General features: G+C 43.2%; 3 protein-coding genes across 3 annotated transcripts; 2 read left to right on the plus strand and 1 right to left on the minus strand.

The window, feature by feature from the left end:
• The first annotated feature begins 54,111 nt into the window (after positions 1–54,111).
• On the plus strand, positions 54,112–75,408 carry sptlc3 (serine palmitoyltransferase, long chain base subunit 3). Its single transcript, XM_053436829.1, has 12 exons — positions 54,112–54,311; positions 57,406–57,597; positions 59,166–59,320; positions 60,134–60,282; positions 63,832–63,956; positions 65,781–65,874; positions 67,904–68,009; positions 69,206–69,425; positions 71,715–71,841; positions 73,649–73,784; positions 74,796–74,925; positions 75,020–75,408. Exons 1-12 carry the CDS (start codon positions 54,189–54,191, stop codon positions 75,131–75,133), a joined length of 1,671 nt encoding a protein of 556 aa, XP_053292804.1. The 5' UTR covers positions 54,112–54,188; the 3' UTR covers positions 75,134–75,408.
• A 5,491-nt stretch (positions 75,409–80,899) lies between these two features.
• Positions 80,900–91,971, plus strand: ism1 (isthmin 1). Its single transcript, XM_053436361.1, has 6 exons — positions 80,900–81,037; positions 86,547–86,747; positions 87,583–87,850; positions 89,452–89,595; positions 89,712–89,801; positions 90,575–91,971. Exons 1-6 carry the CDS (start codon positions 80,900–80,902, stop codon positions 91,090–91,092), a joined length of 1,359 nt encoding a protein of 452 aa, XP_053292336.1. The 3' UTR covers positions 91,093–91,971.
• A 4,389-nt stretch (positions 91,972–96,360) lies between these two features.
• On the minus strand, positions 96,361–121,541 carry tasp1 (taspase, threonine aspartase, 1). Its single transcript, XM_053435644.1, has 14 exons — positions 121,363–121,541; positions 120,068–120,271; positions 119,551–119,618; positions 118,610–118,678; positions 118,090–118,210; positions 117,532–117,616; positions 117,378–117,457; positions 117,144–117,262; positions 114,022–114,141; positions 113,424–113,502; positions 108,892–109,002; positions 106,463–106,570; positions 105,432–105,505; positions 96,361–98,505 (listed from the first exon to the last, which is right to left on the minus strand). The coding sequence occupies exons 2-14, from the start codon at positions 120,198–120,200 to the stop codon at positions 98,413–98,415; spliced, it is 1,260 nt and encodes a 419-aa protein (XP_053291619.1). The 5' UTR covers positions 120,201–120,271; positions 121,363–121,541; the 3' UTR covers positions 96,361–98,412.
• Between the last annotated feature and the right edge of the window lie 355 nt (positions 121,542–121,896).

Genomic DNA, 121,896 nt, shown 5'->3' on the forward strand with positions numbered 1-121,896 from the left:
TGAAAGGAGTGGATAAATATAATGAATTAATAATATAATAATATAATGCTTCCTGTTGGATTTTACCTCTCAAACTAATTCCTATCCAACTGTTTACAGTCTTACAGCTGTTATATTCATAACTAATCTTAAATGTAAATGGATTCTTTCTACAGTATAGAAACCTTGGAATAAACATGAGGAGGGAAAAGGGGGGAAATGGATATGGTGGATTCTGACTCAGACCGGGGAAATATTACACAGGAAAGTCTCATTGAGGATTTAATTAGTGTTCAATAAGAATTAAGGATGAAAAGATTCAGTCTGACTTGAGGGAGGACTGTGGATTACCACTGATCATCATTCCTAATGTCCTCTGAGATTGATCGAAGTGCAGATGAGTGTGTGAACGGAACCAAGAGGTTGAGGCATCTTAGAGGGGATGGTACAGTTTCCTTACTCTGTGGTTTACATTCTTTACACTCACATCACTGACTGCCTTGTGTGGTGCAGGGTTGAATTAAAGGGAATAGAAATTCACCAAATTCCACCAGCACAGCTCACAAGAACAAGGGGGGAATGAAATGGTGAGAGGATCCACGTTCTGTTTTTAACCATATTAAAAATCGGTCTGATCACTGCAGGCAATCACAGATCCACTCCTCAACATCCGGATAATTTCCATCTGAGCAAAATGTCAATGAATTAATAATGGCCAAGAAAAAAGAGGAGGGAAACACAGCTGTGGGTTTAAAGAATTCATCAAAGAAAATAATTTAAAAATATGTTTTTTAATTCAACAAATCTCACAGGAAATCTCGAGGCCCTTTCCCCTTACTTCCCCTTAAACCATATGTTTCCTCTAAAGGTTTACATGTATCTGCAAACTGTGCAGCGGTGATAAAAGTACAGGTTATCTTTCACACTGTACTGGGGCGTTCTAGGTGTAAACCCAGCCCATTAACCGTTACGAGAGCATCTGGCTCGGGCTGCTCAAGGTTAAAATGAATTGCTGTAATCCAGACAGAAGAAGGAAGGTATGTCGGAGCCCCCCCACTACTCTTATGGCACTAACCTGAGCCGACTGGCAGCCAGTGCGGCAGGAAGAAGGCAGGGGGTGAGAGGAGAATGGGAAAGGGTAGGATGGGGGGGGAGCAGAGTTAAGTGGCAAGTGTGGCCTGACTAGAATTCAGACGACAGAGTCATTCCCTTGATAATTATCACACAGGTGATTAGGGGACAGCCAGAGCGGCCATTAATCACATGTGAGAATAGCAAAAAGGTCACAGGGTTCAAATCCAAGGTGCAGGTGGAGACAGAGAGAAGACACGAGTCTGACTGATTACAGCGACCCCCCCCTCCCCTGTCATCCCCCGTTCTCAAACCTGCACCGCCAAAGAAGACCTCCGACATGTGAAGGATATTATTCCAAAATAATCTCCTGTCTCAAAGCTGCTGCCTCCAGTCACCTGCGGACCGGGATGCGCCGCGGGATCGAGCCCGGGATCGTGCGTTTCATTTTTTCTATTTATTTATTCAATGCTACCAGGCAGAACTGAATCGTTTCAACAGGCTAGAGAATTGGAGGGGCCAGCTTTTATGTTAGATTAGCCTGTTTATGGCGATGTTGCTCGGCTCCAGATGGATCAATACGGCCGGGATTTCGGGAGGTAAGCGCTCCGAGTATCAGGTGAATTATGATTGCTGAAACGCAGAAGAAAATACGCTACTGGAGGACAATGGCTGCTTGGGAGCCTACTCAACCCCCCACCCCAAAAAAACCAGACAACTTAGTGACAGAGTATTGGACACACACCAACCGTAAATTATATTATCTTCCAGTTGTATTGAGGTAAACACCCTGTTTACATAATTGTGTGTTTGTCCTATGAAATACGATCCCAGGCGGCGTCTGAATGCCGCACCGAGGCAAAAAGTAGTTCTTTCACGCCCGGTGAAAACTGAATTTGTTGGTGATGCATTATGCAAATCAAGCTATTTATTCCCCCAACCACAGTCTTGTGTATCTGTCACCCACAGCCAATACGGCGAAGCTTGATCAAAACCCGGAACGTTGGCAGCTCCCCACTGTGAGAGGTGATGGGGGCTGAGCATGCTACTTTTTGTGTGTATCGAGAGCCTCTGTTCATACTGAAGCATGTCCTCCAAGGCAGCGCCGTGGCTTTGATAGTATGGAGAGAGAGGTCCTTTCTCTCCCCAGGGTCTGATATAATGAGAGTGAGCTTACTAAACATGAGCTGCAGCTCCAGCCAGAAACAGCACAACAAACAGCAGTGAGTCAGTCGCACACATGCTCTCGCTCTCTCTCTCTCTGTGAGCTATGTTAGGGGGGCTAATGTGTATTAATGTGTGATGGAGAGTGATACAGAGATGAAGAAAGAAAGCAGAGCGGGGCGAGGGCCGCGGTTTACGTCCATTCATTCAGGACTCCCAACACAGGACATCCTTCCAGTTTAATTATTTCCTGTAAGCTCGGACAAAAAGGGACTGATGTGAAGCGATTGCATTCAACGTTTGCATTTGTAGGAATTTGAATAGGAATGTATTATTTGGTCGCTGCCGGAATAATGGTTCAACTGCACCCGTTTCTCATATTGAGTCATTATCTGCTTTGGGATCTTATCACATGGCAGCGAGGTAATCAACAGACAATGCTCGCAACAAGGTGTTCCTTTTGTCAAACAAATGAGCAATATCAACTGGACGGACAGTCAGCACAATTTAACAATGCAGCAATACAGAAATGTATCCCCTGTCCCCAAATAGACATTTACCAGAGGGAATTTCATTTGCCGAATGCCCATTTTTGCTCAGTTTAACCTTAAAGTTACCGAACAGTTTCCCACCCTGGCAATATCTGCCTGAATTATTGAGAGGAGTACTACTGCAACTGAGTTCTTTGAAATCCGGCTGAGCTCTGAGAGCCAGCGTTTCTGCCCTAATTTAAGAGGTGGAACGATGTCTCCTGTTTCTCTGGCCTTTTTTATGTCCTGCTTACCACAGAGGGAGAAACCAGCCACTCTGTCTCAAAGTTCATACAATTAGCATCGTTCCAGAAGGCATTACCTAGGCAACAAAGCGTACTGTTTGCGGCACACGATTAATTACGTCTCTGAAGCAGAGTGAACAGAGTGTTCAGGATGGAGGACACAACACAGCTCCACATTTCTATGATCTGTCTACATGAACCACCCAACAGCTGGATGAAGATGATGTTGGCGAAGCACAGGGTCTTCTCTCGACTTACCATTAACTCCGATAATTAGCCACGGCCGCCTCTACTGTCGGAGATAAAGATCGGTCCCAAAGTCATCCTGAAGTGTCCAAAGTTATTTCTTTATGTTCAACCTGGTAAAGGAAGAAGGCAGTCAGGGTTTACAGCAGGTAACATGAAATAACTGCCCTTCAATATTAGAATATAGCACATATCTTCTCTCAATGGCAGGTGAGGGAGTGGACTCAATGCTCTGTAGCTTTAGATCATTTGGGAGATTTATAGGAGCTGCCATCAGTGTTCATCTAGCCTAACTAAAACTGTCCCTGCTATTGCTTTTTTCTGAGCCGGGCCACACTATTCCCTCACTGCCCTCAATAATGGCCTCAATTTAAGCTTTACTGTGCCTTACCTTCCCCTTATTTTCACTTCCCTTTGAGATACCAAAGCTTTTTCTCCTGCTCTGAGCTGCTGGAAATAATCACAGTACACGACATGAATAAAAGTCCTGTGTTTTGTGGAAGATATCTTTGTTTGTTTTTGTGTGTTTTTTAGAGTCTGGCTCTAACTTTTACCATGAGACTGTTACACATGCTTTGTACAGAAGAGAGCCAGGTGTCAGCTCTGATAAACGCTGCCAACTCTACTGTAGGTGCAATGAAAATAATGAAATTATGTGTGAATGATAGATAAAGCGAGCATCAGACATTTGTTTGAAGCGCTTGTGCCAAACAAACCTGCTATCTGTTTGACTGTGAGTAATGTGTGTATGTGTGTGTGTGTGTGTGTGTGTGTGTGTGTGTGTGTGTATGTGAGAGACACTGGCAGGCAGTCATACATGTGCACAGGCGTGGGATAAACATCATGTCGTAATTCAGGGGAGGTAGAATATATACGCTTCATATGGCTTTTCTTTACATGGCTGTGAAGGGGGGAGGCGGGGGGCATCTTTGATTGACAGCGTGTGGGCAGATGTCATTTCAGTGGCACTTCCACTGAACCCATCATGCTGTCATGTTTATCCGCTGAACGGTAGTGGTGGGATGAAAAGTGTTCGTAAACCACATAAAGATTTTTTACACTTCTGCTTTTATGTATTTCATATTAAAATCCAGGCTTGAAGTATTTGTTGCTGACACATTTTAAAAGTACAACCAGTCACAGGCTATACACAGCGACCAAAACTGAACCCGTTGGATTCTCTGACAGATAACAAGAGCCTGATGGTAGAATGTGTATGAAGATAACCGACATGACAGCTCCCCATAAATGAAGCCAGAGTATCTGGATTGGCTGCAGATGAGGTGATAAACCCCGCCTCCTATTGGATGGGACGTGAACCAAACTAATACACTTCAAATACGTTTTCCTCCGTGATGGTTTCTGTCATTTCAGGGGTTTCGAATCACACTAATGTATGTTTTTGTTTATTTTCCAGTAAGTTTGATTTTATTAGTAATGATATATGATTATATAAAAACAACGATCGATCTGGTGCGTGTATCTGCGGGTCCTCAATTTCACAGCTTCATTTTCCGGTCGCTACTAGTTCTCCAAATGACTCTGCTCCAAAATAGCAGCGTTTGTATCTTGGTTATTTTGGCTTCATTTCTGGATAGAGGAAAGAAGTGGTGACATGTGGTCCATCTTTGTTTACAGTCTACGGGGCTGAAAGATGTGTTGGTATATTTTCTTAATCAAAATTCTGTATAAACTGGGATTGACTCCAGTTGCCCCTGCACCCCTCAAGAGGATATACAGTACAGATAAAGGATGGAAGTTCTATACATTTGGCTGTATTTTTTTATTGTGATTTATAGTACATATTGAAGTAAAACTGCGAAATATCAAGCCTCAATTACAAGGTTTGACAACAGCACCTAGGAATCATTGACAATGTATATGTCAGTCAGTCTGTAATTTTTTTCTCCCTGATGGTTTCTGCCTTGCAAAACATCGTTAAGGTTCTACAGATAACTTTTGTTCTCGAAGATCTTTACCACCCCAAGGCAACTGGAGTCAAACGAAAGGTAATATTAATATTAACCAACCAGCAATGCATATAATTCTAACATAATTCCTTTTGCTATTAATTATTCTGTTGTCACCTAAGGCAGCACAGAGCAGATAATGTAAGAATGGATTTGCCAGCAGCCCCTGCTAAAATACAACTGTTCTTGCAGAATTAGTATTCATGAATGGAAGGTAGAACAATAGAAGGTAGTTAAATATGCTCAAAATGTGCAAGGTCAGGAAATGTGCACCCGTACAGTTAGCAAGATACTATGTGAATAATTAATATCTTTCATCAAAGTACCAACAGTCGGTTCATTGAAAAGGCAAATCCTGTAGTTTCCTTCCTCTCTCACCCATCTGCAGTATTCTCAGTTTACTGGGAAAATGAATTGGTTTGAACACATGATACATATCAATTTAGGCCTTTTTTATATTTACTGGTACAGCTTACCAACTGAAAGCTTTTATAGAGACACTTTACTCAGAATTGCCCACTACTACTGTAAGGGTAGATATAGTATCAGTGTCATTCTCGGATATGAGATTAAAGAAATCTGGGTCACTGCTTTAGTCTTTTACAAAAATACACAGATTGAAGTAATAGTTAGTTTCATTACTTCAGTTACCACAATCTTTATAGTACAACATATCTAAAATGTTCCATCATCGCAATATCAACATGAGAGATATACGTATCCCATAAGACAACTTGAACTGCAATAACTGGTGTTCCATGGTTGGCATTCATGGCGTATCAATATATTTGGCCAATCAGACGGAGCCCTACTGCCCTATAATAAATGGGAGATATTTAGATAGCTCACTGCTTTTCCTGCCGAGAGAATTGCCAGCCACCGGGCGGTGGAGCTGTCCATGGTCCCTTTTTCAAAAATCCATGCAAATGCAAATATTGCTTCTCATTTGTATTTTTCAGTGTCTGCATATGGCTACTCGTTGTATGACGTCTGAGAAGACTTGGAGAGACAGCTTCATTACTTAGTGTCTCTTTAGACAAAATATTTATGACCAAAGTTTCATCATATATAGGGAAGAGGACCCTCCATAACCACTTTTACTCTATTGGCCTTGTGGATGCAAGCGCGGCTGTGGCTCAGGAGGTAGAGAGGGCCATCCACTAACCGGGGGGTCTGTGGTTTGACGCTCAGCTCCCCCAGGCTTCATTTCGAAGCGTCCTTGGGTAAGATACTGAACCCTAAATGGCTCCTAACGGCTGTGATGAGATTGATGAGTATGAATGGATGTGATACATATATGAGCTGTGTATAGTAAGTGCTGTGAATGGGTTAAAGCGACCGTAAAAGCGATATATAAATACAGTCCATTCACCATTACACGATTACAGCTCTTGAGTATTGAGATGGTTAGGCCACTGTCGAGAAGAGGAGAAAGGGAGTGGAACCCCCTTCAAAGAAAGAGCTTGGATGAAGAATAGTGGAACTGTGCGTTTCCTTTGTGGGAAATTGGTTAATGTATTTGTTTTTTTCTATGGAGATTCTGCATAAAATGTGTTTACATACATGCAGGCCTCTGCTAAGGAGGTTATGTTTTCACCTCTGTCAGTTGTTGTTGTGATTTGTTTAAGGAAAAATTAAGGCAAAACTACTATATAAATGTCAATGGAAATTGGTGGAAAGATGGGACATAGGCCAGGAAAGAATCCATGAAATATTGGCGAGCATCCGGACAAAAGCAAGAATTTTTTTTCAACTAGAATTGTCAACAATTCCCACGTAATAATGAATGGATCTTGGTGAAAAGAATCAGGCACATTTAGGAAACTGATTTTGTTATTGTGTAGATATAAACAATTTACTTCTTCTCACGCCTGTTTTTCTTATATTTGTCTTATGATGTTGCTTTAATGATTTGTGTCAGCTGTTTGTTCTTCCCTGCAGGTCCCTAGCTGCTATATATTAAGGGTCACAGCCATGTGTCTCAAAAGCACTGAATAAAACCAAAGACTGAAACACGTCCATTTGTTTCTATCACTGTGCATCAGCCCTTTGATAAAGTTATTCACTTATCTGTGAGTGCAAGCATTGTTCTGTTCTTGTTAGGTCTGTGGGAGGTAGAGCATCCGTGAAGGCTTCACTCAGCTCTTGATAAAGGAGACGTTATACTTTCTCTGTGCCATAGTGTATTTATCAGTGGCTGAACCAGCTGTAATCAATAGCCTCAGATGTTTCTCTGTGTGTAGCTGTGTATCGTTACTGTTTAGATCAAACTAATCCCTGATAACGTCTGAGGCGGCTGGAAACAATAGTCTCGGCGAGTAGCAGATAAAGAAACACGGGCTGGAAGTTTTTTGTGCGAAGGCTCCGGTGGTCACTACAGCTAAATATATCTTGATTGGAGAAAGGTCGACGGATCTTGAAAAATTGCCCTGGGCACTGGTGAACGTGCGTGGATTAAATTTGGACACAGGCAGATACAGTACATCACATACATTATGCTTAAGCAGTGCTATCCCAGTAATTCAGATATTCAATACAGCACTTCAGGACCTCAAGAAGATTTGCAGGATTAGAGGTTGTAAGCCAGGCCAGCTCGATATATCGATCCCCTCCCTCACTGAGAGCTGCATTCAATTTCCCAACTATTAGATGCACCTGAAGGTTAATATGGTGCTTTGTTAATCTGTTGTGTTGTGTTGTGTTGTCTAAAACCAACTCCCTCTCTGTCTGTCTCTCCCTGTTTCTGTTTTTTTTTTCTTCTTCTGCATATGCTGGTGCCACTCTTCCAATCTGTTTGGCTGAAAGGCTCGGAATCTCTGGCAAAGCACTATAATGCTGCCTCCACAGAGGTCATTTAGCAATCAGTAACGATGCTAATGCATGAGAGGAGACTCTCTCTCTCCCTCAATATCGCTAGGTAAGTACTCTAGATCATTTCAAGGCAACATTACTGGCCTAAGTAAATTGCGTTGGTCTCCACTACGACCTTGTAACCACACTGGCTCCTCCCATGACCGCAGTATGCTTTTAATAGGGCTGCCTATTACACCCAGTGGCACTTTTGCTTCCATCCATTCCCGCTGGCGGAATTCATATTCTGAGGATGTGCCTGGACTTACGGCTGTGTGAGAATGAAATTTCCCCCCTGGGATCTGGGGGATATTTCTCTGGCGTGGCATACATTGGGCTTCGCGAAGTAGAAATGACAGCAAAATTACATGGTTGAAATGAAACCCCCATAATGCTATCCATTTTTATTCATAAGACGGGGTGACATGCCTCTGAGTGGTTTCTGTGTATATGGATGCTGAACAGTGGAGGGGATTCTGTAGCAATTCTCACTTATAAATCATGGACAGCTGAGAATTATGGGGTCAACAGAAATATAAAGTGATGGTGCATCCGTGGTTGTGTAGCACACGTGTCACGATACAGGGCTCCCATGTTTTCATTTCAGAGAGCTACAGCCAGGCCAATGAATTTATACATCCTAATCTCGGCTGAGAATAAGCGGCACAGCAAGGAAGGGGCTGATAGTGACCAACTAGGAAGGAGATTAGCTTCAGAGGATTTCGCTGCCGTCTGCTATTTTAGGGGGGGAAAGTACCGGGAACTGAAAAGGGAAACAATCCCCGCAGTTTTGGAGTAAAAGTAGAGCAACATGGGGAGAGGCAAAAATCCTCATTCAATCCTTTTCCAGGTGAAAACGTAAGATAATGCCTGTAGTTACTGTCAAAAATGCTCTTCTCTATAATTCTTACTCTGGATGCATTATTACCATTAAGCCAAGCACACGTAACTTCTCCATTAAAGAGTTATTTTCCATCAAAGCTGATATTTCAGTCAGTGGGGACTAATCGAGTGTAATAATTGGCTGTTTTAAAACCGCACAGTAAAAGGGCTTCACACAGCAGCCGTACAGAGGACACAGTCATCTGGAGTTCCCATGCTAGCTGTGCAGGCTTAGAAATAATGAAAAAGTCAGACCTGATGGAAAAATCTATTTTAATATCCATCATTTTTTTTTTGGTTCTTAAAAGCTTCGGTTCTAAAGTTACTGTGGTGCGGCTATTCATGCTCACTCCATCTGCTCACACTCACACACTCAGTGGTCAAACATTTTCAACTGCTTCCTTCACACGAGAGTCACAGTGCTGCATATTTGTGCGGTTGCTGTTCGGGATGTTTTCCTCCTGAACAATATCAACCTTCGCTTCCATCAAGTGGGAAAAGGTGACACCAAATCCAAATCTCCGGTCGACTCCCCCCGGCAGAGTTTCCCTCATTTTCACCTGCCCCCCTCCTCCCCACTGCGCCATCATATTGTCACCTCTACTGGAGCTGATTCTGCAAAACTGAGAAATGAGATCCTGGGGGGGGGGGGGGTTACTGCACATGTGTACATCTGTGTGTGTACGGTGGCAGCATCCTACCATGTGTGTATACAGCCGTGGACGTTACTCAGATGTCTCTGATCCCACATTATTTCAATTATATCGATTTTGCCATTTCAAGGCTGATGAGCGATAATCCATGATGTAGTCAATGACTTATAGAGTGAAGTGTAAATCCTACATGGATGTACAACATCTATACGTTCCCTCAAGGATACTGATTCTCACCGTATCTTGCTTTAGTTGATGTCACACTGGCATTTTTAGGGAGCACAGTGAGACGTCCCTGAGGGAAAATATGTTCCGTAGCGTACGTTTGTCCATGTGCATCAGGCTGGCAGAGAGAACAAGGGTAAACAAAAGCAAGCCCCCTCGCCAACACTGTAAAGTGCATATGGCAGCAACCACAATGCAGATATCTCTCACCTTCAGTTTTACTCCATCCTGCAGAAAACTGCTAATTTAAACCATTAGTTCAAACTCACACTGTTCTCGGAATTATTCCATCTCCTCTCACACCCTCCCACTTTGCCTGCTGGTGGCGGTTGGAGAAGCGGTTGGGGGTACTGCCTCAGTAATTGGAGAAAGCTTCTGAAACATGCAGATGAAGCAGGGTGAGAAGGAGAGGAGTGAAAAGTGGAAAAGGAAAACGAACCAGATTCCTAATTATCCGCCCCTTTACTCCTATTCCCTCTTTCTTGCTCTGACAGGTTGGGAGCGGTGGAGGCTCCTTCTACTTCTCATTTTGGCCAAGACATAATTAGGTGTGGTGTACAGGGCTGAGCGGGGGGTCCGATGCTCCCATAAAGGCCTGAGTGAGCAGCAGGTTCAGAAGAAAGCCTGTGCTTTGAAGAGAGGGTTAAGAGCACTGTCAGCACACTCCATCTTACACATTATAAAGACACACCTTGTCAGCTGACACACATGTAGCATCCTCACATGAGCCTCGTGTGTACAAAACATGCAGCAGGCACAGAACATGGTGTGACACATCACATGCATTTCAAGACCTGACGGTAAACAGCCTGCGCAGTTCAGTGCCTTTTCAAAATACGGGGGAAAGAGGAGGCAGCACCAGATAGCAAATATTCATCTGAAATAATAGAACTCCCCTGCTATGAAATAGAGCCAATTTCAATAAGGTGACATTCATTTCCTTTCAGGTGGTGAGAGGAGGATGAGATAGGCTGTCTGCTTTTAATATATCTAAAAGTGTCAGAGCCCCCAGTAGGAGAGGCAGCGGAGGCAAGCACATGTGGAGATCTAACGTAGATGACGACTATACTTTTTTTTTTTTTTACACAGCACAGCGATTCATGCTATTTGCATAAACATAAAGCCCACAGTTGATAAATATCGCGTTTTGGCCCAGGTGATTGTGCCTCAGCGAGTTGTGTTTTTTCCCCATTTGTGTGCTTGTCTCAGTGTGTGCCAGGTCTACGCATGCATATGTAAGTGAACGTTAAATTCAGGATGTACATTTTCTTCTGCCTTATGAGACAACCAGCATGCAGCAGCTGTTGCTACGATTCAGTGAGTCGGAGGGGAGAGGGAGGGTTATGCTCGCACTTCGGATTGTACGTGAACAAAATGAATTCAAAAATGAATTGTGGGCATAAATAACCCAAAAGAGACTTTCAGGACAGTGGTTCTCCTGAAGGTGAAAGCTTAAAGCAAATGACCGCCTGACTGTGACATGGTTTCCAATAGGCTTCAATTCATCTTACCATCCCTGATATGATATTAAACAGTCTTTTGTTTCATAAATTAAATTGCGGTTTTGGTTCCCCTACAGATGTCACAGGACTATTTCTATTTTGATTTGACAGCCCCATTCTGCTTTTTTTTATCTCCAGGCAATTTCATCTTTAATAAACCCACACACACCTCTTTGCAAAAGCTAATTCTCACTGAAATGATGGGGGCAAAAAGCTCTGTGGAGCCTTCTTCCCTCGGTTAAACCACCTACCGCAGCTAAAGGAGGCTCAGCGCTACACCTCTTGCAGGATGCCGAGCTGCTCTTATCGCCCCACCACGAGGCTGTAGAGGGGGTAATAGGATTGTGACTCACGGAGAAAGTGCCATGCTCACCGAGCAGGGGAGGGCTGAGGCACAAGTGTGAAGGGCCTCTGCGGCTGTCCAGCATCATGAGAGCAGAGAGGAGCAGGCAGGGAGGATGTGTTCTCCTCGCTCCATAAATAACCCTGCTAAATTGCAGGCTTTGGAGGGTCAGTGGGACACTGGTCTGCCTCTGCCAGTGTATATGTGAAGGCATGGATATAACCGGTAATCCTGTCGCCCAGGAAAAAAAAAATGAACAGCACAGCAGTTAAGGCAAAATGTCTTTTCTGCTCAAATGGAAGTCTGGATGTTTATGAGCTCGGAGAAAGAGAGAGACGAGAGAGTGTGAGACAGGGTGGGGTGGAAGGACGGGGGGGAATTTATAGTTTGTAGTCAGTGTCTGAGTGGTAGACTCCTTCCTTGGCTGGCCGGGTCCCAGCAGCAGCACAGCATTCACTTTGTAGTCGGAGGAGGGAGATGAAAGCAGCACTGGGTCAAATAGGGATGGAAGGGAAGGGGGGGTGGGGGGTGGGGGGGGGGGAGGCAGATGCACGGGGGCCAGATCACTTTGGTTTCGGATGCCGGGCCGGGTGTGACCGTTACCATTCAGCGAGAACTCTCGGGCTGAAGCGAGCATTCAAAGATTAAATACTGACTTTGAAAGTGCCACTGATTGCCTGTGATGGTGGGAGATGAGAACACTGGGGCACCAGAGTGAAACAATGTTTTCCTGTTGGCCCCTCAACAGCGCTTTTAAGGGCTGCAGGGAGAAACCATTTCACCTGTCGGCAGTCGGGTAAGTGGATGTGTTTTTTCAGATGCATCTGCGCCCCGGTGCTCGTGGGCAGGGCGGTAAAAGGCACTGCAGGTGGCGGAAGAGCGAGGTGGTTGTTTTGATAGAATATAAGTGGCCTGAGGCAGTGAGTGGTGGATGGAGGGCTACAGCGAAGATTAAGGGTTATTATTGAGAGGCAGAGGTGGTGTAACTCTGCCAGATGGGCACAGGCCTGGTATCTCCATCACACTGGTGAGATGGAACTGATAACCTCATCTAGAGGACCATAAAACATACGACAGGTAAAGACACTGCACACAATATAAATGTAAATATCGCCGACATGAAAATTAAAGGTGTCGTACATTTTTTAATACAATTACTGCAAAGTAATCGTGTTGGTTTACTCTTATCAGACGAGAATGACGTGACTGGAAAGATTGGAATTGATTGGCTGTCTGGCATCCACATAATTACTAGTGTGCAATCTTCATGTACACCGAGTAAAAGTGAGATTTTGATTATGCTGTCCTCTCATCTGCATGCCGTGCTGTTCCATAAGCTGTCTTATTTAGTTTGATTGATGGTACTGTTTACAGCTCGCACGGACGTCTGAGCAGTTTCATTCATATCACACACTCCGGTCGATGGTTGGTCACTAGCCGATGTTGGCTAGAGTCAATAACTGGATACTCCTGTTTTTTCGTATTCTTCTGAAGGACTGCACGAAACACATGTCCCTCATAGAGCAGCTGAATAAATAAGATTTGCAAAATGCAGAGAGGGAGAAAGCTAAAGAGTCTGTCACTGTGAGTTTAAGAGTTCAACTGTGTGGGTGTCCAGGTTTTCAGAGCTGTGGGAAACGGCTGCAGCGCTGAAAGGAATCTGTAGATTACTGTACTGGAGAAATCTACAACAATGTCCTCAACAAACATCTTTGAGGACATAGAATTTCCACTCAGCACCTTGAGATATGTTCAAGCACACTGTGAGGCTAGGTTCAAAATTAATCTCAAAATGCACGTGCATGAAAATAATCAAGGCTTTCACGGCTGTCAGACTGTCAGCGAACGTCTCGTGTGCCACAAAGGACACGGCTTCTGTTTTTCTCTGCATTTGCTATTTTCCACTTTGTTTCTCGACAGGCTGGATGAGATAAAGCGATGAGTGGTAGGAGAGGGTTGTCAGGAGGAGACGAGGTCTTTCTTCTCTGGACGCCTTCTGGTGGCTATCGGGGCTGGTGATCTGGCTGAGAGCACGCCTGCCACGTTGAGAGGGTCAATGGCCGTCACGCTGCGGACAAAACACGTCTTTGTTCCATGACTGACGCCCATTCAACACACATATGATTAATCTTAAGTGTATAAATGTCTTAATGGAGGGGTGGGGGTAAATAATATATAATTATGTGTTCTATATAAGTCAACTGTGAGATGATTATCAGTGGGATGGGTAATATTAAAAGATACCATCAAGGCGACAGTGATTCAGATGCAGCATGTGACCTTCCAGCATTATCAGCAAACACACGTGTAGCTCTGTGACAGGACCTCCGATGCAGCAGAGGCAGGAGAACAAGACTTGTGTTTATTATCTGTCACATCAAAAATGTACACAATTCTACTGGTGGGATTTATGCATTCACACAATCACAAGTGAGCCTGCAAAAGCACAATTTGTCACTGTGTGTATTCTGTCATGTGTCATGTGGTAGCCACTGTCGCACTCGCACCTTCTCACAGTGTATCTTTGTTTCTGGTTTGTACCTCTCACAGAAGATCTCGGTCACCTGACAGCATTGAGGTATATTTTTGGCATCAAACGACGGTTTCCTTTGCACATAGATTTCTTCCCCTCTGTTGTCATGTATGGATAACATTTTCTCTTTTTCATTTCTGTCTCCTAACTTGTCACATGAAAGGACTTCATCTCCTCCTCTTCTAAAGTCTCCCACTGTCTGATGAAAGAGTAATCCACTGGTCTGTTCCACAGGGTTACAGTAGGACTTTGATATATTTTGTACAATCTGATATTTGCGTTCTACAGTGAGGTTCCTCTCAGCACACTTGATCATTTATTTTTCTTTTCTCGTCTGTCCCTCCGTTTCTCTTTTGTCTTCTCTGTGCAAGAAGACATACTGTACTTTGTCACTGGGTGAGTTTATGCATCAAAACACACAATCCTGTTAGGAATTGGCACAGCTATGTCCATTTGATGCCAGTCAAAATATTACAGGCTGTTCAGCGATATAATGAGCTATGGGCATAATGCAGCCCATGAAGCTTATTTATATGTCTACCTGATGCAGTAGCTATATTGGAACAATGCCATGTTGGTTAAGCACCCAAATCTGTTCATAGGGGCTGACGGTGCGTGCATGTGTGCATGTGCACGTGTGTTTGATCCTCGGCAGCGAGACGGGGATGCTACTGGGTCAAACTGATGGTTTTAACTAATTTGATCCACCGGTCTGATCAGGATTCAGCAGGTGTTCTGCGTGGAGTAGACCGACGTCTGCTTGGGACCATCCATCAGAGCTAACTGGCAGATGGTCCTCTCTGCGGCCAGGCAGGAAGTGCACTAACACAATCGCTGCAGAAACCCAGGGAGCACTCTACCTGCTGATAATCCACTTATGCACGGACAAAGCTGCTTTAATCTCCCTGCTTCTTTCCTGCGCATCCCCTCGCCACACGACAAGGCCAGGCTCCATGCTGGTGAATCACCACTGATCCACTGCACGCCTGAACATTGATTGTTCTAATGAACCCCCGATCACTCTCATATGTGAGGAGGAAGATCACGGACAATACATTGAAATGCTCACGTTTGGTGTTGGCTCAAGGAATAAAAAAACTGACAGTAGATTTAGGGCTGGGAAATAAAACAATATCAATATTATTTTTATCAGTGGCAATATGACAAAAGTCCAATACATACATTGATATTAGGCTTATACATTGCGAAAGCACATTTATGAGGTATAACAATAGACTGTATGTAAAGATATTTTTTTTATATTTATAGGGTAAGACACACGCGTTTGTCATTTTCTGCTCCTAAAGAAGAGTTTCTAACCACCTCCGTTTCTTTCAACTGACTAATTATCAATATTGACTGATATGGAAGGTAACTCTATAGTTTTTGTCTGTATCGTCCAGCCCTATCTGAGGTGGGTTGGGTCCGGTATGACCAACAAGAGATGAGGAAAAAAAAAGAACAACCTACAGGAGTAATCAGGTACAACCAATATTGTGAATTAAACCCTGAATAAAGTGGCCATCTGCTGTGTACCATTTCCGATCATTTGAAAACTACAGCTACAAGGTTTCATGTAGAATCACAAAGGTTGACGCACATTGTGTTTTTACACCAGTAACACAATGCTTGTACTTGTGCGGTGCTTGTGGAACGAACACAGATAATAAAAACCATCGTCTGTGTAAAATTACATTATTGAAATGTCATTATTTATAGCTGCAGATGACAAAGTTGAGTACTCGTCTGTAAGTGTCGGAAGACGTGCCATGTGGTTCACTGAAGTGTTGACTGGAATGTGTTGTAAACAGAATATAGCTTGGAACTATTTTTTTATGGATCACATATTTCATGTTTGTATTAACTGTGTGTCATATCTATTAAGTCAACTAACTAAGCAGGCGATGCTGATGCTGCAGTTTATTCGGGTGGGTCAGGAAAAAAATCAACAGTTAGGTACAATTACACTACACGCTGCCTCACTATGTACTAATTCAAACATTTGACAGTTTCTCTTTAATAAATCTCGAAATATCCCATGAATCGTTTTAACAATCAATACTAATTAGCTATTCCTGAAATCAGACATTCAATACCCATGCACAACAATGCAAAAACAACCACCCATCCATCCATCCATTATCTATTAATCCTGTGAGGGTCGCGGGGGGGAGCTGGAGCCGATCCGGACGGACATTGGGCGAGAGGCAGGGTACACCCTAATTAGGTCAATACAGAGACAAGCAACCATTCATGCTCACATACACACCTACGGCCAATCAATAGTCTCCAATCAACCTAACACCAAGATTGTGCAAACTCCACAGAGGCTCTGGAAGAAGAAGCTTCTGTTTGTGAGGGGACTGACTCCGTGAGTGCTCACCACCGTGCCACCGAGAAATTGAATACAAGTATGATGTGTGTATGAAGTATTTCACCAAACCCATTTGATTCTTGTGTATCTGATTTTGTGTATTCTAATCAGTAGAGATTGCCACTGTACATATTGAGCCAGGTTTATTATTAGAAAAGGCAGTTTATGAGCCGGACTCCGAGGTGCATCAGGCCAGGACCTGGAAGTCCCACAGGGAGTCATTAGATAAGAAAATGAAGTTTGATTGAAGTCTTTAGCCAGGTTCTTCCTGCTGATTGGACTTCATTAAAAGGACACAGACTTATTGAGGCTGAGCAGGAGGATGTTCTGTTTATCATTCTGGCATCAGAGAGGTCTGCTGTGCTGAAACCCTGCCCGGATCAAAAACAGATTTATAGGGGGTGTCACTGTTTCTTTATCCCGCGGTGGAGAGCTGCTCTTGCTTATGAACTCATCTGTTTAACAGTTTGAATACAGAGTTGTCCTCTTTTCTCAAGGCGGGTGCACTGGAGCTCTACAGGGAGAAGGTGTCAGAGCGGAATAAGAAGGAGAGAGAGAATGAACAATTAGTGCGGAGTGGTGGAACGGCTCCACGACGAGGCTGAGAGGAGGCGGGGAGGGGAGGGAGGGGAAGGGGGGGGGGGGGCCTGAAAGAGGCCAGGTGCAATATCGCATCCTTCCTGTCAGGGGGCTTAAAAGGAGAGCGGAGGAAGAGCATTTAGCTCCGAGGGATGCATGTGGAATGCTGACCACAGGTTGTAAGAATCGACTATTCAGGGAGCGTCTCTTGCACGTGCCCAATCGGGTCGGGGGGGGGGGGGGGGGGGGGGGGTATCTGCCAAGTAAAAACTGCTGCCAACGTCTTCTGAGGTGCTTGGAATACCGACAAGGAAACTCAGGTCTGGAGGATGAGAGCTGACCTTGATCACAGCAACGGTGCTGCTCTGCTGAGACGGCAGGGCGGTAGAAAGAAGCTTAAGACGGCATGAATTTGTCTTTTAGTGCTTTGAAAATGTTTTTGAGCAGCAGTTTTGTCCTTCTGTCTTTTCCCTACACTCATCTCATTTCTCTGTGTGACCGCTATTGCTTTATTTGCCATGTATTTCACAAAGATCAATACAAATTACATTTCCTGTATGTCAGCAGACATGCTGTAAATATTTTTTCATGCCACACAAATAAAGAGGAATTGTATGGGCTGCTACGCTCGGCCACTGTGTGTCTCTGCTCCTGCTATCTGCCAGACTGTTGTCATGCAACGGATAGGAAATTGATTACATGAGGGAAATGTTATTGTTATTTTACACATCTCATAAAACGTGAATTGAATATCGATGCGATGCATTCAAGGAAACAGCTGTCAACATCTGGTGAGTCAGGCAAAAAAATCTGATATTACTTGCCTGCAAATGTTTCCCTCATAATCTTTATCACCTTCGGTTAAAGTTAATCTTGGGTTTCTTGTTTTTATGCCTTGTTCTTGTATTGTAAAAATATGACTTGCCCTCATTCAACTTTGGATGTATGTCTTGCTTTTAGGGGGGGTATCAATTTCTTTGGGATTACACATCAGACATTCAGGTATGGTACAAAAATCAACAGTGAAGAAGCCATTTGACTGTTGAGCAGGAAACTTGACTTAAACATTCTCAAAAAATGTCCCATAAAATTGTACCTCACTGGCAAATTACAAATCTCTCCCCCCAGCAAGTCTGCCATGGCTAAGAGTCCAAGTAAAGGCTGAACCTTAATGGTCTTTTAATTTCCGACTGCCCGTCTCTTTGATTGGCTTTAAGTGCCAGACAATCTACTTCCAATGGTGATTGCTATCGGGAGTTATCAGACTGGTTAATTGGTTCTATTAGTAGACTTTTTCTTGAAAGGGCTTCCTGTTTCTCCCAAGGGCAGCAGGTGTCGAAAGAACAACACTTCAGCCTCTTGATATTTGAGGGACCGCTCCAAATTACTCTCATTACGGCAATTCAACCACAAGGACATTTACATAATTATGCGCTATCACAGAAGTCAAACAAATTTAACATTAGTTTAAAAAAAAAAAAGACAGAGTCAGACTCACTGCTGCTGCAGAGTTTTGATTGCACTCTGAAACTGGAAGGAGAATTATAGGAGACAAAGGAGCAATTTTGCCGTTTTCATCTCTGTCAGTGTGCTGCAAAATGTATCTTTTGTTTCTGCTCAGAGAGACCACAGGATGCCCTTGCCTGGAGGAGAGTCCCTGCTGAGAACTCAGGATGTTAGTCCATCATTGATTAGGAGGTCTGTTAACAGCATGCAGCACCATCTCAATTCTCAGGCAAGATGAGTGCCAGATTCAATAACCACCCTCTGCTCTAAGTGTCCTTTTGCTTGTCACAAGTATGCAAAGCACAGTCTTCAGTCTTCATTGACATTTTTGTTCAAAAGTCAATATCAGCCACTTATTCACTCAGTCACAAGTACAGAAACAGGTCTGGTGGGTGCGGGGGGGGGGGGGGGGGGTGGGGGGGGGGAGGACATCATGTTCTTTAAAAGTTTTGCCTTTAAAAGGCAGCTGAACAGTTCTTGTCATTTAAAAAAAAAAGATTTTCTCTTTCGTAACAATCTCGGATGAAAAATAGAAAATGCTGTTATTTTCTACAAAAGAAATGTCAGCATTCAGGGTTAGAGCCCTGTGCTATACCTTCTAACACAGCACCTTATCTTCAGAAAGACTGACCACCGATGGAGGTGAAGTGTCTGAGTCCACAAAACACTTTTGGAGTTTCAGTGGTAAATGGTGTTGCAGCCATTTCCCAGTAACTAGGACGATAACCGCAGACAGGGTGTAAATGAAGTTAAATTTGTATCAAGTTGAATTTGAATATCAGGGTTTACGGACAGTTGGCTCACACCACAGGAGCAGAATGGAGGCATTTTATATTTTTTTACATTTGAAGAATCGGTCACCGCTTACTTCAATTGTATTGGATTTGGCTGTGATGCTGTTTACCCCTGAAACTCCAAAAGTGTGCAGTGGACTCAAACACTTCACCCACCCCTCCTTCGGCATAGCGGTGAGTAGATAATGAGAGATTTTTCATTTTGGGTTGAACCATCCCTTAAATGTAGCTCATTAGGCCACTACTTTAGACAACAAATGCACCTTCTGTGATGCCTGTTTCTCCTCACATTGGTTTTTACAACAAACTACTTAGAACTGTGGCCCATTAAGTTCAGTACGCCCATGATGGTAACCAGGCCATACAGACTAATGACCACACTGGCTTTAAGTGGGACAAAATCAAAGCCTGTTTTTTTTTACTGTTGGATTCTATCTTCTTGGATCCAAACCTTTATGAAAACGCTGGACATAGTTTGGACATACCATGGGTAAAAGAGCAGATCTGTTAAGTCCAATTATGCAATGGTAGTGACTGAGTAGGAGAGAGCACTTCATATCCTCCGCAGGTAGGCAGTTAAATGCCTTTTAGGACAACTGCAGCAAATGAGCTGTTGCTGTAGAACCTCAAGTGTGTGCGGTGAGCACTGAGGACTTTCGAGGAGAGGATCAGTAACACACATGGAACACCACAGAGCAGAAACTCACCCTGCACTGTCCCTCAGATACAGCCTGTGTGTATGCAGCTATTCCACTATGAAACTAGAATATGTGAGACGACTCAAGTGTCACTCAGCACTGCATTCAACGAGCGGCAAAACAAGAAGCAATCGAGGTGCCCACTGATGCTCAATAGGGCTCTCTGATGAATGAATGGTCAGCCTTACAGAAGCCCAAAGTACAATGAATCACGGCTGAGGGGAATGATATTCCCTCTGTTAATTTATGGTCTCTCCACAACTGAGACCTTGAACTAACATCATGCCTCTCAGATTCTGTACACTGCAGCACTTAGCGCCAACAGCTCCCGAGGCACGTCTCTAGCAAGTTTACACAGCAACAACAGGATGAGCTGTACATAAACAAGACAACACAGTGTTGCTTTATATTAAAGTGCTTGAAGCTATCAATCTGCTCTACAGCCTTTTTTTAATCCGTCTATTTATCCAAACTATCCTTTCCTTTACCTATTCAGAATGTAAAACTATGTTTATATCTTTATTCAAGAGCGTGGTCTTTATTTTGAAAGCAGCACCAATGGATTACATAATCTTATTTTGTAATGTTTTCACTTACACTTAGCACATTTAAAACAACTAGGTTGACCAAAGGGCTTCATAAGTATAAGGTACAACAAGAAGACAGTAACACGCAATGCATCAGAGTATAAGCTGTAAAGTAAAATAAGATTCAAATTAAATTAAATATGAGAAATGCAATAATAAAATCAAATCTTCTTGGATACACTCAAATAGCTCTTGCTTGAAGTTGGTTTTGTTCTTCTTCTGCTCAAAATGTTTGTTTATATGTTCTCAAATTCCTCCTCTGCTCACAGAATCACTCGTCTGTGTTTACTTCCATTTGCAAAACAAGTCATGCAAGTTGTAGTGTTGAGGAATGAAATGGTCCCACCCTCATTGTAGATACCTGTGTGTGTAAATAGAGCAGAGGGCATGGAGTGCTTGAACCTGGTTAAGGTTAATGCTTATATACGGAACTCTTAAAGCAAACACACCCACAACCAGTGTTCTGTCTCAAATCTGACTGCAGTTTGAGCACAAGCAGAGAAAATCTAAGACTGCGGGCGTAGGGTTTAGAGTGACAGCGTTACCAAATCTGAAACGTGAAATCAATAAGTCCTGTTCTCAAACTGAAAGACCATATTTTAAAATAGAGCTAGATCCTAGAGAAAGGAAACAACACAAGTTAAGAACTAGTTGGTCAATGTCGGCAAACAGTAGAAAGACCAAGGGCCAGCATAGTATGACAGAAAAAAAGAGCGGTATATAGAACCAGCTTGGCACGGGGGAGAGACAGCTTTTAGTCAGGAGGCCCAGCAGAGGATCAAAGTGAGCAACAACTCCTCTTAGCCAGGTCTGATCTGGGAACAGGATAGTCAGGCCCAGCTCGCCTCGCAGTCTGAACATGACTCATTGCACGGTGAATATTTCATGGCAGGCATCTCCAAGCTGACAGTAGTGCTGGCCACAGGGCAGCTCTGATAGACAGAAGAAAAGTGTGTACAGTGGGGTGCATGCGTGGGGGGTATTAGTATTCGTACAGAGGAGTCTGTGACATATAGAACCACGAGTGCTCACTATATAAACTGTAGATAGACACATTCGGCTATCACACGTAGAGTCATGCAGAGAAGCTCAGATATCTTAGTTTCTCCCCTGACTTTATAGCTCAGCTGGGAGGTTGTGCAGTGACTTGCTGATAAACAAAAATCCTCCCTTAGGCCTTTTAAAGGGGCTCCTCTTGAAAAAATGTCTCTAGTGAGGCAGCGCATACTTATTAACAGTGTATAACACGAACATATGCCATATGTATCCAGTTAATAAGCTCACTGGCTATGTACCATTTCAACTTGGCACATCCATTTCCATTTTGGGTTTAAAACCGAGCTTACATAACTGCAGCAGACTAGACAAAACCATGAAATGCATTGATGCTCTTTCAATAGTTTTAGAGGGCAGACCTCTGCATTGACTGCTCTGTGACATGCTCTCTCTGGAGAAGTGAAATCATGGAGTCTCATTACAGAGGAGACAAATCAAGTGGACCAAAGCCCTTCCCTCCAGCCCTACTTTCTCAAGGTTATTTTCAAAGATAGCTCATGTCTTGGTACAGTATGTGGGTTGGGCTTTAAGTAAGCCCCGCCACTAGAGACATGCTGTAACCATATGAAGTAGAAGTGAGGGGGCTGCACGGACCACAGAGAGACATGGATGTGACTAATTTAAACCCATGGGAGGCCATGGTGGGTGCTGGCTTTTGTCCCGGCAGAATAAAGTCAGGCCACTTCTGATCTGGGTGCGCTGCGCTTCACACACAGCGAAGGCACCGTTGACCTGCATATCAGCATTTCAGCACTTAAAGGTAATGAGATTTAGGCTTTCTGCCTCATAAAGTATGACCGCCCCTAGAAACCCTTGAGACAATGAGGCCCATGTTCTGCCCAGAAGCACAAAACAGACTTACATCATATCAGAATTGCCACATTCCGCAGCGAAATATGGTTATGGACTCCAGAGAGGCATATTCCTTCTGTCAGTGATATTGCAGCCATCCCACATATCTCTCCACAGCGTGCTGATTAGCTCCGCCTGCAGGGAAGGACTTCCACTTTTACAAAATCCAAAGAGAGGGATCTCCACAAACACTCACATTAGGTTCTCCTTATTTACTTTATTCATGAGCATGCATCAGCAAAAGGCTATGAATGCGCAAGTGAGTACTTTACAGGGTTGCGTAACGAGCTAGGTCAGTTAGGAACATGTTACAATGCATTACTGTCTAGCCGCACTAAATGAAAGCTGTGCAGCCTTTCAGGAACTTGCATTCCTACTTAATGCCAAGCCTAAATGACTACCTGCTGGAAAACCGGCTCAATGGGCAAGCTGCCTGCTTTCGTTCTGCTCAGATGCTTCATCTCATGTGATCAATGTTCTTTCAACTTTACTTCTCCTGTTGAGCATGTTAAATGAGCTATTTATAGAGGAAAGCAGTGATTAAGGGTGACACCTGAGGGTAAGATGAATGTCCTGATTGCTACATTATATATAATATACATACGTTTACGGTCAGAGCCTGAGTCCTACAGTTGGGTCGTCTTTCCTCTGAACACAAAGCATTTTCCTGTAACAGCATCAAGACCTGAATATATCACCTTTTTTTTTTAAATATAATTTATTGACAAATTATCATTCATGTTTGCTTCCTCCTCTTCACTGAGTGGACATCATCTTCCTTTTTTTTCTCTCCAAGAAATGACTTCCTCCAAGACTGGAGACATGAAGTCACAGGAGTTGTAACAGCTAGAAGACCAAATAAATATGGCCTAGAAAACTATGCATGCATTAGCATGACATCAAAGCAGGCAGCACAAGTTTGCCAAATCTGACTTATTGAGAACATGACTTGGTGCACAGCAGCTCCCTGTTCTCAGGTCTAGACTTGACTATAAATATTTAGATTGGTTGCAGATCCTGATTTTATCATCAGGATCTGAAGAACATATCATCTCGCTCCGAGTTGATGTGAGTTGCTATTTAGATTACGACTGAAGATGATGATAATGAAGCAGTTAGGCGACAATCTATCAGAGAGATATCAAAGGTAGTAGGTTTGATTGCCACAGTAGCAGTTACTCTTGTAGATGGCCAGAGAATTAATTGAATAGCGAAGGTAAATCCCCTGTACAACAACAGAGCTAGTCTCGTGTGTTCTCTGGAGTGAGAGGATGTCCATGTTTTCTTGAAAACAATCAAGAAAATACTTTATAAGGATAACCTCACCACAAGATACAAACCCACGGTAAACCTGGAAAATCCAGAGATCAGCTCACGGAAAAATGTTTAAATATGGCCAAAATGGTCACTAAAAGCAAAATGGCGGGCTTCATGTTGTGTTTTTCAAATTGCACCTCAGACTTTTTTGTTTGTCCTTGTCATGATACACCTGTGTATCGATCCGTCAATGTTAAAGCGTTTGGGGGGGCTCGGGGGGCACCGTTCAGCCATTTTGCCACGGCCATTGAAAATTACTCCAGAATACGTCAATTTTCACCACTTTCTAATTTTGGTAAGAATTTGAGCATGTTAAAGCCCTCCAAAAGCCAATTAATTTGCGTGAAAAAGAAGAAAGAAAAGAATAATAATAATCCTTACATTTTCAATAGGGCCTCACTGTCTCATTGTCTGTTCGATGCTCCGGCCCTAAAAAGGAAACTGATGGAGTTCTTCATCAATGTTTAATGAACTGATGATGAACAGAGTTAATGACCTTTACCTTACTGTTCTGTCATGGCTAGGGCCTGTATGGCTCCAATTGAGCTCCACAGTGAATCTCCTGGTCTGAAAATGAATGAGAAGATTGTCACTGAAGACCAGAAGCCAGAGACATCCCATTACATGGGAGATCAAAAGTAGGCTGCAGTAGAACTTTGGTAGAGCATCACCAGAAAATCTGGTTATGTCCCAGTCAGACACAGGTGTATCCATTCAATTTATGAACTGTGTTAATAGGGATATGTCATATTTATATTTAATCTTAGATTGGGGAATTTAGTGTTCTATTATATTTCTCTTTGAATATGCTGAAGTAGTGAAGAGTCAGTAGAATGCAAACATGTCTGGGGTGTCTATTCGAGAGAACTAACTTCTCCCACATCGTGTGAAGACATTAAAACTGAAAGTTCCAAACTGTGGAGGCAAAAGGTTTATTGAGTAAATCTGTTGTGTAACTCTTACATAAAGAACAACACCAATCTATACAGGATCTGCGTAACAGCAGGGCAGCACTCACATCAGCCATCCTGCCCGAGGCTGAGATAAGGAAACATCCAGATGCCAAGTTTCAATCTTTCTGTGTGTGTGTGTGTGTGTGTGTGTGTGTGTGTGTGTGTGTGTGTGTGTGTGGGTGTGCAGTGTGTGTGCAGTGTGCAATATGAACTTGTACAGATATCTTTGTGAGGACCATTTTAACTCATGACCTTATGGAGTGAGGTTATTTTGGGAAAGTGAGGACATTTTGGCCGGTCTTCGCTTTCTGACCCACTATCAAATGGCTGTTTTTGTGATGGTTATGGTTCAGGTAATGAGCTATGGACTGCACTACGCCAATGAGTGTCCTCACTAAGATAGAAGGCTGTGTGTTTGTTTGGGCTAGTGTGGGTGTGCTCGCTGCTGTGCTCAGTGTCACACATTCCTTCCACGATTGTACACCATTATTAGTATTTTGATACGTCCATATAGAAAAAAATATAAACATAACAACATGCGATGTTAAAACGGTATAACAGCATGTATAACAGAAGTTCAGGGGTTGATAATGTGTGTGTACACACCGGTGCTGGGTTTAGCAGCAGATGCACTGGCCTCTTCACGTGTACGCACTAAGCAGGACTAAAGAATCATCATCCAGGCAGGTAATTGGCTGCTGTTTACATTGCCGTTGGCATACCCCTCCTCCCCTGCTTGACACATCTGTAGTGTTCATTAGAGCCGAGGAGCTCTGTGCTGCACCGTGTTATCAAATCTGGCCTCTCAGGCTGTTCACTTTGGAAGTTTCCAATTTTAGTCTTCAGATCAGCGCTCGGTGCTCACACTCATGTGGGGAGAAATAAAAACGGTAAACACACCTCGTTCCATAAAAGCAAATGTAACGTAAATGTATTAAGATGTAACATATGGAGCCATTCAGTCTTTTCTCAATGTGAGTTTTCTGTTTAACCCACAAAAATATGTGCTGGTGTTCATCAGAGTGCTACGTTTTTCAGTGTGTTGTTCTTTTTTAAATATGTTAAGTGCTTGGTTGAAATCGACACACATGGTTGGGAAGTAGAAGACAGCGGAGAAGCAGATGAAGAAGGGGGGGGGGAAAACAAAGCGTACAAAAATTGAAAATCTGTTTTACACAGGGAGACGATGGAAAAGGCAGAAAAGGGCAGTTTGCAGAGGAAGGCTTACCCCAGGTGCTGCAACGCCAGATGGAGAAACAGCTGAATCAAGTCCTGGGAAATAGACTCGTCATCAGCTCCAGCCTCTTCATTAAAACCGAAGCCAAAGTGAGATAGACCACGTGAGGGAGAAATGTAGATGTAAACTCCAACAACAGCTCATGAAAGGACAAATTGAAATTCAAAGTGGTTTCACGGCAGAGTGATTTGACTCCGAAATCCAAGGCTTAGTAGATTAAATCGCAGAATTATGTGCATGCCAACCTTTCTATTAATTACTGATTTCAGAACATAATTATACATCCACAGTTTATGTGCGCACGGCAATTGGAGGAGTAAGGGATGAGTGCTCCTTATTATCTTCATTATGGAAGTTAGAATATTATTCAGCAAATACATCCTTTAATGAATTACAGTATGTACATCATACCATTGGGGCAATTTGTCACACCACAGCTCCTCTTGCCTCTCTGAGAATGCAAATTACGCTGCTTTGGCCCCAGATGTGGCAGTAATTTACTCCTAAAGAGAGACAGAGAGTGTTTTGTTTTAATCACATCTAGATTGTGCGCTTAGAAACATCATCGTTTTGCTATTTGGCTCCATTTGTAATAGGCTATTCTGTCCTGTCTTGCTTATTGTAGTTCATCTGAGCTGAGTAATTCACTGTGAAGGTAATTATACCACAAAGGTGTTGCAAAAGGTATGCAATGCAGACAAGTACTATTAAATATATATTGCAGCTAATACAGTTATGCGAGAAGGTAAACTAGAATGGCACTGAAGTGGGCAAACTCATACCTCCAACACTATGAACATGTTTATATTCCGACTATACCTTGAATACAATTTTAAAACTAACAATTTAGTAGTATTTAAATGGTACTTACTTAAAGCACTTTGTAGTTTTGCTTTTTTGAAGAAATTGTACTTTCTTGATTCTTGTTGTTCTGGGTTTGAACCCTTATGGTTGAATGCACTTTGGATAAAAGCGTCAGCTAAATTAAATGTAATTTTTTTTACATCAAGTTTAAAACATTATTTTGGGAATTAAATTTAAATATTGAAAATGTCCTATCTTTAAATCCATTTATTATCGATACCGCTGATTTCATGAACACCCATGAACCGGTCTTCATTGTTTCACATACAGAGACTAACAACCACTCACACTCACGTTCACATCTAAGGTCATTTCAGAGTCTCCAATTAACCTAGCCCCATCAGCATGTCTTTGGACTGTGAGAGGAACACGGAGTCCCTGCAGAAAACCCACACCGTCAAGGGGAGAACATCCTTTCCTGAAATGTTGTAAGGAAATCATTTTTTCTAAATCCTGTATCCACCCCTTCAACTGGATAAGTGCCGAGATCGAATGCTTATTTAAAGGCTTGTTCTCAAGTGGAAGGATTTGGCTTAAATCTGTCCTGTAATTTTCTCGCAGACAAATAAACAAAGTTGAAAACATAACCTCCTCTGTGAAGCTAATAAAAATGAAATGAGATTTTAAAATACATTTGTCCAGTTACCACAATTTAATGAGTGCATACTGCAGAGTGAAGCTGACCCGTGGTCGTACACATATTTCTGCAGGAACTCAAATATAGATTCCAAATAAGCAAGATGATAGCATTTTTAATATAATTTGGGTTCATTTCTGGGTAGTGGGAGGAAGTGGAGATCCATTATCAATCTTTATATACAGCTATACAAACTGAAAATTCTCCATCACACATTAAACACAGCGCAATTTTTTCCATGTCATGACAGTGGATTCTTAGTTTTATTTGCTTCTCCTATATGCCAAGATTTATGAAAAGTACTTTCCACACTGGCTTGAACGTGACTCATTATGTACTGTTCCACGGTCACGTGGTCCCCTTATCTTCTATGTCTCTTTTACGCTTCTCTCCAATTTGAGCAAAAATTATATGCAACAGGCCGGTGGGAAATCATTTCACTTGTGCCTCTGGGAACTCAAGAATGGACTGTAATAACACATGACCTGCAAGGTGTGAGGTGACAGCACAAGCCCCTCTCCGAGGACCACCAGCAGCAGCCAAATCAGCAGGTGTGTGGCTGTGTGTGGGTGTGTGTGTGTGTGTGTGTGTGTGTGTGTGTGTGTGTGTGTGTGTAGGAGAGAGTGGGGGGTGCAGGAGAAAAAAGAGAGATTGTCAGTTTTAATTATAAACAGCACAGTTGTTTTCCTATTTAACTTGTTTCATAAAGATGCAAAGTGTGTCCCTTGAAGGCCTAACAAAGACATTTCCCACCTCACAAAGCAGAGATTGTTTAAACGCTCTAAACTCGGTGATTTGCAGTTGCTTGCGGTCTTCTTCTCTTTTATTGGTGTGTTGCTACTTTTAGAAACCATTACTGCCACCAACTGTATACACCCTTTGCAGTTGGAAGAAACGTCATCCGGTGCATCCTCGTGTTGTGCAGAAGCTTTCTTGTAAAAGACTAGAAGAAGAAATGATTCAAACAATGAATTGTTATGCTCTACAGCCACAGTAATGATCCAGATGTCCCTTGGGATCGATGAACTATTAATCTATCTAAAGGGAAATTAACAGGAGTCAGATTAGCTTCTAAAGGGACAACCGAAGCAAGTTAAAAAATGATGTAAACAAATGATAGTGCGATTAAAGAAGATATGCTTAGTAACTTATTGAATGCAATTTTTTTTAAGCACAGCACCAGTAGTGATTGGCTCAGTAAGAACAGGAGGGATGTGAATCGTGTGTTATGGCCACAAGATCTCAAGCCACTTAAAGGGCTTGGAGCTCTCCTCCATCACAATGAAAAAGAAAAGCTGCTGTGAAGATGCATCTGTAGCCCAACCCAACACCTTACAAAGACAGATTAATACCATCTGTCTCTGTTCTATCCAACACTCCAAACGTCCAGCCTTATATGTGAGCAAATTTAGTAGAAGTTGTTGTTGTCACTCTCCACAAGTTTAACTGCACATTTTTCACTCCAATTCCTGCCAAGGATCTGCTCATTAGCGCGACCTGACCTCCACAGAAACCAGCATGTTTTTCGATGCCAGTATATTGTCACTTGCCAAGAGACTGTCTTTATTCTATAATAAATAAATATAAGGTGTAACTAGTGCATGTTCATTAATTATATATCTTACAGTGCTAATGAGAAGCATGTGGGGTTTGTGTGTTCTTCAAAAAATAGGCGGATTTCTAGCACCATATATGCTGCTACTATGTAGACATAAGTTTAACCCATAACAAGTGTGTGGGATCATGAGAGAGGAGGCATCAGAGACTGTCCCTGAAAAGGGTCACAGTCTGGCCCCATCTCTGCCATGTCAGGGCCGGGACAAGCCCCACTCAGGGACCTTGCACTCATTCTATTGCCTCCGTGATTGTCGAGGGAGATAAGCTGACCTCAGGACCTGAAAGGAGCTAGTATTGCTCACCTTGACCATCACCTCTCTGCTCTGCAGGTTTCCAATCAGAACTGCTGCCGAGCTCCCATTTCCCCTGCAACCACACGTGGAGGTCACGGTTCTCTGAAACATCTGCTTGTGACAAATGGCTGCTGGAGAGTTGGTCCACAGAGACAACAGTAGAGGGTCTGTGTAATGGAGACAGGCAGAAAAGGTACAGCAGTGAACAGGACGGACCTGTGCCATGGAGACCTGCCCCCCCCCCCCCCCCCCCCCCCCCCCCCAGGCAGGGGAACTACCCTTCAGTCAGTCATTGTTCAAAGCGTCAGCAGAGAAATAACAATGTCATACGCAGTTCTTAGAGAGAGTAAAGTAAAACGCAGGATGCAAATAAAGTTTCCAACTGCTCAATAATATAATATGATATGATCGTTATATGTTTTGAGGAAGAAGCTTTAGGAACTAAAACACTTAATTTTACAAGCAAGTAGGTCTATAATTACATCATCAACAAGCGTTGAGCGATGATGATGATCTTGAATCTCTTTAATCAAGCATGCATCGCATCTACCCACTCCTGAGAATTACTGGTATAGTCCAGTCTGATTAGCATCTTAGCATGTCTTACCTTCAGTTCACCTCAAAACTTTCAGAAAACACAATTATGGAAGTAGGCAGGGAGGCTGAGAGACAACGAGGGGGTGAGGGGGGATGAGAAAGAGAGATGGCAAGTCCAAAGATGTTTAAACATGAGCAGGTTTTGTTGCCTGTTTTGCTCTCAACTATAATTAAATTCTTAATTAGCAAGCGCTCAGGAAGAAAGACACGATACTGGAATTCAATTTAGAGCACTAACTCAACAGTAAAGGCGAAGGGGAGGGGGCGTGACAGGCTGGCATATAGGGACGCAAACCCAGAGGGAACGAACGATCACATGAGATTCGACTTGAACTTTCTATGTTCATGCTCCTGTTGCAAATAAACTTGTTTCTACTTTATCAGGGGTGAGAATTTTTTTTTTTTATCATGCAGCCATTTCACATTGTATCCGTTGCAGGACATACAACTTTTAAGTCTCTGTAAAGACTTTATCCTCATTTTTTACGATTTTAATAATTATTTTAACCGTTGCCTTTATATCTTACGGTTTATTTATTTAATGATGTAAAGCATTTTGTGTTTTTGTGCTATACACCTTTTGGCCAGGTGTCTAATGTCAGATGGTAGTGATGAAAGTGCTACTCATAACGGGGTTTTAGCTGACATTAGTCTACTATTGTTATTGTTTCTGAGTTGCTTGCTTATCATTTCTGAATTGTCTCGTAGATGATGTTCGACCCTGAGGGCCTGAGGTTCCCGACCCCTCTATTACATGCTGTTGAAGATCTCAGTTAGCCTCTCTTGTCCATATTGGCTCCAACTGCACAAACCCAAACAGAGATAGGACACAGACTGAGGACGTTATTATTCAATCCTTGGTCTTGAGTGTCATGTTATGGAAATTCATCTTGAGATTTGAAATTATAAAATTCTCAGACTGGAGTTGCCATTGAGACTTTATAATAGTAAGCTCTGCAGAGTTTACACAACAAGCACGGGTGCTTAGAACGGAACAACTGGCCGCAAGTTCACAAAAGCCAGAACTTATACAAAGAGGCGTTACATAACACATAATATGAAAAAAAGAAGACATGCCAGAACTAATAAAAAGAGGTGCTTCATAAAACGTAATTAAAAAAAGATATGAAATCCTCCTCTGTGTCTATCTGCTGTGTCCGTCCGCTGTAGCAAACTCCCTGTTTGCCAAGGTCACAGGAGTGAGACACCTAGTCAGGGGATTTCCACAACCTTAGACACTGGGCAGTCATTACAGGGCTACATCGATGGACTACTTCCTGTGCACCAGGCCTCTTCTGGTGTACTTACTGGCCTGTCTGGTTTCAGACTATAGACAGAGCAAATGGTTAAGAAAAATCTTCAGAAAACTAACTTTAGGTACAAAAAAAGTAATCTGAAGAAGTGTTGCACTTTAACTTCCCACATCTACATTCTTATGACCCAGATCATCTCTCTCCTTGACCCTCCGAGGTAACCACGCCACGCTCAACCAGGAAAGCATCACGCTCTGCCCACCGGCTGCACTGAATAACTTTAACTTATTGAAGTAGGAAATAGAGAGTCCATCTTTTAATATGTCTGCTAAGGTCTTCAGTCATGCCTGGCCTCTCCCCGCGTCTGTCTGGCCTGCACCATGAACGGCTATGACATGGCTGTGAGGCTCCAAGGAGGAGTGTGGATTTGCCGCAGCCCTTTGATGTGTCAGCGTTGCGTCGGCGGCACACCTCTGTGCAATATTGAAATGTGATGCAATGACGATAGGTGTGGTTAAAGAAACTGCCAGTGGCTAACTGAATATGCTCTGGCCTCTGTTCCTTGATTCTAGGTTGGATTCGTTCACAGCAGCCCTCCTTGAAATGGCAGATGTGTGTGTATGTGTGTGTGTGTGTGTGTGAGTGTGTTTTCCTGGTTTAAAAATAGCTGATTAATCAAAATAGACACATATGTTTGGAAATATGCTCACTCCAGTCAGAAGGCCCGACTCCATGAACTGACGGTGAGCAAGAGGGTCAACTCCCAGATGATCCTGTGTACACGGAGGCAAGCTGACAAAGTTACTCATGCTCCGACCTTTGCGGGCACGGCAGAGCTTTGCTGATCTGGAAGTAAACAGGCGGCATCCTGGGAGAACGGAGGGCCCATGGCCGGTGGAGCTGCGAATGAGGGGGGGTGATTGTGCAGTCAGATCAGCTCTGCAGAGGCGAGGGTTTAGAGGCTTTAACATGTACGCACAACATGTAATCCCTGAGCCCCGGGGTAGGACTGAATGCAAGCAGGATTCGCGAACGACACAGTCAAGATATTTTATCACTTTTTTCCTTGAATTATTCTGAGAAGCCCCAATCTTCTTCTTCTTACTCTTGACAATTTCGAACAGGCAATGTTTTATTTTTGATCTATTATCAAAATACTTCTAGGCACAGTTTCCTAGTCGCACATTTTGTCTGAGTTGGCTTGGATTCATTAAACTAAATCTAAGGTTTAATGAGCGTGTGGGGATCCTGCTAGAACTACAGTGTTCAGCCCTGCATGATAACTCCATCATCTAATCAACTATTAGAAACACTATTGAGAACGTCACGGGTAATGGATTATTAATGCATCATTTCCTCCACAATAAACTGGAATCTCTGATCCACAGAACATGGAGATGAGAACATTGTGTTTATAGAAGTTCAATACGTTCTGCATTCCCTGCCTCCTCTTTTTCCTACGTCTCTTTCCTCCCCTTCTCTAGGTTTACACCTCCCAGAGGGAGGCAGGGGAAACTATGCATCAGCACTGCCACACTGTGCAGGAGAAGAGCAGGAGGAAAAAGGCTTTTTGCAGAACAATGCTGTCTTGTCAGACATATAGATAAGCGAAAGTCCGAGGTTTTTGCAGAAGCTATGACAAAAAAGAGACTAATCTGCTACTTAGTGCACTTGTTAAACGTAAAGCTTAGCTGAGAGGCCACAAAATGAAGTTACAGCAAGAGGCTTGTTTCACTAAAAATAGGCACGAACTTGACCTTGAGTTCAGCGCAATGCAGTTTCTGTTATATTCTGCACTTGGCCAAAATAGTCACATTAAATTTCATTACTGTCAAAATACCCTATGGTAATAGCCTCTTTGTAAAAATATGAACTTTGCCAACCACTGTTAAAACAAAAATATTCTAAAACTTGAGCCAAACAGCCCCTGAGTCAGATCCATTTTAACTTTGTTGTGTAAAGAAAAAAAACGGTTCAGATGGATATCAACTGAGCTGTGCTGCTGGAAATCCTGGGAATCTTACCTTTGTGATTATGTTTAATCATTGGGAGGAGTTGATCATTTCCTTTTCAAAGTGGCATCACTTTTCTGCCTGTCATCGCATCGGTCTTCATTTCATGTGCTTGAATTAATTTCCCCCTTCTCCGACTAAGCAGCCACTTCTCGATGTATTGTGAGATCTAGCAACAGATGATCCATCTCATAATCTATGAAATTAGATTCACCCACGAGCTACTGAGAGGATTTTGATCTTCTGAGAAGTCCTCAGAGGAAAAAATCTTGTACACTGAAAAATGACCGATCAGATCATATAGGATACAGAATACAAATGGGCTAATGTTGGCTTGTTATCATAATAGCTACAGCATCCATGAGTCCCCCTGCCATTTACACACTGTATTCTATAGTGATATGCATGATCAAATGAACAATCAAATTAAATCAGATTATCGCATTAAAGGCAGAGTGTAATCAGGATCTCACGCGTTGGTGAAGATTCTTAGAAGCAGCGTGTGATGTGCGTGTTCATTTAGCTCGAAGGAGATGAGGGAAGCTGTTTAACCAATGGAAAATCACTCCTTATGATCTCTTACAATGGCTCAGCGAGTAGAAATTAAATCTGAATCCCTCTCAAGCACCTTTGTGCTGCAGATGCCAAAGCTACAGTTAAGGGCATCACTTGTTTCTCTGCTCTTCAATAAGTGATCCTCATATCGGCGTTATTTTCTAGAATACCTGTGTTTTTTCCGTTAAGTACCTGTCAGACACGAGACTGCCTTGAGACAGGCTTACTCCTTCCAATCACCTCTGAGCACCTGCCTCTGTACAAAGAAACCCTCGGCGCTGGGATACGGAACAGGCGCCGTGCTTCTGTTAAATACTGTTTGCTGTGAGTTTGAGGGGGTTAATTATATCTAGGTCACTGTTTTTTGATGAGATCTGAGAATGTGTACCAGAAAACTCCAGCTAAAAAAAAAGAGAAAAAAACCTGCATACAAGCAAAAAACCCAAAAGTATTTGCATGCATGTGCAGGCAACATAAATATACTTGTGCACGAACACAAATATGTATATGGTGCATTGAGAATTCACAAATACTAAATTCGGAAGCCTCCACAGCATCTGAGCCAATGGATGGCTGCCTGGAAACTGGGTCATCCAAAGCCTTAAATGCAGTCTTTTTTTAAATTCCAAGTAATTCTTTTAATCTTCAACATCTTACACTCGCGTCCGCCTTAGATGCTGGAGAATATGTTGAGCGGCGTAACAAGCAAAAAAAAAAGACTGTCCCAGATTCCAGTCAGAGCCGAACTGCTAGTGGTCACGCTGTGTGACAGAACATTGTGACCAAGCAAAAATCGGATCAAAATGTTACCAGTAAAGGGGAGCAGCTGGAGATCACACTGAACAGAACAGCCAACAGGAAACAAGAGCAACTATTGTGTTAACAAGCAGTCTTCATCATCCTCCAAAGAAATATGAAATATTCTACGTGGAGGCAGAGAACTCTTACTTTCTTCTATCTTAATATTCATTAATAAACTTAAATGCATCAGACAAGTCTATCCACATGGGTGTTTCATCTGTAAAGAGGCAAACTGTGCAATCTGAGGTGGTGGTACGACCCCTCGTGCTGTGGCCATCAAACATCTCAACCCCTCCTTGGTCAGTTAATTAGGTCATTCTCAGTGGGAGTTATTAATATAACCCCTTGATACTGTCATAAAGTGTAAGCCTAATACTTGCAATATGCTGTGCAACTGAGGTAAACCTGTCTAACGGCATCAACTGTGTTACATTTTGCTGAAATGTCCTCTTGAGGTTTAAGTGTGCTCTTGTAAATACATGTTTGTCATTAAATTTGTGGGTTATTGCTCCTGCACTGACACCACCAAGGTAAGGCACAGTGCATTAGTCATACTGAGCAAATGAATTCACATTCTGTTTAAAGCCTGGGTTGGTAATCCTGGAGCTGGCAAAAACGAAAATGTAACCGGTACATCCAAGCCCCCTCCCATCACCCTCTAGTCAAACCTACGACCCTGAACACACGACCACACAGCCTGATTCGCTGGCTGACTCCTGCCTATCGTCTCTGCTTCAGCTGCGTACAGGCAGGGTGCTCATTGGTTGGTTAGTGACAGACAGGTAGGCCAGCCATTCATCTAATTTCAACTGATCGAAATGATTACACATGTTTGTTACAGTCCAGCAAAGGCCCCCGTTATTTTTCTTTTATCTTTCAGGCCCCTTTATTGATTGCTATCTGTACGTGGGGAGGATTTAATCAATTAGAAACAGAAACCAATTATCTAACCTACCTTTAATTAAATTCGGCAATTTTATGTTCAACTGCATGATTTTATACAAAAGTCCTCCAGCTATAAGGACAGTAAGGGCTAAAAATGATCTGTCCTTTAAGGCAGCCTGGTATCATAATATTTTTTCACATGTTTTCACGATGATTCTTTTGTCTCTCACATATTATTTCATGTGTCAGGATTTTACCCCAAACCTAATCAAAACACTGTTATATGACACATGCATGACACAAAGACCATAAACGTGTAGACTAGAAGTTGGTGAGTTATTTATCCTGTGAGATTGTGTCCATTGGTGAAAATAGAAAAACCATCTAACTAACCTTCACTGATATGAAACGCCTTCACCCATCAAATTGTGTGAGAGCTCTGTCCTAAAATATATTACTTACGGTGCTGTCAGTGGAGAATATAAAAGTTACGAGTTGACTTTGAAACAAAAGGTTCTGGATAAGGGAAGATAGTCCTCCTCGGAAGAACTTGCAGGACGAATTTTTTTATTGTTCTCAAAACAAAGACAAAGAAGTCAGTGGTTCATTTTGTTATGAGTCCAAATCAGAACAATAAGTATATCGACTAATTAAGAGAAGCCTTTGTGCGCGGGCTGTTGTGGATATTCTCAGACAAAAGTGACTTCTTATGTTTTGAAAACGTACAATTACAAATACTGAAAATCACCCAGAGCCAACTTGAAGCGTGTTATATATATATATAAATATATACAGTACAAGTTTAACAATGTTTGTATTTGCATCTCCCTAAAAATGCATAACTGCCACAAACACCACAGAGTGTTAATCGGGGGCGCAAACAAATCATTTTACTGCCTTTAACCACAGTTTGATCCAAAGACAAACAAACTCAAAGCGTAATGCAGCCGACACAGAGCGGCACAGCCCAACACTTATTCGTCTCTAACAGAAACATCTGAGAATTTAACTTCACAGCCACAGCAGCCGCTTCCCCAAATACTGATCACCAACTACATCAGCTGGAACATCATTATGCAGATCCTGTTCTGAACCCCAATCTGCAATTTGCAGACGCACCCTGGAGTGTTGCATTATTAGGTTGCTGCTCTGATTTATTCTCACAGATGCTGTAGATCAATCTAAATGATGCCTTTCATTTCATGGGTTGTTTGGAATGATGCATGTTACCGCTTTCTAATTGAAATGTTCAGCCACTCCCCAGTGTCTCTGCCTGACATTTAGTGGGGGTTCCCATGAAAAGGAGAATTTGCATATCAAACACTGGTTAAACCATTCTCCCGGGAAATACCTTGTTTTCCCCCCATATGGCTTAGTTATTTCCTCTGTTGTTTGTTCAGCTTTTTTTTTTGCATCATGATTATTTGATTATTTGGAAATGAACGTGTCAGAAACATTTACTGCCTAAGATTAGGTGACGTGAGGAGCTGGGACGATCTGAGGGTTGCTGTTTTGAAGCTCGCTACAGTGTGTGCAACACATGTTTGGAAGGTGTCCCTGCCTGAGTCCAATGTTAAGAGGTTGAATTTAAAATCTGTATCATAATATTTGAAAGGACAGATTTACAAACATTTCTGTGCCTCCGTGCCTTTACAGCTAAAAAGTCAAACCTTTTCTCTTAAAATAAGAAGGCCCCCCCGCATGTGGTACTACCCCCCTCTCTTCTCCCATCACCGCCACGATGGCCTTCATAAATAATTAAAGATTTAATCTGTGATATTTCCAAAGGTCAGATGCACAACAAAGAGAGAAATGCCATGCCTTCCTCTGCAGGAGCACATTCAGTAATCACTCCGCACTGGGTTGGTGGTTCCACCTGAAACCTCTCTCTATTGGGCGAGCACATATGATGAAGCGTGTGGAGGGAGCGTGGAGTGAAGTGAGGAAGAAACTACGTGCGGAGGCCGCCATAACCCAACAATGTTGAAATCTACCATTGTGCTAAAAGATGTCTCATGAATATTTCGACCGATGTCCGGGGCAGCTGCTGCGTCCCCGAGACCTGCAGCCACTGGACAAGGTGACGACCCGGAGAGGACTGTCCCCACTTAGCCTGTAGCCACATGTTTGGAACGAGAGGCCACGGGCACACTCATGCATAAATGTCTGCTCCATGCATTAAATGGGCTCCTGATGGATTTCTTTTGCCGATGCATTATCAATGAGAAGTAATGGGACTTAGGGGAACTGATGCGGCCTCAAGATGAGGTTTGATTCCTTAAGTAGTGAGGCGTCATTGAGATAGTTAAGGGTAGAGCTGGGCGAAAAATATATCGAGATAAAAATGTTGAGAACAGTAGATATTCATAATTAGTATGATAAATGTCACCTTATTATTTCGTTTAAGTTTTATTTTTCAGCAAGATATTGATATATATCAGACTTTTGTTGTTTTGCTATGCCAAGTCCTACTTTAGGGTCTTACATGTTCTGCAACTCAAATGTATTGTGCAGTTTGAAAAGTAACCATTCAAAAATACATTGCCACTCATCATAATAGAAAATACATAAGAAGTTGCATCTGACCTCCAGAATCTTTTCCTCTTGTTGTTGTTTCTCTTCTTACAGTTTGACAGATATTGTGTTTAAGTTGCAAACTTGAGTGACCACTGAGGGAGTCTGCAGGAGTTCTACAGAATATGAATATATAAAATCATATTCACATGCCATCCACTGTGCAGCTGACTCATCAGCTCGTTCTTTCCCTCAGATTTTCACCTCGGAGCCGAAGGTTTCATCTTGTCATGCCACCCGGCAGTTAAATGTAAGACTTCAGTGGAGTAAAAGTTTCCCCACACTTCCATGGTGTTGAAGGCAGTCTAAGTCTCCATCTCTCTCTCACGTATCCACACTTCATGACACACTTGACCTGTATTCCGTTTGTGCGGTCCGCCATCGTGAAGCTGGAAGAGTGGCACGCTGTCCGACAGGTACGAGGAGCAGATTGTGTTTATCTTTTAAGCAGAGAGTAAAGGTCTGTTGTTTGATCATCTATAGTCAAACAAGGCATCAGCAAACTGTCGGAGGTGTTTTATTTAAATGAGTTACACACGTTTATGTCCAGCCACGAAAGCGGCACCTCTCTTTCACACATTTTCTTACCATTTCATTTGAACCTGAGTTCATTCTCAAACCCAATTATCTTTTAAGATTATCACAAGGTGTTTTATGAGTAGCGTACAAATGATTGTGGTAGTGGATTCTGGAAACTATGGGCTAAACAACTGATTCTCAACCTACAAGGGTTCAACCGCAAGATAACTAAAAAAAATATAAATTTAAAACTAAATTAAATATTTTAGACTGAGATACAATTTTCTGTATTTGTGATAAGATCTGCTTTTGGATGGATGTTTTTGTTTATTTTTGTGAGAGTCAAAGTCAGACCCTGAGCCTGAATCAGAAGGTCTAGAGTCCGCTTAAAGAAGATGTTATTGCCGTGCACCAGGTGCCCGGCGGTTCAAGGGACTAAGATTAAAAAAAGAAATAAGAGAATGCATCATTTTCCTGTGGACTCATTTTCTCTGTACAGGGGAAAACCAAACTGATTATACTGGAGGGTTGTGACTGAAAGGGTGAGAACCACTGGGCTGTGGAGAACAAATTGTTTCGACGACACCTCACCAGCAGAACATCCTGTTGTTCCTGTTCTCAATACAATGTCCCTCCCTCTCTCTCTCTGTGTCTGAGCTTGTTATCGGTAATTCCAGTTTTCAAGCCTGTTATCTAGGTGGTGTTCTTGAGTGATATCTGATGGCATTAATTGTAAAAGCTGAACAAGGCCACAGATCCGATTTCAATAGATAAAATGTGAGCAGAAAATGTGCATGTGAGAGGGAGACAAAGTGGGCCATTGTGCGTGCGTGTGTGTCTGCATAATTGCATACCGCCCACATCTGATACGTGCATGCTTTCTGTGGGTCTAAGGGGTGTTTACTCGTCACAGGTTTGCGTCTGGCGTCCTCTGGTTGTAGCAGCCCCTGATTTTAACCTCCACTCTGCCTTTGGAGTTAGCATGTTTCTGTCAGGCAGCGAACGTAGCTTGGCAGGCCCCAAAACAGCCTGCCTTTCCATTAAACATTCATGAAATGCAGTGCAGTGGCACCAATGCAGAAAGGTCACTCAAGAATAATCGGTTTAGTCAGGTATAGCTCAGCACATAAACACACCTGCCTATAATAAATAAATCCATTCCCTGCAGACGTGCACCTGGTAGCCTGCTCCTTTTGAGATGGAAAAAGAAAATCCCATTGTTGCATGTTGTTGCTATTGAATATGGTAGTGAGGCACATGATACAAAGCCAAATGCTACAGTGCAAGCGATGACAGTAACTAGAGATATCATATTTTTCCCGCATTGGCTCCTGTAAGTCCTGAGTAGAATTCTAAAAATGTCTCCTTACACAATGCCCTTAATAACCAAGCTCCGTTCTATCAGGTTGGTAGTTCCTCGAATCTCCCAAAGTACGGAGAGAGGCAGAGCCGTCATCTACCAACCTCCTCTCTGTGTATCCGGCTCCCAGTTTGGGTTCAGGAGGCAGCACCCTTTATACATTAAAGGTCAGGCTTAAAACAACTCTCCTCTTCCATAAAGCTTATAATTAGGGCCCTGAACCTCTGCTGCTTTAAGGCCTGGACAGCTGGGGAAGCTCACATGATGCACCGAGCACAAAGTAACGACTAAAACTTCGATACAAACTTACACAATCTTGTATCGCTACACAGCCTAATGGAACCATGACACCCCAACCTGCAGCCACCACTGCCAGCCTGTTAGGCTCTCATTCATTTCCTAATGTGACAAAAGTTGTTTTCATGAAAACGACACATTAAAATTGTCATAATTGTCAGTGTCATGTATTTTGGTTCAGTTATGATCGAGGGATCACACCAGGGGTTAAAGTTAGGACAACAAGCTCAAGATGGATAATTACCCTGACATGCAGACCTGATGAAGGATGGGGAAAATGTTCCTAAAACAACAACATGTGAACCAAACCAATTGATTTATGGAAATCAAAAGTCTTAAAATATGTTTTTTGCTACACTATCAAACAGGTCTTGTTGAGGACAGATGGCAGTTATGATTGGTTAAAAACATTTATTTCAGAGATCACAATAATGTCTTTGATTTACTTTGACTAAACTGTCATTACATTTAGACACAGACATACAGGCGGACTTTTTCTATTCTAACTCTCTAGTACCTTAAGGGCTAAAAAATTACTTTATTTGACAATATCACCAAACTCTTCCAGCAGGTCAGAGCATGACAGTGAGTTATGACCACAGGCATTTAATGAACTTTAACAGAGAACTCTCTGTGTTTGTCCTTCAAGGAAAGGTCCCTGTGTGAACTTCTCACAAGCCGTTTGTTGATTGGTTCTTTACTTACACAACCTCACCTGCAACACTCAGTGGATCAAATTATTACATGAGCAAAACAAACAAAAAGTATGGACACGCACCAGAAGCAAAGTTTGTTATTGCAGCAGCGTCAGCCCTTTGGCTTTGCATCTGCCTGAACAGAGTCCTCGTGTTTACAGACAGTTGTCTTAAGTACACTGCAGTGGTGCTGTGGACAGACTGTTTAAATTGTAATTCACTTTGCATAGTGTCATTGCAGCATTAACCTTATAATTTTATCTTCTGCAGTTGTGGGTTGTTTAAAGCACACAGACGTTACTGAGGCCATTAGAGAGCAATCGCAGGGGACCTGATTCAATGGACTGGAGAGGGCTGCGAGAAGGACCAGCAAAACAAATCACATTACACCTCAATTAACACCAGGGAGGCCTCTGGAGTCCACTTTCTGTCTCAGCAATAAAAAAACCTCTGTCTCGCTCTCACAAATAACAACAAATACAAACATCATCTAGCCACTGGACACATGATGGAATCAGAGCTAGAGCAAACAGACAGGAGAGGAGAGACATGTTTTCTGTAGATGTATAGCGTGGATGCTGCAGAGCTTGTTACAGCACTGTCTCGCTGACCCCGCTCATCTCACTCGGTTAATTATGAAAATGTTACATCTGGCACCGAGGGCAGCGAGCCCCGCTGAGCGGCCAGCGTCCCCATCACGAGACAAGGACAGTCCCACTGAGTTCTACTGTACAGCTCAGGGCCAATTACCCACCTGCTTCATGACGGGGGGTGTCAGAGGTGTCACTTCATGCTAATACCAGTCCTATAATTGATGTTGTTTTCCCAGTTAGAAGGTTATGGAAATGGGATCTTAACAGGCCTTAAAAGCCATTTAAATTAGACCATATAACGCACTGGTTTTGTTCGGATCGTTAGATTCAAGAGTAGGAAATACCAACTGCCCTCATTAAAAGAGATTGGACATTTTGGTAGAATATTCATCTAATTATATGGTAAATTAAGCTTAATTATAGTAAGAAATGTTTAATAAATATTTGAAAAGAGTATAATTCATTATGTTAAATTAAATCATTGTGTCCACAAACTGCAATTATCAAGCGCAAGCGACTGTGTTAGTTATTCCACTGTCAGGGAGGATTGCAAGAAAGAGCACCCACTACTTCATTACCTGCTTTGTTATCGCTGTCACTATCTGCTCTTCACGTTGGCTAAGCAGCGCACTGGGATAACGGGAGTCCCATTAATTTCACAGTCAATTCCAGATGTGGCTTCCCGCTCTCCCCCCTCTTCAGCGTTATTTCCCTCCGGACGTCACATGAAGGGGTTCTGAAAGAAGGGAACAACTCAAGGTCAGGAAGAAACTGTCGATGCTGGAAGGCCGAGATCTGTGCTTTATTATGACCCCCATGACAATCCATGACATTGTAATTATTACCGGAATGATGCACTGATGGAAAAAGAAGAAAAGCATGTCAATCAAAGGATCCGGTCTTACAGGGTTGTGCTATGAATAAATGTACAGATGTTGAGTAATTAAAGGAGACAGCTTTGTGTTTACCGTCAGTACGAGCCACATTTTTGGGTGGGAATGCATCCTTTCCCCCCCCCGACTCTTGACTAATCACTCAGCTCTATGGTTCAGCTGCCTTTTGCCTCCAAACACATTAGTGAAGATGATGATGATGACTGACATGAACTTTTACATCTCGCCCTAATTAGCGAGCCACGCATGTCTCCCCCCCCCTCAACATTTACTATAGGATCAGGGTTGACACATGCCCGTCAGTCAGTCACCTCTCCTTCTTTTCCTCCTCCTTCCCCCAGCACTCCGCCCTCCCCCCTTTGCCTCCAGACTCAGACAGACAAGCCTGTTGCCACCCGTGTCACAGCCAGCCGCCATCAGTCTCAATGTCTCTTGTCCCCTTTTCTTCACTGCAGACTGAAAGTCAGGGCAGAGAAATCCAGCTCATGCAAGAATGCATTCAGCACTGCTCAATACTGGAAAATATTGTTACTCAATCGGTTGTTAACAGTTGTTATTACTAAATTAATTCAGCCGACGGGTTGACCAAGTATCTGTCTGGCAAGAAGTCGATATTCAGCATTTTTAGAATTATGGAATTCTTGCAATTATCCGTCTGTGAGATCATCAAGAAAGTTGCTAAAAGAAGGAGCGGGCTATAAGTGCTTCTATAAGTGGTAGTCTGAGTTTAAATGAACAGCAGGTAATTAGCTGCTGTAATGAAAAAAAGAAGGTTAATTAACGACACAGTTAGAGCAGCAATGTCACATAGAAAAAAAACCAGCAACAGGAAATGAGACAATACGCTCACTGCAGAGCCTCAGGACGTGAATCCTCAGTTACTACTGTTACTAAACTGATACATCAGTCCAGTAGAAGTTTAAAATAAAGTACTAAAATAATACAATAAGTCAGATCCAATGAACTAAGAGTATGATTTTAAATAGGGCTGAAGAGAGGTACAAAAAAACATAGATGATGATACCATTCATATCTGATGAAACTATTAAAATCAATAGATATTTTAGATTACCCTATATTTATTGGTATTTCAAAGCACATGGCCATTCAAAGGGGAGATCTGTCAATAAGTCAATACATTCCAGAGAGATACTCTGCAGCCTTTGCTCATAATTACAAATATATTATCTAGGTGCTCATTCACAAGAGCTACCTAAAATTATAGAAAACATCATTGGGAAAAGTTTATTTGTTCTGATTTTGCCCATGTCCAATAAATCAACATGAAGGACATGGGGTTTATGACCAATACTGCAGCCAGCCGTTTTGGCTTCACTTTTAGGGGGAGCTGTTAGGCCGTCCATCTTTTTATATAGTCCTCAGTACATCCAGCTAAAACTAATTAAATGTAGTAAAACAATCTTGCAACACATCCTCCGGTAAGGTGACAGTGTTAAACTTTTATGTTGAACTGTATTGCCTTTGTGATTAAGCCGACCTTCAATGGGGGAAATGGGGAAGATAAAATAACAGAATCCCCTGGACACAATGGCAGGTGTCCAAAGACTTTATAAAACAGTAGAGTTTGTGTTATTCTTAATGTTGACTTCAAGATCTCACTTTTACAGCACGTACATACTGGTTTGATTCCACAGTTAACAGTCTAATTGATTACTAATAACTGGTATCAGTGATGATATCAGATAAATGTATGTCAATCCCTAATTTAGTCTTCCCTGACCTTTGAAAAGGTAGGAAGATTCTGAATTGGTGCTCATTTAAATTCGCATTGTTTCCTGCTCGATATCAGTGCAAGGAATATAAATAACTTTAACCAGATATCATTTCTCAGATCTGAGCACAAAATGCGCCGATACACAATAAATATGTGTGGTTTTAACACTCCAGCTTTTAGAAACACAGAGAAAAATATCAATTGTGAGAGATTTTCATTCGCAGCTTCAAAGAAAACTGTTTTAATTGATTCAAATAGGTAAAGATCAGGCCCATCTCCTATTAGTTTTTTAAAGGGCATGACAGACATAGGAGAAATACTGTATTGAATGAAACCATGTGTTTTATTGATTATTCTTTCAAAGTCTTAAAGTACACCATTAACTAATTTCCTTGCTTTGGGGGTTTCCTGTATTGACCCATTCTTCTCTGGAACTCTTCCAAACAGAAAGCACAGAGAGCAACGGGAACAGTAAACCTCAAAGACCACAGAGAACGTTATGTCTGTGTTTCTAATAGGTCAAATAGACTATCTGTTGCTTTTAGGAGGACATGAGAAGAGCTGACTGGCCTTTATAGAGCTCAACAGCCTGGTTTAGGAGCTAAATCTCCCTTCAACTTTCTAAATATTATCAGCCATATATATTGGAACCAATGTACACCTGCCACAAACTAAGATTTTCCCAAAATAGCATATATAACTACAGACGTCACAAAACTATAGGTAATGACAGACATTGCAGAAAAACATGTATTATTCTAAATACCAAGTAGAGGTAGTACCCACAACGTCTCTGATTGGTGGAGCCCGCTGTTACCATAATGAAATAAACTATAAACATACTGTACAAACAAAACACAAAATAAAATATGTATCAACACTTAAATTTAACAAGACACCTCTGGAAGTCGTTGGAAAAGGGGTCATTCTCAAAGGTTTACGGGATGCGTAGTTCTTTGATTCACAAAGAATTATGTACCGAGTCTTGCATTTTTTGCTCTTTTTTCTGTTTTCCAATACATTTTTCGTTTGCAAATGTTTTATGATCACAATTAATCTTGGAGCTGGTCGGCCTGGTTCCAGACTTGAAAACTCTCTTTTCAAGGATTATCTGAAACATCAATTGAGAAATGAATGAGAAATTATACTTCCGGAACCAGAGCCTTTCTAAAAGTGGGCTGCCACTGTTCAGATCTATTGAAGCCCACCGGAACCCCTGCCGCTTATAGTGGTTCTAATAACTGATTCATCCTGCTCCAGCCTCTTCCGCACATTTCGCAAAATTGGAATAATCATTTGGTTTAAAGCCTGCGCCCCAACCTTGCACGACTAGTTGCATTTACACCCAGCTTTCGGAAAATCAGAGGCCTGAGACTCGAGCTCCCACCAAGCATTGACTCGCACAAGCCGGGATAAAACCTGCAGTGCAGTGACAAGGAGTTAAAGCCCTGCATGGCTTATAAAGCGTATTAGCATTCCTCTCCAGTGGAACCTGGAAGAATAACAAATATTGAATGTGAATTTTAAATACACTAACAGTGATATTCCCATGTGAGGACTGGCAGCAAGCTGTAAATGAATGGAACAGCAGTGTGTCGTAATGTGGATTGATAATCTCATAACGACTGAGCTCGACTGAGCGGGGCTTTCAAGAAAAGAAAAAAAATCCCCTTCAGCGATCTGTCTCTCTTGTTCTTTTTTATTTCTCTTTCACTTTAAGTCGTAATGCCAATTTGACAGCATGGCAGACCAGCTCAAAGCACTACTGGTCCCACTTTTCTTGTGGGCTGACACGCTGATATGCATGGTGGAGGATGATTATACATAGTGGATCTCACTGGGTATGATTTATCATGGTTTCATGTTTTTTGCATGCTGTGTTCATTGTCACTTTATTGTCAGGTTTTAATTAACTTCTTCGAAATCCACAATGGTGTCGATTAACAACCATCTTCAAACCTGTTCCGCTGATAAATGTCTGATTATTTTAATCTTAGTTTCAAAGGCCACGGGTTGATTTGAGATGTTTTCAACTTATTTTTGGACAATAACCTAAAAAAAAACACAATAGAAGCTACTCCGGAAAGCAGCACCTGTCATCATCAGCCCTTCTCAGCCTGAGATTGTATAAATCTCAGTCATGTTCTGTAAATAAAAGAAAAGACCTTTTAAAAACAAAGCCCGAGACATCCAATAAACTGAAATATTTGTTACTAAAATTCAACTGTGCGCTCAGTCAGTCCGTCGGCCTTCTACCTCAAAACTAGATATGTTAATTGACTGTAACCAGCTCATTTAATAGTGCGTTACAGACAACCTGCATGCCGGATATTCCGACTTGACATTTTTTAATTCCGACTTCCAAGCGCTCCAATGCACAGTGATGGCACGACGTCAAACATAACATGTCTGACCGTGAGAAGATGATGTTTATGTAGCTCATGAGGAGAGAATTCAACTGTGACCAGTGCAGCCTCCTCTCATACGCATGAGGCAAGAGACACCATTATGCATTTCATTTTACAGCACTTTGATACTTAGAAACACCATTCCAATACATAAGGGGGAGAGAACACACGGCACGCACGGACACTGAATCTTTCAAATGAGGAAACGAGAGTCCAACAGAGGGTATACGGGCGCAAAAGGATCAAGGTTTCTATAAGCGCCGCCATCGTTGTGTGACGTCAGACAACTGCTTCTCCATGAAATCAGGGTAGAAACATATACATACCCATCGATCATGGATTGTTATATACATTAAAATATGGTGAAAATTCACGATGCTTCTGTTTACCTGCCTGCAATCAGCATGCCGACCGCTTTCCCCCTCATGGCTATCGGCGTCTTTGGCATCTTGTGCCACCAGCCCAGGGCCCACATGTGCAATGATCACCCTGTATAATCAGCATCTTCTTACGCCACCCCTGTCTGGGGGATGAATTATCTTTGCGAGACGTGCTGCTTATTAACAAGTTCAAATTTGAAAAAAGAAAATGTGAGAGAAAATATTTTGTGTGCTGGGAGAATTTATACCATCTTTGAAAGTCTAAGATCAGAGTGATTTAATCATGTTTTTGTTTAACATGTGCAACTTCAGGTGTTGGTGCTGTATCGACAACTGGCAAAAGAATCATGGATCAAACTAATAATAATATACATACAGCACCTGCACTCCCCTCATCCGAGCTGTGACTAACGGCTCCCTCCACATATCCTTGTTTACTCCTTTTCTTGACAGCCCTGAGACTCGAAGCTCCGTGTGCCTCATCAGCCGTGTGTCCAGAAAGGCAACATTTTCTCCACCCTATCGTGAACACGGCAAACTCCCATCTATTCTCCCGGACACGTTCGCCCTGCGTGACGATGACTTCAGAAGGCCCCGGTGTGGGAGGAAAGAACCATCCGTTAAGATCAGCACATGTCGATCCATATATCAACCACCCTGGAGAGGAGCTGGCTTCCAGGAGGCCCTGCCTTTTCCTGGACGGCCAACTGACAACATCAAGGAGATTTAGTGCAACGTCTCAGTGGGCCTGGTGGGGACAATCCCAGTAGATAGGAGATAGTAATTACAGCTGGGGGCGCTCACTGGGACCCATAGCCTTGCAGAGATGTGATGTCACAAGGCCACTAGATTCCCGGGTGCCTGGAACAAAAGGTTCCCTCAGTTGTCAAAGCAGAAAGAGCGAGCTACAGATTTGGTTAAATTTGACTGCAGAGGCGGTGATTTAGTGGTTTAGCTGTCTGCTTAGTGACAATAATTCTACCCCGACGGGAATATTAAGACTTCACACTCTGACTTATGTATGAGATATTCAACATTAATAATGCTTCAGAAAAAGCCCATTTCACTCGAACTGGCTTTGCTAATGAACTCGGATACCTTTATGAGCTCTGCAGCATATACATATTTCAGATTCTGCCATGGTATTAATAATCTGTTATCAGCATCAGCACTGTAAAGGGATGTAATGGGAATATAAATGCAGGACATACCCCGAGAAGACATTTTCTCCAGCCCTTCGGTGACTCATTCACAATATCTGCAGGACAATTAGGATCAGCACAGGCAATAAAGTGCCAACCCGACCTACAGAGACACATCAATTTACGGCAGGGTCCACACAGCCTCTGGTGATGTCTGCAACATCATCTATTTCTGAGTCCTCCCGCTTCATCTTTATTCTCCGCCATCTCCCCGTCTCACACGACAACTCTGTCTCTCTGCTTCCCTGTCATTCCGCCGCTCCCTCTTACTTTAACCTTTCAAGCCACAATCTCACTTTCTCCCACTCCCTCTATAAATATCTGTCTTGAGTCTGTCTTTTCTCTCCTCCCCAACCCCTCGTCTCCGGCTCCTCGTCTGAGGAGAACGGGGGAATCTTCCACCCCCATGTGGATGTGAACACCCACTCAAGGTTACGAGTGCTCAAACTCACTTATCAGCTCAGAGAACCGAAAGCTTAATTGAATTTTATGGTCTATAAGGCTCTAATACAAAGATGTTTCAGTGTGTTCCGTCTTCCCTAAAAAGTTAATACAGTGAAACACAATTAAAGTTGTATATCCTATTTAGCTGAGGGACAATACTTTCTGTATTCCTATCCCCAGCAAAGAAATGAAAAAAAAGAGAAACATAAATTCAGCCATTTTATGCAACAGAATCCAAACGGTAAGAGTGCTGTGCAGAGCCACACACCCAAACACTGACACATGCATATCAGAACACTAGTATGATGCACCTGCCACTCCAACATCAACACACAAAGAGTCTGTCTACGTCTCATTGGATCAGAATGTTTGAAAAGGGGCTCAAATGTAAAATGTAAATTTCCGATGGCGCAGCAGTTCCAGAATTCAATATTCCTTTTCTAACATTTCTTCTTACAGCTGTCTGATGTGGTTATTAAAATGAGGTCAGCCAGGCCTGACGAAGAAATTACATGATTTAATGGCACCCCAGGGGAAGTTTAAATATAGCTCTGCATTACAACTGGCTTCAGCACAGCATGACATGAGTTCCCCCATAAGCACGAGTATTACACTGAGCAAATTCCGCACGTCAGTAAGGACCTGTCTGTCTCCTGAAGGACACATATTTGCTTATAAGCAAATATTTCAGCAAAGGGAAAACATGGGTTGGGTGAGGGAAGTGGGGATGGGGCCATGTAAGTGTGCTGGCCTCAGCACTGCCACTAGGTGGACGGACAACCTGTACTTCCTGTAGGCCAGTCATAATAGACCTGTTATTGGTGTAGGCCTTCTGGACTCTACTGGGAGTTTTTTAAACACACATAACCTTGTCAATAAACATCCGAGCACAGAAATTAAATATGCAGCACATAAATGCATAAAATAACAATCCTCTATAAACATGCAAGCAGATCACATATGGATTAGTATGCATAGTGGATTTAAGGAAAGTCCATTTTATATGACATCCACATGAAAGCAATGGAGATGGAGATGCCCCACTGAGAGCTGTGGGCAACTTATTCCCTACATACACCGTTTCCCCATTCATCTGTATTCAAGGTAGGAAATCTCTTTCATGGAGACTTCAAAATTATTTCCCCCTCATATTTTAAAAGGGGAAACTGCATCTAATGATATAAAATTCAGAGGAGAGACGCTAAGGTGAGAAATACAGGGATTAATCCTGTTCGGAAATTAAAACATAAATCAATATCAAACGGGATGCATCTCAAGGAAAGGAATGAAGTCCCATCTTCAGTCGCACTGAAAAGACATGAAAGATGTTCGCCGAAATGTAAAATGGAGAATTTCCCTGTAGAGACAAGCCTGATTTTGTGATCCTCCTTAAATGACTGATCAAGTTTAGTTTAACTCATGAAGGATGGTTTTACCTACAGTGCTGGGAACTTAAAATTGCAAAAATCCAATATGCCTAAAAACAGGGATGTGGAAAGAAGATTTAACAAAAAAAACAAAAAAAAATGGGAAGCTTCTATCCAGACTGACTTAGCTAATGAAGCCTGGCACATGTAGGTTACATCTGGTCCCATTGGCAGAAAGTAATCCTGCAGCGAAGGCAGGGGGACGCGAGCCGCTGTGACAGCTCCATTCACGACTCACAGTTGAGCTATGAGGAGGTGAGAGCGGTGAATACCTTTAATTAACTAAGACTGCGGCATGCTCCCCTCCATCCAATCATTCTCCCGGTAGCAGTTGGATGCGGGCCGACTACTCCACATTCACCATGTGTCGTTTTCTCTCTGTCTCTCTCCGCACGTGATCTCCCCGCACTCGTCTGTCAGCCTTCCTGCTTTACCCTCCCGCAAGTGTCAGCCGGAGCTCCCCCTCCCTCTCTGACAAGGGTTTTTTGAGTTATTAGACAACACCAACCCTCATCAGTTAGTGTGAAGTGAAGGCAGCTCTGAAGTGATGTCAGATGACATGTGTCATCCCACAGGGCCCTGAGTGTGTTCAGCCAAAACATCACACAATGCATTCAGAGAAAGGCCCGATCCTACCAGCTTTGCAATTTAAATGAAGATTTAAGACCTCTAGACACGTGTCAAAGAGACAGCACAATTTCCGATTCTGGTGGGTTGGGTAAGGAGGAAATGATGTCTGTCAAACGGTGAATGGTTGTGAGGGATAGACTCGCACCTATAGTGATGAATGATTTGCGTTAAAATGACACGGAGACGGAAGAGAGCAGACGGGTTGTAAAATGCACCATATTGCAGTTCTTCAATCCAATGTGCAAATGGAGCAGCAGATCAGCCAGACAGACGGTAAGTACGCTCTATATATGGTGAGGATCGTAGAGCTATTGAGCCGGACGTGGTCAAAGAGACATTTCATATATATATATATATATATATACACAAAGCAAGTCACGGTCGGGGTGAACCTAAATGTAACGTGCATTTATCGGTTAATATCAGCACAGATAAGAAAAGGAAAAAAAGTGGAATGTAAAAGAACAAAAGAAGATGCAGAATCTTGTGCTTTCCAAGAGAAATAGAACTGATTTGTTTACAGGATTTGCTGCACTGGTAGCGATAAAAAAAAGTCTGCTCTTCAGCGTAAGTGCAGCTGGACACAAGGGGCTTAAATGGATGAGCTGCAAGGACAAACACACTTAGATAAAGTTAAAGCTCTGTGGTGAAATTTAGATAAAGTTAATAATGCTTTTCTGTGAAGTTTGGGTGGCAGCTTCAAAAGGACCACATTCGAACAGAGACAGAGGTGCACAGGAAAAGTCTTGTGGTGAGAGTTAATGGCAAAGAAGCTGAAACTTCATTCAGATCGAGCCCGGTTGCTCCTGTGGAGCCGATTGAACTTGACAAAGTACAATTGTTCAGAATTGTCAGTTTGTCTCAGAAGAGCTACAGCAGAGCAGTTTAATGATACGGCACAAGATATTGAAATAAACGTTGAAGGACACTGCAAGAAATCTCCAGTTCTCTTTGGCCTGAGATGAAACAATAGAAATAACAAATATGCGCATGGGATCCGAGTCGAGTTTGATTCGAGGGAGGAATCGCAGTATTTGCAAAGCCAAGCAGGCTGAGGCAAGTGCAACAAGGGGGGGGGGGGGGGGGGGGGGGACCGCACTGTGCATTTTTCTACTATACAGAACAAAAGAGTTGCTGTGACATCTAGAAATGCTGGTGAGTTTGCAAAATTCCCTCAGGCATTTAGCAAGAGGATTGTGTTTATGAAAAATAAACAAACAGGTATTGAACATATTTGCGGAGGCACCTGACAACACAGAATCCTTCAGTGATGATGAGCTCGGAGTTAGTCACAACAATCTCATTCTGCTGAAGCTCTATAAACAGTGTGTGCATCCTGAGGAGACGTGCACTGAGGTTTGCATCTCTGTTAGGAACAACCTACTGGTTTGGGCAGTTCCTCTCAGAAGTGACTACCCCAAATCACCCTGCTAAAGACTGACTGATCCAAACCAGTAAAACCAGTAAGTAGTATCATCATCATCATCCCTACCATCTGACGTCAGACACCTCACCAACCATACAAGTTCAATAACTTCTTTTGGCCTTAAATTGAAATGACACTTAATAAGAAACATGTTCACCGACCCTGATATAATAGATGCTGTCATCCAAAACATGCCCTATAGACTCACAGCATTATGTTCAGACATGCACTCGCATTCCAAACTTCAACTTCCCCTCAATATGCACATTTGGCTTATTCCATAAGTGCACGCCCACCAAGAGACAAGCACTCCAAAACCGGAATAGGCAATAGGCCAAAGCCAATAAAAACAACTATTTACATTGAAACAACACCTTGCCACTTCTCTTATTCACTCACAAACTAAGTGCACCACAAGACCGAAGATAAGGCGTTGACCTTTCTACAAACACACAATGTCTTTGTGTTTGCCCAGAGGGGGAAATGTGAACAATGCAGCAGACACCAAATTGTCAGCAGCCGGCATACAGAAGTAAGTTTACAGCTGACTTAACCTGTGCCATTAACAGTACCTCATTTATGGCACTCGAGTAAATCATCGACTAGAAAGACTTAATACAACTACTGCACACTGTGCTCGCCTTTGTGCTCTAAAGCAGGAGGGTCTGTGCCGGGCAGATACACTGCCACGGTGTGTACATAGAGGGACTCTCACACATTACTGCTTAAAGCTGGAACAATACACGTAATCTATTGGGCTGCATGCATGTGGAGACATCTTTCTCTTTCTACTCACTGGGAATCTGGGACAGCAGCTCAGCACAGAGAGCATGACTTCAAGCCCCCACATCTGTTCTCAGGATTACCTCAGCCAGATACTGACACCTCCTCAGCTCCAGGTGTGGCCGAGCCTGACCTCCGACCTGTGTGTGCCAAAGAAAAGTTCAACATCAAGAGCAAGACAAGTAGATTAAATCAAATTATAGATCACAATGTTCAGCTCCTCAATTGCTTTTGTTTAAATAATGTAATCTAAATGCCATTTGAATGTGACTGATTATCAGAATTCATTTGTAATCCGATTACTTCAGGAATTAAACCATGCACACTGCTGGTAAATGCACAACACGACATACTGTGTCCCTGGTGGACTTACCATATCTAACATAAGATAAGAATAGGTGTGCAATAGTTTTTTTGTACACTTTCCAACTGGTGTATATATTAGTATCAGTATTAAGTACACATGCTCAAGTTTTATCAAAAACAAATATTTTAGGTATTAACAGTCATATTTGCAAGAAACTAGCACCTGTGATTGGAATGATATCCCTTTACAGGGTTGTTGACACTGATGCATTGATTCTGAGGTGTAGCTGTTTCAGATTAAAAAAAAATCTGTTCTTTATGTTACACAAGATCGTAATGATTGAGCATTATGTGACAAAAGGTGTCTGAGAATCTGCCTGTAAAGAAGTGAGGGGGAAGTAAAAAAAAGCATTCAGTTGAAAATGTAACTTTAGAAAAGCTCAGTACTTGAGTTAAAGTAAAGTGACTCTTCTCCAATCATGGAAAACTGAAAAAAAAATCTGAAAGACTAAATAAAAAAAATATATATAGTACTTTAAAACATGTGATGTTTTAAGGCTGAAAGTAGATGCACAGTAAAAGTGATGTGGATCGTTTCCCTGTGCTCTAAAGTTTCACATGGGGGGGGTCAACAAGCAGAGGAAGTTGGCGGTTTTACTCGATATCGAAACAGTGAACCGTGACTTTCCCTTGAACTGTCGCTGACTGGGAGGCTGCGGGCGAAGCCGCCGCCGCAGCAGCAGCAGAAGGAGGAAGTGGCCTCTCGATCTCAGGGCAGGACACACGCGCGCTTCACCTGACACCCAGACGCACACGGAGCAGGTTGTCAGGTTGTCGCTGCTCCGCTTCCAGGAACATGGCACGAGCTGCTGCTGTCGCCGCTGCCGCCGCCGCCGCTGCGAACTCACACACACTTCTCAACTGTAATGGAGCGAGGAGCGAGGATGTGAAGAGGAGCGTCTGTCACTGCAACGGAGAGGTGGGTCTGCCAGCGAGCGGCTGGATTTATTTACCAACTCACTGTGAGTGTGTGTGTGTGTGTGTGTGTGTGTGTGTGAGTGAGAGAGCTAGAGGGGGAGAGTGTGTGTGTGCTTGTGTGTGTGTGTGGGCGCACGCTTCTTTCCGGTTCCTGCTCTCAGGTATCTCACCACCTTTGAAACCACTTTTATTTTGAATGAAAACGTTCATTCCAACAGTGAACAAACCCTCACTGCCAAACTCGCACGTGCACACGTCTTTATAATCTCCCACACCCCACCTGCAGAATGACAGGTTGCTATGAGGCAACCCCTGAATTATAAATGCCAACAACACAAAGTGGAAGATGTCGTCACCCTTTTTGGCAGAGGTTTTGGTGATTTCTCCAGATCACATCGACGTGAACGCCGGTAACGAGTAAAGCGCCGGGATCCGCCCTGACATACTTCCTCTAAGTTATCTCTGCCTAGAGGCCGCCAAGGTGGAGAAGGTGCGGTGCCTCTGTGCTTTTGTTTTGAAAACGTCTGTAGAATGTAGCCTGTGCACAGCTAGGTGGTTGGACTAGCTGGTTTAGCTAGTCCAACCACGAACAGATTCATTTGATAGTTAAATGTTCCTTAGTAATATGGACTAGCTGTGATGAAATGCAACCTGTAGCTGCTTCAGTCGATCCACCATTTAGTTTCTGTAACATGCGACAGGTTTATTTGTTATAATACAAATAATGAATACAAATATTATGATAAAAAAATAGTGGGTGAGTTCTCTCCTTGTTTACCCCATTTCAACCTTCAGGCAAAAACAATTGAATGGCCTCACCGCAGCTCAAAAGGTACAAGTCTTTTTACAAAGTAAACAATAAATCAGTCTGCAGCACCAGCCGGCTAATTAACCAAACAAACATGACTATCACAAGTGTCATGGTGGATGCTGTCATGCAACAGCACAAATCATGTACATGAAGGAGTTGGACAAGCAAACGAACATGAGAAACGTTGTGCTGAAGTTGCCCCTAGGCTTCGAGAACATTTTAGAAGCTCTGCCTATGATCTGCGAGGGGGCAGAGGGCCATGGTTTCCGACCTCGTCAGATTTATTGAAAAACAAGTCAAGATTGTATCAGATCCCTTGTCTGGCAACGTTTATGATAAACGACTTTTAACCGCAAAAAAGGGTTCACTCCAAGGCAAGTAAAGGAAATAAAAGGGCACAAAGGAAGCAGTTATGCCAACAATACAACTGCAATAAAAGGGAAAGCTCCTCCTCCCCCTTTACCGAAGCTGTTTGTTCTGATAAAAAGAAATTGGACAAGTGCTCACAGTTTAAAGGGAAAATTCACCTTGACAAGTTCAACTTCATCAAGGAGAGGGAATCTGTTTTGGCTGTCTGCAAGTAGGCCACATTAGCAGAGACTGTAGGAGTGGACTGGAGTGTAAGGTCTGTTGCCAAAAGCATCCGGGAAATTCTCCAAATTGTGCATCAGGCCCTTGCAGTTCTGGTATGTTTTTCACAAATCGTCTGGCGCAACGGTTGAATGCGAGTGGACGAAGAACCTGCGTACTCCTACGAACAATGGGTCAAGAAAAGGGTGTGGACAGTCATGTTCCCATGCAAGAAGAGGTTGATCAATGGCCATATTTGATGGGTATTTAACCCCATGACATTGACTCTGACATTGACATGCTCATAGGAACAAACCTATCAAAAGAGATGGAACCGTGGGAGCTGGTTAATATCAAGGGAGGCGGACCCTATGCGGGCGAGGACCAAAGTGGGATGGGTTCTTAATGGTCCACTTCGCAATGGAAACAACAGCAGGAAACAAACTGGCTGTTAAGCTGTAACTACCAATCAAATTGCCATTGCAAACATTGGTGAAATGCTGGTTAATCAATATAACCAGTAATTCAGCTAGAGGTTGTCAGAGGAACAGGCTGTAATGTCAAGGGAAGAGTTTCAGAATATCGCTGAAAGATGGCCATTACTGCCTTGACCTTCCTTTCAGAAACAAATTCCATCTTACCAAACAACCGCTATATTGGGGAGCAGCGCCCGTTGAGCCTGAAGAGGAACTTTGGAAATAATGAAACCAAGCGTTTCCACACATTTGTTGCGAATAGAACAACTGCCATAAGAGAAGCAACTGATGTTGAACAATGCAGATATATTGGTTCTAAGGAGAATCCAGCTGATGAGGCATCCAGGGGAATGAGAGGGGACGATTTCTGGGCAGACATTTATTAACCAGAGTTTCTCTCTATCTGAAAAGAAGAAAAGAAAATTCAGTCAAGCTTAAAAACATGAGACGAACTTTTGAGAATATGACGTTATTCACTAAGCACTGGACCAGGTAGGAATCACAATACAGGTAGCAGGTGGGTTAATGAGGGGAAGAACCAGGAAGGGAAATGTTTTTTTAGCAGAGCATGAGGAGAAGCATATAAGCACGTATCTTTGTTTTTCTAACGGGAAATAAATCTACCCAACCGTGAATTCAGCGTGGACAATGGACTTCTGTAATTGCCTAACAACCCACCTAGACTGGTGCCTCAGTGGCCTTTGGTGTAGTTTATTTTGACAGAAACATCCATTGGACAAATAGCCGCTACAGTAATGTTAGCCAGAGGTAGCTCAAAGACATTTAGTCCTTTCACAATAGAAAGTACTTAACGATGGCAGTGGCCATTTTACCATTGTAATGTGTCGCTCGGGTCATTTTCTAGGAGATCACTGCTTCCCAAAGGCAAAAGATAAGTTTCAAGAACAAACTGCATTTTCTGAGGTATAGAGGGATTAGTTACGTGGTTTTTTCTTTACTTAATGACCCCTCAGTGTAAATATTCCTTCATTTTCAAGTGTTTACAATGCAAAAAGCTATTTACTTATGATAATCCTCCAGACTTTCTTGCTTTAGTGTTGAATAATATCTGTTGGTGACTTCTGAGGCCCACCAGCAGGCCACTTTCTGTCTCCTTCTTATTCAGGTTAATTGGTGTGTAAACTAAAACCCCTTGCCTTTATTCAGACAGCTTTGTTTTCTCTTGTTTGCGTCATCTGCAGTGTAAGACAGATTCATTTTTTTCCCCTCTTGTTTAGAAAAATGGACCCCGGACTGTTGTTGCCTCCAGGCAGCACAGGCAGGAACCCTTTGAACAGGCACCCATGTACGTGGCTGTCATGACATACCTGGGCTTTGGCATCGTCACCCTGTTTGGCTACTTCCGAGATTTCCTCAGAGCGGTGGGCTTAGAGAAGTGCAACAGCGCTGAGGAGAGAGAGGAACAGAAGGTGGGTAAAACTCAGCAATCAGCACAAACATATGCATATTGTTAGGCATATTTCGGGGGGGGGGGGGGGGGCGTGCACACAAACTGTACACGCACATATGCAGTTGGGGGAGAGGAGCATGCTTGCCTTGGGTGTTAACACATTTTGTTTTCCCCTAATTATTTCCATTTCTGTTCCTAAGCTCTCCCTCTGCCTTCTTTCTTTGTGTTCTTCTGCACCATAATGTTGCCATGGGTGAGACAGGACACCACAGAGAATATCTGTTCAGGACCTAATTAAATCTCAGAGGATTCAACTTCCTTCTTTGTTACTGTGCATTCGATTCTACATAAGGCCAGACACTTCCACAACAGAGCTGTGTTGCCGTAGATTTGATTTCTTTTTTTCCAAAAATTTCAGTTAAGATCACTCTGTTGTTAATGGTTTTTGTTTTGATGCAACTTATATTAATAAAAGAAGAAGCTTAAACTGTAAAAACAGCAACTTTCTCTCAATGTTCTGTCCCAGTTAGTACTGTATGTATATCTGCAGATATAATAAAGCAGGATCTAGGAGGACTAGGAGGATATTTTTTTTAGGGGATAAGTGTGGATATCGTCAGTAATTGTAATTGTAAGAGCTACAGTTCCTTTGATCCAACTCTCCTACCAAGGTAACAGCTGAATTGGCGTGAATGATTCTAAGCCGAAAGTCACCTGCCTGATGAAGTGCAGAGGTGGACACAATATAATGAACACCTTTATGATGTTAGAGGGTGTTATTGAAGTTTTCTGGCAGCTGGTGAGAGGAGAACTCAGGCAGCAGCTGATGTCTTATGCAGAAGATTTGAATGTGGACTCAATGCATCAAGGAGACCAGAAGGAGAAACAATATGCAAACAGAATAACATGAGCAATTGTCACCCCGAGTCTGAAGATGTCTCCCACAGCCTCCCAGTATATCTCCCTCGTCACCCATTCCAGCAGCACAGCCATGAATGGCAAGAATTGCTGTCACTCTTAGTTACATGTAGTTGTTCGCATCCTATTGGCTAGTTAAGCCTAAAGCATGCATTCCTAAATCACATTGTGTGCTGACGTATTGCCACCGATGAAATTTGCTGAAGCGTTGAAGTTGGAGTCTCTCTGTCTGGAGCATCTGAGTTAGATATGAATGGCAATGAGCGTAGATACAACAATGTACTGTTGCTTGGCCCTTTATCTATAACCTGACCTTGGGCACTGGGAAAGAGACGGGACTATCTGTGGAACTAGACAGGCACTACTCTCTTAATGGTGTACAGATATAATGTGTAATATACACTATGTAATGGAATTTACAGTAATGTGTGACGATGGTAAAAAAATTAAGTATATATCCAATGCTGCACAATAAGAATGCACATAACAATTTATTTATTTTAAAGACAATAGTTGCCAAGGAAGTGAGAGAATTTATCTAAGAGTTTATTTGGTTTGTTCTAGGTCTTGGCTGGTTTTTAGTGTGATTAATGGGATCCGAATCCTACTTCTAGGGATCCCCCACTCTGTGACATCCGAGTTATTGAAGTTGCTTCTCTCTCCTTTCAGGATTTTGTACCGCTGTATCAAGATTTTGAGAACTTCTACAATCGAAACCTGTACATGAGGGTACGAGACAACTGGAACCGTCCGGTGTGCAGCCTGCCGGGACCCGTCTTTGACCTGATGGAGAGGGTGTCTGATGACTACAACTGGACATTCAGGTACCGTAATCGACTATCTATAATACACTCAGATCCAGCTCCTCTCCAATGAGGTAACAGAGGAAGACAGGACATTCTTTATTTGTTATCAGGAAGGGTATGTGAGAGCAGAGTTTCTGGAGCACAGTTTAGACTCCTCTGTGCTACTCAGCTGTGTCAGGGAATATATTATGAACTGGAATGTAAACAAAGCCACAAGGAGGGGACAGGACATTGTGACTCTGGAAAGAACGGTAACCATGGATCACAGGCTCAATGATGTTTAAAGACTGGAAAAACTAGAAATGGGACGGTCAGTCAGGCTGCCTTTACCCTCGTTCCTGTTTACTATGAAAACATTTATACCTCTTGTGTTTGTTGCTTGGTTTTGGTAGTTTGTGGAAAAAATTACACAAAAACAACTTGCTGGAAGGATATGGTGTGACTCAGGGAACAACCCATTTAGGTTTGGTGCGGAAATGCATCAGGGGTTGATGCAGGATTATTTTTTCACTTTCCTTACCTTTGAGAGTTAAGGCGTTTATCAACGTTTTCAAAGTTCTCCTAGTGAAAAATAAATAGATCTTCATGGAAAAAAACTGATATCTCCGAGTGTGTGAAATTTCGTTCGGCTTGATTGAATTTAAGGGAACTTTTGTGCATTGGCAGAGGTATCCATTCTACTGAGTGCCATTCTAGTTATGTATGCACTTTCGATCAGAGACATTCAATTGAATGTTGATTACTTTTTTTGAGCAGCGACAAAAGTAATTTCCTCAGTATGTGTACGTACAGTAAGGCGGATTGATTCCTAAAATGTGTTCATGCTTGCAGGTTAACAGGAAGGACTATACACAATGCCATCAACATGGGCTCCTACAACTACCTCGGTTTCGCTGAGAACAATGAGGATTTTCTGAGAACTGTGGCAGAAAACATGCGCCAGTATGGGGTCGGGGTTTGCAGCACAAGGAAGGAAATAGGTGAGTTCAGTGTTGTAATATACACGTGAAAAAATATCATTTGTGGCACTTGTCCTCTACTGCCGGTTTCAACAAGAGCAATCATTTGATGTCCACTTCACAATTGAAGTGAGTCGCATTGGCGGCCTCCCTTTTAGTTCCACTGACAGCGCTTTGATTTGTTACATCTGCATCTCTTTTAAAAGTCTCTGGCAGGCCCCAGTAACACTGACAAGGCCGGGTATCAAACTGGAAATGAAACTCCATCTCCCTCATCTCATATGCCATCATTTATTATCTTTTCTTGGGAATTATACTGCCCACATGTTTAATTATCTTTCAGTGGCTGCAATGCAGTATGAATTATTCAGCCTTTGTTAAATTATGTACCGTTTGGTGAGATCATTACGTACCGGTCCACGCTGAGAAGTGCTGGAAAGGACATCATAGTGGAATTCAACATTACGAAACACCCTGGACATTAAGAAGGATGCAAAACGAATGTATGTGTAATGGAAGTGTTAGAACAGCAAGGATCCGGCAGCGGGAACCCGGGCTTCAGATGAATTTCGTTTCATCCTCTGAACTTCAACCCTGCCTCTGATGGTGTTTTAAGTGGTCGTGTATGCCAGGATCCCATGCTGCGGCATAGCAATGGTGGAGGCAGCAGTGCAATCAGCTTTGTGTGGTTAGGGTTATTAAAACGTAAAGATGGGTTGATGTCACAGAGGTAATTGAACAGTCCACACTTAGAAAAGTTAACTCCACAAAAGTGCTTCCTCTCCTTGCTGTCAGGGATGTTTAGTTTAATGTATATTTATTCCTGACACCGGTATCTACAGCGTGCAGACGAGCAGAGGGTGAGCTGACACATGGGCTCAGTTCGAGGTGAGTCGCGGCGGCGTGTTGCATGATAACAGCAGTTTGACGAGAACTGAGGAAACCAGAGGCATTAAAAGGGCATGTGATCATTAGTTGTACGTTTGTTTGTCAGAAGTCAACCCCCCCCCCCACACACACACACACACACCCACCCACACACACAAACATGCACACACTCACCAACACACTCCCCACCATCCATTATTCATTTTTTTCATTTATTTATATGTTTATTTCTCTTTCAAAATGGGACTGCTTTTCCCTGGGTTTGCAATCTGTGTTTCAGCTGCCTCACAAAGAGGGTTAAGGAATAACAAGCATTTCTCCCAGGAGACCCTATTAAGCATTCATTATTAAAGACCCAAGTGTCTCTGCTGTAGAGGTGACACCATCACCGCCAGTGTTACAGTTCACACAGAGCAGTTTGTATCCGTGGAAATCTTCAAAATCAAAATTTCCTGGAGATTTTGTCCTTTTTATGTACCAGCACTTAATCCCGTTTATACGAAACAAAAATAGGACTTAAACATCCCATTTTACACCGAAGTCTTCTATTTGCCTCTGACATCGTCCTATTGTAGATTTCATTCTGTCAAGGTCAAAAGTGACTGCAAACTTATATAAATCATATAAATAAATCATTCTCCCAGTGTCATTTTTGTTTTTTTATTATTATAAATGGGCATGAGTAAGTAGATCCAAAGTTCACTGAAAGGAGCACCTTGTTAATAAACACATGTCAAGCATTCATGGATTTGCATGAATGGATAGCTCCCTGTTCCCACCTTTCCTCCAATCATTAACATACAGTAAATTAGAAAATGATTACACATACAAATGGCGATGACAAATAACAAAGTGTACCCACCAGGCGCAGTGTCCTTGTAAAAATGACAGGGAAAGGAATGTGCTGCTTTTGTCTAATGATTAACTCTTAGCTCCTCTCCTGTTTATGTTATGTTGTAAAGGCTTTGATAAAAACCCGTCATCACACATTTACAATTATATTGACCAGTTTTGGCTGTGAGGTTTTCTTTTATCTTTATGGTCTTTCCAACACGGGCAATAATTATAATGTTCCCCGTCAACAAGCCGTGATGATTGTGGTGGCAGGAAGGTGACCTCGGGAATCCTGAGGACAGGTGACCACACTTGATGAGATGCATACACTCATGAAAGCAGAGTAAGAGATCTAAGAAGGACTCTGCTCTCTCTTACCTGAAGAGTATGCAGACCTACGGCAGCCAACATGAGGTTAGCATATCATTAAGAGGGCTGGGCACATGCCTGTGATTCCAGGGCTAAGTACAATGCTCTATGAAGAGAGAGCAAAATGCAAGTGCAGACTGATTAAAAAAAACAACTGCACTTGCCAGCAGGGGCTGTGAGTGGTGGAGGACATGTATGAATCGATGGGCCTTGGCGCGAGGCCCGATTGAAATCACAGAATGGGGAATCACCATACAGACAAAGCTGCTTCGCTGCATCACGGCTCCCCACACATCACTCCATGCGACTTTCCCTGTTGCTGCTGAAGCGTTCAGTATGTCTGAACTGTCAGCTGTCATTGCTTAGTGACTGATTGTCATTGATTAGGATTACAACGGTAGGCAGAATCCCATGTGTATGAGATTCATGTATCATTGTCTGATGAGGTTTCCCTCATTTACATCACAAGACCTCAAGTCATTTTCATTTACAATCAGGATGGTGTCTCAAATAATGTGTTTTCATCTCACAGATTTTAAAGTATTCGATATGAATATGTGTAAATAGATGTACTTACTGACAATTTACTGTATTTATTCTGTAATATTTGCAGTTGTATCTTAAAAGTAACAGCCACTGAAATAATAAGAATGAATGGGGTAGTTTATTGTATTATTAGTACACTCATTAGCAGTTATTAGATGCATCATTAATGAGATGTAATTCTTGCGCAAGTTCAAGTCCACGCTACAGTAACTAACAACTCCTCTACTATAGTATTGTAAATAAGGGTAAAGTCTACTAAAGTGTATTGAACCCATGTGTTATAGTATATGTCTAACATATATAACATTGCCCAGAGCCAGCAGAAATAAAATGCAGTGTATGAGAACCTCTCACTGCCTCCTGCTCTGAAGCTCACAATTATAAAAGTAATTCTTTTTTATTTTTTATCAGCGGACCACAAAGGCATCGCTGAAAGCCCACCAGAGATCCCTGGAAATCCCACTTTTATTACACAAAATAGAAAAACACAATGTGAGGTGTCAGATTACAGTCTGATAAATTTTCTAAATGAATTCAGGTCCCTGCACTTGTCACGTCGGGTTACACAACCAACTGCCTCTGCCCCAAAATGTGCTGCAAAACCATTTCACACCTTTCAAGACAAGCGTTGTTATTACCCGAGATGAAAAAGTGTAGTTGAACTAAATTAGGAATTTACCGCACTTCGGAATCTTTATAAACCTCCTAAAACCCTCAGAGAGTGAGAGACGCTGGCACTGTGTGGGCTGGAGGTCCAGGTATTTCGCTGAGGGTGTCTCGCTTTTTAACAAGAAGCTTTAATCTCTGTCGAAACCTGTGATTGAACGACAAGGACCCAGCAAAGCCCAGGGACTGCTAGACATCCAGATAAATCAACAGCTAAGGCAACCTTGTCCCAGGGTGTGTAATCCTTATATGATCCCTGTCTTGTAGGTAACCTGAGCATCCACGAGGATTTGGAGAAACTTGTGGCGACTTTCCTCGGAGTCGAGTCCTCCATGACGTTCGGGATGGGGTTCGCAACAAACTCGATGAACATTCCAGCACTCGTTGGCAAGGTGTGTGATTTCCTTCTTTTTTTAACATTACAAATGGCTTTAACTGTATGTGGGATATCTACCAGATATGGGTGTAATTGTCACAGTGCAGCAGAAGTAAATCTAATTAGCTTAGCTTTGTTCCTTTTCTTAGACCTGGCCTAATGAATGAAAAACAGTCGACTAAACTCTGCTCCAAACAACTCCTGATCCACCCCCATTAATTAAAATCATAATTAAACATTACAGTCGCCTAGAGGACAAGGCTCTGGGCACACAGAGCTGCTGTCAGACACATGGATAAGGAAGGGCAGGTTCTTGTTCAGAGCAACACTCAAGGGGATGATTACCCACGCGCTGGCCTGTCGGCAGACCAGCCGGATAACCAAAGGTTACCAGGGGCAACACACAGCATGAATATCTGTGATTGGACTGGACAGGAGGAAGGGGAGGTTGATGGTTTAAGTGATAAGAATGGGGTCATCTACGAAGCTCAAGAGGTGCAGCAGCTCCTTCAGGCCACAGGCTCCCACAGTAGTCCTGCAGGGACTGGGGTCAGCCCATCCTGCCAACTCTGTCCTGCAGGGACAGGCTTTTCCAGGACAGGCCGTGCCGCGCTGGCAGACTGACAGCTGCTGGTGGACCAGGGACCAAGCTGCACCCCGGGCCAAACCGAGGGTATCTGTCACCAAGACGGTGTCAACATACTCTCTACAATGGTTCATTCAAACTAATGCACTCAAATGCTCGGAGCTTTCGTGTTAAATATGTTAATGTTCCGCAGAACCGCTGAAATCATTTGCATGCTGATTTGAATGGAATTTGAGGCACGACCATATTCTCCATTGTGAAAATTGGGATGCGTCTGGTTGGTTGAAACTTCATCAGACACGACAGGAGATAAAAATACTCCATACATAGAGGATATACACAGAAGGGATTAGCATGAATGGGGGTGGGGCAAGGGGATTGGGCTGACAGATAATTAGCTGCTAGCATAAAGCACATTAAGGATACGGTCAAGGACAAAAGATCTGTGGAAAGACATTTAGAAAACAAATAAACGTGGATGGATGGGTCGCACACATCGATTTTCATCCATATCAGCCTTTTTCACTTTTTCACTTTTTTGATATGTCACTATAGGAAAGCCCAGGTCTTACAATCTGAACGGTCCCGATATCCATTAAAACCACAATTGGTTGTGGTCTGGGAAGCATTCGGCCACAGTCTATTTGTGAACGCAAATCCATCCTGAGCCATACTGTATACGAAGGACCTCCACTCCGCAGAATTTGGTCCACACAAACAGAATTGTTGTACGGGTTTATTTGCATAGAAAGCGCGGTAGTGAGATCCGATGCTGTGAAACAAATATTTAACACGCTCCACTTGTTATCATATCTCTCAGGAGAAATTTTAATATCAGGTCCGAAGTTGAGCTTAAGACAAGACTGAGCAGCTAAATGGAGTTCCGAGAACATTCAGGTTATTTGCATCTGTGTTTTTCCTCCTGTTACATGTCAAAATGTCCGCTGTGAAAAGAGCCCTTACTGTTGTACTGATGTTTGTGTTTACAAGCCAATTATTTCCGCCCTCTTCTTTTTCTTTTTACCCATGGGAGAATCTAATTGGCTCTCTCATTATCCGCATACCTTTAAATCCAAAACACCATCACACACTACCTATTCACTTTTCACCCTCATATCCATAATCAAAGATTAAGGCCAACTAGCCTGAAATGTTTTGGAGTTCCCCAGAAAAATTTGGATTTCAATGATGCATGAATGTGAAAGCTTTCTCCAGGATGTGTGAACACAGTTTTCTCTCTCTGCTGGTTTTCAGGGTTGTTTGATATTGAGCGATGAGCTCAACCACACGTCTCTCATCTTAGGGGCCAGACTGTCAGGGGCGACCATCCGGGTGTACAAACACAACAGTAAGTCTCCGAACTGGTTCATTAGAGTCAAACCTTCTGGTTAACAAATAAACAATACACAGCATCGTTTATGTTATTAAAAATACGAGCCGGGATGTTTTATCTCTTCAATATCCTGAGACTATCTGTTGATTCAATTAGATTTTCTCTCTGTTACACTGCTGCTCACTACATTCAGTTTTACTTCTATTCCTCCCAAACTGTTGCCACCGAGAGAAACACACAACTCTCTTTGCCTTAGGAAATACCTACTTAATATTCTGTGTTTAGAGCAGCAAATGTAAAAGCTTTATTGAAACGGGTTCAGTTTACAGTCACGACTGTTTCATCCAAAGGAAGCAGAGCATCAAGTTTTTTTCTTTTTCAGATTAAAACGTCATCTTACTTTAACTTTCAGTTCCCTATTGAAGTATCAAATAAGATATTGTGCCTATAGTCTAAGGGAGGATTATCAGCGGGGAAGGTACAGCATTCATTGTGATTGCACAGGAAACATTCCCTGCTCTTTCAGGAGACAGGACAAATGAGCCGGTCCTCTGGCTGCAAATGTGTCCTGACAGGTACAAGCCGAGTCGGTTATGGGTCCTGTGAGCAGCTCCCAGAGGCCTGTCTACAGGCAGAGAACCCTCAGGCACCTGAGCAGCTGACCCCTCCCTGCCTCTGTACCTCCACACTCAGACACTCTTTGATTAGTGCAAAGCCAATATTTGCTAAAAGGGTTACTCCAGTGAACTTAACCACTACAAAGGATGTGGAGACATTGAACACATTGTAGTTTCTGCAGCAAGGATTAGTGGTGTAGTCCCTCTAAAAGTTCTGTTTTATATTATGAAATGTTTCAGGTTTTTCTAGAGGCGTATATTTAACAGAGTCTGAATGTCACCTCAGACGAGATGAGCTGTTTTGTCCTGTCTGGCTGCTATGTTGAAAATATTTAAACTATTCTCTGATAAAGGACACTCCTTTTTGAAGGCTTGCATTCTACATTCTTTGCGTTGCTTATTAGTGCAAGTAGCATTTGTGCAAGCTCAGTGTCATCGCAGAGATAGGATAATGACATTTTATGGGTTTGTACCACGAGCAAAGGCAGCCGTCCTCCTCACCACGGCTTCTTATCTCAAATCAGTGCTTAACTGTGGAACAATCTTTTCCTCGTTCTCGTCTGTACACACAGACCGAGCCACCGTGGGTTCCTTTGCTTGTCAAGTTGCCTCCTTGCTGATGGTAACATTAGATGTGCGGTGCACTGCTGAGCTCTGGGGAGTGTTTTTTATCAGAAGAGCATCTCCTGCCTCTTAAGCAAACCTGTTTTTGTGTCGAGGCAGCGATATCAATCAGCTCTGACAGCTGTGACAGATTTACCGGCTGCTCAGCTGGGAATGCTTGGATTGCAGTCATACTTTGAATACAGCTGCTTATTAGCTAAGGCTATTCAATACTGCCATCTGCTGGTGTGCAAAGGGATCGTTCCTGTGACCCACTCTAAATGCCACTGGGAAATAATTTTTTGTTGAAGCCAAGATTTCAGTTATAATCTTAAGCAACCGTGCAGACTCTGCTGAGCAGACCTTTGGCCCAAACTATATTTAGCTCAGTTAGTAATCCTCTGCAGGTGCCCATTAGCATCAGAGTGCACAGCCATTCCCTGTGTGTAGTTTGTGGAAGGTGTTTCTCTCAGATAAAATAGTGTTTACTCTCTGTTTACTAAAATAGTTTACTCTTTGAACTGCCCTGTGGAAATTTGTACTTTCTTTAGTTTTGCTTGATTGTAGTTGGTGATCCTTGTATACTTTGATTTGAACATTGCAACATTTAACATTATATATATATATTTATGTTTATTTTTGTAAATAACAGGTCTTTTGTTGCATATGATTTCTTAGTACAAACCTTAACTACTAGTTCAAGAGTTAATGTGCAGGAATCTCTTTTAGATTCGATTCTTGAGTTCTTTTTTTCTCTCTCACTCCTTTGTGTGTGTGTGTGTGTGTGTGTGGCTGTGTGTGTGTGTGTTTTGTGTGTGTGTCAGACATGCACAGTCTGGAGAAGATGCTCAGAGAGGCGGTTTGCTCAGGGCAGCCACGGACTCACAGGCCTTGGAAGAAGATCCTCATCATGGTGGAAGGCATCTATAGGTCAGCTGTCAACCCACACACACATTTGTATCGTCTGTCTCACTCACACACCACACTCACTCACTCACACACACACTCACACATATCTCGGGCCAGTTGAGCTATCACTCATTGTTAGTTTGGCCGTCCAGGAGGTTTTGAGTGTTGCCAAACTCAGGTAAGAAATCTTCATTTGTAACCCGAGGAGAGCGTTCAGCCTCGAGTTTAGTCGTCCCTGTAATGGTCTATTTTTCCATTGTGTCCCTCTCCACCCTTGAATAATAGAGTGTGTGCATGTGCAAGCATGTGTGGTCGGGTACCGTTTAATTACTGGAGAGAGGAGAAAGGTATTGTGTGTCTCTGCCGGCAGTGAGCTGTCCCGAGTCCTGGTGACCCTCTCCATCTGCTCATTAGCTCCAAATCGAGGCCAAATGAAGCCACAGAGATTCACTTGGCTACACCCCCAACTCCAACTGTTTATCACGGCCATTTTCTTTTCTCCTTTCTTCTCTCGTCTTTTCCCTGGTTCAAGCCTTACGTTTCAGGCCTTCTAAACTAAAACATGACATATTCACTGGGCTTTTTGCCATCTGTATATTTTAATAAAAGAGGAAAACCTTAAACGTGGCCATCCGATGCTATTAATGCACTAAGTTCCACTGGTAATTTGAGAGACAACTGCATTGCCCATTAGTACGGCACCGAAAATACTAATGCTCCATCTGTCATGTTCCGGTAACATCAAAAAGTCTGGATAAGGAGTGAGCATGCTTTAGCTGTGCCCTGGGTCTGCTTTGATGTCCACAACGGTCCTGGTGAAACCCCCTGTCTTATGTCATTTAGGCTGCAGACGTTCTCAGCCATAGCAAGGATAGCAGGTCTGGGATTGCTCCATTCCCCGGCCATATACCCACCGAGGTTGTCTATTTGTAGCCTTACAAGGCTTGCATCAGTGGAGAGGAGGACATTTAAGAGACGTGGGAGTAAAGTGAAAGAGGCCAGCAGAAAGATTCTTGGAAGATTGGGGCTTGTCAATTCATGTAATGTGAATTAACGGGAGTACAGATGCTCTTACGTGGATAAAGTGAGGTCGGGGTCACGTTCTGTTCCCTTTTAAACTTTATCATTTTAAGAGTTTGGTGTATAACTGATGAAATATATATGTGTGTCTGTTTGCCCTTGTCGTTCCCTTTGTAATTGTATCCTCTTGTCATCAGCATGGAAGGCTCCGTGGTGCGACTACCAGAGATCATCGCTCTGAAGAAGAAGTATAAAGCGTATCTGTACGTGGATGAAGCCCACAGCATCGGAGCGGTGGGACCGACAGGCCGGGGGGTGACGGAGCTGTTTGGTGTGAACCCAGTGGACGTGGACGTTATGATGGGCACCTTCACCAAGAGCTTCGGGGCTGCAGGAGGCTACATCGCAGGGAAAAAGGTTTCTGTGGCCCTTTGGATTTGACTGTTTTCAGCTTTATCTGACTTCAATGAATCATTTGCAAAGGATAGTTAATAGATTTTAGAGTGACAGGGCATGAAGAGAGAGTCAAGTAAAATAGAGGATAAAAAATAAGCTTGAGTAGATAAGCACTAGTTGGGGCTGACCTCCGGAGAGAGGAGTTGACCTGCCTTCAAGGCCTAAAGCAGAACGCCATGAGGGGGAGTTGCAGCGTGAATGGCGCTGGCTTACAAGGAAATCCTCGACTTTTACAGGTTTTAACACCAAATGAAGGTCACTTAACACACAGGCCACTCTGAGAGGAAACAGCCACATGTCCTGTCATAGCACAATGTGATAGAAGAGGTGGTGAATTATTAACAACCCAGCTTTTCTTAAATCACAACACATCTATCATCACTGTTTTCCCATCGCTCTGGTTCACCAGTTCAAAGCTCACCTGTAAAAGACTGAACTTGTAAACACACTGCAGTAAACCAGTCAGGGACGAGTTGGTTGCTATGGAGAATGAATCCTTCTGGACCAAAATTGGGTCAAAATGAATTTGAAAGAAACATTGGTCGAGGGAATCACTATCAAACAATTCCAGAAGTCTTGAGTTGACTCTCTGTAACGCTTTTTTTTTAAACCTGGCAAACTAGGTTAAAATACATAATACGCAATTTTCCCCATGTCTGTTTTTTAAAGAGGTTTGGGACATCCCACCTCTCTCGTCGCGCTCATGTGTCAAACAAATGTTTCCCATGTGACTCCGGGGCCTTTGTAATTCCTCTTTACTCCATTAAAAAGTACACTTTAGTACATAACCGCATCGCTTTTGTGGCAGTTGATTAGAAAGCAACAGAGGAAACGGCCATGTTGTTTGAATTAGGTATCCAGTGAGGGGACCCTTCCTGCTGCTGCCTCATGTTGGCTCAGCCCCGCTCCGCCATAATAAGAAGGTAAAGCTGGCAGAGGGCCAGCCCCTTCTTGTGGCAGGCGTCGGAACTGCGCTCCAGATTTAACGGGATGCCTTTTAACAAGCATGATAATGTTTGAAGTATGAACACTCTGCCTGGTCTGACAGCTGGCTGTAGTAAACTCCTGGAAGAAGCGGGGCCGGAACAGAGAGAGAAAGCCGTTAGATTTGACGCATTTGTTGTTGTGGCGAATTCCCCAAATCTTACATTAAGCAGATTCGAGCTGACCAACAAAAAACGCTCCGCAGATGTGCTTCTGGAAAACAGTCATGTTGTAGCTATTTTATGAGAGCACCGAAAATAAATACCCCAGTAAATACACTCCGAGCTCCTTCTAATCCACTGCAACCTTGCATGAAGGAGAGGTAATTAATTCACCCTTTACTTAAAGCTCGGATTGCACTGGAAAAGGTTATTAAATGCATCCAGTGTGGACCCACGTGTGTGGAAGAGTGTGTGTGTGTGCTGCTCTGGCCCAGCTCCAGCTCTGTGGCGTCGTGGACACGTAGCCACGTCAGGATCGCGGCCACATTGTGGCTGAGGGAACACTGAACTGTCACTCCGCGCCACGAGATGTGAAATGGATTTCGGACATGTTCCCTTAACTGGTTTATCTTGGTCTCACCGAAATCCTGCAGGGCCCTAAAGCGGTGAAAATCCCCCCGTCTTAAACCAAAACAGATGTCAGGTTGTTTCAGGGTTCTTATCCTACGTTCGAGCATTTCCCCCTAAGATCCCTTCCCCTCATGTGTGTGAGGAAGCCGCAGCCGCCGCCCAGTGGGGACAGATGGCAGGAGAGTGGAAATGGTGACCAGACAGCATCTCCAGCTTCGGTCATCACCCTGCACCCGCTGGCCACCGAGCAGCCACCGAGCAGCAGCCCATCACAGCTCCAGGCCCGCTCCCAGCCCCAGACCACTTACACACACATGCTCTTGGGACCCGTGACATGCGGATCGGTTTCCTGAGATCCTGCTCTTCTCCTGACAACCACGAGCAGAATTAATCTCCTGCTGACATTTAGGAATAATGAGCATGGCCGTCCTGATTCTGGCTCATTTCAGCTCTTTCTCAAATTAGTGCAGCGGCTCCCTCAGAGCGGAGAGCAGGAAAGGATCCAGAGCTATTTTACAGTCCCTGCCAAGGAGGATGACTTGAGGTATTTTTAATTGACTCTCAGGTGTTAACTGTACACGAGTGCTCTCTAGTGGCGGGAAAGGAAAAGTGCAAGACCACAGGCTTTCTGTTGATGTGTGCAAGTGACTGCACGATCTTTGAATTATCTGTGTGGCACTGTGCTGTGTTGCAGGAGCTGGTGGACTACCTCCGCAGTCACTCTCACAGTGCGGTGTACGCCGCGGCCATGTCCCCTCCCGTCGCTGAGCAGATCCTACGCGCCATGAAGTGCATCATGGGAAAGGACGGGACCACAGAGGGTGAGTATCCGAGCCATGCCGGGTCTCCGTCAAGTTAATGTCTCCTCCAATCTCGGCCTCACCATCCACATACCCGTCGAGCACGGATCTTTCAAATATTATGTCTGGCTTATACCATTTTTTACACCTTCATATGATCTTTATGGAAAGAACAGCAAACCAAATACAGAGGACAATACCAATGTTAACGTTAGGAGTAAGTCCAGACCTGCAGGGAAAGACAAACAGCTGCTTGGTCCGAAAATGTGGTAGCAATTAGAGTGGTCTGCAGCAGTAGAGAGAGAGAGGGGGGGGGGGGGGGGGCATGCAGTCCCTGAGCACACGTGACCCCAGCGGAGAGGAAATCATTCTCACATGTGTGTTGTGAGGAACGCTGTACCTCTGAGAAGGTTCTGACTTAATGACATCAGACACCAGGGCAGGGAAGTAGTCATTACCGGACTAGTGGCGATACCACCAGAGCAAATTCTTGAGTTATTGAAGTTGTAGTTGTGGAAGGAGCTGTGGTAGCTGGAGTGTTATTCAGAGCACTGTTGATTCGTCTCATCCAAAATCTACGAGACTGGAACTGGGCACCACAACACAGGGATAGGTGAAAACGTAAATTGTGCGACGTACATAAATGCAGAGCCGCCCCACGGTTCCTGGAATGGGTTAATCCCTCTCACCACTCAGAACCCGGGGAGCCGGTGTCTCATGGCGGAGGTGCGTTGTAGTTTCACGCAGAGATGAGTAACTTTCCCGTCTGGCTCTGAACCAGACATGCCTTGGATCTGACGTAGCCCAGTGAAATAGCTGTTGTGGAAAAATCCGTCTTGACCTGTCTGATAGAGGAGAGGGAGCGCAGCAAACAGAGCAGCCTTTCAAAACATCAGCCCCAGCGTCCGTCTCAACGCCGCGCCAGCACCACGGTGACTGGAGGTGTCACATCAGACTGTTTGCAGAAAGGCCTGAGAGGGTTTTTAATTCCTCTTCTTTCCTCCGCTCCCTCTTAATCTTAAAAGAAAAAGCGACGGCAACTGCTCTGAGATCAGGAGAAACTCTGTGACGTCTTTTCACCTACTCACGAGATTTGTGTCTGACAGCAGGTTCCTGACCTCCTCGCTCTCTATTTCAGCACAGAGGAATAATCTACAAAATGGGGGCCTGTGCTTTTTGGCAGACGCCGGAATGTTATGGTTTATTTCTGTCTCCCTCTCTGCTGCGATAAGGAGATTTAAACTGCTCTCTCAACTCCCTTTGAAAGAACTGCCAATCTGCTTCCCAGGTAATCAAAGGGAAACGGAGCCGCCATCCAAGGCTGCTCGGTGCCAAACTCTCCCGTGGCCGCGGTGTAACCAGGTTCCCCATCCATTCTCATGGCGAGGGAACGCGGGGGGTTAGCGCAACAGACCGACTCTGCTGACTTTGATTTGTTTTCATGTGCATTTACGATATCTGTAATACATGAGATGCGTAAAGCATTATTTGTTTTCCGTTTCAGTCGTGGCTGCGCTCCACTGACATCATATCCAATGTGTAAACCCTCGATTTGGCACCGGGCGTGTGCATTTACCAGTCAGTCGGACAAAACCCGACCATCTGCCGGTGCAGCCGAGTTTTAATCTTGAGCAAGTTCACAGTGGAGGCTGCAACGGCCCAGATGGAGCAGGCAAACACAAGTAGCACCTCACACTGCATTAGCCGCTGCTGGCAGGTGACGTCCCTCCATGCAGGGGACAGCGGGAGAACGAGGGGAACCAGCAGTGAGCCGGTGCTTTACTCATGTACATCTGGTGCTTTCTCTTTTCTGTTTTGTTCATCGCAGGCATCAAGCGGGTCCGCCAGCTGGCAGAGAACACCAGATACTTCAGGGCCCGGCTGAAGGAGATGGGCTTCATCATCTACGGCGATGACGACTCGCCTGTGGTTCCCATCCTGCTCTACATGCCAGGCAAAGTGGTGTAAGCACATTCAAACTCTCCCTGAAAACACTTAGAGCTTAACAGTTGGAGCTAATCTGATTATTTATAGTGTTTAATCAATCAATAGCCATTAATATTCACTTCATAAGCTAATGTAACGACTGATTTCAGGTCAGATCTCTGTGTGTCGGAGCCATTTGGGCGGCTGCCATCTTACACACTAACGTTTCCATTAATCACCAGTGGAGATCTGTAACCACTTAGGAGGCAGCATCGGGTATTGATCAGTTACAACCTGGGATTGTTCGAGCCACTCAGGTCTAATCAATTGGGTATAAAGTGTCTTTCAAAGCCGGTCACCACTGATATCCATGACGTGGCCGATTCAGCCCAGTAACCGCCACAATCAGAAGCTACGAATAGATTTCACCGCCGAAGCAGCTCCTGGTTTTACATAGCAAACACACACATCTGTATTCATGTATGTTGGAATAAACAAAACTGTACTTTTCAGAACACGGAGTTCAGCTTGACCTCTCCGAACTGTCCGCTTGGCCACAGAGCCGGGACTCATTCTTTGCTCGGCCTCAGTGACGTAAGAGGCATCACGGATGTCACTGCTTAAACCTCAGAGAGTTGATAGTTATGTTTTTTTGTTACTTATCGTGCTTTGCAGAAATTATCACAGGTCACTCACACATCACGACCACATGATTATGGATTTGGAGGTTTAATGAGGTTTAATGTGATGAGGCGAAGCGGGGAATGCTCAGTCACTCCGAGGTGGCTCGTGTGGTCTCTGCACATTTTGGAGGCTTCAAACCTCAGAAATGTCAAATGAGTTGTTGAATAGTTTTCTGGTCAGCTGCACTTTGCTTCGTGGTTCGTGCAGATGCATTTTTTTTCGAGTCCAGGATACATTAATGAGGTGATTTCAGGGAATATAATCTTAACGATACTACAGGGGACTGTATTTCCTTTAAATGAATCCAGTATATTTGTGAAGTAGAAAACATATAAACAGAAAGTGTTTCTTTTGTTTCTGAACAGGGCTTTCGCTCGAGAAATGCTGGAGAGGAGAATTGGCGTAGTGGTTGTAGGCTTCCCGGCCACACCGCTCTCAGAGGCCCGAGCCCGCTTCTGTTTGTCTGCATCACACACCAGAGCAATGCTGGACACGGTACAGCTTTAGTGAGCCTTCAGTGAGTTTATGATGTGACGCTTCAGTGAGTATATATTCTGAATCAAACGTACACGTTTCTCCTTCATCTCAGGTGCTGCACCATCTGAACGAGTTGGGAGACAGCCTCGTTCTCAAGTTCTCTCGGCGGAAATATTCCTCCCGGCCTGGCCTCAGCGACAGGCCGGACTTTGAGCTGGACAGCTGATGTGACCCCTGACACCTTCGCTCCACAGTGTCAGAACTCAGTCTAAGTGTCCACGCCACAGCAGACCCTTAAAACACACGCAGCCAGCAACACCCGCGGCCCGCCGCAGGAAAAGGGGCCAAATGTTTGGCTTCTGCGTTTTGGAAATGTTTGTAAAAGATTGTGATTTAACAGGACATATATTTATGCTTCCAAAAAAACTATATGAACTCTTTAGATGCTTTATATCTGAATGTGTTGATTTGTGAATACATAAATGAATTTATTTCAATGAATTTCCAAGTATTTCTGTATTTTTCTAGGATCTTATTTATCTTTTGTTATATTGACACAACGTTTCTTCAGTTCAGGAGTTCAGTTCCTCTTCTTGGTGGAGACATTTTTGGGTTTCTCATGAATTCTTTATCTGGCACCATATCTTTAGAAAGAAAAGCTGTTTGTTATTATTAGAGAGTGATGCACATTCTCAAAGAACTGAGAAGTAAGGATCCCATTTACTCCCTCAGCATGGAGTAGTAATAAAAGAGGCATGTGTAGTTCTCCTCCTCTGGTCCACGACTGCCTTGCTCAAATTTTAAATACCTAAATACCACACATGTAAACTTCCTTTATGTGTCTTGGAATAGAAAGGATGATAAATTATCCAAATGACAGACTTCAGAAAGTCCCGACCCTTCCCTCGTGGAATTGTGTTCATATCCCGGCATAAAATTACTTACAAACAATGACGAAGATGCCTTTACTGCGTTCCACAGTGAACTGTTTTCATAAAAACATTCCTCAGCGTATCGCCCCTTTCATCTCCGCGGTAAATGATAACCTCCCTTTAACTAATGGATCATATGGCAATTACTTCTTTGACGTGTCGATAAATCCCGACCACAAAAGACAAGGTGCTCCGGCTCGTTTCTTGGCGAGACTGCTCGTACCCACCGAGTCTTTGCAGTTTTTTAATCTCTGATGTTTTTAAGACCTGCTGTTCTCGCTCACACACACAAACTGGTTGTGATGGTGAGAATGCAGCAGCAGCGAGAGCGGCACCTGAGCCAAGAGCCTAACCTAGCAATTAGCACTGAACTCTAAATTCTTGTGGTGTGGGGTAGTCATTTGATTATCACACAGAGGATCATACACGGATGATAAATGTTGTTTTTTTTAGCGATGTGTCAGATTGGGTCGAGTCGACTCTTGTTCGCCGGGTGGATTGTTACCATGTTTGTGTTTCCACCTCCTCGTCAACAATGCAGCAATGACATTTTGTGTGATGGGATAAAAAATACAAAATGCAACCCTCTGGAAAAATATGGTAAATGAACTGCAGACACGTGAAGAAAGTTTTTTCTTTTTATGTATTTTCCCCTAAAGGAAAGAAAAACAATTGAAATCTATGCTCTATGGTGGATCACTTTGTTCTGTAAGTGAATAGTCACATCTGGCTCCCATAGCCAGAAACAATACAAGCAGTTTCTTTAATCCTCAAATCTGTGATGTCATCCCAGTGTACTGTTCCATACAGATCTGGAAGAGACGGGGGGGGGGAGGTGGCCTCAAATGTTGCACCGACGCCCTCAGGATGTCTGCTATTAATTTGTGTTTACTTTCACCTTTCGTCAAACTGGGAACATTGTGAAATTCATCGCAGGTTTATGGCAGAGGACAGATGTGGGTGAAGAGGAACTCGGAAAACATCACGGTGTGTAACAGACGTGGTGTTTAAGCGCCGAGCTCCACTGTGATTAAAGGCAAACTCCAACTCGCTGGAGATTTACCAGCGACGTTGTTGTACAGTTGAGAGAGGGGGGGGTGAATAAGTCATATCATATCTGGCAAGAAAAATGCTTGTTTAGGAAAAACTCAGCTCTGAGGACGAGTCTCGAGAATGAAATTCATTTTGAAGGGGATCTTATTTTGTTTTTGCTTTAGATGATGTTCAGAATTTGCATTTACAGTAAGAAACTGAATTAGAACCCAGTGTGGAGGACAACATTGCAGTATCACTGATGGCGCTTTATGAAAACTTCAAACAAAAGGTTCAAGAAAACTCAAACTTTCTCCAGTTCAGTGTGTATCATTCATATTTTAGAAATGAAAGGAAAAAAGTGGTTGTCAGCAAAACAAAACAGAAAATTCACATTTACATATATCTTGATACATTTACATATATCTTGATACATTCACATATCTCTTGATACATTCATATCCTGGGTGTTAGGAAATTCATGCTGGCTCTCAACCCATTTCTATCCTAAGAAATAAGATCAGAAATGATTTTAAATATTTTCTCTGATGGGTTATCGAAGCTGAAGTTATTGGAAAGAATAATGGTAACACACGTTTGCTGTGGGGCAAGGTGGGGAGCACATGTCCAGCTGAAGCTCCCTCCAGTCACTCCCAACTGGCCTCGCTTTCAGCAGAAGTGGCAAATGGCCGGCGCTGGCATTCGAAACATCTGTGCGGCCAGACTACTGGGTGGAAAGGCCCCAGAGACCTGCCTGCCTGCACCAGCCTCTTTTGAACTGCAGATCCAAATACACTGCGCTTATTGGAATGGCATGTAGCTGCTATTCTGAAGGGGGATCCTCCGCCACGACCCTTTGATGTCCACCACTGTGTCCAAAGCAGCCGAGGCCGTTCTCAGCGCTCTCTGTTTCCCATTTGGACAGAGGCTTTTCTATTCTGCAGAGTGATTTTTGAAGTGAGGCAGACAAAAGACAGATTTACATGGTTTGCACAGCTATGCCCTGCTGGGAGTAGAAAGACTGTAACTGAAGACTGTGCGCTGGGACATGCATGTTAACAGGGGGCAGGATAAAGATGGCAAAGATAAACCACCTTTGATTCAAACAGAAAAAACGTCTCGGTGCGTTTGCCTGATCAGAAATCTGTGAGGGACCAAATGTACACCTGTCACATTTGCTTCTGTAAAGAGATGTTAGTGTTTATATAAAGACAATAATGATTTAAACCAATTTGATGAGTATAGATGTGACGATTTTTGAGTTAGCTCTGGTACTGGATGGAGAAACCGTAGTGAAACAGATAATGGATAAATATAAGGAATTAAGAGTCTCCATGTTAAAGGTTCAGTGTGTGGAATGTAGTGACATCTAGCGGTGAAGTTGCATGTTGCAGCTGAAAGAGAACTTGTGGAAACCTTCAGTTGTCATTAAAACTCAAAAGGTGTTTAGTTTGTCCAGTCTGAGCTACTGTAAATAACATGGCGGCCTCCGTAGAGAGGACCTGTTCCCGGCGTAGATTTAAAGTATTAAAATATCAAAGGTTCATTCTAGGGTGAAGAAAACCGTGTACAATTTAGATGAAACACACTAGTGAAAACATCACCAGGATTATTTATTATTATTCACTTAAATCTTACACACTGGGCCTTTGATCTTTGATCTTTGGCTAACCAAAGAACAATAATTTCTGACCATGACCTGGTCTACTATGACCAACATAGAGAAAATGCTACAAAATCATAAATTTGCATCTGTTTTTCACAAGCAGAATTAAGCTTTCACAAATATCAGCCTCATCAGATATCTGTTAGATGAACTGGTGCAGCTTTATTTACGACACAGAGGCTTTAAGGACTGAATGAAATATGAAATCTGGCAGCATTTATTTAAAAATCTGCACCATCTGCTGCCCCTCACTGACGTTCTTCAGTATACAAAAAAACTAGGCTGCCACTCAAGCCAAGTTGGCTCACAGGACCTTCTGGAACACATGGGCATCAGATGGCCTCATGGCAGTCACAGTCCATCGCAGTCGGAGGTTAGCAAACTTGTCAGGATTATTCTGGAAGCTGCATTTCACTGAAAGTCGACCTGTATGACACCTGGAGCTGTGCTGACTCTTAGCGGAGTTTTCTTTGGCTTGAATTCTACATGTTCAACACGCTCAGCTGGTATTGATGCTAAGCGACGCAGCAGAAACGACACCAAATGCAGAAACATCTCACATTCACTTTTACATTTATTTTTGATGTAAATAGAAGACAGGCGTGTAATGTGGATGATGTTCTGGCTCTGCTGCTGCTCCAGAGCTGTGCGTCATGCGTCATTTGGCTTTGTTTGACACATCCCCTCCACTGATCCATGAGGAGCAAACTGCTGGGACGCTGCAGAATCGGATATTGCGCGTCAATGTCTCTGAACAGTATTGTTCCACAAACGGAACACACTGATTTCAAAGGTGACAAATGTCATTAAGAGGGCTGGCTGTTCTCCTCTGGGTTCAGTCTCCCCCAGCGGCAGCATCCCTGCTTGGTGCATAATGTGACACTGCGGCGATCTGGCCTTTGAAGAAAGGGGGGGGGGGGGGGGGGGGGGCAACAATAAAAAACAAAGTCTCACGAGGGCTTAATCACATTAGGCACCATTTGTCTTGCTCGAGGGAAGTGTCACAGAGCACCTTCCGCACTCCCGAGTGTTGTGGTCACAGACATGAGACGAGGCTGCTGCTGCTGTACACATGTCAACAGGGGAGGCGGGACCTCCTGGGACGCGCCTCCGGGTGTCTTCCTCTGAGCGGCGGCCTGTGCGCACCGCGCGCCGGAGGGGACCACCAAGGTTCGCTGAGTCCTTGGGCTCCTTATTGTGCCTCGTTGCTTCTTTCATTTTTTAAAAAATAATAACACGTGTGAGGATGAGTTGATTTCCGTGAGCGATGTAACGCTGGTTCAAAATAGGGAAATAAAGTCTCCCCGAGATATTTAATACTTTCGAAAGATCGTGTCATTTTGGATCATTTGACTTTTAAAGTGACTTGAATGTGGAAGTGGAGCATTATCGACATGTGGAGGGTTTCTCAGCACTTCAAGAGCAGCGAGGCGGACTCCAGCAGTTTAGAGAGGACGGGGGGGCGAGGGGGGCGAAAGGGCGAAAGAGTTAACCAGGGGGAGGGCGCTGGCACAGGGGGCGTGTGGTATAAAGCCACCCCAGGAGCGCACAGCGAGAGCAGCGTGTGTGTCTCACGAGCCGCTGGTTGCTGTGGTTTGACTGGTTTCCTCCTGCAGGACTTGTTGACTTCGGTGTGCGCTCTCGGCCAGCAGCAGAATGGATGAATACCGTTTTTGAATCACCGACTCCACCGTGAAGCGAGATTCTTGTTGCTCTTTTTTGCTGTTACCTGCACTTTGTCCCCCCCCCCCCCTCCTCTCTCAAGTTGAAACTCGGTCGAAACGCGCTCCGGCTGGATGGTGCAGAATGTGGACAGCCAAACAAGCCGTGCGTAAAGCGCCTGAAGTGGACGCGAGGAAGAGCGTGGAGGTGTGGGGCTGCTGAGGATGTGGCGGGGACACCACGGGGCGACTGGGCTGCAACTTTCCTGAGCTTGGAGAGGTTATTTTTTTGGGGGGGGCGCAACAAGAGCGGAACGCGTCCATGCTGTGCGTAAAGGTTCCGCACCATCCAGCGCGTGAAGTCATATCATATGTGGCTTTATATTAAACCACATGAATAATCACTAGAAGAGGACAAATCCACACTTATGACACCGTTTCAGAAAGAAAATCCACTGGATCCCATTTAATCCATCAATCTTCGCTCACGTTATCTGACTTCCCCCGCTCCGATCCATTTCCCTTTTTCTCCTTTTTTTTTTTTTTTTTTTTTTGCAATTGTGATTCCCGAAGTGGCTCCGAAGTGGTGCTGCGGCTCCTCGGCCCCGGCGGATCCGGAGATCGGAGTCTCTGCACCGGGAGGAGGCGGAGTCGGAGCTCCGGCCACAGCGCACGCTGCCAAGCGCGGCCGCGTCAAGAGGATGGTGCGTCTGGCGGCGGAACTGCTGCTGCTCCTGGGACTCCTTCTCCTCACCTTGCACATCACGGTGCTGCGGTCCAGTCCGCTGCCGCAGGGAAATGTCACCCTGAGCCGGGATCAGGACACAGCACTTACAGAGGTGAGTCAGGGGAACACACCCGCACTGATGGGGTCACCTTTAATACTACTTCACGGGGGGGATTTGTTGCGGTGTGTGTGATATCTGAGGGGTCTCATTCGGTCACAGATGGGCTTGATAAAAGCGCTCACATGAGCCACTGGCCCAGGTAACTTAAGTCCGCGTTTCCTGGGAGCCTGTGGGGATTGTTGACATACACGGATGTGGTCTCCCTGGGGTGTCCCCCGGGGAATGGCAGGGAGCCGGCAGAGGGTTGGAAGATGAGTCAGGGTCAGAGATCAGCCCCCTTGTGCCGGACACACCTCCCTATTGTTGGGGGGGTTAAATGCTTATAGCTGCAGGCACTTCTCCGTCATCATTGGCTCATCACTGTCATCCAAGTGCCCATTTGAAGAGCTGATCCCCTGCCCGTATGCACCCACCTCCCACTGACCACTGACACACATTCCCTGAAGACAATAAATAGAATCAATCAATAAAAAAACAAAAAAAGTTTCGGATATCATTTCCCTTCTGTGTCGTCTGGAGATCCTGGTTTAGAATGTGTCCCCTCGGAGGAAATTAACAAGGGAGACATTTGTCAACATGACACCACTTCAGACAGGTTTAATAGTTTAACTGCCCATTTTAACATCAGCAGAAAGCACACAGACTCCGGCAGAGCCCCAGATCCTGACCCGAGGGTTAAGACGGGTGCAGGATCAACAGGCCTCTTTAGAGAGTGTTAAGCATATCCTTCAGCTGCTTTTTCATGTATATTTTTAGCCTGCTACTGAAATGCTGTCTTCATTTCCCTGTGTGATAAATGGGTATTTATACCAACTGGAATGGTGTCCCTTCATAAATGCTTTATTGGGGCTTGGGGGGCGGGGGGTTGAATGGAAAGAATGTTTACCTAAACAGAGGACGACGATGGGTAATTTCTCTTAACTCCACTGTGGCGGCCATCACTGCCCACTGACCTGCAGCAGAGCCAGTGTCCGGTCGGATATCAGGACTGTGCAGAGCTGAGGAAATATTCCAGGAATTCATCAAATGTCTGTCCAACAGCCAAACGCCGGACGGGGACTGGCAGCATGAGAAGCGGGAGGCAGCTTCTCCCGAGGAATATTTACAGTCCAATACAATACCAAACACATTCCACCCATTCCGGCCTCACTTTTGTCATAAGTTCACAATTACACAAAGATCCTGGCTTGTGATGAGAGGGCCCCGGCATCGCCCACCGCCCGTGCCCCATGTCGGGGCAGGCGCTGGATGTTTTCCTGCTCATGAATGCTCTGACTATGAGCAGACATGCTTCGCTGGTCCGCCATTGAGCCCGGTGATGTCACCTCTCAGCCGTGGCTTGTCACGGCCCAGGGGGTGCATTGTCATCCCGAGGTGTCATATTCGAAATGCCATTCACAGACACACAAACGACAGGATGCGGCTCCGTGCACCTGCAGTGTGCAGCGGTGGAGGAGGAGACTCCTCTGACCTGCGGCACAGGAGCTGAGGTTCATCCTCTGTCTGCGGTCAGTGTGATGTCACACAGGAACTACTCAAAATAGATACCGATTAATAATGTGGTGAATAATTAATCCTGCTTTTGCACTTTTCAACATTTCATTAAACGGCCTCCTCCCCCCGCTCCCATGCTACATCTTTGTTTGATGGTGCAGATGAACACATACTTAGAGCCAGTGTGAGGCGCGTGACAGGTGAAGGATGGGTTTCAACTCCACCTACAGAAGTAAAGTGCTGAAAAGCATCTGGCACAATGTGCGCCGCCTTCATTTCCTGCCAGCGTCCCCGGGGGGAAGGACCCCTGAGTTGCTCCCAATTGAAAAGGGAGTCATGCCCCTTTAAGCAGCCCTCACAAAGTGAAAAGGGGGGGGGGGGGGAGCGGGAAAAGAAGAGGAGATACTGTGAGGAGGGGGGGGGGGGGTGGCTTGTGTATGCAAGTGTTCATTCATGGCTTTTTGAGGGGGGGGGGGGACATCCTGGGAGGCCCCAGATGAACTGAGGGATGGCGTGTCACTTTTGATCTCCAAATTAAAGCGTGCTCGTCGCTGAGGAAGATCTGAGATGAGCGATGGGGACTGTGGAGCGGCCGCCATCAAAGAGGAGCACTGCTGATTGTTCTAACATTTAAATGAGTTACAGTCCTGAGTATTGCTTTTTCAGAAGGGACAGAAAGTGATGTTAAGGTCGATATTATTCCGGAACCGACTTTACACAACTGCCATTCCTTTCTGATGAGTAATTCCTGCATCGCCTGTGCATTCTTTCCATTATGTCCAGCTCAACTCGAGGGGCTCATCCGCTCTACTTGTGAACCGATTGAGTCAAAAACAAAGAGTCAGTAATGGATGTATGAAACATCACAGTTTGTCCCAGACACAAATATAGGTTATGAAAAATCTCAGCACTCAAGGGAAGAAGAATCTGTTTGACTTTCCCTGGTTCTGTCCAGCTGATGGTTTACAGACCAAACAATCGCACAATTTTACTATTTGCAATTCAGCTCAATTTACGCTTTTCATTTTAGGCAGATATTGCTCTATATTTTTGAATTTTTTTTATATATTTACTTCCAGTGACAAAATTAGCACACAGAGAATTCCTGTGGCATCTATTTCATTCGAGTGGCGCATATTTATTTGACATCTAATATTTAGGAAATAAAAAGATTAAATTCAGTCTAAGGTTCAGATGAAGGTACTAGAAAAATAATCTCTAATTAAATAAAAGTTAACAAGTGTGCCTGTTATGGGCAGGTGTCAATTTTTTTTCCAAACCTTTATGAATGTGATGAGACATTATTTATTATTTACAGAGAACTGTCTATCAGAAACGACAACAGACTATATATCTCAACATCTGAGTTTGGTGGGATGTGATTTTAACAGTTTTAACCACAAATACAAGTTAAATTTGATGTTGCTTTCCTAATTTCTTAGTTTTAACCCCAAAGCAGTTTCACATCAAATTATTACTGCTCTGCCATATTCAATATATTTGTTTAAAACTGAACTCTTCCTCCCACTATCTGCCTCAATAATCAAACAAATCTGATTGGTACTCACAAACTGATGATTCCCCTTGTTTACCAGCAGTCTTCAGCTTCCCCTCTGATTGAAGTACTATACAAAGCGACGCTCCGGGATTAATCAAAACACTTTGAAGTTTGACTTTGAATAAACCAAATTTGTGTCAGGCTTAGATTATCGACCCGCCATGTGTAATACAGCATAATATGACTCAACATAAGATTCAGATGGGATTAGTCGGGATAATGGGGGATTAATCTGGAAAATACCGTGACCGGGTTTTCCTGACAACGCAGCGCACATTCTGAACCGATTGCGGCGGCATCTGCTTTGCTTCTAATAGACCAACTCGTGGAGAAAGTAGTGAATCGTTGCTCAATAACAGTGATTATTTTGTCTTCGTTTTAATCAGTAGCCAGAGCATCGCTGGATGAGTTTCCTTAAATGTCAGCTGTTGTGGATGAAAACAAATGCCAGTCTTGTGAAGGCCAAACAAGAGAAACGCTCTGTGTTCAGTGTGTCGCACTTGCAGTGGATTGAAATCCCTATTTGCACTATCAATATCATGAAAGTAGTCACGTCTGGACTTGAGAGCAACTTGTGTGGGCTCTTATTAAATATAATCCAGGAAAATAAGATCTAATCCACCCAGAGGAGGAGATCAACCCCATCTGTTTACTCCATTTGCAAGTGTATGTTTTTGTACGACTGTATTTGCATTGTCACTGAAGCTGCACGTGTTGTGTGGAGGCCGCTGCGTCGCTGGAGCTCGGTTACAGCCACCGAGTGACTTCTGACGGCAGGGGACTTGAAAGGCGGGGGTTATCACATGGTCATCTCAAAGCCAAAGTACTTGCCATAGACCTATCGGGGTCGCGTGATGTTCAGATAGACGGATGATAGCTGATGCAAAGTCAGTGCGGCTGAAAGCGATCTCTCCTGTGTCCTGACCTCTCTGCCATTATCATGCGGTTGCGGAAAAGACATATGCGGTTTTAGTTGGAATCAGTTCTTTCCCTCAAATTTGAGGATTTCAAAAAATTTAATTCTCATAAAAAAATAACCATTATCTTATCTACAGTGACCTCCTCCCTCTTTTTTTTGGTGGCTACAGACAAAGTACAGAACCGTCTGCTCTTCTTCCTCAAAATTATGGGCAATTGTGTAATCATTATAATTATGGTGGTTTGTTTTTTAAAATTCTTTGAGATGCATCGTGTTATCACATTGACTCCATCTGGTCTCTGGGGTAGTAAAATGTGAAACCCAAATGGACAGGGAGGTCTTTCTGTGCAGCCGGCTGCTGCCCCCCCCCCTCCCATCTCTGTGGCTGAATTCAAGTTACATTGTACATTTATAATCCTTCCTCCCGTGCTGCGCTGCCCCATTTACAGCGCCTATATTGTCCCAGGGTGCACCTTGGCTGGACACAAACAGCTCCGCTGGGGGCTTTTATGCCCGCCACAATGTGGCTGAGCTGACACTCTGCCTGTGACTGGCCACCGCAACTGTACAGCCCTGCTGCCATATTCTCAGGCCTCAGCCCGGCCACAAAAACACTATGGAGGGAGAAAAGAGGGGACATGAAAAAAAGAAAACACGGAACATGATTGATGGTTCTGTTTGATCTTATTTTCTGCCACCCCTGAACGGATGATTGCTGACTACTTATGTCTACGTGTCCAATTGAGAAGTAATTGTTCCTTCTGTGCATACCTGACAGGGGACATATGGCTTAACTGTCCTTTTGGGACAAATAAACGACCCCCCCCCCCCCCCCCCTTTCAGAGGGCCGAATGTTTTTCTCTCTATAAGAAGGCAGATGTAATTATTTTGCAATGTTTGCTTTGGTTTCTCCGCGAAAGAAAACCATCAGTCTTGCTGAGCTTCTTTTTTTTTTTCTCCCTGCCAGCCAGCACCAGAACATGCTATATATGCCCCCATCATATTGCTATGGTAAAGCAGCAGCAGTTAAAAACAGAAATATATAAATACACTGTGGTGCTCGCTCTGAATGCAGCCTCGAGATGCATTATATTTTGGAAAAAACGCAGACAGAAGTCCGGGCCGTGTCTGTCCCGCTGTTTCAGTGGCTCCGTCTCTCTGGGCCCCAGAACTTGACTGTCTGACAGAAAAGAAACAACTTAAGAGATCAGTCTAATGTTGCTCGGTGGAAGGATGCGGTGGAACTCAGAATAGAACCCATTACATTTACGGGGGAGATCCGGATCAGGCGGCGGATCCAGGAATTTGTTCCACTTTTTAAATAGTAAGATAGGGAATTTTTTGACATTTTCAACTTCCCAGGAAATAATTCATGGATCTTGATGAAGAAAAACAGTTGTGTGTGCAATTCGGTGCTGCTTGGGGACTGCTTTACTGATTTTAGTTTCATAGTCATTCTAATAATCTTTAATCGTGAGTGCACAAACCAATGATGAATGAATTTTATTTTTCCTTCCTCTCCTCTGCAGAACAACATCAACGTAAAAAGCAGCTCCTCGGCCCATCTGGCTCCTGAAGACCGGAGGTCAGGTCCAGAGCACCGGCTGGCCCTGCCCTGGGCGCACGGCAGCAACGCACACAGGGACGGCGCCGGCACTTTCATCCTGGATCTGCATAATTTCCCCGACCTCTCCAAAGCCGACATCAATGGACAGAATCCCAACATACAGGTGATCATGTGTGTCTGTGCACCTGCCGGGCGGCTTTGATGCTTTTCACTCACTTGTAAGACATGGCTACTCAAGCACACAGGACAGGAAGAGCAAACAGGAAGAGAGAGAATAGTTTGGTGCACATCACTACCCCCTTTTTCTCCCACCCCTTCCTCCTTCCTTCTCCCCCTGTCTTCTTTCACACCTCCCGGCTCACAGTGAAGCCTAGAAGATACATACTGAGGTCTCGCGTCCATCATAATGACAGCTAAAAGGCAGTTGCTAACCACCAATGCCTCACTACTGGTATGTGCATGAAGTTTGATTACAGCTTATGTAAATGTGTGGCAAGCCATTGCTCATAAGTCCTTTGGTGGTGCAGATGGTCGAGGGAACCGCTGCCACGTTTGAATCATTCTCCTGTCTAATCCAGCGAGGGGGTCTTTCCATCTATGAGAGCATCACTGCTAAATCCCAGCACGAACAAAGTGTATTAACATCTCAAGATGTGGGAAGAGAGCGGAGCAACCAATTGAGCAAGGGCGTGAGGCTGTGCGAGGAGGGGGGGGGGTTGTCTTTGATCCCAGGATTCATCTGGCTTTCATGGTCTGGAGGAGGCCGAGTAGCCCTTTGAACTCTGTGTTTAGGTGGAGAGGGGCCGAGAGGTGGGAGGGTGGCTGTGGGGCAGGGGTGGTGCCCCCCCCCCCCCTCATCTGGGAGGCACATGTGTTAGGGCTGAAAGGGGGAAGGGGGTTCATATTGTGTGAAGGGGTATCAAAAAAAGAAATTGACCAATTCTGCCCTAAAATTATATTTAATTATCTTCTTTGATGACTTCTGATCTTTAATACAGGTGACCATCGAAGTGGTGGATGGACTGGAGGGCCATGAGCCGGAGAAAGGCCTCCGCAAGGAAAGCAAACCCAGCTGGGCTTCTCCCAACTGGAGAAACTGGTGGCCCCGCACCTCGTCGTCCTCCTCCACTACCACCACCCATCAGGCCGGGGAGCACGAGCGCTCCTACGGGAGCAACAGCGAGGACAGCAACTTCCTCAGGCCGCCGGCAGACTGGGACAGGAGAGGAGGAACCGGGGGAGGAAGCAAAGCTCAAGCGGAATATGGTGAGTGGCAGGAGGGTGTGTTCTGCTTTTGCGAGGAAACGAGTGCACAATGCGTATCGCAGAATATTTAACAGGATCCACACGCCCTGATTTGAGCCCTGTTCGTTTCCACAGATGGTCACAGTCCGATGTGGAATCTGTAATTTGCAGATTTGCTGATTTAAGCTGTCACCATAATAAGTGCAGTCATCCCAGGCGAGCCTTCGGGAGCCCCTGATTGAAGCCTTTAACACTCTTTTATGAGATGGATTCCTCTGTGGTGGGGAGCGAGCTACGTGACACAGTTTAAACGCATTGCGACTTCAAAGTTCAGGCGGCAGGAGCGGGGCCAGAAGTACTGTTAGGCTGCCACACGTTTCTCACAACACTCTCCAAAACGTAAGCCCCACAGATAAATCTGCTGCGGAAGAATTTACACTCGCTGTCATACAGTGTGTGTCCGGCCCGTGTTGTAGCATGCCCAAACCAGCATGGGCGAACAGGAATGCGTGCGCCGTGGAAAATATCATTTTATCCACTTGCACTCTCGCGGTTAGGAAGGCGATTTTATAATCTTTTCTTTTCTTTTCCCCATGGTTCATGTTCCTGGCTCATCACTGCGGTCAGCTCTCATTCATCCTTTATTTCATACCACACTAATGGCAGAGGAAATATTTTATCATCATTACTGTCCTGGTTTAAACCAAATAGTCATAATTGTGGGCAGGCAGTAAGGGTCATCCATCACAGCCTTCCCCCCCCCCCCCCCCCATGATTCATTCATTTGTGGGCTGAGGGAAGGTTATTACCAAGTTTGTCTTGAGGAGCCACCCGCTCTTTGGCTGTAATAAGCCATGAAAGGGGGACACGGGAAGTGCTACACAACTATCAGGCTTGTATTCATGTAACATGTTTGTAATGAGGGGCATATGGCAGGAGGGGAGTGGGGGGGGGGGGGGGAGTGCCTGCCCACATATATCCTCCTCATTGATGGAGCGCTGCTTTCAAGTGTCTGCGTGTGGTGGGGAAGGTTGACGGTGGCGATGGGTGACGGCGGCGGTCGGGCGAGGTGGTCAGAGAGCCTAGTGTTTCCATGTATACCCAATTGCAGCGGCTTGCTCACAGATAATTGAAGTTAAAGAGGATTTCTCGCCATTTCACTTCCCATTCTCGAACCAATGAATCACGGTCAGAACGGGGCTGCTGGTGGGAGGCTCGGGCGGCGCTGAACGTTTTTCTATTTGCAAATTGCCTCCTGCTGGATCCGCAGTAGCTTTGTTGGAATTCGCAAAAAAAAAAGCTTTCCTGTTACTTCACTTACAGAACACACGGGCTGTGCTCTCGGCCTTGGACTCTTTGGCTCAACAACTGTGTGTCAGCACGTAGAACAGACTATCTATATGTGTGCATGTGTGCGGGTATGTGTGTGTATGCAGGCTTGCGTGGTATCTGCTTTGAGGGACAAAGTCAAAGAGAACTTTGAGCCCTCCTACTTCCCCTTTCATGTACTCCCCCCCCCCCACTTATTATTAGTGAGGCATGCTAATAGGCCTCAGTAAGTCGAGCATGTGGCCTGCATCCGAGCTGTGGATCCCTCTCTCACCCTGTTCTCTCTGATCTAGACTACATGGACGGAGAGGGGGACTGGAGTAACTGGTCAGCGTGCAGTGTGACCTGTGGTAACGGAAACCAGAAGAGGACCCGGTCCTGTGGTTACGCCTGCACGGCCACAGAATCCAGGACCTGCGACATGCCCAACTGTCCAGGTAGAGTCTTGATATGGGATCACAGAGCAAACAAATTCCTCACCAGTAAAAAAAAGAAAAGCCATATGTGTAGTTTTCATCTTTTAACCCTTCACTGTTAATTCATCACTTTAAAGGTCTCGAGGATGCCTTCAAGACAGCAGCGACTGAAGTCAGCCTGTTAGCCGGAACAGATGAGTTCAATGCCACAGAGCTCTTTGGTGTCGGTAAGAATCTGCCTCCTCTTGTCTTCTTGCAGACGATCCTTCATTCAGATGTTCTTACACTATCAGAGGTAGTTTATCCATCTGGCAGCAGAGTTTCCCCGCACACACTTAGCATTCCTCATGCTGCCCGGTCTGTGGTTCATTACTGTGCAGAGATGAAAATGAGCAGGAGGGCAGGAGGAGCACAGTGTGCCGCTGACCACTCTGTCTTGATCCGTCTGCTCTCAAAAATCAACCCGGTGAAAATTCGTCTTCCTTTCAAACATCACTCTGGTCAGGAGATGTAGCATTCAGGTTTCCTACCGTCATGAAAAACCTGGAAAAGTCATGGGAATGTGTTCTATTCATATTTTCATCGTTCCTTTAAGCTGAGTTTTAAATAATTCATATGCTTTTAAAAGAAACATGCTCAAAATATAAGCAGGCATACTCTCTCATACTAACTGAAAAGTTCGGTGGGGAAGCAGGTGGGAAAATGCACTATGCCAGGTAAGTGTAGATTTAACTATGCTTCGCTACAAATGGTAAAGTACTTGCAATGTTTTACAACAGACAAAGACCTCAATCAAACTATTGTCTCATTCATTTGTGTCATTGAAGGTATACGGTATGCTTTGGAATTCTCATCGTTAGCTTAAATACTAAATTTTGTCCCTTTTTCATGTATACACCGAGATTTCACAAAATGTTTGGTCATGGAAATTTGGTTTAAGGTTATTGATGTGTGATGTGTATGAACCCTGAGCATTAAGTCGTGTCTCTGTTTCTTCCAGACACAGACAGCTGTGAGCGATGGATGAACTGCAAGAGCGAATTCCTGAAGAAGTACATGACCAAGGTGGCAAACGACCTTCCCAGCTGCCCTTGCTCTTACCCAACGGAGGTGGCTTACAGCGTAGCGGAGGTACACGACGCCCCCAGCCGCAAAGACTTCCGCTGGAAAGACGCCAGCGGGCCGAAGGAGAAGCTGGAGATCTACAAACCCACCGCGCGGTACTGCATCCGCTCCATGCTGACGCTGGAGTCCACCACGCTGGCCGCGCAGCACTGCTGCTACGACGACAGCATGAAGCTCATCACCCGCGGGAAAGGGGCCGGCACGCCCAACCTCATCAGCACCGAGTTCTCAGCGGACCTGCACTATAAGGTGGACATCCTGCCCTGGATCGTTTGCAAAGGGGACTGGAGCCGCTACAACCAGGCCAGGCCGCCCAACAACGGGCAGAAGTGTCCCGACAACCCGCAGGATGAGGACTACTACAAACAGTTTGAAGAAGCAAGGGAATTCTAGCCCGATGAAGAGTGAAAGGAAGAAAAACAACACTGCTCAAGTATTCAGCTAAAATGGGGCTGAAGCCTTGTCTTTATTTTGTCTTAGGTCAAATAACAAATGGACTTTTCGGCTCTGAGGAACCGAGAGGAACCAAAACCCAACAGAGTCACAAACCTTTACTTTGTCACAAGGAACTTTTCTTGACTTTACCAAAACGGGCACACAATGTTGCTTTGTTTGTTATCTTTTTTTTAAGATAGTTTGTCTCTGAAATTGTGTTGCCAATTATAACTCAGTCAGATTCGGTCAATAAAGGGAGAAGTGATTTTTGTATTCTTAAAAAGGGAAGCGTATTATTTTAGGATTGTGCGTTTAGATTGTGTCCATGTTTTGATGAATCTGAGAGGCTTGTGATTATAGAAAAAATTTGAGTGTGTCAGGAGTGTGTTGGGTTGGGGTTGGAGAGGGGGGAGGGGAGACAGAGAACAGGGTACGAAACCTATCCCCGCCTTTTCCTCCCGTTTTTGTCAACTGCAATATCCAGGTTCTCATGTAAACTTGTGAGTATGTTTATTTAGCATGCACATTTTTTTTAACAACCATGGCAGATCAGAGGCAGATCATTGTAAAAAGCCTGCATTATTTTTGTAAAGTATTTATTAAGCTGTAGCTGCGTCTGAGTTGGGCGTCTGCGGCTGTGGTTTCTGATTCACACACCGTGTGGCCAAACGCCAACTTGAGATCTCTCGCTAGCCCAAACGTTGCCATCGATGTGCATACCCCCCGTCTCAAGTTAGGACTAACCCGTGATTGACCGTGAAGAATGTGTGAATTCAACTGTATGGAAAGACTTTTTCAAAAATATAAATCTATGAATAAAGATTTTTTTTAAATGCCTATGAATGTTTTTGCAAGAAGAAAATCTGTATGCCTTTGATCTTCAAGGTAAACATTGATAGTTCATGCAGAAGTTTTATCAGCTGCTATTTGATTCCCCCTCCTGCTGCCAGAAGAAATTCATCTGCAGGGGGAAAAAAACGTCTCATTTCATCAATTAAACTCCTCTAACAGGCTTAAGCCAGCGCACAAGACTTCCATTAGTTCCATCCAGTGGGGCTTTCAGGCCTTTTGATGGGATTGTGATATTTCTCCAGAGGCATGGAGGGTAAGATTCCCCTTGAATGCGACTCAAATTATTTATCTTTGGCATGGATCCTCACATTCCTGAGTAATTTATCAGTGTACGCACACCCGCACACACACCGCTTCAGTGCTGCCTGCCCACAGCGGGGACCTCTGACCATTCCCTCTCCGCCGAGCGCTCGCAGTCATTGTCACACAGAGAAAGTCATTCATGATGCCCTCATTCCTGCAGTCTTGTATACGCCACAGCGGCCCGGGTGCAGGGATTGTCTTTTCAATGAAGCAGGCCCCAGCACGTCCCACATCCCTGAGGTGCTCACTTGCAACTGCCTGGCTGCTTCACTAGTCATACAAAATTCCTCCGCCCGCGTCATTCGGCCCATTTGTCCCCAAAAAACGTCCTTTAATCAAGAAACCGCCCTCGAACGCTCACTGTAAATCACTCAGGTGCTCTTTGTAGACGTGTGTCTCCCTCTGAACTACCAGGCCCCGAGTAAAGCTCCATCCTCAAGTCTTGAGTCCGTCTCTTCAATAAAAGCCTGGTTCCAGGCTAAGATTACAGTAACTGGCACGGATCGTTATCTAAGCGGACCGTCTGCTGAACAGGCCACGAAGATCAAAGCAAGGTGTCCGTCTTTATTTTGAAACATTAAGGCCCAGCTCAAATTGATGACATACGTCCACCCCCCCCCACAGCAGCCCCGCCGTCACCCTGGCTCGCCCCCTCCGAGCCCAGTATCTCTTCTCCAGACAGGCTCCACGTGTCTCCAGAGCAAGCAATTACTCGTATACCCTCCTCACTTTTCATCTCTCATTTCTTCTCCCCCTCTCTCGCAAACTCTGGCATGACTTGAAATGCGATTCCTGAGCTGAGGCGCAGGTAGGAATAAGGGCACAAGGGTTTTGAGCCTGCGCATAATTGGTGTGAAAAGGCACGAAAGGGCAGACCAGCGAGTGCAGGGAGCACAGAGCAGAAAGCCGTTTGGGTTGGCGGCTGGATGCCTACGAGGCCTCACTTTTGTGTTACTATTTCCAGGACTCCACTCTGGTATGTTTCAAAGGATGCAAAGCACCATATTAGTGGTATATTGTCAAGGATCCGAAAGGGCTCATTAAGCATCACCAAGATATGATTGTTGGTATTTTGCCTCTATTTTTGTTATGAGGAGGAAATTATGTCCAATGTACTTACAGTTTTAGACCGAGTTTGACAGGGCTGGCTCTGGGACTTCTCAAATCTACACACAAGAGCTAACTGTGGGAATGTGAAAACAAGAGGAGCTCGGGAGAGGAAGTACGCAGAGTGGAAACTTGGATTGGTTAATGTAGCAAAGGAAGAGAAAGCTCAGTTGTTCTCCGGCTTATGGTTTGTTGTCCATGCTGGAGCTTGGTGTTCTAGTAAGTAAACAACCGGGGTTGCCTGGTGGCAATGTGGCATCTCTTTTGTTTTGTGGCCAACGCGGTGGCAGAACCATTTTTAGCCTCACACCCTCGCTTTCTGTCACCCACTCACTCCCTCTCTCTCCTCCTTTTTGGGTGGTGGAGCACAATGCAGGAAGTGTCTGGACCGCAAGACCACAGAGCCATGACTGCACGGCAAAGCTAATTAAAAGGTTTTTCTAACGTCTTCTAATCTGGAATAGCTGACCTGGACCAGGAGGCCTCTTATCTAGCCGCACTGTCCCTCCCTCTCAACCGCCTCCCCCCCAAGGTCCTAACAGCAAAACAGGGGTGGGGCCCGCTGGCACTACTTCTGCAGCGGGCTTGCATCTTTGGCACAGTGAGTGAGGGGAGGAGGAGAGGGTAGCGGGGGTAAACATGTGCCTGGGTGTGCAGCTGAACAAACAGGTCAAGTAGCTGTGGAGCATCTGAGAGGGGCCGAGTGCCTTACTTAACCCCGGCTGGCAGGACATTGCTTAGATGCTGCAGGGACAAAGCACATGACTAAACGCTCTGACACACTTGGACATTCAGATTTACCATGCGATGAACTTCACTTTGTTAGATGGCCATCGAGGGGTTGGATAGATGTATAATGGATCATGGATGATAAAACAAAAACAAAAACATGCTCCCGCTCGTAAATTCATACAAACAAAACTGTCGGATAAATGAAAACAACAGAGGGGAAAAAATGTGCTTCGCCTCCTCATAAAATAATTTAAAAGATATTTAGTCATGCTTTTAACTGGGCTAAACATATGTTGACGGATGTACTGCCGCGTTTTATACGCTCTGCTGGCATCATGTGCAAATAGAAGGGAGATGATATCAGTTTCACCCAAATTAAAATGGACCTTTAAAAGAGGCAAACCTTATTTAACCGGATCATTACATAGTGAAGTATTATACATTTTGATTCCCCATTGAAATACCTTGATTTCATAATGAGATACTAGAATGTCACTCGCTCGAGCACAAACCTCCACCAAGGCCCACCAGTCCCCTAATGAAACCACAATTACATTTACTAGATCCAGATTTTGAGTTGGACCTACACCAGATCATAGTTGGGCCCACACCCATAGATAAAGGTCCCCTAAACAAGGGAAGTGAGAAAAAAAAAAGCTCCTGGATCTCACCCCTGATCCAGATCCACACCAAAATCGAATGGGTTATTTTCTGACCCATGAACGCTGCAAACTAACAGAGGCAATGAAGCAAATGCAAAGGTGAAATTCTGGACCGTTCAAGACCAGAGAGAATGAACCACTACGTTACACACACTGAAAAGCTCAACAAATAGATATACCCCGTCTTGTGTGTGTTTGTGTGTGTGTTTTTGTTGTTAGACACTGGCACAGAGCGGGCTGCAACAGGGTGGAGGGGGTTGGTGGCTTGGGGAAATGGGGGGGGTGGGTGGTGTCAGTGTGAGCACGGAAGCTGCATGGCCGTGATTCACTGTGACAGCAGCGCTTGGCATGTGAGGACAGCAGGCCAGACAGGCAAGGCTGCTGCTGCTTTGATCTTTATTTGCCTCACCGTCTGTTTTGCATTTAAGAGCCTTGCTGAGCGCGAGGCATTGGATACACCTTGAATGGCTCAGGACCCCTTCCACTTTTTAAAGACCCGAGATTCTTTTTCAAAGCTCGGGGGGATCCAGGACAGAGAGCGGCGATGTTTAAAGGGGACGGTCCCGCAGCTGAATAGGGCCCAGGGTTTCCCAGCAACACAGATTAGCTCCAGAGCAGAGGGAGAACAGAGGAGAGTGCTCTGTAATAACACATAATCAAGCTAATGGAGGAGGGTGCGAGTGTGGGGGAAAGGTAGAATACATCTGCCTTCAGATGGAACCCTCAAGATCAAACCGGGGGTCAGGCGGGCTGTTGAGCAAAAACAAACATGGCCAGCACCTCCCCTAGTAAACCCACGGCCACTTCTTTTGACCTGTCAAATACATTTTGCACGTCAGAGATGTCAAAAGACTGTGACATGTTACACCTGAGAGCTAAACCAGCTGGATATCATCAATACCATCCCACAAGCAGACGTGATGCACTGACAGGGAGGCATCCCTCTCTTCAAACAGTGAATATATTTATCTTCCACAACATCTCTATTGCACATTCCTCTCAAGACTCTGCAGTGGTCACGATCCAGAGACCGGCAGCTGGACTAACTCTTACTGCAGAGCTCGATATTAATAACTGCCCTCCCTCTAATCTGGAAACCTGTAAAAGTGTTTATATACGAGGAGTCAGATCAACACAACTCACAAGAGGAGAGAATTCTGGACAGGAATTGAAAAATGGTGGTTATGTAAGACACACACTTTAGAGGAGAAGAGAATCTGATGTCAAAAAACAGTAGCTCAGAAAAAAACCTTGTTTGTGTGTGTGTCTGAGAGCGAGAGAGAGAGAGAGAGAGCACACATTATTAATAGTCTCCAAAGTACCTAAAGAAACACAGTCCAACATTTCTCCTCTCGAGCTGAATGTTCACAAATCCTTCATCAGAATTCTTTCTCCACTTCAGTGACTGTCCAGTCTATCATTTATTCCCAGTCTACACATCTTTGGCAGTATACAGTTCAGATTATGATCTTTATGCCGTCTGTTCAGGTTTACACTCACCACTCGCGTGTCAGCTGGAGGAATATGTCCCATGTAATAGACTTTAAGAGACTAAAGATAGACACAGAAATGTAGTAACATAAACTTTATTTACTTTTTGAACACTGTAGACAGAGGTGCACATTTGACCATTTCCATAGCTTATACTATTTTATATTAGTTGCATTTTCAAGTAAAGAATATTTGTTGAGACTGTATTTTATTTATGGGTGAAACAGCAAACCAGAGAAACTGATTAATCCCTACAGAAGAAATCAATTTAGGCCATTTCTCCTTTCAAGTACAATTCTCAACAGCACCATTTCATGGACTTGATACATAAATTAGATTAGCAAGAAAATAAGTGTCTCTGTCAGTGTGACTATACAAATATAAACTGTTATCTGATATAGCTGATGACTAACAGTCATGTCTGACGGTGGGGTCAAATGCTGCTACCTGAGCACTATACATGTGCACTACATATATATATATATATATATATATATATATATATATATATATATATATATATATATATATATATATATATATATATATATATATGTACTTTTCTCACACACATACAGTTTGTGTTCCACACAGTATATATACTACATATATATAGTGTATATATTCTGTACACACACAAACACATATATATACACACACACAAATGTATATATATATATATATACATTATTGTATGTACACACATCTACACAAAGATGTGTATATATACTGTATGTCTATGTATTTACACACAAACAGTATGCATACACACGGACACACAAACAACCACACAGATATGTGCATGTGTGTGATATATATATATATATATATCCAATAGCTTCCTGCTTCTTCATCTGCCTCAGTGGCGTGCTATAGAATCCACACATGCTATACTTATGCATTCACATTTTTAAAACAATCAAAGCAAAGCATTCAAAGGCTGAAAATGTTACAAAACTCATCATGACCTAAGATGCACATTATGTTACAGTATGGTGTAAAGCTGCAGGATTAATATCTTAATATCAATATATACCTACACGAGTACATGGAAGCTGGTCTGTACATGTTAACATTGTAAAAATGCTGTTATCGTCATTAACTGTTGCAGCTACAAATGCTCCATTCCTAACAATTGTTTTGAGTAGCAGGCTTTCCACAAGGTGCAATCAGACATATTTTTTTAACTATGAAAAGTATTTTGAGAACAAAATACAATCTTGCTTTTGAAAATAGTCAAATCTGCTCAGCGATACAAAATAAAACGTTCATCCACCCTGTTTTTCTAAATCCTCATAGCTTATATACAAAAGGAAGGACGATACTTTTAGTTGGAAAAGAGTAACAAAGAAAGACATGTACCATCAAGTCAAATCCAGGTGACACTGAAGTGCCTGGGAGTAAATTGGCATAGAGTACATGCTGGAGGCAGACAGTGGCAAACGGAAGTCACGTAAGTGCACTAAATAGAAGCTAAGCCCCCTCCGTCCTTTCTAGACACCTGTTAGAACTAGAGCCCGACCGATTGGTCGGTCAACAGATTTCATCAGCTGATATCGGCCAATCACAGATATACTCGCAGAAAGGGCATCTGATATGCCCTAATGTGAAAATGTATTTTTACAAAACAATATGCGGAAAAAGATGCTTTGGAACATTTTGAACACTTCTCATAATAACATTAAAGACGAGCATTGCTCGCTCGCTCGCTCTGTCTCTCTATCTCTCTCTGAGCATGTTGGTGAATGGTCAAAACAACCATAAAGTTTTTACCCTCCTCTGCATAGCATCTGTATCCCTTTCACTCTTCGCGCTGCTGGGACAAGCGTCCGTATGTCCAGCAAGGAACACACAATTGTCCTACTGAATGCTATACATAAAGTGTAGAGCATTTGTGGTTGTGTACAGAATATGAACTTTAGTGGATATATTGATATTAGAATTTTTTGCTCCCTAAAAAATCTGTAACCGTCTTAACATCCAGTATCGGTCATGCTCTAGTTATAAACAGCTAAGGCGGTGGGGGTGAGGGTGGTGTGTGCATGTGTGCGCGTTTTTGTGTGTGGCTGTGTGTGGGTGAAAGGGTATGTTTTGGAGTATTGCTGAAGAAGCCCAGGAGGGCGGATGTGGCTCACTCCACTACGCTCATCAGTCGGCACACACCTCCCTCAATGGCCAAGGACTGTCCGGGAACAGTCCCGGGTGGTAATCTGGATATGTGTGTCTGAAAAAGAAGCACACACACACACACAAAATGAGAAACACCTTCCTAAAAGCTTCATATACAGAGGCAAGTATACACAAGGAGAAGATAATGCAAACAGGATGGTGATCTGTTTTATCAAATTGTGTGAGGAGCTAAATAAAAAAAATTGGATATAGATGATAGTGTAATATTTAACTAATAATTAACTTCGTTATATGAAATAATTTACTGTATATGAAATATTCATCAGGTTTATCAGGTGAACATCGCAGCAGCTACCAGACAGGCTGGGGTTTCAGGCTAAACATTAGAATAGCAGTAGAATAGAAACACTAGAATAATACTATTTACATCAGTGTTGTTCGAGCTATGGCCAGTTGCATGCTTAACAATTCAGTGAGTCATGTTTATGCCGCAGGAAAAGTTGAATCACATTTAGACTTCCTGCTTGTGGAATCTCACTGCTCCAACATGGGGCCACAATGGGGCTCTGTTTGTTAGTGTGTGTTATAGATAACGTCAATCAAACTCAGCCTTACACTGCTACTGTATGTATAGATGAATGTGTCAAAAAGGCTGTATAACAATCTCACTTCTTACACAACGCTAACTTTTAGCACAAAGTACACAAAGTCTCATAAGAAACCTATGATCAGGTTCTGATCAGGCAGGTTGTTCCTCTTAATAATCCTTTGTCTAGTTTCAGTGCCCTACGGAGTCCCACCTCCAGGACCCCACTCCAATAATCCAGGAGCAACCCCACAACCACAATGAATATCTACGAACTTGTAAACAGAAACTGTACTCCTTGTGTTTAAGGATGAACCCTGGTGTTAAAACAATTGGAATCTCATTTAAATAACGTCACAGATGAGGGTGATAAGTACGATGTCTCCAGACAACAAGACCTTACATAGGGACTGCTTCTGTTGCGTCTTGAGCATGTTCTCCTGAAGTACCAAGATGCCATGTGAGTATTTATAGAGCGAGGGTGTAAGTGGAGAAAGGGAACACACTGCTAGTGTTTTGTGCTCAAGCAGAGACAGAGAGGAGTAAGATGAGGAGGGCGAGGGGCAAACACAGCTGTGAAGATGGGAGTGATACTTCCACTGGGGGATCAAAGGTGACTGACTCTCCCTGTGCCAATAATGGCTGTCATCCTCCTTCCTCTCTCCACTGAGGGTAACACAGACTCCAGCCTTGAGGGAAGAGTCCTTCCACTTATCCACCAGTCCACTGAATTGGCCTGACATCACTCCTTCACATGCAGGATCCTTCATCTCTACTGGACCTCTTTTTTTTTCTTGAGGAGGCCTGAGCTATGGCCCTTGGCAGCCCAAGGGCAACTGCTGTCACTACAATGGGACGACAGCCAGACAAGGCCATGCACACATGGCAACGCTCTCGGGGGCTATTATGCCTCCAGAACCCCTTTCTGTGTTCATCCTCTCCCCTTCATCTTCTGAAGATGAGGTTAAAGAGGGGCCTTGTTTAATCTGTTTTGAGTGAAGCTCCGAAGCTGGGTCATACTCGACTAATGGTGACATCCTAAATGTTTTCCTTTTGATGTCCGCGACTAAGAGCTATGCAATGTTCTTTCAAAATTCCGACCACACTGAATTCCCAGCTGAAAACACACCAATAGGCACAATTAGCGTCGAGCTGTATGACTTCATATATTTTGCAAGAAAACTGTGCCTGTTAGTGACACCTACGTGCCCTGTACCTCACCCCTATATGAAACCTTGCACCATATGTTCAGACCTTAATTTTTTTCTTCCGCTCCGACAGAATTGACAACACGAGCGAGTAAGCAGGAAGAGTTAAGGGCTTACTAAGCCAAACAAGGGAGTAATTACACCACCACGGTGCTAAGAGCAGTGCGTGCCTTTCACAAGCTGGGGTGCAGGTTCATAACTCCAGGTTACTGGGACACAGGAGTGACAAAGTGCTGTAGGCTCCGAAGTCACATGACCGATGTCCTAATGTTTCTGTGGCACCACACACTCTGGGCAGCATCAGACCCATGATGCTGGAGCTGAGCCCATGGGTATATAAGCTAAATAGGAAATCGTTCATACAGGTTTTTTGTGCATTTTATTTGATTCAAATTAAGAAAAAGCATATTGAAATCAATTCTGCTCAATGTGATAAGTAATAAAAAATATAATCCTTAGTTGTGCTCGTCCGAGTAAGTGAGCAAAGAGGATTATTACCATGCCATTACAATCAGTCTACCTATACTTGACAGTGATTGGTTTGTTGAGAGGCGTGCGTCTTACGACGTCATGACATCAATTAGGTTATTGTATTTGTAAATGTTTGGATTAAGTAAATAAAAGAGTAATCTTTTCGTTTGGATAGAGAAAATACATTTTTACTTCCATTGCCAATGTAATATCGTCATTATTATTATTATTACTAACGCATCACCAAGTAAAGTTCAAATGTGCCGTTCTGTTCTTGTCTTAAGCCACTTCTGCTCTTTTGCTTCTTCGCCTCAACCTCCTGCAATTGGTCCAAGTCCAAACTACCAATAAAGCGTTTTCACAATGTAAAAAAACAAACCATGGTTCAGTTTTTATCTGGAATAAGACCGCATCTTTTGGTCTCAATACATTTATATCCATGGTGCAGACCAATGGACCAAGGCACCTTTCACACCTAAGTTTGTCTAATTTTCTTGGTGGTTTGATGAACACCTCATTCACAAAGTGCTGCAGCGTTACATGTGTTACTTGCTTAATGAATCTTTGTTGTGGAACCCATGTTGACACAAGCAATTATGTAGTCAACGGAAAAAAGAGGGGAAATATAAAAAAGGAGAAATATATGGTAGCAGGGCTAGATAGACAGCAAAGAAAAGAAGACACTCAGACCTACAGTTGTCAGCTTGTTAACCCAGGGATTGAAGTGACCACATGACAGGAGTACAGCCGAGTCAAAACATAACGTGACAAACACAGTGCCATTGTATCTTCTGGAGAAAAACAACATTCTTTGGTGATATGAATGTGTTTAGGAGCTCGGGAAGCCACAGATTAACACCACAGTGTAGGCCAAAGAATAATTTTAGCTCCATGACTATGCTGCTGTTTTTCTGTTGTGGTTTCGACATTCTTCCTGTTAAAAAAAAACAAAAAAAACAGTCATTCGCTATTTATTCTCCACGCGAGATGGATAATAAAAACAAAATGTACAATAGTAAAAAGCATTTAGCGTGTAATAGACAAAGCAGACAATAACCAGGAGTTCTGAATTACATGCCGTTTGATTTTCTCTGGCCTCACCCGATTGGAGTGGCAAAAGCTTTGTAGTGGTAATGATGTCCAGGAGGAGGGGACTGAGCCGTGGTGGCAGTACTGAGTATCCTACACTTCTCTTTCATCCGTCCAATCATGACAAACAATAAAACAATAGTCTAGCTGTACCAGAGGTCACAGAAAACACAGCTGGATGTTCTGATGTCCTATTCAGTGCAGCCGCAGGTGAGCGTTTGAATTAAACCAGATGCTCTCCCTCTGCAGTGCTGCTATATTTCAGTCTGATGTCAAAATAATTAGGATACAGACTAAACCTTCCCCAGAAACAGCATCCTATTCAAAAGTAAGAAAAACCTGAGAGGAGCTGACTTCAATGTCTGAAAAATTTACCTGACGTCCCACACATTTCGGACTGACCTATAACAAGTGTCAGTGTTCTCCAGAACATATGAAATTGTCATTTATGAAACAATAAAAAACATACAAAGCTGAGAATTCAAATGTGGGAGAGAAGAAATGTCCTTCAATACAGGATCCAGTCGGACCTCTGTCCAAAATACTGCTGGTGTATATCGGCCGGTCTATGTTCTTATCACAGAAAAGCAGTGGAAGATGGACTTGACTGGCTGGTTAGAAACGCCCAGTGGGATGCTGATAGGAATTGGAAGAATGTCTGTGGAAGAGCAGCTGAGGCGGTGGATCCCTCTGCCTCTATATGACTAACAGTCTGAGCCACTTAATGCATAGAACATTTTTATATGTGCTTGAACATAGATGTATTATTCATGCAAAATAGAAGCGCAACAGAAACAATAGTCCTAGTTTTGTTTAAGAAGTATTTAAGACAACACAGTTAAGAAATTCTTATTTTCATTGCTGCTTTGAGGTTCCCATCTTGTTTTTGATCTTAAAAAAATACAGATGTTTCTCCTCTGGCTTCTCCACAGTAGAAGATAGGTTCATCATGCACAAGGTCCAAATCGGGGCCCAGCAGCGCAGCAGTGGAAACCTTGTTGTGCAGCCGGTCTGAAGACATGAAGGACAGAGCATCTAAGATTCTCTGGAATGCAAATGGTGAGAGGCACAGAGACGCACATGCATGCTTCGAAGACTCTGTCCCACAACAACCAGTCACTGCTCAGTCTCTGATGGAGCAGTGTGAAGTTTGGTGGAGCAGCTGTGGTCCTGGCTACACTCTTCAAAATCACTGGGCTACCATTGGCCCCCCTGGGAGGAAGTGATACCCCCTCCCGGGAGATACAGAAACCACAACTGACAGATGATATTCCTGGATCAGCACCCAATGGGCACATTCATTTTATAAAGAACACTCCAATGAACATCTTAATGAAGTGAAGCCGGGCGACAGTTTCACCAGAATAGATTTTTAAAAGGTGCTTACTTTGATGCTCTTTGTGTTTCCCAGACCCCACACTTGAAATTTGAAGCGATAGACTGCGAGTGCTATAGTTTGCTGTCCTGCTCCTGCCTAGTTCTTTGCACTATTTCTGTATTTGTCTGTGGACAATCCTCAGGGGTAATAGTGTGACTCTGATCGTTGAGGACATGGAACTGTTTACCATAACCGAAAAAATCATGCAGACTACGATCAGCTCGTTCAGCGTGGACGCCTGAGTGGTGATTGCAGTCCAATTTCACTACTATACAAGGTTACAATTCAATACACTATATGAAAAGAAGACAAGCGCTGAAAGGGATCTTTCGCAATGATTTATGGGATGCATAGTACCGTTACTTTTGAAATATTTATGTAGAATCTTGTACTTTTAGCAAATTTTCCTCCAAATCAAATGTTTTACGGTCATAATTCATCACGTTTGCTGTCGACCTGGTTCCAGGTTTTAAACTCTTTTCCTAAGGATTTTCTGAAACCTTAATGGAGAGAATAAATGGGAAATTTACCTCCCTAAGCAGAAGTGTTCTGAAAGTGGCCCCTGTTACGCTCTTCAGTACATAGATATAGTGTGTGTGTGTGTGTGTGTGTTTGTGAATGTGTGTGTGTGTGTTTCACAGTGTAAATCCTAATTGCAAAATCCACACTGCAGGTTTAGAAGTTATATAACAGCAGACACAATGTAGAGAAACTGACTTCCCAGGCTTCTGTCTATACCACCAGTAATATCACCTTTCACTAATGCCAGCTGAACCTTTGACTAATTATACAAAACCTTTGAAACAAAAGCAGTGTTTGGTGATTAAAAAGTGCTGTACACAGTTCACGGTGCTCTGCTTTACACTGGCACAGGCGTGAAAGGAGAGCTTGCACGCTCACATTCCACCACAAAGCCCCAATACACAGAGCACATCTGACAAATATGCAGATTGATACTGATATCCCCAGTGGTACATGACGTTCAGTAAACTTTAGGATACTTTAGGACCAGGTAGGGGCAAAGAGGTGGGGGGGTGACGAGAGAGATAGACCAAGAGACGGAGGGAAAGAATGAGTGAGGAGAACGGGGAGGCTGGACGGAGGGCAAAGGCTTTGAAATGTGAACCAGGCTTGAACAACAGTGCCCTCTCTTCATGCAGAGTGACAGCGATACATTAGCCAAACAAATCAGTCTGAGCAGTGACTCCACTTAGAGCCAGGAGACCAGAGCATTAAGCCCTGTTGCTTAAGAAGCCACACAGACCCCGACCAATCACACAATGTCTGTTGTTAAAGGTTTTCAGAAGAATTTCTGCTTCCTGCAGGAGGATGGCAAATCCAATCCCATAATTGAAAAGCCCAAAGTTACCAGCCGACTGCATTGCAAGCACAGGTGGTGCAGGGGACAAGTTCCTGCCAATGACCACAGGAGCCTTTAGTTTGTATGGTTGTGTCTTAGTGGGACACATCAACCTTCAGTGTTTGCAGGAGGGAAGGCAGAGATGGATTAAGTGCCTTCCAGTTCGGAATAAGGAGTGAGATCTGATGCAGATATAGTGTAAATCTCTGTGGGTAAAATCTAGTGCTATCAGGTGAAAAGCAGCAGGCACTTATCTGCTTTGATATCAATACTGCCACCAGGTCACCAGTGGAGTTGGCTGGGGTAGGGCCTGTATTTTAACAGGGCTTCCAAGTTACTGTTAAAGTGAGGGTTGGTAATCCTGGAAGAGCGAACAAAAGCAGGCTACACTTTGAAAATATGCCACTGAAAAATCCCATCGTCCCTCTCGTCCAAGCTACGCCCCCATTACACATGAACATGCAATGTCTGACAAATGCTAGAAGACAACTTTTCCTTGACTAACTTCTGACACATATACAGCATGTCTCTGCGGTTGTCACATTTATGGCAGTGTTTATAACAGTCCTGCGAGGGCCACACAAAGAGTTTATTTATTTATTTTTTCAGACGACTTTATTTATTGATAGCTAACGGGAGACGAAGAGGATTTCAACAGTTAAGAAAAGGTCTGCTCTAAAGCTTTAACTGAAAATCAAAACGGTGACAAAGATAGTGCTCAAAAGGAGAACATTCAAATTCAAACCACTGGCATAGATCAGTAAGGCATGAATATTAGACTGTACATCATATGATCTCTATAATCCATAAAGACTCTTGTGTTAATGTTTTGTTAATGCAGTAGGGATGGTTACGTTACTGTATAATGAAAATGTAATTGGAACTTCAAGCAAAAAATGTTGCTCTTCAAGCTAGTCGGGAATCTCACCTTAGCTTTGCCATCTTGGGCCGACATGTAGCCAACACACATGCTCTCTGTGGTGTGACTCCAGAGGAACTCCACTGTGGAAATATACAAATAAAAAGGTTCATTACAGAGTGAAGTTCAGCGTCTCGTAATCTGAAATCAATCGATTTTTCTTCTGCCAGAGGAAAAGGTTTGGCGGGTGACTCCATTTACTAAACTGCCGTAGACTTGGAGCTCTGACTTGCAGTTGAGACCACAGAGGAAGGTAGGACTTGTGAGTTGGATTAGAAACTCAAAAGGATGTGGTTGACAGAATGTTTATCCTTACAAATCAACACAGATCCCTCTGCAGGCCACAGTAATCTGAGGTTGTCCGCAGTCTGCTGAAACAGATTCAAACAGGACCCGTGCACCACAGAATAAGTGGGACTTTTGGAACATTTAAGTACTCGAGCTGACATAATGTATACAATATACAGCCCTTCACTTCACATTTGCCATCATGTTTCATTTGAAATTAGGATGTCATCTCCTCCGACACTGGAGAGACATCTTTTAAGTCAACCCCTTGTTTCCCTAAAACAGAGGGTTCGATACCTTGTACATCAGGTTTGAATTAACACAAAGGTCAAAAGAAAGATCCCACCAGCACTTCATAAGAGCTAAACTCAAGACAGAAGTCAAATTCCATGATGGCGGCTTTGGGAAGAGAAGGAGCATTCTCAGAAGCTCCAGGTAGAGAAACCAGATCCGCCACTACAATCAGCCAAGCTGGGCAGTGTTCAGACGGCCTCCGCTTGTCTGAAGATTAGTGGTTGATTCCATAGTGGGAGGTCTCTGTTTGAATCTGAGATGAAGGGTGTGAAACCAGAGACTGATTGTGCGAGTTAAAACGCAGACCACCCGCCAGGAAAGCCACAGCACATCCTCCCCCTCCTCCTGAATATCAGAGGAGGGATTTTTTTAAATATTAACAGAATTTTGTTTTGTTTTTGTGCCTACTATCAGCTGTAGCCTGGGTATGATGAAGCTTGAAACAATTAATGTCTTACCCAGTATACCCTGAATATTTTGAGATGGCTGGGTTTCGACACATCTGCAGCACCGCAGGACAATCACTCCGCCCAAAACACGGTCTTCACTGGCCAGAAAGGGGGAGCCTGGACGCACAAAGCCAACAACACTCATGAGACGACTATAAATAGCATGAATATGGTCAAAATGACAATCAAACATACCTCTTGGATACTTTTAATTCTACGATAACACATGACAAGAACAGCAAAGATGATCTATGAGGAAGAAAATCCTCCCATTCAAGCTGTTTGCCTTTTTGCCCAAGTTAAACAACTGAAAGCAATTATGTGTCCTGATGTATTTATTGTATTTAGCAGACTGTTGAATAGAAATATCAAATTCCATTTGTATGGGCATGTTTTAGGAAGAAATATGTCAATGACAGATGGTGTGAATCTGAACAATCCACATTGTAAGCATTCTTGGAAAAACAAACTTCACCTCAGAAGAGGCGAACTTGAATGAGGTGCTGTGTGTATGAAAACACTTGGATTGTCTAACTAGTGAGGGCAGTAAAACAACAGAGGGTTCGGGTTGGAAAAGAACAAACTAAAAACAGCTACGGCGTGTTATGAAATGTCTCCTCACGAAGACAAACACGACCAACTGATGAATATGTTTTTGCGTCTGCATGCCATTTGTCTCTTTGTTGTATTTCAAACAGATTTGGGTTCCATGTTGTAGAGGTAGCGTCACTTTATAAAGCCCTTTTTTTAGTTTTGACAGGAAAACATCCACACAAAACCCTGGTATTATTTTCAACACTTCATAACTAACATACAGACAACAAGCAGTTTATTAGGAACACCAGACCTCGAACTAATATTGGACAGAACCTCCATTTGCTCTAAAATGGAATGGATTCCACAAGATGACACAAATCCTACTTTAATGTATTTAATGTTGCCAATCTCCTCTGACTCTGGAGGCCAGTGTTGTTCACTGAACTCATCGTAATATTCCCAAATCTAGTTTGAGTCATTTGCTTTATCACATGGTGCCTTATCATACGGAATGTAACCTTTAGAAGATGCTAAACTGGGGCCATAGATTGAAGCACATGTGAACAGCAATACTAAAACAGGCTGTGACTGGTTGGTATTAAGGAATGGTTCATCAGACCAGTCGTCATTACTCCCAGTCATTACCTGTTGCATTTTGGTGACTTAGCTTCTGTACTTGTCTGACAAGAGTGAAACCAGACGTGGTCTTCTACTAAGTTGGACATGTGGTTTCTGAGATGCCTTATCTGAGAGGGGTTATCTGAGTTACTTTCTGTCAGCTCTGCCGCTAACTATATTCTTTTTTTCGGTTTTCAAAAATTGCTGAGATGATATTTTAAGGGGAGCAGTAACTGAAGCTTCTGACCTGTATCTGTATGATTTAATTAATTGCACTGATGCCACTTGACTGGCTGATTGGATAAATGCATGAATAATCAAGTGTTCGTAGTGAGGGCTTAGTGCAGTGGTAAACAGTTCAATTATTGTTTACCCATAACAAAGGAAGCATACATTAATGGGATTAAACTCTTTTGGAGTACACAGGGTGTATGTGAGAGAGTGTGTGTGGGTGTGGGTGTGTGTGTGTGTGTGTGTGTGTGTGTGTGTGTGTGTGTGTGTGTGTGTGTGTGTGTGTGTGTGTGTGTGTGTGTGTGTGTGTCTTGGAGTAGCCTACTGATGGTGTTTTCATTAAAATAAATTCCATTTAGAGAACCTGACTCAAATGTGTCTTGGAAGCAGAGTGAGAGGCCTCCACATCACAGACGCTGTCATCATTGCTTCTGCTACAGCAGAATTTATGGAGCTTTGTTTAACTTAATGTGCACCTTGAAAGGAAACAACAGAAGAATTAACTTCAAATTGACTTCATTCAGCCTGTCCATATGTCTTGGTGCTACAGATGTCCATGACAAAGCCAGACTGGGAATGACTTCTAAAGGAGGCCAGGAGAAGGCAGAAAAACCACCACATGTTTCCACATGTTTCTTCCTCCGCTGTCTTCTCTGAGCGATCCCAGTGTCCATTCACTGGCACAGCAAATATAGTTAACTAGACTTTCTGAAACTGACCACTTCTGAGAAAAAAAAAATTACATCTTCACATGAACTTTCAGCAAAACAAATATGTCTTCCAAAATGATCCGCGGCTGTCAGCTCTGATGTAAGGAACATTTAGAAGTTGCTGTTTAAACAGTGACGAAAATCCATAAATCAAAGGCCGTCTCATCTGATTCTATTATTTCCAATGTTTTCCAGTTGTTAGCCCATTCCTCATGTTTTCCACCATCTGCTTGTCTAGTTTTTACTCTCCCTGTGCGTAACTGTTCGTGCAAACATGTTCTTGACTGAAACATTCATGTGTGTCAGCAGTAGTATGAGTGAGGCTCCATGCAGGTGACTCACTGATGAACTTGTTTTGCATAGCATCCAGCAGTGCTTGGTGGGCATCCTCAGACTGCATGGCAGTGGAGCATTCCCGTGCCAGCATGGTGCGAATCAGATGCTCTCCGCAACCTGGCCAAAGACACACACACACAGCTGACCCTGTAACATTAACTTTGCAAAGTGACAAGATAAAGGTTGTTAGCGTGCATCTCTCAATCACAACTGCACCAGGTCTCCAGGGATTTACTTTGATAGAGTTGTAACACATGTACAAACCATTTAAGCTCAAGAATCTGAAGCACAATAAAAGAAAACTTTAAAAACTCACATCTTGATGTTTAAAAACTATTTTTAAGGGATCAGTGTTAACAAGCACCTCCAGATTATCATTTGAGGTTGATCTTATTAATAGCTTCCATGTTATTAAGTTACATAATGAAAATAATGAAAATTAAAGGATTTGATTTTTCAGCTCATAAGAAACATTTTGTGCTACTGCAGACATTTTTCACTTATTCTTTTCGGTGTAATTGAGATTTAATATTTCATTTAAAGTTGACAGGCCCCTGAACGCGGCCAAGTACAGCTGCTTTGCTCAAGGGCACACTGACAGTAATTGCTGAAGGAGGGTTTGAGTTTCTCTGCCCAGATTCCCAGCTGGTCTGGGAATTTGAAACAGCGACCATCCAGTATTAATTCCACTTCTGTACACTCTCACTGGCTCACAGCAGAGTGTGCATGCATACCTGCAACATGTATCACCATGACACATTTATGAATCGATTCTATGGTAATAGCCTTTAGTTGTACACCTTACCATAATGTTTATTTTTTAAAACAGGATCTTCTCTCCTATGCTTCAAAAACGTAATTCTCCAATTTCATTCAAATGCACTCAGAAAAGTACCAGCACACAAGTGCAAGGAGTGGAGAGAGCGATTTTATCAAAGCAGACCAGGAACCATAAAAACTTGGGCAGCTTTTAAAAATGTCTCACCTTGCCTCCTAAACCACTTTTAAGTCAAAACAAAACAGGTGTGCTTTTTTTGGATCTTAGATAACAAGCTGCTGTTTTTCCTCAAGGACTACATTTAAAACCATTGTTGCTAAGGACAAGAGAGGTATTGAATGAATGCTGCACGTTTGCAATTTGATCGTTCTGACATGTAAACTCAGTCCGAGCTTAAGAAATCTTGAGGTGAAAACAAATCACATCTGGCACAAGTTCCTGTGAAAGCCCATAAAGACTTAAGAATATAGCCTTGTTGTTTCTGTAAACACAAACGAAGGCCCCATAAAATATCAGGTAACTACAACAAAACTGAACGCAGGTCGGTAACTGTGGAGACCAGATGCCCGGAGCAATTTGAAGTTCTTTTTTTAATGAGCGCTGAATGTCGGATTGGTCAGGTACTGTGCCATTCTGTGCTGCGTTTGCCATAACATAATCTGCCTCCGGGGAACTGGACATTACGGCAGCATGAACACATTACAGCACAACGCCAAGACTGAAGCAGCAACGCAACGGTGGAGAAATGTAACAACACAACGGAGATATGATATGTGACAGCCAAAAACACCAAGAGAATGTCCAAGAGCTGTTCTCTCATGGCACCCACAGCAGAGAAAAGGCCAGATGAAGCAGTCAACACGTGTAAGACAAAGATCCACATGAATCGCGTATGACAGAAGAGACGAGAATGAGTGGTGAAGAAAGAAAGAGGGATATAGAGGGTGAGGATCCGACTCCTCATGTCACAATGAAAATTTATGTTTTTCTGCTTCTTTTGATGGGGATGGCTTTCATGTTAGGAAATTAAAAACAGGTGTTGTACTGGAACACACATTATGCTTCCTATAAGGAAAGCAACATCAAAGGTAAAGCCGCAATATAGAAAGACAGGATGAGGTGAAAGTACAAACAGAGCGAACACATACACTTCAGCGACTGGAGTAATTGATGAACATTTTGTTCTTGTACTGCCTGTTTAATGAAATGAATAAACAATAGATCAAATGGGAGCAGGACAGACTACTTATCACCTTTAAGCTGTGGACTATACCATTAATACCAAACTGGCATCTTGTGTGGTCATAGATATAAATGTACAGAATTAAAGTCAGAACTTAAAACACTTTTTACGTCTGAGGATGTGTCAAACAAAGCAGCTACAGTAAAGTGATGGAGACCATCTGGATGTAAAGAATATTTAAAAGTGATTTGTGACTCTTTGTTTCAATGAAATGTGCCACAGAAAATAAATATATTTAGGCTAATACTGGTCGTTCTAACTAACAAATACTGCACTGGTCATTTCAGGAAAGCAGAGAATATTTAAAGTAAAATAATAGGTCTGATATGACTCTTCTTCTTCGTACACGAGCCTACATTTCTAAATGAAGCTTTTTTTAGACAAGAACTCGTGAGATGTCTAGAAATTGGATCTGAACATCTTCCAGGGTTTGCTTTTTACATATGAAGCTAACTAGGAAGGAGAGTTTCTGGGTCAGACACGTTCACGACAAGATAATGTTCACGTGAGGGAGGGCAGCTGCGTTGAGAATGCAGGCTGAGGATGATATATACATTCTGCAGCAGAAATCATGTGTTTTTGTTTACAGCAACACTGGCATCGGCTAGAATCATCAAAAGCTCTTAACTCTTTCGACGTCTTCGTCTGCGTCTACCACATGGAGATATCTTGCGTGCACTGCATGTTGAAAACGTCATCAGCAGGCCCACTTGCTCACATTGAATGTGTCAGAAATGCTCCTGCTGTATTCTCACATGGGATCACTCTGATATTTTCCGGACATTTCAACCCACTCGAACATTGGCATTCTTACTTAGAGCTACTCTGGGATACTTCAGGAAAATGTCTGGATTTCAATGAATATCCTATCATAGAAAAAGGGCTGCCTTACACTGCAATATTCTGACTTTGTTCCTGGACCGAGTCAAACTTCAGCCTGTCTGATCAAATCAGCTCATCTACACTGAGACACATTAGGCTTCAGATCCACTTCAAAGGGTTTTTAATTTCCCCCAGAAGCTACGTCGCAGATGTCCTCACATCTGAAGGACGTGGGCTGAAATACTATAGCCTCTCTACCTCACTTACAAAACAATGCAGCTTACAACCAGCGATGTCGCTCTCAGCTGAAGGAGACATGCACTTTCATTTTTGGAAACACTAGGGCATAGTTGTTTGCATTGCACAAATATGTTCAAAAAAAGAACACAACCTGAAGACTAAGGATTGTAAATCACTCAGAGGCCTAATTTCACAATTATCCCTTAGGGCTTACTAGTCGTATTTATTTCATTCTCATCGAACATTTTTTCTTACTTCCAAAGATGGTACTTAAACTCAGTTATGTCTTACTACAGGTTTTGAGAATTTAAGTGTGACATCCGATTACGATGACTGAAATTCAATGGATGAAACAAAAATCGCTTTTTCTCCTTTCAAGGGAAAACAATCTCTGGATAGCACAAAGACCAAGACCCTTCCCAGTTGAATATTTGGACATCAAACACCATCCACAATGAGCTCTTATTTCCTCATTCAACCTTAAACCTTGATGACCGCTCCCAGTCACAATGGAAACGCAGCCAGATTGCCAGTTGGAGTAGTTCCTGTCGACCTCTGCATGAGGACAAACAATAGCGGCCACCTACTTCCTACCACTCCTCCTCCTGACGCTGCAGACACAGCAGAAAGAAAGAAAGGGAGGACAAGCCGGGTGTGACAGGTGAAAGCTATAAATCACCACCATGGCACAATATGTGTGGGGTGGGAGGTGGTGGTGGGGCGAGGGGCTGAAACAGGAGGCACGGCTGATGATCTGAGATATTTACAAACTATATTTATGTCATACACAGTTTGATATAACAGTTGTTACAGAAATCAGTAAAGAAATGTATGTTGAGTGTAGACCGAAGTAGAGTGAGAGAACTCCATGAATTCAACTCAAATTTAGAAGCTTAGTGAAAACTGTCTTTTTAAGTTATAAATTGATTTTCAGCCACAAGCTTTATTTGTAGGACATCTTAAAACATAAGGAATACAACCTTTTTTTAAACTGATGATGGCCTGACGATAAGAGGATAATATTGCAGATTTTTAACCATAAACATTAAGCACATATTGTGAGCCGATGTGAATTTGGTGACTCAGAGGGGAAGATTTAGCATGACTTACTAATCCCAGCAAAATGATGCTGCGAAACTCGATGACTGCACTTAAAGAACAGAATATACCATCCTTCTCCTGCACTCCGGGCAGTTCTCCTTCAGTCATATTCACAGCAGGTGTCCCATGTCAAATGTCATTGCAAATCCAAAGAGCTTTGCAATGCACCTGGCATGCAGCTGATGAACAAAGAAGCGGCAAACAATGACTGAATCATCTGAGGAAATGACTGATGAGGCTTTCTGAAGCTTGACTCACTGAGGCTAAATCTGGCGTTCACATCAAATATTAGTATTTGTATGTATATTATATATTAGTATAATAGTATGCTGTAGAGAGCGCGTGGTGGTATACCTGAGGTACTCACTGCCGTGGAGTAAGGGTTCATATTACAGGCATTTTCAGCCCAGCAGCCACATCCATAGTGGGCAGCCTGAGGGAAAAAAAAGAAATAGAGGATGTTTCAGATGAAATAGTTATACAGTTGTTGTAATTGTATCTTAAATAATAATTTGGAGTACGGTACAATCATATCTGAATAAGAAAAAACTAAAAAGCTATGCTAAGAGCTAGGGATGTTCCAGAGGACATTCCAACACTAGAACCAACAGCCATTCTAGCTGCTCTAATGCTCTGAGCCCCAGGTTTTTTAAACATTAAAAGTGATCAAATCCTCAGGTTCTTTCTTTCTTTTCAGCCCCAATTGTTAAGTGTTTTCTTTTTGTTGTTGAGCTGTTGTTATTTCAACCTCATAACTCCCTACAGCTGCTTCAAAGTCAAAGACTTCCATCAGACAAATGAATGGGGTCTGAACGGGATCACACATTTGAACTGTGCTTGGGACACCCATCATGGCTCCAGCTGTCTCTAACTCAAGTTACATAAAAAAAATACTTTAAGTTGTGGATAAAAAAGATATACAGAGAAAAACAGAAGAAGAGTGCCCGACTACCTGGCCGACCCTGCCAGGGTGTTTCATCGCCAGGCCTCCACTGGACACTGCTGCAGCTACATTCCCTTCCAGGTCGACCACAACAGCTCCCACAGTGTCGAGACACCCAGAACCATTCTCCTACATCACATGGAGTAGAGGAGTCACATCAACAGAAAAACACAAATGTATATTTAGAATATATACAAATATAACTGCGTTTTCAAATGAAACATATTCTCGAGTGAGAATTTAGGCAAAAAATAAGATGATAAATCCAAACATTCACATGACTTGACTGAGGAGATTCCAAAAATTCCCAAAGGTATGTATGCAATGAATTTATAAAGCGTGCTAACATATTTCATGAAAAAAGTGATTTTGTGATTTCTATCGGCTTCTTCCCTGATTGAGGTTTGTTTTAATAAGTGGCCTGTAACCATCTGTTAATCAGAGAACATGATAAATTCAGTCCTGCAGCATAAATATGCAAAATGACATTATGATAGATGATCAGAGCTCCACTCCTACCAGAAACTGAACTTCATAGAACCCTGAAATAAAAAGGCAGAGTGAAAAAAAGGAAATAGCTTTTCTCATCTGTCTTATGTTCTCCTAAATCAGCGCTGTCTCCAGCAGTTTGAGGCCAAAATAACCAGAGCCAACAAGTTCCAAATCCGACTAAGACCATCATGTCACTGCTTATCAGTGTCCTTAAATGGAAAACCCACAACAGATAATGTCTGCAAAACTTAGAGGAAATCTTTTGAATGATAATTATATCCTCTAGGTTTTCCTAAACAAATGTCAAACGATCGTGAGACAGGTGCCTTTGCAGCACTGGAAAAATGATTAAAGAAAAGGCATAAGAACAACAATGTATGAAAATCAAACCATTTCTGCAATGAGGTTTATTTTCAACCTAAATGTCTTCAATGGCCATTTGTGATACAAAAATTGATGACGTTTGTTATGTTTTTGTTTTGTGTGTCTGTCAGTTAGCATGTTTATGCAAAAACTACGAGATTGAGTCCATGAAACCTGGTCGAAGGATGCGGTATGGATCCGGAGAGAACCCATTACATTTTGGTGCGGATCCAATTAAATCTGTGAATCCAGTAATTATGTTCACTTTCTCGTTACCTTTACCACAGAGTTCATTAATTCTATGGCGGTAGTGGGGGAAGGTCGTTTTAACACCCGACAAAGTGACAGGTACACAAAACCTGAAAGACAAGGTCTCGCCTGAGAGAGTGGAGAGTGCCACTTGTTGGTCTGTGCACAACTGCTGCAGAAACTATGAGGTCTACTTGCGTGGAAGTTCAAAACTTTATGGCTGATAAGGCAGCCGAGCACGCAGTAAACAGCCCAGCCCCAAGCTATACGATGCAGAACAGTCTAGTTTCCTTTTAATTGACTTAATATGTAAATGTCAGAGTAAAAATGATGCCAAGGTCCTGCAACATATAAAAGTCTGAACATGACATGCATGTGAACCGTCAAAGTCTGAATATCAATTATGTTCAAGTCCTTGGTAGATTAACTGCATGAATAGCCACATTTTAATCATATCAATGAAAGGGTCAAGCAGTAAACATGTAAGAGACAGATGAGAACAGAGGGCGAGTCAAACCTTCAACTCTCATGAGGTAAACTCGCAGAAATCCATCATTTATCACTCGAACATGCGTGAGTCAACAAACAGTCCGTGTAGTTGTTTCTTTTGATGGATGAACCGTTAATACTAGTGAGGACTGATGTGACTCAACTAAATAAATAATAATGCTGATGAGAGCCAGCACCACTTAAGCATTACAGGCTGTGACCGTTTACACGTTTTACTCAATTTAACACATCTCACATCTGAACCAAGATAAACTCTCCCACCCTCCTCTGGGCTGCTGCCACTGCCGGTGACCGTGGAGCAGAGTGTGAGTCGGCTCTCGGCTGCTTTCAGCTCGGCTCAGCGTCAGGCCTCTCGCTCTCCAGCTGTGCTGCTCAGGGCACTGAAACTTTGCCCTTCCTCTTGTCAACACTTTAATCGTTTCTTGGAACCGTCTGTGCAAACTGGTAAAGCCCTTTTCTTTGATGACCCTGTGAGAATGTGAGATCATAAACTGTCAGAACGTATCTTGACTTCTTGCTCATGGAAGATGATCTAGTTCTTTTCTTGTGTAGAATACCATATTCTACTTGATGTTGCATGCCTTGTTTTAAATTCAGCTTAATCACTTATATACATTTCCTCCTGGAGAAGAAACAGATCTTTTTTAGATTAGCCAAGTAGACGGCAAGCTTGATAAAACTGATGAGCACGTCAATTTCAGCACCAATAAGAGACTGATACTAAGTACCAAATACTAAGCACAAGAGGCTAATGTGCCTCTTGTGCTTAGTATTTGTACTATTTTCCCTTCTTATCGTTAAAGGAGTTAAAGATACGATAAGTAAAAAAATTATATACAGTACCAGTCAAATGTTTGGACACACCTTCTCATTCAATGTTTTTTCTTTATTTTTCTTTCTTTCTAAATTGCAGATTAATATTGAAGACATCCAAACTATGAAGGAACACATATGGAATTATGTGGTAAACAAAAAAATGCTCAACAAACCAGAACATGTTTTATATTTAAGATTCTTCAAAGTAGCCACCATTGCTTTGGTGATAGCTTTGAACACTCTTGGCCTTCTTTCAATCAGCTTCATGAGGCATTCAATCATGAGGGTCCAAACCCAGAACAACAAGAATCAAGAAAGTACAATTTCTTCAAAAAAGCAAAACTATAAAGTGCTATAAGTAAGTGCCATTTAAGTGCTAGTTAGTTTAAAAATGTTATTCAAGGTATAGAGGTGTGCTTTTAGTTTGCGGCGGAAGATGTGTAAGCTTTCTGCAGTCCGGATGTCCATGGGGAGCTCATTCCACCATTTAGGAGCCAGAACAGCAAACAGAGTGTTTAGAGTGATTTGATCAACATTTCACTTTATGCTGATGCCTCCAGTCACATGTTCAGATTTCAACCAGTTACAGCTCATGTACAGCAAAGCCTGATTTTCACTGTGAGAAACATGACTATAAAATCCACAGGAAGGGGTGGGTCCACTCGGACTGATGCAAGTTTAAAATAGGATTTCTTACTCACCACAGAACTCGTGTTTTCACTTGATTGTCTTCGTTTCTTTTTCTGATTCTCTCCTGTGTCCATTTTCTCTGCCAGCTCCATCTTCCGCTTGTTCCTCTTGTACGCAGACAAACTGAACTCTGTGTGAAGTTAAAGTTTATTTTTAAGCCCAGAGTTCTGCTTCAGTTTCACAGCTACAGTTAATGCATTGCTTTTAGATGAAGAGCATTTGTGAACCACTGTAACAGTACTCACTGGTGGCCATTTTCTCTGAGGGCCATGGTGGTATTCCATGGCTGACGGCCCAGTCGTGTGCGCCTCGCCCCACTAAAAAGCTAACAGGAGAAAAAAATTAACAAGCCGGAATAGTGACTTTAATACGGCATTAATTAATAACCATGATAATCACCAGGGTGGTATTCTGCCGGCTGAGAGTTTCCCTTTCTGTGCTTCAGTCATTAGACGGTTTGCAACCAAGACTGGGTTCTTAATACCTGAAGGAAAAGACAGAAGTATCACAGAGGTGGTACTTGATTCCACAGGGATGCAGGTAAAGAAATCAAGATATACAACTCATGGTTACATTTTGCAAAAACAGAAATACTAACATATTATTATAATTCACTTAAAGTAGGAAAATTGGAGTCACCAGCTTTGTCCCTCTGTTTTTTTGTTATATACTTCAGGTTAACTGAATATGATTTTTTTCTATGAGGATTTAGTTTGTATTGCCTGGGCGCACAGTGTTAAACATTTCCCCATAATGCCAGTGTTACACAAGCACACCTGAATGCTACGTGGCTATTCAAATATAAATGATGTGTGATATGTACATATTAATAGTATATCATTGGTTGTCACCCATTGTTCAGATTCATAAAGTCAGTACCCTCGATCAAATCTCATATGACGCTTGGCTTGTTATTATTACTTCCATGTGACTAAACTTCACTTCAATGTCACTCACCGCTAATAGCACCAACAGCTCCATAATGTAGCGACTTCCCATCCATGATACTTGCATCACATTCAATTTCCCCTGACAAGTTCAGGTTGGAGCCCATGCCCGCGTTTGTAAAAGGAGAATCCTAATATAAAAACACACAGAGTCTCAAATTAAAAACTGTCATTGTTAATAGAAGAATAGAAGGAAAGGCATTCATTCTTTTCATGTAGTTTAACAAAGACAATTTTTTTGGTCCTGAATGACGTTTTTACAGACAATACAGAGTCGGTGCAGACATCGAACAACAACACAACACATGGTTATTTTATTATTATTAGAATACTGCGATTATAGCTACAGAGAGTTAATCAGAGTTATCTTTCTTTTTTTCCATTTCAACCCTACCCTGAGGAATTGTGGAATCCTGAAATTGTGCATCTGGTCTATTCTAGGCCTACAATAATGGTTTAACATGGTGGACATGTATTGTTAATCAATTGATTATTCTTATATAATTCAACCTGGATCACAATCAGCTCACCTCAAGTTCAACCAGCGCTGCAGCCACTGCTTCCACTGCAAGAGCCCCGGCTTTGAGCTGGTCCACAGCCTATAAGGGACAGACAGAGACACAACAGCTGTGATTTGTACAACACTTCATTTCATACCTTCTTCAAAGTCAGATAAGTAACACTAGGATGTGATATGGTGAGAAATAAATAATTTAACTTTTTCTTTAGCACTTGTTTTAATATACCCCCCAAATAATCACACCACAGTGCATATACTGGAATAGCTATATATTCTGACCCTAACTGACGTAACAAATAATTTGGATTTAAGCCTCAATAAATGTTTAAGCTGGTAAATTAAACTATTGTTAAGTGCAGGTGATGACAACACCAAGAGGTTGTTTTGCAGCTGTAAGGGTGTAAGGAACTGGAAACAATGGAGGGAACAATGAATGAAAGTGAATATGAGAAGTTCTAGAGAAGAATCTGTCCGAGTGCCATGAACAAAAACTCCCTTTTCCAAGTCCAAATGATCTTCACAGACCCAAATGAAAACTTGAATTACATCAAAACTACAACATGAGTAAAGTTGTATTCCATATTTACCTCATAAAGGAAAATACTCCTGTTAGATACATGGGTCTCAGCAGAATTATTTAGAATTGAGATGTTATTATTACCAGCACATCTTGAATATTTTAAACAAAATTTTCATTTCAATATAATGGTAAAGCAACAATATTCAATTATTCAAGGAAAGCTCTGAAATGCTACTTTAATTTCTGACTTGTGTCATTGTTCACAGATCAATTGCTGTGAAATTAATACGGTGAAGAGACAAAATATCATCACTGAATCAATAAATCCCATTGAGAGTGAGACAGAGTGAGACAGAAGCAAAACAAGGTTGTGTTCCTTGCTTGAAGACAGACACACGTTACGATGGTAAGGTCGTATAAATTGAACTTACTCGCTGGCATGCTCTTTTGCACACATGCTTGTACTCCTTGGCCTTGGATTCAGAGTGGTATCCTGCTCCTGAAATCAGATGGGGGGGGGGGGGGATTACAATTCATTAAAGGGATGCACTATTTCCAATCTGACATACCGTACAACAATAAAGTATGCTTACATATTACCAAAGGATGCTGAGAATATCTCTTAATTACTCCCATCAAGGAGGTTACATTTAATGTGTTTGCCTCTATGAAACCACGGTGGAAGGATGAAGTAGAGATCAGGGAAGAATCCATTAAAATTTTGCCCAGATCCAGATCAGGGGTCAGATGCAGAAATTTCTTTCACTTTAACATTTAGAGACCAGGTGTTTTTCAAGATTTACCCAGAGAATAATTGATGGAAAAAGTCGGGCACATTTGTGGAACTGATATATATGAGTGTGTGATATTGGGTGCAGCTTAAAGGGTTGTTGGGCCTTGACGGAGGCTGCCATTCTAATTCTACTAGTGAACAGTGTGCACACTTACCTGCATGCACTAAAACAAATCCACCAACACCTTTTGGCTTTGGATCGTTGCTCGGTTCCTGCTTCTTGGACAATGCCTTGGCCAGGGGAGAGGAGGGTTGCTGCTCTTCAGCACAATTCAATAGACTTTCCATAACCCCTGCATAACTCGCAAGCCTATCATGGCCTATCAGACATTGGAGTCAGCGGCATTTACATGGCACACCTGTGACAGAAGAGAGAACAGAGACAACAATTCTCAGCGATTATATAGGACATGAACATTTAACATCCATGGTGTTGAGTTCACTTAACACCAGCACACTGTCGGTGCAAACTTCCTGTCGATTCAGATTGGATCAAGGGACCTGATTGAATCCAGGGACCCAAAGCAAACTTTAGGTATTGTTGGTTTTTATTCATTTAGATATTATTTGTTTTCAAGTATTGATTTTTAAGGCTCAGGAGTCAATACATAAAATAATGCCCCCCCACACACACCACACAATCAGGCATGCATTTGAATTAATCTGCACAAATATTGATTTTGTATTGACACTAGCATTGCTGGTTTCTTTATTGGGCTATATATGTTATTGTTAATTAGCTGACTCCCATACTATGTTCTGACAATAGTTATGTAGAGGGTTCAAACTACGCCCCTCTATGTTTTCAGCTTCCCCCTGCACTGTGTTTTTTATTTTTGTGGTTTCGTGCTAAATTATTCTGATCCACTCCAAAAAAAAATCTTAACCCAATAGGTACTACTTTAGGAAAAATAAACTGAAGGTTTTGGAACACCCCTGAACCTCATTAGAAATATGTGGGTAGACCTTTAACATGCGGTTTGTGCAGGATCACCTGAAATGCTCTGAGCACTTGAAGTGATCTGCAGTGGAGTGACTGATAATGAAACACAGCATCTCTCCTACAGAACCCACAGGGATACCTGCCATAGTTACAGGCCTCATTAACTTGCAAACGACATTTCATTTAGTTAAAGTACTAACTGACAAGTGCAAAAACTATACATCTAAGTCTAACTCGTAGCTAGTGTCACAAATCTATAGTCCTGATGCACAACTCTACAATTCAAAGCTTGTCCCGAACATTAAGAACTCACTCATCCCGTCAACGGTCCAAACAGTACCTTGTAATGTAGCGCTACGCGAGTTATTTTAAACTTTATTCACCAGGCCCCATTCTAAGTTTAATGGCTAGATAATAGCAGCACAATAAAGACGACTTAAAGTCAAGCTAGCAGTCGTTAGCATGTTAGCTAACATCTCGCTAACCATCCAAACGAGCTGCTCTTACAGTTTCCCCTCGTCTCCTCTCTGTGACACAGCTTCCTGCTGAGCACGACGTGCCCTCAAGTGTATCTGAAACACACACGAGGCTGCCGGACGCACAAATGTTCTCCGTGACAAACTTTGCTGTCACACACTCTCACTGCTCGGCGCTATCCGGAGCTGCTAGCTGCAGCGAAGCGAAAGTACTTCCTGGTTCAGATACACGTTGCTAAGGAAGTGCGCTCGGTGCAAACACTGGTCCACGTGGGTGAGGCTGCACAAAATAAAACCGAGGGAAATAAAGCAGAATATGCTCTTTTCATTATTATTTTTTTTTTGCTGTTATGCATGCACACACAAAAAAAACTGGATAGATGATATATAATGTCAAACTATTTTTATTATTATTATTATATGTATTGTTATTATTGTTATTCACTGAATCCTCATTTGACCGGCACACTCTTTGAAGAAGAAGAGAAAAAAGAAAAGGTCAATCAAATTAGAAAGAAATACATATTTTCCTGTTTTTCACACTGCATATATTAGTCTTGATTCT

Source organism: Pleuronectes platessa, chromosome 12 (assembly GCF_947347685.1).
Source record: "Pleuronectes platessa chromosome 12, fPlePla1.1, whole genome shotgun sequence".
Classification (NCBI taxonomy): domain Eukaryota; kingdom Metazoa; phylum Chordata; class Actinopteri; order Pleuronectiformes; family Pleuronectidae; genus Pleuronectes; species Pleuronectes platessa.

What these genes read in the sequence shown, in the direction of transcription:
- sptlc3 (XM_053436829.1), top strand. Translation starts at nt 54,189, where the DNA reads ATGGCACGAGCTGCTGCTGTCGCCGCTGCCGCCGCCGCCGCTGCGAAC. An exon ending in CAGCACAAGGAAGGAAATAG is followed by an intron (nt 60,283 to 63,831) that starts GTGAGTTCAGTG and finishes CCTGTCTTGTAG; the next exon opens with GTAACCTGAGCATCCACGAG. An exon ending in CCAGAGCAATGCTGGACACG is followed by an intron (nt 74,926 to 75,019) that starts GTACAGCTTTAG and finishes CCTTCATCTCAG; the next exon opens with GTGCTGCACCATCTGAACGA.
- ism1 (XM_053436361.1), top strand. Translation starts at nt 80,900, where the DNA reads ATGGTGCGTCTGGCGGCGGAACTGCTGCTGCTCCTGGGACTCCTTCTC. An exon ending in AGGACACAGCACTTACAGAG is followed by an intron (nt 81,038 to 86,546) that starts GTGAGTCAGGGG and finishes TCTCCTCTGCAG; the next exon opens with AACAACATCAACGTAAAAAG. An exon ending in CACAGAGCTCTTTGGTGTCG is followed by an intron (nt 89,802 to 90,574) that starts GTAAGAATCTGC and finishes TGTTTCTTCCAG; the next exon opens with ACACAGACAGCTGTGAGCGA.
- tasp1 (XM_053435644.1), bottom strand. Translation starts at nt 120,200, where the DNA reads ATGGAAAGTCTATTGAATTGTGCTGAAGAGCAGCAACCCTCCTCTCCC. An exon ending in CAGCGCTGGTTGAACTTGAG is followed by an intron (nt 118,211 to 118,609) that starts GTGAGCTGATTG and finishes TTTTTATATTAG; the next exon opens with GATTCTCCTTTTACAAACGC. An exon ending in CACGGCAGTGAGTACCTCAG is followed by an intron (nt 109,003 to 113,423) that starts GTATACCACCAC and finishes GTCTTTGGCCAG; the next exon opens with GTTGCGGAGAGCATCTGATT.